General features: G+C 36.0%; 5 protein-coding genes and 1 pseudogene across 9 annotated transcripts; 4 read left to right on the forward strand and 2 right to left on the reverse strand.

Moving 5' to 3' along the window:
- The first annotated feature begins 22,986 nt into the window (after positions 1–22,986).
- LOC149842105 (putative rRNA-processing protein EBP2 homolog) lies at positions 22,987–26,174 on the forward strand. Of its 2 annotated transcripts, none has more exons than XM_089998905.1 (2): positions 22,987–23,120; positions 25,130–26,174. In XM_089998905.1, the coding sequence occupies exons 1-2, from the start codon at positions 23,037–23,039 to the stop codon at positions 26,063–26,065; spliced, it is 1,020 nt and encodes a 339-aa protein (XP_089855031.1). In that variant the 5' UTR covers positions 22,987–23,036; the 3' UTR covers positions 26,066–26,174. The 2 variants fall into 2 exon arrangements, with proteins under 2 accessions (XP_089855031.1, XP_089855032.1); XM_089998906.1 differs by lacking the exon at positions 22,987–23,120 and adding an exon at positions 23,177–23,383.
- On the forward strand, positions 23,045–32,945 carry LOC149842106 (putative rRNA-processing protein EBP2 homolog pseudogene; annotated as a pseudogene). Its single transcript, XR_016430756.1, has 2 exons — positions 23,045–23,120; positions 31,909–32,945. The product of XR_016430756.1 is annotated as a putative rRNA-processing protein EBP2 homolog pseudogene (transcript).
- Positions 32,946–35,844: 2,899 nt separating this feature from the next.
- Positions 35,845–37,235, forward strand: LOC149842107 (ubiquitin-fold modifier-conjugating enzyme 1). Its single transcript, XM_090001283.1, has 3 exons — positions 35,845–36,213; positions 36,308–36,369; positions 36,892–37,235. Exons 1-3 carry the CDS (start codon positions 35,884–35,886, stop codon positions 37,019–37,021), a joined length of 522 nt encoding a protein of 173 aa, XP_089857409.1. The 5' UTR covers positions 35,845–35,883; the 3' UTR covers positions 37,022–37,235.
- Positions 37,236–55,559: 18,324 nt separating this feature from the next.
- On the reverse strand, positions 55,560–61,863 carry LOC149842108 (phosphoenolpyruvate carboxykinase (ATP) 1-like). The gene is made up of 13 exons (XM_090001284.1): positions 61,756–61,863; positions 60,411–60,720; positions 60,093–60,265; positions 59,847–60,000; positions 59,664–59,748; positions 59,112–59,212; positions 58,251–58,549; positions 57,941–58,114; positions 57,579–57,644; positions 57,271–57,449; positions 56,831–57,000; positions 56,481–56,649; positions 55,560–55,903 (listed from the first exon to the last, which is right to left on the reverse strand). The coding sequence occupies exons 2-13, from the start codon at positions 60,683–60,685 to the stop codon at positions 55,760–55,762; spliced, it is 1,989 nt and encodes a 662-aa protein (XP_089857410.1). The 5' UTR covers positions 60,686–60,720; positions 61,756–61,863; the 3' UTR covers positions 55,560–55,759.
- Positions 61,864–83,707: 21,844 nt separating this feature from the next.
- Positions 83,708–86,546, forward strand: LOC149842109 (glutamyl-tRNA reductase 2-like). Of its 3 annotated transcripts, none has more exons than XM_089998909.1 (4): positions 83,708–84,119; positions 84,581–84,822; positions 85,029–86,176; positions 86,380–86,546. In XM_089998909.1, the coding sequence occupies exons 1-3, from the start codon at positions 83,879–83,881 to the stop codon at positions 86,157–86,159; spliced, it is 1,614 nt and encodes a 537-aa protein (XP_089855035.1). In that variant the 5' UTR covers positions 83,708–83,878; the 3' UTR covers positions 86,160–86,176; positions 86,380–86,546. The 3 variants fall into 3 exon arrangements, with proteins under 3 accessions (XP_089855035.1, XP_089855036.1, XP_089855034.1); XM_089998910.1 differs by having other exon boundaries at positions 86,390–86,546; XM_089998908.1 differs by having other exon boundaries at positions 85,029–86,546.
- Positions 86,547–139,039: 52,493 nt separating this feature from the next.
- On the reverse strand, positions 139,040–141,688 carry LOC149842110 (E3 ubiquitin-protein ligase WAV3-like). The gene is made up of 2 exons (XM_089998911.1): positions 141,171–141,688; positions 139,040–141,034 (listed from the first exon to the last, which is right to left on the reverse strand). Exons 1-2 carry the CDS (start codon positions 141,627–141,629, stop codon positions 139,307–139,309), a joined length of 2,187 nt encoding a protein of 728 aa, XP_089855037.1. The 5' UTR covers positions 141,630–141,688; the 3' UTR covers positions 139,040–139,306.
- Positions 141,689–144,179: the final 2,491 nt, after the last annotated feature.

The raw sequence follows: 144,179 nt of genomic DNA on the forward strand, positions 1-144,179 counted from the left end.
GGTCTCATCTAGCCTTCAAATATACACATCATTGTATAATCCAATCCAATCACTCCCCCACCTAAACCCATAAATACAAATCAACATGAAATTCAACAAAAAAAATCGAGGTAAATTTGAAGTGATTTACAACATGATACCGATTTACATTTTATACAGAAATAATATTTTCCACATTCCTGCACCTAGATTGCATTAGAAGCACATCACTGTTTTGGACGTGGGTTTCGTACTGGTGATGATATTTGTTTTCTTTGATGATGATGGTCATGTATTGTATCTAAGTCAAACCATTGGTCATGATGTATTGTAACTAAATACTAATATTTTTTGTATATGAATATGGTTGTAAATCATATGGATTTGTAGTTACGAAGTTATGACGAGAACGATATGTCTTTGTTTGTCTTTGTGAATGAAATTGATTTATATTTAAGAAGTTAACTCGATTTGTATCGTTGAAGTAAAACCCAAAATCCTTAAACCTAAACCCTAAACCCCAAACCCTAAACCCTAAACCCTCAACCCCAATTGCCCGTAAAAGTGATTAGGAAATATCATTGACATAGACATATCTCGTAAAAGCAAATCATGATAGCACGTAGCCTTCATACGTCATTGTGTAAATCACGATGGTACGTGTCATTCACTTAGACAAAGCTCATTGTCTAAAAGACATACGTCATTGTGTAAATCGCGATGGTATAACGATTTACACAATGATGTCTATGTCAGCCACAACTGGATGAAAATTGCACTGTGCATGAGTATAAATCGTTGTTAAAGTGCACAGTCAATGTTTGTGCAAATCATTTCAGTCGGTTATCAATGTTTGTGCAAATTGTTTCAGCTTTATATAAATGCTTGTTCGATTTTAATTTACGAAGGCTGATTATTACAACGATTTGTTCAGTGACATTTGTGTGCTACATTGATTAAAATAGATTTATACACTTATAGAATGTCACATTACAGAAAAGAGCTTGTTTCCACTGTACACAACGCTAATCGCTTTTACGATTTTCATTTATGAAGGACGAATATAACAACGATTTGCCTTAACTATAAATAACAGTTCAACTTATTGGCATGTTTAGTAAAATTGAAATTTTATTTATTTCAACCCAGAGATATTTACATAATTTGTATACACTGTCTTACAAAATTTGTATACAAACTTTGGTTGTACAATCTATAAAATTTGTTAGAAGTCGATGTACATCATATTACTTCTGAGGGTGTCGTGTCATTCGTTGCCTTCTAGGTATTCTTGCTGGTTGAGTTTTTTTCTCTTCGGCAATTAGAAACTCTATCAATTTTTTGCATAGTTTTGTGTGGAATCTAGGTATATCATCCTGCAATAAAAATGTAATGTGACACCAATATATAAATTGAGTCCCCAATATTAGAGGATAATAAAGAGCATACTATGATGAGCAAGTAAATTTCATTGCGCATTAATTAAATAAAAAAATATCGTTTCATCTGCCTTTTACAAAACTAGTCAACACGATAGGATGTATCAAGCAAATCGTGATAGCACGTATCGTTACAGTGAAATTGATTTGCAACTAAGTCTCGATTTACAGTTTACTAAGTCTAAACATTGTGAAGATTTATTTATTATTTTTCTTGACATATCGTTCACATTGACAAAGCTCGTAACAGTAAATCGTGATAGGACAAATCGTTCACATTACCAATAAACATCATGTCAATTTATTTTTTCTTTCTTTTTTTCATCTTTTAGTAGTCATTGTGTGAATCAAGATAGGAAAATCATTAACATAGACAAAGCTCGTCAAAGCAAATCATGATAGGATAAATCATTGCATTGAAATCGATTTGCAACTGTGACTTAAATCGGTATCAAGTTGTAAATCAATTTGTATTTATGAAGTAACCTTAATTTTTACTTTATCTATTCTAAACATCATCTCAAATTTTTTATTGTTTTAGTTTTCCGCCTTTTATTAATCAGTCATTGTGTAAATCGTGATAGGATATATTGTTCACATAGACAAAGCTCGTCAACCCTAAACCCTAAACCCTAAACCCCAAATCCCAAACCCTAAACCCTAAACCCCAAACCCTAAATTCTAAAAACCTAAACCCTAAACCATTAAAACCCAAAAACCTAAGTCTAAACATCGTGTTGATTTGTATTTATGAAGTTACCTCGATTTATAGTTTACTAAGTCTAAACATCTTGTCAATTTGTTTATTATTTTTCCTTTCTGCCTTTTATGAATCAGTCATTGTGTAAATCGTGATATGACATATCGTCCACGTAGAAAACACTCGTAAAAGCAAATCGCGATAGGAAAACAAACTCTAATCCTGATTCTTACTAATATAGCATTATTGTGTAAATCATATTTTTTATTTATGAGTGCTAAACATGAGATGACGATTTATAATAATGGGTTCTTACTAATATAACATTGTGTAAATCGTGATAGGACATCGTTCACATAGACAAAGCTCATAAATGAAAATCACGATAGGATAAATCATTTTCGCTTTATGTCTGTTGTTGTACAGATCGTGATAGAACACCTTCTATAAAACAGTAATAGCAATTTGCAACTTTTACTTAAATATTTATATCAAGTTGTAAATCGATTTATACTTTACTAAGTCTAAACGTCGTGTCGATTTGTGTACACATGAGTAAAAACCCTATTCTATGTAAAACCCTAATATAGATCTGTGTAAAACCCTACCCGACCCATTGTCCATGTCTAAACTCCTAATCTATTTAACCTCTCTTCCTATTTTCTGCGGCATCGCAACTCCTTCTTTTTTTATCTCTTCTGCCTTCATCTTCTTCTTTTTCTTCTCCTTCTTCTTCTTTCTTGTATTTTTCTTTCTTCTTTGTTCTTCTGTGTTCCTTCTACATGTGCTTAATAGATGGGGTTTGATGCTGATAACGTAGTTGTTTCATGCCGTGAGAAACGATTTGTATAATCTTCGATGATGATTATGGTTGTTATCTTATGTGTATACATTGATATATTCATGACGCATACGACTGTGACATATTTATCGTAAAATATATCAAAGCTTACGTAGAATATAACAACCATAATCATCTTCAATCGTTGCCACCATACCAGAGCAAGCACAAATATTCTGCATGATAGATAGGGGGTGATGCTGATGTCCATCTATTTGATCTATTCCTATTGTCGATCCTTCTATTGTTCGCAAACCATACTTTGTAGTTAGAAAAATATCTACCTAATCTTCGATATACTTCATGACAAAATGGTGCAGTGGGAGTATCCTCAGCTGCACATAGAATCATTTTGAGCTCATTTTCTTGGAGAGGATGTATTCTCAGTTGCACATAGAATCATTTTGCAACAGGAAATGAACTCTTCTATAAAAATGGGAGTCTCTAAAAGATAGATATGCGTTTGACAGAAATGTCCTCCCATAAATGGCGTTCCATGATGTATTGTAACTAAATGTTCATTTGTTTCGATTGTTCTATGTGGGGTTCTATCTGGGATGAGAATTTGAGAACTTTTGAAATCATTTGATTGAGTGTTAAATTCTCCTCTGGCTAGTGATAAATGCATGACCTGAAAGACCATTTGCTTTTGCAGTATATTCCTCCAGTCTTTGTAAGGCATATCAAGTTAGATAAATGTGTTAATGTCACCTTAAACAGCCATACAAGCATCCCTTGGCGTGTAAAAGTGCACGCTAAAGATGGTGCCATGTTTCTCAAAAATGGTTGGCCAGTGTTATCATTGCAAATTTTTACTTTTGCAAGTCAAACTGACATTTGAAAAAGATTTTGAAAATAACTCACCTCCGTTTTAAAATGCAGGAAAATTCTGAAGAATGGGACTCGCCTATCGCTACGAGGTTTAACCGTTCCTGGCACCATAACCAAGGGTAATCAAACCAAGGATTAATTATGTGCTTTGCTTTGCTCAACTGTCTAAATAGATGTTCTATTTCTAAATGCACAAAGAATCAGGCATGTGCGTGAAATTTTGAAAATGCAGATTTAAAACATAGTGTATGCTTCAAATATTTGAAATTTTCTTTAGAAAAGGACACTTTGAAAATCGTGAAATGCATTGAGAAATACTTTTGAAGAAAAAAAATCAATTTCTGAAGAAAAAGAGATTTTTTTAAGAAAATTGAATTCTGAAGAAACTTTGGAGATTTTTGAGAAAATTGATTTTTCTAAGTTTTGAACTCTTGAATTGATAAAAAGGATGGGTGTGTAACATTCTGAAAAACTATTCATGATGTGATCTAACCTAGATGCATGAATGCAGTTTTGAGAAAATATTTTCTGAAGAATTTTTGAGAAATCATTGATAAAAGGATTTTTTGTGCCTTATAGAATTCAGATGAAATAAACTCCGCACATATTCCTGACTATGACTACGAATATGTATTGAATATAGTTCATTTGATTCTAAAAAGAAAAAATACTTAGAAATTTTTTAGAATATGCAATGGTTTTTTAAGATAGCCTAAGAGTGTAGGTTGTTTGTGGCTTAAAAGAAGATGATAAATATGGATATTGTTCGTATTCTCACTATGGCCACAAATACGAACTCAATCAAGTTTATTAGCTTCTTAGAAGCTAGTGCATGTGCCATTCATGTAGACCATGGTGGGTTTGAATATGCATGAGTCATCATCCATCACACATTAACATTATTGAAAAATAAACTATATGCAATGCATCCCTATTCTAAGCAGGAATTAAATTCTTATTCCATTTTTTTTATAATTTATATCAATAATAAATTGAAATAAAGAAAAGAAAAATAAAAAAATACAGTCTTGAGTGTCCTTGCAAAACTAGCAAACTTGTTAGTGAAGGTATGTCAGCTTTTCTGGATTTATCCAACAATATCTGAAATTGAGGGATTTATCTGGAATAAGCCTTTTTCAATGTTTCCCTAAAATAAACATAATAAAGGATGATGCAGAATTAAAGAAATAATGAAAATAAACAACTTTGAAATTTGTAATTTTGACAATAATGGCCAAAATACCCTTAAAATTGACCTTTATTATAAAAAAGGTTGAAATTAAGGTTTTTCAGAAAATATTTTGGTACAAAGTTTAATCTGGGGATCAAACAAATTCAAAATAATGTAAAATCGGGTGGGGGCACCCAAATATGATTATAAACAAGATCAAGCCCTAAAAATATAAAACTTTTTTCATAAAAAATTGAAATATTAAGAAAATATCAACTTTTGCCCATGTTTCGGTTGAATCAGAACTTTACGGGCATCCTATTTTCATGATTTAACCAAATAATGCATCGAATGAATTTTAAAATCTGTAAAAATACACATAAATACTTTTAATAACCCTAAAATTAAAATGAAATTGAAAAATAGAAATTTTGGCATTATTTTGATATAAAAATTGAATAAAAATATGCAATTTTGCCCACGGGCATATACCTGTCACAGTGTCAGACCCGAATAAGACATCAAACAATAATAAAAAACTGTGAAATTTCACATGGAGAAACTAGACATCTGAACAAAAATATTCTTTTTTACATATCAGAAAAATCATCTCTGGTTAGGGAGATATCATTCCGACAATATATGTTTGATTCTGGTGAATATATAACGGGTCCAGAAAAGGCAGTTTTGATTTTAGTCTAAATAAAAATAGCATACAGAGTTCAAAAATTACCAAAACCATACTGGTAAAACTAGACATGCTTTTGAATTCGTGGCATCTTACGGATCAGAAAAACAAGGTTAGGGAGATACAATCCGTGTAAGTTAAACCAAGGCTTAAACCCTGCATAACGGTCTCTGATAAATAGATTCTGATTTCTAATAAAATAAAAATAGCAAATGACCATAGAAAATCTGAAAATTTCACAAAATATATTAGACATCCTGATGAACACATTGCTATTTACGGATCGCCGATTGGATCTTCTATGAGGGAGATATCACTTAGACAATCCAGCCTTGATTCTATATAGCATTTTCAAGGTATAAGAATTAGAGTTCGGTTTCTGATTTTTTTAGCAAGGTTATAGAATTCAAAATAATCTGAATTTTTCATGAAAAATCACTGACCCAAGCATGATTTATCTCTAAAAAAAACAGATTTTATTAACAGGAAAACACATATGAAATAACATTATTTTTGCATGGTCAAAATCAAGGTACGTATATTGCTGATAAAACACATGAATAACCCTAATTTTGGCATGAAAAACTATAAAAAAAAACTTGTAAATGACATAACGAATTTTGATTTGATGCTTTAATAAGTAAAACAAACATGGATATGATGAAATCATAAAAAAATTAGGAAAGCATGGTTGGAAATTTGATTTAGCCATTAAAAGAGAGATTCGACCTATAAGAAGGTCGAATCTTGAGTTTTTTTGGGCTTTTAACATAATAATCGAGTTTTCAATGAATCCAATGGATTAAAAACATGAAAACAACTATGGATGATCAGTAGATCGTCATCTTAGGTCGTAGAGCATGGATCTTGAACAAAAAAATAAAAAAAACTCACACATAGGTTGCGGCAATGACTATTTTAGTGAAAAAAATAAAAATAATAATAAAAGAAAGGAAGAACTCACCTTGGGGTTGCAATAAAGGAGGGGCTGGAACTTGGAGGAGAGTGTGAGCCACAAATTTGAGAGAGAGAAAGAGGATGAGAGAGCATGCCTTGGTTGACCCCCATAGCCCCTATTTATACTTTTTTCCAACTCTTAATTAAAGAGTTTAATTTTTTTGAAACTCTGCTTAATTAATCCAATTAAGGGGGGAAATTTTTCTTGAAGTATTCTAACCTAACAAGACACTAATTACTAACCCTAATTGTGTCCTAGTTGAATTGAAACCATCTCAAATGTGGTGCCACTCCCTATGGGCCCCATTTGGTTTTTAAAACTTTTAATTAGAAATTAAAAATAAGGTTTAAAATGCTAAGGTGAAAATAGACTTTTAAAAATCAATTTTGACTCCTTCAAAATTCTAACCTGAGTAAAACACTGACTAAATCTAAACTAATCTAAACTCTTTCAAATGTGGTGCCACCTACTGTGTGCCCCATTTGATTTTTCAGAAAATGGTTTTTTTAAAGTTTAAAAATAAAGGGGTTAAAAATAAGGTTTTCAAAAGGGTTTAAAATAAAAGGATAAAAACCAGAGTTTTAACTCAACTAGAGTCCTAAGTGAGTTGAAGCTCCCTCAGATATGGTGCCAATTGTGTGGGCCCCATATTTGAGTTTTAAAAAAGTTAGAATAAAGTTTAAAAAGGGTTTTTAAAATAGATGAAAATAAAAGCAAAGTATAAAATTGAGAAAATTAGAGTCCTAAACCAATTGAAACTCCTGACTAGAGTCCTAAAATTGTGAAACTCTTAAATTTGGGTTTTTGAAAGACAAACAAATAGGTTTTGATAGATCTTCTGAGAGATTAGAAAAATTGAACAAAAATTTGAAATCAGGGTTTGAGTCTTAATCAATTGGAACTTCAACTAGCGTCCTAAAAGTTTGAAACTCTTAGAATTGGATCTATTTTTGAAAAATAAGTAAAATAAGAGTAAAAAGATGAAATCAGAGTAGAGTTCTGACCTGACTGAAACTCTGGGGCAGAGTCCTAAAATCTTAAAACTCTACAATAAAGTCCTAAAATTTTAAAATTTGATTTTTTGAAGGATAAATGAAGACATTTTTAAAAGATTTTCTCGAAAATGAAGTGAGAGTTAGAGTCCTAATTCAACTGAAACTATGAAATAGAGTCCTGATCTGACTAAAATATAAAAATTTTGACTTCTTTTGAAAGGTTTTGAAAGATTCTCTTGAAAACGGGTAAAAGTAGAGATAAAAGTTAGAGTCCTAATCTGACTGAAACTTTGAAATAGAGTCCTATTCCAACTAAAACTCTAAAATTTTAGCCAAAATGAAGGATTTGGATAAGGGATAAGGCTTCTTCTGGTTTAAAACCAAAATAAAATTTTAAAAAAATTCAAAAAAAGGTGAAAAGACAGAGTCCTAAATCAACCAAAACTCTAAAATTTGAGAAATTTGGATGAAAGAAGGGATCTAGAAGCGACATCATCTAGATGGGTCTCATCTGAGAATTGAGATTAGTTAAAAATTCATTTTAAAATGAATTTAGATCGCTTTCTAAGGAAAATATTTTAAAATAATGAAATATAAGATCCTGAGGGTTGATAAATGGAAAATATCGATCTAAAACCCAGGTTTTTGAAATTGATTTTGAAATAAAGGTTTTAATATCGAATCTAGATTAAAATATTTTAAAAAACCATAGTGCTAGATCTCGAGAATGACATGCAATGCAATGAAATACCATGAAATTATACAAAATGATATGAGATGACATGAAATGACATGCAAACTGCAAACCCTGAATGAGGGATTTGAAGTCATGGGCCCCTGGGAGAAACAAAAAATTGAACATTCCTGTTCGGGGATCAGAATTGATAACTCAAATGGTGATTAAAATATTTGAATTTGGGACAAAATTTGGGCTCTGAATAGCCCTGGCTTAGATGTTGACCAACTGGTTTCCTGAAAGATTTAGAGAGCGGGTCCCAGTGGCAAGAGGAAAGGGTTTGTGAGTGAAGGTAGAAAATTTGGGGTGTTTACAGCCAGCATTTGTCGCATGTCATAACTTGCAATTTGGAGAATTTTTGGCGTTCAAGTATAATGGTAATTTGGATTTTGATGTTAAGATATTTGGTAGGAGTGGATGTCAAAGGGCAGTTGCATATCTTATACGTTAGAAGGAATACATGGGAACAAGTCTATGCATAATCAAGAGGTATAAATGTGCTGCAAAAAAAAACTTGCAAAGAGATAAGGACCTCCATTGGTAGATAGATTCACCTTCTATCATTCCCAGTGACTAACGAAGGCCACTCAGTAAATTGAAGGTGCTAGTCATGCGGGCTGCATCTTCTCTGCCTGTTGCAATCCATACCTTTGATATACTTTAGTTCTACCTGAAAGCAAGCTGAATTTCATGCGCACTTGGATTACTCTCGAAGCATATAACTATTTGGATGTGGGGATGATGTTGATGATGATATCTGTTTTCTTTGATGATGATGGTCATGTATTGTAACTAAATGCTTATATATTTTGTAAATGAATGTGGTTGTAATATATCATTAAAGCTAACTCGATTTATAGTTTACTAAGTCTAAACATCGTGTCGATTTATTTATTATTTTTTTCGCCTTTTATGAATCAATCATTATGTAAATCGTGGTAGGACATGTTCACATATACAAAACTCATGAAATTAATTCGCGAGAGGACAATCAGTATCAAGCAAATTGCTATAGCAAGTATCGTTAGAGTGTAATCGATTTGCTACTATTTCAGGATTTGTTGTTTACTAAGTCTAAAAATCGTGTTGATTTGTTTATTATTTTTCTTTTTCGCCTTTTATGAATCAGTCATTGTGTAAATTGTGATGGACATATCATTCACATAAATAGCTCATAAAAGCAAATCGCTAGAGGAAAAATATTATTATATTATGATACTTAAAGAATTATGGTTCTAAGTAGATTTATATTTATTCGCCTTTTATCAGTCAGTGTAAATCGCAATAAGACAAATCATTGTACATATAGTGTATCTGAATCGTTATACCAGATATTGTCCCAGAGCGATTTACACAATGACGTATGTATTTTTGAAGTTAACTCGATTTGTTCTTTACTAAGTCTAAATATCATGTCGATTTGTTTAGTTTTCTTTCCTGCCATATATGAATGACATTATATAAATCGTGATGGAACGTATCGTTCGCTTAGACAAAGCTCGTAAAGGCAAATCGCAATAGGATATTCAAACATATTTGGTTCGATTATTTGATGGGTTTTGGTGTCATGGTTGTACAGATCATGATGTAGCAAATCACGATAGTACATAGTATTTATACACACAAATCATTTCATCCTTTTATCAATGTTTATATAAATCGCGATATGAAGACAACTCGTAAAAGCAATTCATAATTTGTGCAGTACACAATGCTAAATGCTTCTTCGATTCTTTTTATGAAGGTCGAACATTACAACGATTTGTTCAGTGGCACTTGTGTGTTATACTTATTAAAAAAAAATTATACATTTATAGAATGTCACTTTACAAATTTTTTTTATATAATTACAACAAATAAATATCGGGATAAAAAAATTATATAATGTTTATTCAGTGGCACTTGACGACTCAGATGGACTTTGATATACAAATTGTCTCTTTCTTTTTCTTGGTGGATCCTCTTTCCTCGGATGCCTCTTGGTTCCTGCGATCTTATTAAAACCACTGGTAATCAACTCTACCAATGACCGCATTTGTCTCCCCAAATTCCTCACCTGCATCTGTAACTCCTTATTCTCCCTCTCTAGCATCTCAAACCTTGTGGCAGAGTCTACCTTCTTTTTGTGAGTTGTGTTCGCTCCTCATCATGTACTACAACTGAGGGAATCATTGTTGTAGCCGGAGGGACACGATGGACTTGTTTTTTATGTTAGGAGACGACATGATGGGGGATAGGAGAGACACATGGGTTCCCAACATTTCCACGTTTCTTGTTCTCAATCTCTAGATTTTGATGCATGGGTTCTCAATATTTTTTGAAATAGTTGGGATCATATTGTCGTTCTTTATAATCATACACTATGACATGAACACCTCATTTGTTCCAGCTATCCATTTATTCCCTGAAGTGATCATGCCAATTCATGTTCCTGACCCCACCACTTTTTATCTTCCTTCTCACTTCCATAGGCTGCTTTAGGGTAGACTGTCCCAAGCCAGCTTGTAGAAGAACTCGACTACCATGCTGCAACTCGGCTTCATAACTGCTAAACATCCAAATATCACAGGAAGACAATCTCACAGCCTGAGTAACAATCTATTGGTCTTCGTCCTTCCCATCTCCATACAGTCTCCACACAACCTATACATTGGAGATTATGGTTTAGGTATAGACATAATTATTCATGCTAATGAATGCTAAATATGAAAATGATTTATAATAATGAGCGCCAAATATATTACAATGACTGTTACTAATGAGAGCTTTGTATTAAAATGATTTACACTAATGAATGCTATATATTACAATGATTTACAATAACGAATGCTAATGCTAAAAAGATAACACTTTGTATTAACGAAGAAATAATCCTGCAACGATCATTACTTAAGAAAGCTAACGATTATAACGATTTACACACGATAATGATTTGTACTAAGGAATACAAAATCCTGCAATGATCATTACTTAAGAATGCTAACGATTACAACGATTTATAATAATGAAAGTTAAATGCTAAAGCAATAACGATTTGTACTAAGGAATACAAAATCTTGTAATGATCATTACTTAAGATTGCTAACGATTACAACAATTTACACTAATGAAAGTTAAATGCTAAAGTAATAATGATTTGTACTAAGGAATACAAAATCCTGCAACGATCATTACTTAAAAATGTTAAACATTAGAACGATTTGTACTAACAAAGTAAAAATCCTGCAACGATGATTACTTAAGAATGCTAAATATTTCAACAATTTATACTAATAAATGATAAATGCTGAAACGATTGTAAATGATTTTAAACCATTTACCTCATTTAATTGCAGACCATCTAAAATGAACTTAGCATTATCTTGCTTTACATTTATTCTAGCCCATTGGTCGATCTTTGGAAAACCACAAATCGCAGGGCCACACTGAGGACGCAAGGCGACAATATGCTCCCACAACTAGGCCTACAAAATCATATATATTAGTAAGACTATAACCTTTAACTATCTTAGTCTATAACTATAAAATATGTAATAAACAATTACCTGGACAAATGGCCAAAACCCTTTGACACTTTTTGTACCATTACTCGCACGGTAAAGTTGACTGTACAAGTGTGCGAGCATAACATCCCATGGATAGTTGTTGACGTTATCTAAGTCTTCCAAGAATTGCAACCACAGGTAACTTATTCTCAAACCAGAAAAATCAAAAAATAAAATAAGTCCAAAAAAATAAAGATGGAAGCCGCGCAACTCTTGGTCAACTCTTTTAGATGCACATATAGCAGACCGACCTTCCTATTTATTTCGGAAAGAATAAACTTTCATTGATGTAGAATTGCTTCTACTAGAAATACATTGCCTCCATTCACTACAAGAAATTTGTGGATTAGCGACGGACGCTATCCATCGCAAATCCATCACTGAACTGTTTAGCGATGGATAACATCCATCATAATTCCTTGATCGCTAATTAGCGACAAAACTAATTTGTTGCTACTTTCATTGCTAATTTGTGACGCATTAGCGAATGCCATGATCTATCACGAGTTTGTCGCTAAATAAGCACTGATTTGGTTTTACGACAGGTATATATCCGTCACTAATCAGTCACAAAAATTTAATGCTGAATACATATCCGTCTCTAAATTCTTTTACCAATTTAGCAACGAATCAGCGTTGGATTATATTTCATTGCAAAACATCAACTGATTTAGTTTTTGAGACAGATAAATATCTGCCCCTAATCCGTCACTAAATTTGCGATGAATATTATTCATCACCAAATACCATCACCATTTTGTAACTGAATTTCTTAGGAAAATCCATCACTAAATATTAGTGACAGATAATATCTGTCGCTAATCCGTCATAAAATTTAAAAAAAAATAAAGTAATTTTGTTTAAAATATATATCGAGAAAAAAAGATTTGTTATACAATTTATATAACCTGTGTATAAAAAACAAAGTACACATAAAAAATACATATACAAAGTAGGTGAAACAAATTTAACACAAGTTATAAGTGAAACAAATTTAACAATACACTATAATCCTCACCAAATTTTAATTAGTTACAAGTGAACATATACAAAGAGTTTTGCTTGAAACAAGTACATGAAATAAATTCAATACATGAAGCTACTCCTCGCCAAGATTTGCAACAGCATCCTCTTCATTGTCTTGATCTGCTCCTCCATCCATGCCTCCATCAGCTCCTCTACGCTGATCATCTCCAGCATCCTACAAGAGAACCAAAATATTAGTATTGATAAACAAAATATAATGAAATAAATTATATGCAATGCAACTAATCTAAGGCAATCAAAGTAATATGACTAAATGATACATAGACTAGCAATAAAGTGAAGGACATTAACAGAATTCAGAGGTTGTCAAAAAAAATTCATAGTTATGAAATCATGCTTATATATGTTCTAAGGTTGTCAAAAAACTTTCATAGTGATTCAATCATACATATATGTGTTATAAGGCAGTAAAAAAAATTATAGTGATTCAATCATGCATGTATGTGTGCTAAGGTTGTCAAAAAAAATTAGAGTGATTCAATCATGCATATATGTATTCTATGGCTGTCAAAAAAAATTCATACTGATTCAATCATTTATATATCTGTTCTAAGGATGACAAACAAAATCATAGTGATTCAATCATGCAGATATGTGTTCTAAGGTTGTCAAAAAAATGTCATAGTGATTCAAGCATGCATATATATTTTTTAAGCCTGTCAAATAAATTTCATAGTAATTCAATCATGCATATATGTGTTCTAAGGATGTCAATAAAAGTTTATAGTGATTCAATCATGCATATATGTGTTCTAAGGTTGTCAAAATTTTTTATAGTGATTCAATCATGCATATGTGTTCTAAGGTTGCCAAAAAAAATTTATAGTGATTCAATCATGCATATATGTGTCCTAAGACTGTCATAAATTTATAGTGATTCAATCATGCATATATGTGTTCTAAAGGTGTCAAAAATTTTTATAGTGATTCAATCATGCATATATGTATTATAAGGTTGTCAAATAAAATTTATAGTGATTCAATCATACATATATGTGGTCTAAGGTTGTCAAAAAAAATTTATGCTGATTCAATAAGGCATATATGTGTTCTAAGGTTATCAAAAAAAAAAATTAGTGATTCAATCATGCATATATGTGTTCTAAGGCTGTCAAAAAAATTTTATAGTGATTCAATCATGCATATATGTGTTCTTAGGTTGTCAAATTTTTTTTATAGTGATTCAATCATGCATATATGTGTTCTAAGGCTCTCAAATAATTTTGATAGTGATTCAATCATGCATATATGCGTTCTAAGGCTATCAATAAAAGTTCATAGTAATTCGATCATGCATATATGTGTTCTAAGGTTATCAATTTTTTTTATAGTGATTCAATCAGGCATATGTGTTCTAAGGTGTGATTCAATCATACATATATGTGGTCTAAGGTTGTCAAAAAAAAATCATAGTGATTCAATCAGGCATATATGTGTTTTAAGGTTATCAAAATTTTTTTGTAGTGATTCAATCATGCATATATGTGTTCGAAGAGTGTCAAAAAAAATTCATAGTGATTCAATCATGCATGTATGTGTTCTTAGGTTGTAAAAAAAAATCATAGTAATTCAATCAAGCATATATGTGTTCTAAGGCTGTCAAATAAATTTCATAGTAATTCAATCATGCATATATGTGTTCTAAGGCTATCAATAAAAGTTCATAGTGATTTGATCATGCATATATGTGTTCTAAGGTTGTCAATTTTTTTTATAGTGATTCAGTCATGCATATGTGGTCTAAGGTTGTCAAAAAAAATTCATAGTGATTCAATCATGCATATATGTGTTCTAAGGCTGTCATAAAAATTTTATAGTGATTCAATCATGCATATATGTGTTCTAAAGGTGTTAAAAAAAATTATAGTGATTCAATCATGCATATATGTATTCTAAGGTTGTCAAATAAACTTTATAGTGATTCAATCATACATATATGTGGTCTAAGGTTGTCAAAAAAAATTTATAGTGATTCAATCAGGTATATATGTGTTCTAAGGTTATCACAAAAATTTGTAGTGATTCAATCATGCATATATGTGTTCTAAGGCTGTCAAAAAAAATTCATAGTGATTCAATCATGCGTATATGTGTTTTTAGGTGGTCAATTTTTTTTATAGCGATTCAATCATGCATATATGTATTCTAAGGCTCTCAAATAAATTTCATAGTGATTCAATCATGCATATATGTGTTCTATGACTGTCAATAAAAGTTCATAGTGATTCGATCATGCATATATTTGTTCTAAGGTTGTCAAATTTTTTTATAGTGATTCAATCATGCATATGTGTTCTAAGGTTGTCAAAAAAAATTTATGGTGATTCAATCATGCATATATGTGTTCTAAGGCTGTCATAAAAATTTTATAGTGATTTAATCATGCATATATGTGTTCTAAAGGTGTCAAAAAAATTTATAGTGATTTAATCATGCATATATGTATTCTAAGGTTGTCAAATAAAATTTATAGTGATTCAATCATACATATATGTGGTCTAAGGTTGTCAAAAAAAATTATAGTGATTCAATCAGACATATATGTGTTCTAAGGTTATAAAAAAAATTGTAGTGATTCAATTATGCATATACGTGTTCTAAGGTTGTCAAAAAAAATTCATAGTGATAAAATCATGCTTATATATTCTAAGGTTGTCAAAAAACTTTTATAGTGATTCAATCATGCATATATGTGTTATAAGACAGTCAAAAAATTTTATAGTGATTCAATCATCCATATATGTATTCTAAGGTTATCAAAAAAAATTCATATTGATTCAATCATTTATATGTGTTCTAAGGCTGTCAAAAAAAATCATAGTGATTCTATCATGCATATATGTGTTCTAAGGCTGTCAAATTTTTTTTATAGTGATTCAATCATGCATACATGTGTTTTAATGCTATCAATAAAATTTCATAGTGATTCAATCATGCATATATGTATTCCAATATTGTCAAAAAAAATTTATAGTGATTCAATCATGCATACATTTGTTTTAATGCCATCAATAAATCATAGGATAAAGGTTGGGTGGATGAAATAGAAAAGTGCAACTGGAGCGCTGTGCGATCGTAGAATGCCATTGCGGTTGAAGGGAAATTTTATAGGACGACTTTTAGACCCGCTTTACTATATGGTACAGAATGTTGGGCTGCCAAGAGACATCATATTCAAAAAATGAGTGTAGCTAAGATGCGGATGCTTAGATGGATGTGTGGAAGTACAATAAAAGATAAGATTCGGAACGAGGAGATACGTAAGAAGGTAGGTGTTTCACCCATTGAAAATAAGATGCAAGAGAATCGTTTACGGTGGTTTGGACATATTCGGCGAAGGCCTAATGATGCTCCAGTTAGAAGGTTGGAGAAATGGGAAAATATATTAGTTAAAAGAGGTCGGGGTAGGCCTAGGAAGACTTGGATGTAGATGATAGGAAAGGATATGAATGCTTTGAACCTCACCGAGGACATGGCATTGGATAGAAATGATTGGAGGAAAAGGATTCATGTGGAAGACCCAAAATGAATTTCTTTTTGGTTCATATCGCTGACCCCAATTGTTTTGGGATGAAGGCGTAGTTGTTGTTGCCATCAATATAATTTCATAGTGATTTAATCATGCATATATGTATTCCAACATTGTCAAAAAAATTTATAGTGATTCAATCATGCATAGATATGTTCCAAAGCTGTCAAATAAATTTAATAGTGATTCAATCATGCATAGATATGTTCCAAAGCTGTCAAATAAATTTAATAGTGATTCAATAATGCATATATGTGTTGAGGTTCTAAGTTGATAGGCATATACGTATTGAAATCTAACAACATAAAACTTTAGATATGTATTGAAATAAACATTATACATACCTGATAGGCATCAGAGCTCTTATTGAAGACAGACGAAGTTCCCCTGTCCTGAAAAAAGTTGCACAACTCATTATAGACAAGGTTGGGAATGACTTCATGTAAAAAGTCGTGCATTGTGTCTTGAAGAAGCTGACGAACACCATCCAAAGAAACAACAGGGTCAATCGAGCACTGAGAGTTGATGCTAACGGGAGAACTCTGAGAGCCTTGGCTGGAGGAGGCAACGATTGTTGTGGTGTTCATATTACTCCCAAACCTGAACACACGACCTTTTTTGGGTTCACCGGTTACAGTCACCCATGCTGCAGGATCAAAAGGTGGATGCTGAGTGGAGTCATCGCCATATCTCTCTACCATCTGCTGCTTGTATGACTCCTATAAAGTAATGATTACAGTATGAATTAATAATTAAAATTTATAATATTTATGATAATGTAATTTATGGTAACTTGTATATTATAATGTTTATTAATACAATAAATACATATCGTTGTCGCACTTGCCTTCTCTAATACGAACTTTCCCATGCTCTTACGTTTATTTGTTTCAACAAACACATCCTTGTAAGGCACAAGACCTCCTTTTTCAGCTTCCTGCAAGGTTAAATGATAAAAAAATCAATTAGAAAGTATACATAAATACTTATAAATTTGATTATATATATATATATATATATATATTGATGAGTTACCATTTTCTTTTAGTGGCTCCGAATAGTCCTAGAACCACCTGTGTGTAGATGGGAATCAGACATCTTCGCTTGGTTCTGTGTATTCTTTACTGAGCGGTTTCAAAATTTATGTGTTCTAAGGCTGTCAAAAAAATTCATAGTGATTCTATCATGCATATATGTGTTCTAATGCTGTCAAATTTTTTTTATAGTGATTTAATCATGCATACATGTGTTCTAATGCTATCAATAAAATTTCATAGTGATTCAATCATGCATATATGTATTCCAACATTGTCAAATTTTTTTTATATTGATTCAATCATGCATACATTTGTTCTAATGCCATCAATAAAATTTCATAGTGATTCAATCATGCATATATGTATTCCAACATTGTCAAAAAAATTTATAGTGATTCAATCATGCATAGATATGTTCCAAAGCTGTCAAATAAATTTAATAGTGATTCAATAATGCATATATGTGTTGAGGTTCTAAGTTGATAGGCATATACGTATTGAAATCTAACAACATAAAACTTTAGATATGTATTGAAATAAACATTATACATACCTGATAGGCATCAGAGCTCTTGTTGAAGACAGACGAAGTTCCCCTGTCCTGAAAAAAGTTGCACAACTCATTATAGACAAGGTTGGGAATGACTTCATGTAAAAAGTCGTGCATTGTGTCTTGAAGAAGCTGACGAACACCATCCTAAGAAACAGCAGGGTCAATCGAGCACTGAGAGTTGATGCTAACGGGAGAACTCTGAGAGCCTTGGCTGGAGGAGGCAACGATTGTTGTGGTGTTCATATTACTCCCAAACCTGAACACACGACCTTTTTTGGGTTCACCGGTTACAGTCACCCATGCTGCAGGATCAAAAGGTGGATGCTGAGTGGAGTCATCGCCATATCTCTCTACCATCTGCTGCTTGTATGACTCCTATAAAGTAATGATTACAGTATGAATTAATAATTAAAATTTATAATATTTATGATAATGTAATTTATGGTAACTTGTATATTATAATGTTTATTAATACAATAAATACATATCGTTGTCGCACTTGCCTTCTCTAATACGAACTTTTCCATGCTCTTACGTTTATTTGTTTCAACAAACACATCCTTGTAAGGCACAAGACCTCCTTTTTCAGCTTCCTGCAAGGTTAAATGATAAAAAAATCAATTAGAAAGTATACATAAATACTTATAAATTTGATTATATATATATATATATATTGATGAGTTACCATTTTCTTTTAGTGGCTCCCAAAAGTCCTAGAACCACCTGTGTGTAGATGGGAATCAGACATCTTCGCTTGGTTCTGTGTAGCCTTTACTGAGCGGTTTCAAAATTCATGGCTCACCCACTTGTCGCACATTGCATCCCAATAATTTGTCCTGATAGTAAAAGGGTCATGACCCTTCCACTACATTGGATCATCTATCCCACGAGCTGCTTTTATTGCTACAGTCTTCATATTATAAAGCATGTCAGCAAATCAACTGGCACCCACCTTCTGCCATACTAGCCTTCATAATCGCGAAGGTACCTCCATCGCTTGGGCTTCAAGAATGTTGCATATTACCACATCTTTGATGGAGAGAAAAAATTATACTCAGTATTGTTTTTCTGCATATTACTGCATCAAACGTTAACTTGTCAACTTTTGGTTTTCTATTCCACTTATACCATAAGATGCGTTTACCAAAAAAACTCATAGTTCGTTAGAGCGGAGGCCTCAATAATATTGCATGTCCTACCCATACCACGTGATCGAATGTTGATTGTGAGATACATTGACTATGTGTTGATGGGGAGATATATCATCATCGTTCCTCGTCTTCTATATTAAGAATGGGTTGTAGATTTCATTTCCAATGCCTCGTACCATAAGATGCCCTTACCAAAAAAACTCATCATAGATAAAGTGTTATTGATCTTCTCTTCGCCGATGCTTGACCTTAATAAAATGACCATAAATTTTCTTTAGTTAGAGACTACAAAAAACCTAGTTTATGTGAAACTCTAGCTTTGCTTTTATACTATTCGTATGAAATTTTGCAGAATATATATGCGATTGAAATAAAAATTTTTTGTAATATCAAACTTTCACAATTTTTTATAATTTTACAATACTTTATGTGATACTCATTTCACAATTATCAGACTTCTACAAATTTTATGATTTTTGAAACTCATTATGAGTTTCACAAATTGTTTGGAATTTCAAAATATTTTTTAGAATATCGCAACCTCAGATGCAATTTTGTTGACGAGTTTCGTGTTCATATTATTTTAGCATGATGATGTGCAAAAATCAAAAGATCACACCAACGTGGGATAAAAGCACCAAGAAAAAATTAGAAACCTACAATATTGTTCATTCGACGAATTTGATAAATTGTGGAGCATTTTCGAAAACACGTCTTTTTTGCCGTACGATCATTTTTCATTTTTTTTAAGATGGTGATGCCTAAAATTTGCAGATCTACCATTCAAAAGAGCATCATCCTACTGATATCAAGGTTTGATACGAAGGAAATTGATAGGGGACATGTCCTTATGCACAAGTCCCTTGCTATCATTAAATAAGTCAAAGATTCAAATTGACCAAGCAAAGGCTATCCTCTTGAGCACCACCATTTAAGAGTTGCATTGGCCATCTCACAAGGGTTCACGTACATCTAGCTAGGTAGATTGGTTCACACATTCAAGTTGAAATATGTCACAAGTAGGATACCAGGAGTGTGTATCCCTTGTCTTATGACTATGATAGCATGCTTCTTGGGAGGCAAGATGGTAGGTCAAGGGGTTTTAACTACTTGGGAGTGAGCCATATGGTAGAACATTAGGCCTTGGAGACGAGAGTTCTAACCTCAGAGTTTTATTGTAGGCTGAGCCAGTGCGACCAGGTCTTTGATCCCATATGTGGTTTCTTTGAGTAATGGAAAATAAAAAAAGTGTTAGATGACACCAAGAAATGCTAAATTCTATCAAAGATGTGATGCACTTTAGACTGTTCAATAGCCAACTTGGTGATAAATCTGACTTAAGAGGTTTGACTCGAATAACCCACCCTTTACTACTCTAAAGCAACAAAGAGTGAAGGCAACGTTCCAACATTACAGATGTGCGACCAGCCGAGTAGCTCGAGCTTGGTTAAATCTCAGCTCAAGCTCATTCATTTACAAAATCAACTAGAACACTCAAGCCCAAGCTTGACTTGAGCGGAGCTTTAGCCTAATTTTGCAAGCTTTGAGCTAAGATCCCTATGGGCTCACTCTTTGTGAGGTAAACCCTGGATGAGGTCACCTACACCTAAGCCCTTATGGAGCTTCCAGTTAAAGGCACCTGAGCACCTGGTGGGAGTTAAATTTGAGACAAAAGGGTCAGCACTTTCTCCCAAAACCCACTGCTACACAGGTGACTCGGGTGTATAGCCATGTCCATATATAAAATGGAAGATGTGCATAATAATATGTACTAGATACATATTTTTTCCCGAAAATGATTGTACTGTGCCACAAAAATGATGTTTTACCCTAAAAATCCCATAATTTGCAATATTCTCTCTAAGTCCAAAATTGTAAATAACCAGTGTTGGAATGTCTCTTTTACTCTTTGCATGAAAGTTCATGTGATATATTGCTCTGCTCCTCGAGTGTTGCGTACACCCACTTAAATGAGGTCTACATGTTTTTTTCGTAGACTTCATGAAGTTCACATAAAATTATATGTGAACTTTTGGTTAAACTTGAACAAGAACTCTACATATAAAATATATGCAGACTTCATCAAGTCTGCATAAAATATACCATGACTTGAGGAAGTCCACATATATTTTATACAGACTTGAAAAAGTTTACCTATATTTTATACGAACTTCTTCAAATCCACCTATATTTTATATGAACTTTCTCATCCTCGCCTATGTTTGTTGTCCGCATGCTAGGATGATGAAGTTCTCCTTAATCGCTTATCAGATCAAAGTGATTTTAGTGCCACTAGAAAGCTAATGTCCTAATATATCTCTTTCTTTTTAGTTTGTTTTTTTATATTTCTAGTGCAAGTGTATACAAAATAGCATAAAACAGAAGAAAATTGCACAATCTTAAAGGGTGCATAGCATATTTTTATTTGAGTTTTGAAACTAAAAAATGAGAACCCTAGAAGGGTTTTCGGTTTTGACTCAAAACATGAAAGTTATAAGCTTGTGTCTAAGCTTTTCAATGACTATAAAAACACATGTTTTTGATATTTGATCTAAGAAATACAACAAAAAATAGTCACATATTTGGGAGGAAGTTCACATGTATAGGAGAATTTCACATATATAAAAGGTAAAAAAGTCTTTTTAAATTTAGATATTTGAGATTTTGGATATAAGGGAGAATATAAAAAAATAGTAGAGTTTTTAGAAAAATGCATCAAATTCCCCATACATGATCAATTTTCATTTTTTTCATGATTTCAACTTTATTATATTACTAATGAGTTTTTCATTTAGTCCCAACGGACTGCCTTCTAAAATCTTCAGCCCAAACATGCCACTTATTATTGTAAATTTTGTTTAGCATTTTCATCCTGCTATAATGAAAAAAATGACAGAAATGAGATCATGGTAATACATCTCAATATATCACGTATAAAAATGTTTTGATAATATATATATATATATATATATATATATATTATATTTAAATGCAAGCTGGGATTAGGCATACCCTACCTGTTATACAACTATACCACTGGGTTTTGAATCTGCAATGATGCAACACAAAGTGGCGTGCACTAGCTGCTTCCCAGTTGGTTCTGCTAAAATATTTATCAAGTTTTATAGTGACAATGTTAAAATATCTCGATATCCATTTCATATTATCAAGTTTTCTAAAAACAAATTTAAGACATCTTGATATCCATTTTGTACCCAACTACGCTTGCAAGTTCTATCTGCTTGACTTCCAAAAAGGTCATTACAGTTATGAGGATCGGGTCTACTTATTGACTCCGGGTCAGATTGACACTTCAAAAGTCAGTTCAAACAAAGTAAGCGGTAGGGTTTTGGGTTTGTGCAGTTGAAAGTTTCCTTTTTAAAGATTTATTCTTTTTATCCTTCTATTCGGATCAGAAGCCATCAATTTAGGTATATTGGTGGCGGTCCAAAATGCTTAGTATTAAATATAGTTCGGGTATGTAACCAAAGATTCATCAAGAAGTATTTAAAATATGGTTGAGATGGATACGTTGGGAGCTCCTAACCGGGTTTAAACCCACATTTTCTACATTTTAACCTTAAAATCAATAGTATTTTATGCATTTTCGGTGCATCCAGTACCACAGCGCCTCAAGTCACGACTCAGATTGACAGCTATACCATGCGATGCGAATCCAAATTCTGGCTTAATCTTTCAGCCGATCTAATGGGCTCAAAATTGAACCGACCCATATCAAGACCCGCTTTCCCCAAATCCTTTAGTAAGGTGCAAAACCCTAGCTTCCGTTCGGAGAGAGAGAGAGTCTGTCGGAGCAACCAGAGGGGCGGCAGCCAATGGCGAAGGCGAGGACGGTAAAGGATGTCTCCCCACGCGACTTTGTGAAGGCCTATGCGCCCTACCTCAAACGCTCCGGAAAGGTCTCGTCTCTCTCTCTCTCTCTCTCTCTCTCTCAAGAAAGATCGATTCCGTCATGGATCATGCTGTTTAAACTGTTAGTTCTCTTTGCTCTCGAGATTGGAGTGGATCTAGTGGATTTCTTTTAGGGCTTTTCGTTGTTTGGATTCCACGTTTCTGATCAGATCTAACTGCTCGGTGGTTGGTTGTGATGGGAAAATGATTTCGTTCGACTGAAATGGGTGGTGATTCCTTTATAGCTACTGTTCGTATTTGGTTTTTGATGGTGAGCTCATGGTTGTATTCTCTAGCACGTGTCCTTCTTGGGGAGTGAAATCTTCTTTTCTTTCTTTTTTCTTTAACGTGTGCGATTGTCATTCTGCGTTTTTTTTCTTTTTGGCTTCTTTTTGTTTGCTTACTCTCTTGGATCCTAAAACTAGTCGCTTGGGTTGCGATTCATAGCTCCGGTTTTGATGTTGGGGCCAAGTTGTTTTGCTTAACGGTCATTGGTGAATGGGATATAGGCACACAATTTCTCCGTAACCATGGCTGAGATTTAGGGTTTACTGGAAGAAACATGCAGAGACTCCTGCTGTTGCTATTTAACATGAAGGTTGAGGTTTTCTGCGGTGTATCCTTTTGCTGAAGGATATCTGATGCAGTTTTTTTTTTTATTTAATGTTTTATGTTTTACATGATATGTGCTGGTTCCATGGCTTTGTTAACCAAATACACTTGCATGCTGTTTTTTGCACGTATGATGGTTATTGTTGTTTTGCCTAGCAAGAAAGGATTGCCTGCTGTTGAAGAAGGAAAAATACCTGAATGGGCATGCTAAATTTCGGCAAGGCCTGGATAAGAAATTTGCAAATGATGGTGATTCTTTCTTTGGATTAATGACATAACAGGATCGTGATATTTGTACCCTCTTCAGAACTATTTTTGAAAGATTAACTCCGTTGTTAAAATTTTCTCAGAGGGCAACAAATGCCTGTATTGTTTATGGTATATGTAATATGAAAAGCTCATTTTTGTTGTTATCGCTATTTTTGTACCCATACTTTGAAATTTGTGGTTCATTTTGATTTGACTACTTGCTCTAACTGATGATTCAAATATTTTGAAAAAATCATTTGATTTACATGATCCTGTTGACTTGACTGGTTTTTAACAGATCTACTTATAAGTCTGGTCAGAGAAGCTGGTTATGGTCAAATTTCATAAGTGGATTGAACCCTATCTTAGTAAAAGGCTCTCAAGCCTGAACATCACAAAGTCCTTCTTCCAGTCAGCCAATGTATTATTGAAAAGAAAAGGTCAAACAATAATAGAAATAGAGTGAAAAGATGAAGTATAAACTAGGAAATTTCTGGCAAACTAAAACATATACAGTTAATAGAACATTTTTTATTTTAAACTATGTAATGCAGTGATTGTGCATTATATATTTATATTTATATGCATATACATGACTATATAAGGTGACCCATTGTAATTTTACTATTCCTGTGATTTCTGTATCTTAAGGGGACTGCTTCACTGAAACATATGATTAGATGAAAAAGTTACAATCATCTGATTTTTACCAATCTACAGCTCAATTGCTACAAGAGCATACTGGTTGTTCATTAACCGTATCAATTTGTAAGATTCAGTGGGATCAGGAATTTGCTGTAAGATCCCATGTCTGATGCTGAGTTGACAATGCAGATATTTACAGTTCTTTTTCCATTTACGTGTTCTTTTTGAAATTCGTTTTAGGTGTGAGTGGAATATTGTTGTCAAATAAAACTTGAGATAAAAGAAAAAACATAGTTGCAAGTTGTCCATTGTGGTTGTTTTGCAGATAGATAATGAATCAAATTATTATATAAATCTTCAATAACTTGGTCTGATTGTTAGATTTTATTGTAGCGAGCAACGTAATGATGGGAAACATGCTCAGTGACATTCACTTTTAATTATTTCCTTGTAAAGTTTGGTATTGCATGCTGATTACTTTTCTCTCTTGGTGTCTGCCAAAATTCACCAGCTTGGGAGGGTGAGGCCTAAAAAAGAGCCACTCATATTTGATGAAGATATGGACGATGACATGGATGGGGTTGATTTGAAAAAGTTCAGAGAAGAGAAAAGAGGAGAGGAACAAGAAGAAGAGGAAGCAGAAGAGGATGATGATGATGATGATGATGACAAAGAAGAGAGACTGACTGAACCTAGCAAGGATGCTGTGTACGATGCTGAAGGCCTTCATGCTAAGCTTGCTGATATTTGCTGGCCTGAAAATGTGGACTGGATACACAAGCTGTGTATTGATTTTGACCATGGGCACGAGATAGATGTAAATGATGATCTGACACGGGAGCTAGCTTTCTACACGCAGGCATTGGAGGGCACAAGGCAAGCATTTGAAAGATTGCAATCGATGGGAGTCCCCTTCCTCAGGCCTCCTGATTACTATGCTGAGATGGTCAAGAGCGACACCCACATGGTTAAGGTAAAGGGCAAGCTCCTTCTTGAAAAGAAGAAGTTGGAAGAAGCCGAAGAGAGAAGGAAAGCGAGGGAGGCGAAGCGAATAGCCAAAGAGGTTCAGGCCCAGAAGTTGAAGGAGAGAGCCCAGCAAAAGAAAGATGCGATTGAGTCGGTGAAAAAATGGAGGAAGCAGAGGCAGCGTAGTGGGTTTGCTGGAGGTACAGATGACATGAGTTTTGATGTTGAAGGTGAAAGAAAGCCGTTCGAGAGGTCGAAAAAGTTGAGGCCTGGGGTGGCTGCTGGTGATAGGCTGGGTGGTCATGGAAGAAAAGGAAAGCAAAAACCTGGGAAAAGCAGAGAACGAAGGAACACTAAGTTTGGATATGGGGGAAAGAAGGGTGGTTTGAAGAGGCAGAACACAGCAGAAACAACTAACGATCTTCGGGGTTTTAACCAAGGTGATAAAAAGCTAAGAAAAGGAGACCGGAAAGCTAGTTAATTTTTGCTGGTTTGTTGCCTTCATATCAAAGTTACCCTTTTGTTTAAATCTTTATATACTGAGAGAGCAAGGATCGATAACGTATCAAGTTTGATGTTTTATGTTCAAATGCCACTGTCTTGTCTTCTGTTCTGTTTATGCTGCATTTTCCTCAAGCTAATGGCATTCAGTGGCTTTACGTGTTTAACATAGATGCGGCCCATTGACAGCCCCACAACATATAAATGGTTCACTTGATAAAAATATCTTTAACTTGTCAAGGCAAGTTTTTCCATCCATTATTAAGATGGCCAGTAGTATTATGTGACATGCATCGTTTTTAAAGAGATCTTATGTCCTGTTAAAGCAAGATTCCATTGGAGAGCCTTGAATAGGAGGCTCATTGCTGTTTCCCCAACACCTTTTGCTGTTTGGAGAAGTGGACTGCTGTTTCCACAAAACTTGGTTGTTTGGTAGCAATGACGTGGGGATGAAGTTGGCAACCTCAACCTCAATATCTCAATATCATTCATATATAAAAGGCCATATTGAAAAATGACGGTACTGTGGCAAAAATAACATGTTTTCTTAAAGACCTTGAAATTTTAGAAATTGTTTTGTTCAAAATTATGAATACTGGTATTTTTAGGACATTTTTAATTTTTACACCTATCGTTTTTTGTATAAATTTATTTTATATGTGAATTTTCTGTTTTCATTGAAAATGCCTTAGCCGTCTCCATCGCGGGCAATTGTTGTCATTGTCGACGCTTAATCTCCATCACCTTATCAAAAATCAGTTTTCGATGAATCTTTTGGTGGTGCGGGTATGACGGATTCCACTGAAGAGTCAATACTTGATGGCGAAGAACGGCTTTGATTTTTTGATGAAAACTTGAACCTTGAAACCTTGAAAATACCTGAGTTACCATGTATTAAAATTTTACCAAATTTGCATAAAATAAATGTGAGCAAACTTTCTTTTAAACTTGAATCGATAAACATTGCAAATACTTAAGTTGTTTCGAATAAAAAATATAATAATATTGCATAAAACATCTGCATTTTTTTTAATTAGAATTGACAAACCTGGCAAATACTAGAGTTACCTTGCATAAAAATGTAATAACTGTCACATTTAAAAATTACAATTTTTTTTATTCAAACCAACAAACCTCGCAAATACTTGAGTTACCTTGCAACCATTAACTTTGAATAAAAGAAATTTTGTGATGTTTGAAGGTTTGAGAGTTTAAAATAAGAATTTCTCATGCTTATTTTATGTGAATTTAGTAAATTGTTTATGTGAGCTAACTTAAGGAGCAATGAGATAACTCAAGCATATGAAAAAAAATTGAACTGAAAATGATTGTTGAAAGGCTAAAAAAGTCTTAAAAATAACAGTATTTACTATTTTGGACAGCCAACAAATTTCTGAAATTTTTAAGATCTTTAAGAAAAATGTACTGATTTTTTGTGTTTCCTATCCTAATTTGCTGTATGTTTCATGCTTTTTCTTAAAAGAGACCAGATAACCGTGTAAATGTTTTTTTTTTTGAAATGCAAGCTGGTGTAGTCAGACGGCTACCAATTGGATAACTATACCATTGGGTTTTGAACCTGCAACGTCCCAACACAAGGTAACGTGCACTAGCTGCTCCTACCAGATAACCGTGTAAATGTGTCATTGCAAATATTGAGTATTTCTTTTTTTTTTTCGACAGAGAAAGCTGGGGTTAGGCAGACTCCTAACCGATACGACCATATACCATTGGGTTTGAAACTAGCAAAGAAGTGCACTAAGATAAGCTCAGAGCCCCCCTCCCCGTTGGTTGCAAATATTGAGTTAGTAATGTAGAAATTGTATCCCTATACGCGGCGATGGTTTTACAATCTCAGCCGTCCTAACCACTTGAAAAAAGTACAGTTGCAAGTAATTTTTCTTAATTAAAATTATAGATGTGTTTATCATGGTTTATTTGCTAAATATCATAGATTGAAACAAATTAGTGTAACTAGAAAATTTGATTTTTTTCATCATCAAGGTTTACTGCAACATGAGACGTTGATTTTTTATCGGTCTAAAAGCACATCCCAAAATGAAAGGTACCTCATTTAATGCTTGTTTTCTACTATGCTATATTTATGTTCAGATTAAGCAAATACCTACACATATGCCTTGTTAAGCGGCTTAGCATGGTTAGGAGATAAGACTGTTTAGGACCTACCTGTTACTCATATAGGAAAAGTAGTAGCTCCTAAACAGTTTTATGTCCTAAACTTAAACGTGTTTTATGCTAATTAAGCTACACAGAATACTGTAGGTTCAAATTAATCAAATATCCAAAACTTTGCTTTTTGAAGTCATTTAGGATGGTTTAGGATATCTATATATATATACCGTCCAACCAAAGGAAGGTACAAACCATCCAAACCACTTTTTAAAATCAATTTTATAAGTGTTTTTTTGGCAATTATAACTGTAAGGATGCGATGGTCAAAAACCCTAGGAACCGACTCTTGTAGCAATTTTTTTTGATGTGTACGTAGGATCTTATAATGTGCTAAAAATCAATGGTTTGAAAATTTTGAAGTTTTCTAGATTATAAAAATCCAATCTATGCATAAAAAAATGTTGGCAATAAGAGTCAGTTCTTAGGTTTTTTATCATGAAGATCACATCCGTGTGGTTGGATTTGACAGAAATTGCTTTTAAATGTGATTTTTAAAAGTGGTTTGGATGGTTTGAACCTTTCTTTAGTTGGATGGTCCCCCTTCCTCTCTCTCTCTCTCTCTCTCTCTCTCTCTCTCTCTATATATATATATATATATATATATATATATATATATATATATATATATATATATATATATATATATATATATATATATATATATATATATAAGGGAAGGTCATGTTAACCAAAAACTGATCTCATAGATGTGCTCAAGATTGTCCATTTAGTAGGGATCGGCCCTTGGATTGTGTTTTTTTGACATAAAATACATTTTTTAAGGGAAAAATTTTGGGACATTGTAGGGTGTTGATTTTTCACCTGCCTGAAAAACATGATCTAGGGGCTGGTCTCCAATCAATCAAGCATGTTTTAGAAGTATATCTGAAAATGGGAAAACTTTTAAAGGACAACAGTACCTCTATTTTTTAACACTTTTACATGAGTGGGTAAATGCCATTGAAGTGTTCATCATAGGTATGCATTTTGACTTGATCGAGGCCCATGACACCAATGTGTATATATGGCATGTATGAGTCGAATGGATGATCATGCATGGGATATTCCTATCATGTAGTACAATTTTGCTAACTGTTGCTGCTTATATAGACTTATAACAATCTGAAGTTTCTTTTGCAGCTTCTCTCTGGTGCAACTTTACTTGGGGCGATCTTTTGCTTTAGTGCTTTCCTGTCGCCCAAATTGTTTGGTTTTGTGATCATTTTCTCAATTGGCGAGCTATTCGTTTTTGCAACACAGGTTCTTTCATTCTTTCATGGTTGATATAATTCTTTTTGGAGGTTCAAAATGTATTCAATGTTAAGTGCATGTTCTATTGCAAGTCAAAAGGATATTGTATTGCATTATATACCTCGTACATATCTCACTTCACATTAATAAGTCTAGGCTTTCTATTTTAAATTTGGTGATGAGGCTTTCTTTTGCTGTAAGAAATTTGGATAATTAAGATAACTATATTTGACCAGAATCCTCTTCTAGTCAATTGCTTCTTGTCCTGTGCTTTGGGGACTGTCTGGGCATTGGAAAGAAGACCTTGGATAAGACCATCCTACATGCTGGCACTGTTATAGTCAGTTTCAGGATCTCATCAATTGTCCACTTTGCCGAAACGTCTGTTATAGTTTTATGGATATCTTCTATATTGCAATTGTAACATAATATTTAGATATAGATTGTTCTAAATAAGAAAATCCCAAGTACTATAATATTATTAGAATACAGCTATACTTGAACACTGTTGATATGTGTTCTTGTCCATGTTCTGTTACAAGGGTCTTATTATGACTGATGGTTTATGATGATTGACCTATCTTCATGCATAATACTGTTAATACATGATAAGCTTGTCCCATTAGCTGTCATGAATGGTATGCTTGATCGTTGTACTAACGCACAAACATTTGCAGATAAATAACATCATTATGTATTATATATCCTGGAACGTTGTGAAGAAAAATTTCCTCTAAAACTTGAGATACTTCATACCGAACTCCTTGCACACACACACACACACACACACACACACACACACACAGAGAGAGAGAGAGAGAGAGAGAGAGAGAGAGAGAGAGAGAGAGAGAGAGAGAGAGAGAGAGAGAGAGAGACCATCGTGTATGATCTCCAAATGAAATGATCTCTAGTGCTATTTTGTCTTCTTACTTACCATTTGAATTTTTTGTTCTCAAGTTATCTATCTAATTTTCATAAGGGCATGCTTGAATTCCTCGGACATGCACATGAACGTCACATTCACACCAGATCCGAGTTTCACTCAAGCGTGAAATTTCAGATTAGATTGGGGATCTGCAATCCGCATTGATCACAGTAGATCCCCATTTTCCAGCCTGACCTGGGGACGTCGGGCCAGAGATTCATGATCTAAGAACTTCCAATCTCAGTTTGGTGCTTTGAAAAAAGTATCTTGGTTCTGAAAACCGAGGTATTCAAATTCACCCTGATGGTATTTGTGAATTTCAAGCCCATCGTCTCTTGTTGTCTTTACTGTTTCTTTTACATTGGTGGGTAACTAGCCTCTGTTTTTTTTTTCTTTTATCAAGGATGGTGGGAGTCTCTTAATTTATAATACTTTCAGAGAGTACTGTTTAATTATGTTACCTGCACTGATACGAGTGCTGGTGCATGTATACAGAAAATTTTAGTAAGGAAGTTCTACCTTGTGCATGATTACCTTTTATCACTAGCCATTTAAGTAGGAAGTATATTTTAGGCATTTTAGTTTGATGGATGTTAACCGGTTCTGCTGGTGCAGGCTCCTGTGAATTATGTATGCCTTCATTGTGTGAACCCCAGTTTGAGACCACTATCGATGGCGATGTCTACTGTTTCAATCTATATTTTTGGAGATGTGCACTCATCATCACTTGTTGGTGTTCTCCAGGTTTGTGTTCACAATTAATTATTGCATTAGTTGCACTGCATTTGTACTAACTGAATTTGTTGCCTTAGTGTTGTAATCAATTTTAATTTGTGGGCTTGGTCCTTGTTGCTGCTGGAGTTTCTATGTTAGATAAGCAAAATTAGTATGCATTTTCTTGAAGTTTATATGTATGAGTTGCATGCAGTTTTAAAGGTTTGTTATAAGCGGACTGCTTCACTGAAACATATGATTAGATGAAAAAGTTACAATCATCTGATTTTTACCAATCTGCAGCTCAATTGCTACAAGAGCATACTGGTTGTTCATTAACCGTATCAATTTTTAAGACTCAGTGGGATCAGGAATTTGCTGTGAGATCCCATGTCTGATGCTGAGTTGACAATGCAGATATTTACAGTTCTTTTTCCATTTACGTGTTCTTTTTGAATTTCGTTTTAGGTGTGAGTGGAATATTGTTGTCAAATAAAACTTGAGATAAAAGAAAAAAACATAGTTGCAAGTTGTCCATTGTGGTTGTTTTGCAGATAGATAATGAATCAAATTATTATATAAATCTTCAATAACTTGGTCTGATTGTTAGATTTTATGGTAGCGAGCAATGTAATGATGGGAAACGTGCTCAGTGACCTTCACTTTTAATCATTTCCTTGTAAAGTTTGGTATTGCATGCTGATTACTTTTCTCTCTTTGTGTCTGCCAAAATTCACCAGCTTGGGAGGGTGAGGCCTAAAAAAAGGCCACTCATATTTGATGAAGATATGGACGATGACATGGATGAGGTTGATTTGAAAGAGTTCGGAGAAGAGAAAAGAGGAGAGGAACAAGAAGAAGAGGAAGCAGAAGAGGAGGATGAGGATGACAAATAAGAGAGACTGACTGAACCTAGCAAGGATGATGTGTACGATGCTGAAGGCCTTCGTGCTAAGCTTGCTGATATTTGCTGGCCTGAAAATGTGGACTGGATACACAAACTGTGTATTGATTTTGACCATGGGCACGAGATAGATGTAAATGATGATCTGACCCGGGAGCTAGCTTTCTACACGCAGGCATTGGAGGGCACAAGGCAAGCATTTGAAAGACTGCAATCGATGGGAGTCCCCTTCCTCAGGCCTCCTGATTACTATGCTGAGATGGTCAAGAGCGACACCCACATGGTTAAGGTGAAGGGCAAGCTCCTTCTTGAAAAGAAGAAGTTGGAAGAAGCCGAAGAGAGAAGGAAAGCGAGGGAGGCAAAGCGAATAGCCAAAGAGGTCCAGGCCCAGAAGTTGAAGGAGAGAGCCCAGCAAAAGAAAGATGTGATCGAGTCGGTTAAAAAATGGAGGAAGCAGAGGCAGCGTAGTGGGTTTGCTGGAGGTACAGATGACATGAGTTTTGATGCTGAAGGTGAAAGAAAGCCGTTCGAGAGGTCGAAAAAGTTGAGGCCTGGGGTGGCTGCTGGTGATAGGCTGGGTGGTCATGGAAGAAAAGGAAAGCAAAAACCTGGGAAAAGCAGAGAACGAAGGAACACTAAGTTTGGATATGGGGGAAAGAAGGGTGGTTTGAAGAGGCAGAACACAGCAGAAACAACTAACGATCTTCGGGGTTTTAACCAAGGTGATAAAAAGCTAAGAAAAGGAGACCGGAAAGCTAGTTAATTTTTGCTGGTTTGTTGCCTTCATATCAAAGTTACCCTTTTGTTTAAATCTTTATATACTGAGAAGAGCAAGGATCGATAACGTATTAAGTTTGATGTTTTATGTTCAAATGCCACTGTCTTGTCTTCTGTTCTGTTTATGCTGCATTTTCCTCAAGCTAATGGTATTCAGTGGCTTTACGTGTTTAACACAGATGCGGCCCATTGACAGCCGCACATATAAATGGTTCACTTGATAAAAATATCTTTAACTTGTCAAGGCAAGTTTTTGCATCCATTATTAAGATGGCCAGTAGTATTATGTGACATGCATGGTTTTTAAAGAGATTTTATGTCCTGTTAAATCAAGATTCCTTTAGAGAGCCTTTAATGGGAGGCTCATTGCGATTTCCCCCAACACCTTTTGCTGTTTGGAGAAGTGCACTGCTACTTTCCACAATACTTGGTTGTTTGGGAGCAATGATGTTGGGGATGAAGTTGGCAACCTCAACCACAATATCTCCCATATCCGTTCTGTATGGCAAACATAACATGTTTTCTTAAAGATCTTGAAATTTTAGAAATTTGTTCAAAATCCTAAATACTGTTATTTTAGGACTTTTTTAACTTTCACACCTATCTTTTTTGGTGTAAATTTTTTTATATGCAAATTTTCTGTTTTTATCGAAAATGCTTTAGTCGTCGCCATTGCGGGCATTCATCATCATTGTTGACGCTTAATCTCTATCACCTTGTCAAAATTTAGTTTTTGGTGAATCTCCTGGTGGTGTGGGTATAACGGATTCTACTGCAACCGGAAGAGTCAACACTTGATGACAGAGAATGGCTTAGGTTTTTTGATGAAAACTCGAACCTTGAAACCTTGAAAATACCTGAGTTATCATGCATTAAAATTTTACTAAATCTACATAAAATAAATGTGAGCAAACTTTTTTTTAAATTTAAACCAACAAACATCACAAATATTTTAAGTTATCTCGAATAAAGAATGTAATATATATAAAAAATCTGCATTTTTTTTAATTCAAACCGATAAACCTCGCAAATACTAGAGTAACCTTGCAACCATTAACTTTGAATAAATTTTTTTTTTGCGATGTTTGGAGGTTGAAGAGTTTAAAAAAAAGTTTTCTCTTACTTATTTTATGCAAATTTTTAGTAAATTATTTATGTGAGATAACTCAAGGAGCAATGAGATAACTCAAGAACTAATTGTGCAATTTCTGCCCAAACATGACTGCCACTAATTGTTTGAAATTAATGTTGAATGCGCGTTCAACGCTTGTCTAGTGTTTAAGGCATGCCCTGTTATGGTCTCTCATATATACAGGGATGAAAGTAACAGTGGATGAGGTTTTCGTCCATTGTTACTAGAACGCGCATGCAATCAGCTGCGGGCACACCTTAAAGGGTAAAATATCACTTAGTCCACCCAGCTTATTAGCGGGTTAAGGACTGCAGATAATGATTTCAAATTGATCTCAAATCAACGTCAAACACGTGTTCAACGTTTTGAGGGTTAAGAGAGGATCAGATGAAATATGATTGTACAAAAATTATGTAATAAGCACCTGATTGCCATCCATCAGGTCTGGATAGGCTCTGTCCCCAAGATGAAGGGTGATCAGGTGCTTAATGCACAAATATTACTACCTCTTGCATATATATATATATATTCTAAATGCCTAGTTATTTACTTTCGTTTAGAAGAAATCATTTGTTTTTCTTTTTTTCTCCTTTCCAGAGTTATTATTACATACCACTAGAGGGCTACATCAGTTTTGGATAGGGCCTTTGACTTTTACAACCTCTTGCGCATCCAGCATGAAAAGTAACATTGTTTTCCCTTAAAAAAAACAAATTAACCTTTAAAAAAAGAAGAGTAACATCGTTTTTTATCTTATGTTTTATGACAATTTTTGTTTTGGTGCTCACGACAGTTCCGCTCTTCCGGTAAGGGTGACTAGTGAACATCACCAAAGCTAAAAAGGCTGTCATGGGCAGTGTTGTGAGAGGCGTACGCCTCAGTACTTGAAGCGTACTTCTCACAGGCGAGGCGTACGCTCAAGGTACTGAGGTGCACCCAAGCGTTCTAAAATTGCTTTGAATACATAATTATCTAAAATAATTTCAAATATAATACTGTTTGGATTGCCCTCACTATCATTTCAGCTAAATGTTTGATGCAAGTTTCAATAACATTAATAGCTCCCGATTAATTGCGTGGTGGTAAACCACTAAAAATCTTTCATTAGTATAACTTAACTTAAATTTACATATACTTGTATATAAGTAAGAGATGGTGCGCAAAAGTGCATTGCTGAAAAACTATAGTTTCATGATAGTTCTATTGCATGTATGCATTTGATATGCCCAAGAAAAAAATATTCATATGCATCACTAAGATTATTTTTTTGTTTAGGCCGTTTTTTATGGAAATAAATTCAAGGTTATAATTTAAAAAAATTGGGAGCTATTTATTTTTCAAGTCCTTCGAAAACCTTATATTTACTAAATCAACCATCATACGAACTCATATATGTATATAACAAACTCATATATGTATATTTATATTAAAAAACCATTTATCAGTGTTATTTTATTAATATTATATATTTTATTATTTTGATCATGAAGCTTACACTTCAACGCCTCGAAGCTTACACCTTGCTTCATAACATGTTCAACGCCTCGCTTTGCCTCATCGCATTTAACAACCTTGGTCATGGGCTCAAAACCCCACTGATTCATGTCCCTTGTTATGAACCCGAAATTGAAGATACTCTTTCGTCGGCAAGGGGCACAGTTCGAAACCTCACTCCTTCGTGTTCCTCGTTACGGGGTCTTTAGTTTTTTACGCCAACCCGATGAAAGACACGATTTTACTAAAATAAAAAATGAAAAAATCGGTTCAGTACTGTTGAATCTTGGGCTACCAGACCCGAACCTATGACCAACTGCGTGGTGGCGACGCAAAGGTCATATTACTCTTTTTTCATATTCTGCGAGAAGAAGAAGAAGAGGAAGAAAGGAAGAAGCAGGGAGGTCGATGGAGGGTTGGGACACGAAGACGAAGTCTACGCTGACGCAGATACCGCTGCTGACGGTGAAGGCGGGGCCGAGGGACGGAGGGGCGTGGACGGAGAGGCTGAAGGAGGAGTACCGAGCCCTCATCGCCTACATGACCATGAACAAGTCCAACGACAACGACTGGTTCAGGATAAGCGGGAGCCCCGACGGCACCCGCTGGACCGGAAAGTGCTGGTACGTCCACAACCTCCTCAAGTACGAGTTCGACCTCCAGTTCGACATCCCCGTCACCTACCCCGCCACCGCCCCCGAGATTGAGCTCCCCCAGCTCGACGGCAAGACCCCCAAGGTTGATTTGTTTTTGTTGGCTTTTTCCTTCCTTCTATCGATTTCCTTGTCTCTGAATTCTCTCCTTATCTTATCTCTTTCTCTCTCTCCATCAGATGTATCGAGGGGGGAAGATTTGCCTGACCGTGCACTTCAAGCCGCTGTGGGCGAAGAACTGGTAAATCTTGTCTATTTTCTCGCGTTTTTATGCTTTTCATTTTCATGTGTTGGGTTTTGATTCATCCTTCTTATGGTTTCTTAGATGCCATTTTTTTACTGAAATTCCTCTTTGTGGCTGAAAAGTAGCCGGAGGATTTAGTGGCATTAGATTTCATTTCCAACAAATTCTCTGAATCCGGACATACCCTTTGGGGATTTGGTAGAAAAGAATTGTCGGATTCTTCCTTATTGAGAAGACGTGGTCTTGGTCTCTTCCTTTATGTGTTTGATGAGTGCGAATGTTGTTGATCAAGCCACAATTGTATGTGATTTAGTTGCAAACTGTTTTGGTGCCATCTTTCTTGCTTGGGGTAACATTTGGAATTGTTTTATTGCATGCTTCTACTCACCATGGTCTGAATTGGAAGAACTAGTAGTGCTTGTTTTGGTTTTAGTAAAGAGGGATTCTAAATTACCAATCAAGAGTAGGATCCTTTTCCGTTTTCAGTTTTTAACTTGAGTTGGTGCGAGTCTTTTGCAGCCCTAGGTTTGGAATCGCGCATGCCCTCTGCTTGGGTCTTGCTCCTTGGCTTGCAGCAGAGGTCCCTAATCTTGTTGACTCTGGAATGGTAAAGCATAAGGATGATGCAGCTTCTTCTGTTATTGCTTAGAGAATCTCTTGTAATTCAAAGTTAGTCCTCTCAATTTTTATGACATACATCAAATCAAATAAATCTGGATTTTGTTGTCAGACAGTTTTCTTTGATGTAGTATAAACATGCTTAAGATTGATATATATTCTGAAGTTTAAGGCATTTTCTTGATTTCTCTAAGGTGATGCCTGGAATGGATATTGGTTATTTGTTTGGAGCAGTTCACATCGTATATCACAGATCTCTGGGTTTTAAGAAGGTCCTGAAACAAAATTGTTGAATTTTATCATCTCTGTGGTTGTTTAATTCTAGTGCATTTCAAATACTAAAATTGTTCTCTTTTTACCTTTCTCTTCTTTTCTCTTTTCTTTTTCTTTTGAGGCATTGGGCTAAGGCTTCTTGACAACACGTTGTCCATAATTTCCACTTCTCTTGCACAATGCTCCTTTAACTGCAGTAAAAAAAAACAAATTTTTTTTTGCCAATTGATGCCTACGTTGTTTCTTTGCACAATATTATGTTTGGTTATTTCCATCCTCCAACCATACAGTTAAATGTTGAATCCTTTTTATGCTTTTTTTTTTAGTAAACCATGCAAATTTTCTCTTTCCTGTTGTTCATATGCCACTGGATTCAATGAATGGAAATTTCTCATCAGAATACTGCTGCATTTCCATCTTGTGCCAGCCCTTTCTTCTGAACGTATCTTGGGAATTTGGATAGTGGTGTCCAACAGGGCTTGCTATTGAAGAAATGCATTTGATTCTTCATACCTGTACCATGATTGAGGATTCAGTCTTCATGTTGGATACCTGAAGTACGGTGTTCTCTTCCAGTGTTTTTTTCTGGGTCTCTCTTCCCAAAGTAGTTTGTTTCTTAAGAACATTTAGTCCTGCAAGTCATTATGATCTAAGCAATGTGGTTGTCAGGTTTGGACATAGGTAGGCAGTTAAATGATAGAAAATGCAACATGGTTAACAGATGCAATCTGGTCTGGTGGAAGAAAATAGGCATTTAGGTAATGGAAGTGTGACTAAAAGATTTTGTACAATTGTACTTACTCACTTAATGGGAGCTGCAAAGGAAGTCACTTGGTCTCTTGGAGAGAGGTAGCAGTTAGAGGTTGTGGAATCTTGAGGATGAGGCTTTTGGTTAGTGCAAAACTGGCCAAAGTCAAATATGAGCTGGTGAGAAGGACTTTGGGAATCTCATGACAATGCAGGTTGATGAGTATCGCTTGAGAGGACGGCCAAAGGCTTGCAAAACAGATGAATTTAATCAGGTTAGAAGTAATGGAATGTGGAGTAATAAGGGAATGTGGACATTCAAGTGGAACAAGGGTGCTAACTTAGCTACAGTTTTTCATTGCATTGACCTGGTTTCCAGTGCTTCATTAATATCCTAATTACTTTTAGGCCATTTAAGTAGTTCTTGGATGTACCTATAAATAGCACCTTCTTATTTATGTTTATTTTAAACACTTATATTTTTGCTTGGATGTTCTGTTTCTACTGAAGTTTTATAAGTTTTAGCACTGCGGTGGTTACCCATGTGGTCAACAGGGTATTGTGTCAAGCTGAAGGTTCTGGATCAAGTCCCACTGGCCCATGGGGGGCTGCAGTTGCTTTTGTGAGAATATCTCAAAAAAAGAGATAAAGTGTGCGATAAGCACAACAACACCAATGTGCACAAATGCACAAGAACACTTAGAACAAATGTACACAAATGTACAATAAAGAAACTCAAATGCACAAAGGCATACAAAATATAAAGAATTTTATTGAGAAGAATTGAGAACAAAAGCTCCAAGAAGTGCTTTTTACAAAGGGGGAACTCCTCTATTTGTAAGATGAAAAGGAGCCTTGGAGGGGCTCCACTAGCTGTTGGAGCCCCTCCAACGGTTAGAATTCTAACCGTTGGAGAGGCTCAACAACTAGTGTTGAGCCCTCCAAGTTGACTTTGAGTCAACAAAAATAAAGACAAAAAAACTGAAAAGAAAAAAGGAAAAAGAGGAAAAGTAAAAATACAAAAAGAATTACAACATATTCATAATTATGAATATGCGCAAAAGAGAAATGACTAAAATACCCTTGTGGGTTTTACAAGAAAAAGGAAACATATATATTTACATATATATATAGAGAGATAGATACATATACATATATACATGATGTATATATGTATATGTATCTCTCTTTATATATATATATATGTAAATATTTACATAAAGAGAGATACATTTTAACACCCTCCCTCAAACTTAGGGCACAATGACCGAAAGTTTGTTAAGGAGAAAGTTGAATCTTGGAGAGCAAAGCGCCTTGGTGAAGAAATCTGCCAACTGATATTCTGAAGTTACATAAGGAAGATCAATGACTTTTTGTAGATATGCCTCTCGGACATAATGGCAGTCCATCTCAATATGCTTTGTCCGTTCATGAAACGTGTGATTCTTAGCAATATACTTATTATCACAACACAACTTTGTGGGCTCTTGAATTGGAATTCTCATGTCTTGCAGCAACTGATGAATCCAGACAATCTCCATAGTTGTAGACGTCATGGCTCAATATTCTGCTTCGGTGGATGATAGAGACACCTTCTGTTGTTTCTTGCATCTCCATGAGATTAGGGATTCACCTAAAAAAATGCAAAAGCCTGTAGTGTAGTGACGATTATTTGGGTCACCTCCCCAATCAGAGTCAGTATATGCAATTAAATTCAACTCAGAAGATGAGGAAAAGAAAACTCTCTTGTTTAAAGTTCCCTTTATGTATCTGACAACTCGGAGAACGACACTCATATGAACGGATGTAGGAGCATGCTGAAATTGGCTTGCAGTATGCACGGCATGAGAGATGTCCGGCCTTGTGATGCTAAGATACATTAGAGATCCCACAAGTTGTCGGTAGGGGGTAGGATCCTCCAAAGGTTTCCCATCATCGATCTTCATTTTTTATCCCACAATTTTAGTGGTCTCACAGATTTTATCATCAATAATACCTGATCTGTCAAGAATCTCACAGGCAAGTTTAGTTTGAGACAAAAAATAGCCTCTATGAGAGTAGGCTACCTCGATACCGAGAAAGTAAGTCAGATACCCCAGGTCTGACATTTCAAACCTTTCTTTTAAAGTGGTTTTAATGTTTCTGATGCCCTTTATTTCACTACCTGTTATCAACATATCATCAACATACAACAGTAAAATCACAATTCCTGCATCAGACTTTTTGACGAACAGAGCAGTGTCAGTGTAGCATGAGGAAAAATCATTTTGAACCATCACATCATTAAATCGATCATACCAAGCCTTAGGGGCTTGTTTTAAACCATAAAGCGCTTTTTGCAAACGAAGGACTTTTCCCTTTGGTACGTTCATACCAGGAGGAGCATCCATGTAGACTTCTTCATTAAGGTCCCCATTTAGAAATGCATTTTTAACATCCATTTGGTAAATATTCCATTTTTTAATAGATGCAATGGTGATCAAACACCTTACAGTAACCATTCGTGCAACAGGAGCAAAGGTTTCTTCGTAATCGATGTTGTATTCTTGACTATATCCTTTTGCGACAAGACGGGCTTTATATCTTTCGAGAGTGCCATCACTCTTAGTTTTGACTTTAAAAACCCATCTACATCCTATTGTTTTCTTTCCTTCTGGAAGACATTGAAAAACCCACGTTTTGGCTTTGTTGAGGGCTCTAAGTTCGTTGTCCATGGCATCCCTCCATTGTATCATTTCCTTAGCTTCTTTAAAATTTCTAGGTTCTTGATATGAGTGAATGGCACTAAGACATGCCCTATGCTTTGGAGAAAAAGACTCATAGGATATAAATCTAGAAGGATTTTTCCTAGATCTTTCAGTTCTTCGAGAGTTGTTGGAAGATTCACTAAGATCACTATATTTCTCTATAGCACTTCTAAAAGTGTTTTTATCTCTATGAGTATAGGTAATTGGTTCATTTATCATTTCTTCTTCATCATGAATGGTTTGAGGAATACTTTCACTTATATCCTCATTCTCATTTAATTCATCATCGCTAAAAAAATCTTTATTTCTAGATAATAGTTCAAACAAAAAAGAATAATCGGCATTATCTTCATGAGTTTTGTGTTCTTCAAAACCACTTATGTTTTCTAAAAAGGTTACATTTCTTGAAACATATAGTTTATCATTCTTAATATCATAACACCTAAAACCTTTTTGGGTTTCCGAATATCCTAAAAACGCACAAGGAATAGCTTTGGGAGATAATTTATCATTCTTATCGGTGAGAACAAAACATTTACAACCAAAAATTTTTAACCTATTGTAATCGGGTTCTTTTTTATACAAGATTTCATATGGAGATATTTGATTCAAGTTTTTGGATGGAAGTCGGTTGATGAGATAAACCGATGCAAGTGCCGCGTCGGCCCAAAATCTTTTTGGAATTTTTTGAGAAATTAGCAAAGTTCTTGTAGTTTCAATTATGTGTCTATGTTTTCGTTCGGCCAACCCATTTTGTTGGGGAGTTTTGGGACAAGACCTTTGATGAACAATCCCATTATTTTTAATATAACTTTTGAAATCATTTGAGAGATATTCTCTCCCGGAATCGGTTCTAAGAATTTGTAATTTACTATTGAATTGATTTTGCATTAACATGTGAAAAACTTTAAAAGTAGAGAAAACCTCATGTTTATGTTTGAGGAAGTATATCCAACTATACCTTGAAAAATCATCCACATAAATAACATAATACGAAAAACCTCCCTTAGACACAACAGGTGCCGGTCCCCAAACATCCGAATGCACAATTTCGAAAGGCTTAGTTGAAAACATAGTTCTTTGTCCAAAAGGTAAGCTTCTCATTTTACCAAGAATACAATCATTACAATTGAAATTGTCTTTACATAAGGTTTTAGCAAAATGTAAATACGAAAGCTTGACAATATTTGGATGCCCAAGGCGTTTATGCCAAACATTTATATCCTTATGTTGGGCAACATTACAAAAAGAGGTTTTTGGAATTTGAAGAAATTCCATGAGATAAAGATCTCCCTTCCTAGAGCCTTCCCCAATCAACTTTCCGGACCGGCGATCCTGTATCCAACATTTATTTGATGAGAATTTGATCTCACACCCATGATCCGATAGTTGAGAGACGGAAAGCAAATTTGAATTTAGTTTTGGTATAAATCTAACTTTTGGAATAAAAAAACCTTGTCTTTCAAAATCACCAATTCCTTTTATTTCAAGAGAAGCCCCATCCGCGGTGGAGACAAAAGACGGTGACAAATTTTTTGAGTATTTAGAAAGTAAAAAAACATTTGGAGTCATATGAAAGGATGCACCCGAGTCTAAGAGCCAAAGAGTCTTACCGGGAGGAGAGAAGGTGGTCATGGCGGCTCCGGAAACGGATCCCTTGAGGAGTGGTTGAAGAGCTTCCATGATTTGATTGAGAGACAAAGTAGCATGATTGGAAGTAGAAGGACCTTCCTCCTTGGTTGATTGGAAAGTAGTAGACATAGCCACCATCTTCTTTCATTTAGGGCATACCGGTTTAATGTGACCCGGTTCTTTGCAAAAATGACATATGATCTTACTATAATCTCTTCTTCCATAATGCCCACCATTTTCTCTTTCTCCTTGATTTTTGTTAAAATGAGGGGGTTTATAGGTTTTAACATTATTCCCCGGTCTTGAGACGGCATAAGCACCCTCATCCTCATCTTTAGAGGGAACGGCCAACACACTTAGATTGGTTTTATTCATTCCCAATCTAGTTTCTTCTCCACTTAATTTGGTAAGCACATCTTCCAAAGGAGGGGAAGAGAAAGAAGATAAGAGAGAGGATCTAGTTTGTTCAAACTCGGGTCTAAGCCCATTTAAAAAGTTAAAGAAATGATCATCTTCTAATTGTTTGGCTCTCAATTCAATAGCCTCACCACTCCATTTAGGTTCTTGGAGGGCAAGCTCATCCCAAATAGTGGATAACTCGGCGAAATACTCTCTAACGGACATTTCTTCTTGTTGAAGGGTTAAAGCCTTCTTTTGGAGATAGTATTTATGGGACAAATCTCTTGAAGTATACATTCTTTCAAGATATTCTCATACTTGATATGCCTTTTTGAACTTTAGAATGTTGGCATTAATTTTGGTCTCAACCGAAAAGAAGAACCATGAGAGTATTTTGTATTTTTTCATTTCCCATTCTTCATGCTTCTTATTGTAATATTCAAAAGCCTTTTCTCTTTCTTCTCCCTCAAGAACCTTGATCTCCCCTCTCTCAAGGGTAGTAATTTTTGGTTCGGGTTCGGGAATAGTTCCTTGAACATATCCCCAAAGACCCTTTCCTTTTATATGGGCTTCCATATTCCCGGCCCATACATGATAATTCGTTTCATTCAATTTGAAGCCAAGAGAGAAGTGATAATCCTTTTCGCCCATTAGAGAGGATACAAAGAGAAATAAATGCGTACCACAATGCGAAATAAGTCCCTTCTTGATGTAGGAAGCTTCTAAAATATAGAATGAAGAGCCGAGTCTTCACTCCAACCACCACAACTTAATGACACGCTTTACGAGGTACTCCAACGAAGAGAGAAAAAACACAATCTTCTTTTCCTTTAAGCCTAGCTTTGATACCATGTGAGAATGTCTCAAAAAAAGAGATAAAGTGTGCGATAAGCACAACATCACCAATGTGCACAAATGCACAAGAACACTTAGAACAAATGTACACAAAGGTACAATAAAGAAACTCAAATGTGAAAGTGCACTAGGATCGAGGCAACGAGTACTAGAGGGGGGTGAATAGTGCTTTTAAAACTTTCTGCGGAATATTGAAGGATTTTGCAAATCTCAAAGCAAACACACAAAGAACACAAGATTTTATCCTGGTTCGGTCAAACCCGACCTACATCCAGTCCCCAAGCAAAACCCGCTTGAGATTTTCCACTATCAACCTTGTAAACTACAAGATCACACAGACCATAATCGGTCCCACTTTCAGTAACAGTCCCACTGAAAGCAAACAACTCCTTTACACCAAGGAGTCCTTCTTTTTACACAAAAGAAATAACAACTTACAATACAACCTATGAGCCTTCCTTTTGAATGCAAATGAGATGCAATTGGCTTTTGAGGTTGTTGAAACACTCTATTCACGAATTCACTATCTCTCAAAGTGATTTGAGTGAAAAACTGAAGTGAAAATATCACGTGAGTGAGAAAATCAATACTTGACTGAATAAGAGTGAAAAACAAGATTCAAATCGATTGAATTGTTGTTTTTGAGTGTAAAATACACTCATATTTATAGTTAAAAGATTTCATACGTTGAGAGTATGAAAGGGTGTCAAAACTGTCCATTTTGAACAATCAAAACGTTTGAAAAATGAAAAGACACACCTTTTTGAAGTTTCAGGAAAACGACAAAATTAGTCGACTGAAACATCAGTTAGTCGACTAATAGTTAGTTATTAGTAGACTGACAGTTATCGTCAATCGACTGATCTGTTAATCGAGCCGTTTGAAAATCTGAACTTTTGAAACTTAGTCGACTTAAGAAAAGTTAGTCGACTAATAATATCATCAGTAGACTGAAAAACCTTTTAGTCGACTGCTGCTAAAAACTTCTGAAAAACCAACATTCTGTTCGGTCGACTGATAAAAAGCATTAGTCGACTGCTGCTAAATTTTTCAGAAAACACATGTTCTGTATAGTCGACTGATAAAACCATTAGTCGACTGCTGCTAATTTTCCAGAAAACATACATTCTGTCCAGTCGACTGATAAAACCTTCGGTCGACTAATTTGACAAGAATGACTTTTTAGAAAATATGATGCGAAAGGATTAGTCGACTGATAAGTCTATTGGTCGACTAATAAACATGAAAATTTAAGAAAAGAGTTTTCTAAAAAGATTTTCAAAAGAGTTTTTTTTTAAAAGTTTTTCTAAAGACTTTTAAGGTGAAATGCAACCTAAATATGCAATCTAAGTAAGGCTCTTACAAGAATCTAAGACTTTTAATGAATTAAACATTTGCACACTAGTCTTCAAGGATTCTTCACTGAATTCTTCAATTTCTTCATAGCCTTAGCTGAAATGCAGTTGATTCCACTTGCTCATCATCAAATCCTTGTACTTGAAGTATCATGTATGGCTTCATTGTCGTAACAAAATGCACAAAGGCGTACAAAATATAAAGAATTTTATTGAGAAGAATGGAGAACAAAAGCTCCAAGAAGTGCTTTTTACAAAGGGGGAACTCTCCTATTTATAAGATGAAAAGGAGCCCTCCAAGTTGACTTTGAGTCAACAAAAATAAAGACAAAAAAACTGAAAAGAAAAAAAGAAAAAGAGGAAAAGTAAAAATACAAAAAGAATTACAACATATTCATAATTATGAATATGCGCAAAAGAGAAATGACTAAAATACCCTTACAGGTTTTACAAGAAAAATGAAACATATATATTTACATATATATATATAGAGAGAGAGATAGATACATATACATGATGTATATATGTATATGTATCTCTCTTTATATATATGTAAATATTTACATAAAGAGAGATACATTTTAACAACTTTATCACAGTTGGGGCACATAAGGCTGTGGTGATGTCCTCAACCCGGAGTTTTACCTCGTAGGAGGGCAGACCCATTAAGTGACCCTGTTCTCGGTGAGGGTTTCCCTTTGTCATTAAAAAAAGAAGTTTTATAAGTTTTAATAAAAATAAATGGAATTAACTCATCTTTTTAATATATATATATATATATATATATATATATATATATATATATATATATATATATATATATATATATATATATATTATTTTTTTCTTGTTTCACCCTCTCCTGTCCTCTATCCATTGACCGAGCCCTTGCTGCCATCATGAGGAGATCCTTCTCTTCCTCTACTTGTCACAGTCCTCCCTCTTCCTCCTCTTCTCTCCTCTCAGTCACTATAAACTCGCCCACCACCAATATTTGTTCCTCCTTTCCTCTATTCTCCTTTTCTCACCCACCATTAGACCAATACACTCACCACCAATATTTGTTCCTCCTTTCCTCTATTCTCCTTTTCTCACCCACCATTAGACCAATACACTCACCACCTCAGTTGTAAGTGTTATCACCCGATAATTAAACTATGTAGGGAACCTGGTGGGGAACGGTAGGGGCTTCTGTACGAGGTGGTGATATGTTAGATTGATGGATTCCAGTGAGCACAAAGGAGAGAAGGTGGTTTAGAGTGGATTGGGTATAGGAGCAAAGAGATACTTGTTTGTTTCTACGGTAAACGTAACTGCATCCAAGTAGGGCTTTAGGATCATGAATTACCGTGAAATGGAAACAATTCATGGATTTAGAGCTAGCTCATAGATATGTGGGCTTTGATGACGAAGTACTCCATTGCTGTCATATGTATATGGCTACGATTATCTACTTTCCCAGTGTGCCTATGATATAGCACTAGGTGGGTTACTACAACGAGTACAAGAGATGCATCATTAGTTAATTGGGGGATGATCTGTAAGGTTGGCTGGTGCTGTATGCTAGGCATCTTCCTCCCAATATGGGGTTGTGTGGGGATTATTATAAATTCAGCAACCTAACCGTTGTCAGAGAAGCTTGATTCAATCAGGATATTCCTCCAAAAAAAGGTTCCGAAGAACCAAATAAGACCACCACCAGAGTACGTGATAGGTGACAGTGGATAGCTTCCCAGGAATTCGAGCACTCGATTTCTTCCCTCCTTTCCAACTAACATACTGCTCTGTCGGCTTGGGAGTCTGGTTGTCAGAGAAGGACCATGTTTTGATGGTGCGGCTTTTGTCATAGAGAGGGGTGGATGGGTTTTTAGTTTTTACAGTTTGTACTCGTCTTTTAGGCTTTTAGCCAACATAGGTTTGATTCCCCACGCCCCCCCCCCCCCCCCCCCCCCCCCTTGTTCTTTTATGTGTATAACCTGGCTGTGTAAAATAATGCTTTAGAAAGCCAATCCAGACTGGTTGCTTGAGCTGGTTTATCTTCCAGCAAGCCATAACCCTGCTTCTATTGATGAACATCTTCGTAATTAAAACCATGTATGCAATTTGATCCGTCCACTTCAACCTTCCAATCAGTGCAAGTGTTTGAATTGAGTGGGTCGAAACAGATTTGAGCCGCATCAAGTCATGGCTCAATGTATGAATTTCAGGCAACGTCGACTTTGAAAAAATATGGTAAGCAATGATTCCTATTGAACTAGAATTTAGCATATATCTACGAGAAAATCTATTGTGGTTCTGAACCACGATGTTAGATGGTAGTGCACACTCTTGTTTGAAAGGTCTAGCCATCAAATGTTGAATCTAACTTCCAAGATGTACTTAACACAATTTATTTACCATGTTGGTAGGTTTAATTATCTCCAAATGTATCATAGGATTCGATTTTAAGATGGTGAAAAATCAATGGCTCACAATTCATGAAGACGAGGATGATTTTTAAATGGTCCAAATCATCATGTTTGAGTCAATGTTATCACATGAAAATAATAAATAAATCAGTGCTAAGTATGATTTTCAAAGGGTTTTTGTTTTTTGAGATTAAATCTATGAAAATCAAGAGTGTACCACCAGTATGTACCATAGTAGTCAACCTTTAATAATAATTATCCACCAACATTTCGTGTCATGTGAAATGTAAACTTTCATTTTAATAAATTCTAAAAAAGATGTAAGCCTTCAAGATTCCTTTTTCCACCACCTCTTCTTTACCCAGAGGCACCCTTGGTTGTAAACGAATACTATGGAACCCTCTGGTTATCAAGGTGGCTGAGACGAGCCCTCAATGAGATAAATAGGAATGAGTGATTATCCAATGTGTGGGCTATTAAATGAGACTGCTGAAGCTGCTATACGGTTGCAGGGAACAGGACCAATTTTGCTGTCGGGTAGTGCCATTCAACAACCATGTCCATGAATGAGGGTCTCTGATGCATAACACTTTACAACAACACCAGCGATAGCTACTTTGAATAGAATCTATCAATTCACCATGTGTTCACTGCTGGACAAGCCTTTGATTCGTATTTTGAGCACATTCAGCAGTCTAAATGGTCTTACACTGTATGAAAAATGGATTCAGTGGAAAAAGGTTTAAAACAGTTTTTTTTTTCATTTTTAAAGGTTTTCTTTTCTTTTCCGATTTGAACATTGTGAAGGTACCATTTTGTAAAGGCGGTGGACTGATCCCAAAAAGAAAAAGAGAAAAACTCATAAATGACACGATTTCAGATACACTTAGGCATATAATTATAATGATAATAACACCAATCAGTAGTAGAGACCAGGAAAATTTTCGATTACCATTTATACAACAGAATATACACAAGAAGGCTCATTGCTGTGGCTGACGCAAGAATATTCTTACCGGTAATACCAATAGTGGAATAAATCTTTTTCTCTAACCTGTACTTTTAAGCTGCACAAACAAGACCCAAGGTGAAGGATCTGATTGAAATAATGTGGAATGCTCCAGAGACGCCTGTTGCAGCCCCTTCCAACTCCAGCACCTCCTTCCTTCAGCCGGTGCCTTGGTCTTCCCCACGGTGGCAGACACTTCAACACGGGTTCCCAAGGCAGCAGCAAGACCTTCCAGCCACCTCCAACCGGCGCCCAGCAATCAAAGCAACCACCTTCTTGCAGCCACAATCACCTACCTTTAGTAACGTTGGTGTCGCCTCTAGCCACGTCTCGAAGACCATCTTCAGCCGATCCAGACACCATAGCCCACCTTCAACCATCACAAGTGATTCCAAGATAAAACTTATCCTTTACGGATTTTTCTTAGGATGTGAGCCATAAGCTGGTTCAAAAATCGAATCTGGTATGGTTGAGAAATATATATATATATATATATATATATATATATATATATATATATATTCTATGATCTTGGTTCCTTGTAGTTAGTGCTGTGAAAGTGCAAGGATCCGTCCGACAAATGGATCAGATCCTTCCCCCACCACAGCGACATTGATATGATTCATATACCTCTCTGATCGTTTTTCCTTTACTATTAATTTCATGTAGGTTTTAAGTTATAACATTTCCTTTTATTATTTCTTACACTTAGGATAATTTTATTAAAGTTTTATAGTTACTTTTCAAATTTTAGTTTCTTGTGCACAGGACAATCACCATTTTATGCATAATTTTTTACCAATAAATCATGGTATTTTTAGTGTGAATGCATCTGTGTGTATGTGATTCCTTGAAAAAAAATTGGTTTAATTTGAGTTCTGGAGATCCATCCTAAAAATCAAACTCTAGGTCAGGTTTTTTACCCTTTTGAAAATTCCAGGTTCCATTTTAGCAAACTTGATAACCCAAAATCGCTCCCATGGGAGATCTGAATCCTCCTATAAAAAATACTGTAGATCTCTAATAGAATATATTATTTTCAGTAATTTTCAAGATTTTTCTAAGAAGATTTGGTCTCTGTCAAAAATCGAATCTTTCACCCTCCTGTGAAAATTTTGTTTTCTGCCTGTCAGGGTCTAGGCCGACCCTAATCGGCTGTGACGCTTCAATCCGTAGGTCGGATGTCAAAACCTTAAACAGTGAAGTTGTTCTTAGTGAACTCCTTTGTCATTTACCAGAATTTTAGGATTTTTAAGATTCAGATTCTTAGTTTTCCAGATTTTATAAGTTCATTAGTTAAATCCCTGTTAGATAGATTTTATCAGAAGTAGAGGTCCGATAAATCTCCATGTCTATCCAATCTGTAGGTCCAATGTAGAAATAGTCAAAAGTGAAACTGTTCCTCTATGTGTCAGGGTCATTCTCCTAAATTTTCAGAGGTTTTGGCTTCTATTTATTGTTTTTTCTTGAATTTTTGTGAAAACCTGTCAGTTTGCCTTAAGTCCTAGAGTCGTCGGATTCTGATCCGACTTGCCAGAGCTGTCAAACTCCGACGATAGGTCAAAATCAAAAGTTGTAAATAGCAAAAATCTTTGTCTAACTGTACTCTATCATCCCATAAAATTTGGGGAATTTTTATGGTAGGTACCCAAAATTCAGTTTTTATTAGGTTAAATTTAGAATTTTAGGTAAAAATCTTGATTTTTAGGATTTTTAATTAATTTCTATATTAAAAAATGTTAAAAAATAGATTTTCAAGTTTCATTCTGTTTTTAGGGTTAGTCTAGGTGTCCATACCAAATTTGAGTCAATTCCAAGCTCATTTGCCTTTTAGGTTAGTTCATTTTTAAAATCAAAGGCAAAACTCAGGCGAAAAACAGGCGAAATTCAGTGTTTTATGATATTTTTGCAATTTTAGGGTTTTAATATGCAAATCATCATTTAATATCATGTTATAGTTGATTTCCATGTCATTTGCATGCATTTGAATTTTAAAGTTTATATTTTTACATAAATTATTTCAGAAAAACCTAATTTTAAGGCCATAGTCTTGCTATCAGGGGCATTTTGGTTATTTGACCTCAATTTTGAATTTCCAAACTTTGATTTTCATATTTGCAATCATATCATATTGTATTTGATTTATTTTCATTTGTATTTCAAAATCTCATTTTTACAAAATATCTTTCTCAAAAACCCTGATTTCAAGGCCATAGTCTTGTTATTAGGGGCATTTTGGTTATTTTAACCTCAATTTCAAATTTCTAAATATCATTTTCGTATTTACAATCCAATTTTATTATTTATGTTTATATCAGGAAGGTATAAATTAGGTCTATATCTGAATAATATCTGATAATTTCTAATATTTTTGGATAAATTCATATAAACTTACATTTCTATGCTAACTTGTTTTTTAGTTTTGCAGGTACATTCAAGAAGAGAATTTAGTTATTTTATTTTTTTTCTTTTATTCAATTCAATGTAATATCAGATATAATAATTTAAAATAAGATTTACATTTTCTGCTTAGAATAGGACTGCATTGCATATAGTTTAATTTCTTTAAATTTCAATATCTGATGTATCATTCATGCACATTTTTTCAAATCCACTATTGTTGACACGAATGACACGTGCACAAGCTCTTAGGGAGTTCACAAACTCGGTGGAATTCATATTTATGGCCATAGTCAGAATACGAAGGAAACCCAAATTTGTGATCTTCATATTAGCCACATTCAGCCTACACTCTTAGGCTAACTTCAAAAATGCACTGCATTTCTCAAAATTTCAAAAGGATTTTCCCAATTCCTCAAATAATTATCTTTCAAATTCATATTCATTCATTCAATTTGCATCATTTTCAAACTCATTTCTCAATTCCATTTCAGAAAAATCAATTTTCTCAAAACTTTCTAAGTCTTTCTCAGGATTAGATTTTCTCAAAAACTCTGAGTTTTCAAATAGTATTTCAAAGTATTTCTCAAGTTCAAATCATGATTTCCCAAGGTTTTCACATTCTCAATTTCATTTTCAAATCCCAAAATCAATTTTCTCAAAGTCCAAGTTTTCCTGAGAATCCATTTTCCCTTCAAAAAACTATTTTCCAATGCAATTCCTTATTTCCAATGAAATTCATGATTTTCCCAAGTATTTTTCAAGCAAACATCATACTTCTCAAACTTGCATTTTTTAAAAATTCCATAGCACATGCCTGATTCTCTGTGCATTCTAAGAAAATAGAACATGATTTAGATATTTGAGTCAAGTTAAAGCGCACAATTGATTATTGGTTCAATTACCTCTGGTAAAGGCGCCAAGAACGGTCAAACCTCGTACCGACAGGCGGATCCCATTCCACGGAATTTTCCGGCAAATTTTCAAAACTAATTTTCAAAACTTTGGTCGAGTTTGACTCGCAGAATTGTTTCTCTTTCTTGTAGAGGGAGGGGAAAAATTTTTGCGATGATAACAGTAACTCAACTATTTGTGAGGTTTGGAGGTTCGAGTTTAGAAAAAAATTTATAGCCTTTTTATACGCATTTCTAAATTTTTTATGCGAAGTAACTCAGGTATTTGCGTAGTTTGGAGGTTCGAGTTTGAAAGACATTTTGTAGATTTTTTATGTGACTTTGTTATATTTTTTATGTGAAGTAACATAGATATTTATGCAGTTTGTCAATTCGAGTTTAAAAGAAAGTTCACAGATTTATTATGCAAAGTAACTCAGGTATTTGTGATGTTTTGAGGTTCGAGTTTAAAAGAAGTTCGCGGATTGTTTATGAGAATTTAGTAAATTTTTTATGCAAAGTAACTCAAATATTTGCAAAGTTTTGAGGTTCGAGTTTAAAAGAAAGTTTGCTATTTTTTTATGCAAGTTTGCACATTTTTATGCAAATTTTATATAAAAAAAAATCTCAAGGTAAATCATGTATTTACGTAGTTTATGCAAACTTCATAGGTTTGCAATTTTTACCTTTTAATAGTTTATGCGAATAAAAAATAGATAGTGAATCCAATTTACAAATGGATTGAATTAACAACGAATCAAATTTACAATGAATAAAAAAATGATTGTGAATAATATTTACAATGAATAAAAAAAATCACAGTGAATCAAATTTATAATGAATCAAATTGATTACACTCATTAACAAATGAACATGTTCATACAATCATTCATTCCATTAATTTGTCAATGAATCAAATTTACAATGAATCAAATTTATTTCATTCATTAACAAATGAACATGCTCAAACAATTATTCATTCTAATGACCTCGTGAGATGATGTTTCCTCCTTTAAACTTGTATCGACAAGTTTACGAAAAGTTAAGTTTGCATTGTCATATGACTCTTCTTATACAAAGTCAAGTTTTCAAAGTGCATTAGCATCAGATACTCCTCCAATTTTCAGAGTGAGTTGCTTTGAATTGTGTAGATGGTCTGCGACGAAAATAAAAAGTTAACCAAAAAGCACCAACATGTTCCAAGCAAAGACTTGCTTTGAGAATAACTGTAATGAATCTGACTGCTTAAACCAGCCCTTTGTCTGTAATGTGTTGGTGTTTTTTTGTTAACTTTCTTCTTTTTTCTTTTGCCACCGACCATCTATACAATTCAAACCAACTTGCTCTAAAAATTGGGGGAGTATCCACTCTAACACACTGTGAAAATTTGATTGTGTATGAGAAGAGTCACGTGATAACACAAGCTTAACTTTCTCTAAACTTGTCGATGCAAGTTCAAAGGTGGCAGCAACACCTCACAAGGGCATCACTCCTAGTATTTGACTACCGCCCTTCACTCCAACATAAAGAAGCCTCCCCTTCATCCTCTTCACAAACTTGCATACAAGTGATGTCCAATTAAAGAGATTGTGCGACGAGCATTCCAATCATTTTGATTTCTTGTCTTATGCTAACAATGAGAGCCCCTTTTTATAGGCCAAGGGAGGCTCAATAAAAGCTTCATAAATTATAAAATATTTCGTAAATGAAATTGAAAAATCCCAAAAGGCTCAACTCTAATTTTGATTAGGGCATTAAAGAGGGGAGGTCGACTGGTCGGCCTTATCTCCTTGTGCACGTCTACCTAGGGCATTGAAGATTCTTGTGAAAATACTTAATCCAAATCTGTTTGATGAACTTTAAAACTTTTAAACTCGTACATCAAAACATCACAAATACCTGAGTTATTTCGCATAAAAAAATTCTAAATTCGCATAAAAAATCTACGATTTTTTTTTAAACTCAATTCGACAAACTTTGCAAATACCTAAGTTACTTTACATAAAAAATGTAATATCATCGCATAAAAAAACTGCAAATTTCTTTTAAGCTCAAACTTCAAAATCTCGCAAATACTTGAGTTACTTCGCATAAAAAATGTAATAACTTTATATAAAAAAACTATGAAATTTCTTTCAAACTTGAGCAAACAAACTACGCAAATACCTGAGTTACTTTGCATAAAAAATATAATAACTTTGCATAAAAAAACTGTAAAAAAAAAAAAAAACTTGAACCTCAAAACATCGCATATGAAAGAAATTTGCATCGAAAACGATAGGTGTGAGGGCCAAAAAGGTCATAAAAATAACAATATTTGGGATTTTGGACAGCAAACACATTTGAAAATTTTTAAGGCTTTTTAGAAAATGTGTCATTTTGGTTGTATAATACGGTAATTTTTCCAATTTTTTTTTTTGGTTAGGCTAAGGGAAAAACTCCTCATTAGTGATCATGTATTGGCTGACCTCTGGTTGGTCAAAACCTTTGAGGCTCCTCTTGCCTACCACGGAATTTGGATCTTGTGGCTAGAGACACTCCTTGTAGGTTTTGAACTCGTGATGTCACGTCAACTTAGTGGTATTCTCAAATCACCCTTAGCAGATGAAGAGTGCCCCTTGCAGGCTATTGTAATTCATTTTCTATTGCCCAAGAACAACAAGAACTTGAGAACATGAAATTTTTTTAATTTTTATTACGTTGTTACATCTTTTGTTTGGTTTTTGTCTAGGATGCAATCCTAGCGGCTTAATTCCATCAAAATACTAGTCAATTCAGTTGTTAGTTTGTTTCACTTTTAGTGCTAATGTTATTTGATGTTTTCCTCGCTCGAATGTTCTTTACGAGTGCCTATATTGAGATGGATGTATAAAAGCATCTAATACCGCTCCTGCTTCACTAGAACTCAATTAGCCTGAAAAGGGTTTGAACTCACTACCAAACCAAGCTCAGTTAGGTTCTAGAGATGTTCAAGGTCAAACTCAATATTTTGTTAACAAACCAGGCTTGAACAGCCTATGTCCCAATTTGTCTTGTCTTGGTTACAGCTTCATATCCTTAAGATCCAAGGAATTGGCCATTGTTCTAGAATTATTGTTCAGGCAGTTCATACCATCCATACAGTGTTATGGATCTAAGATTTCAATTGTTCGCAAGTAGCATATTGCTCCATTGAGTTGAGGTCCCATAGTTGGTTCCAAGTCTTGAACCGGGGAGCATATGCCCCGACGTTAGATAGAACCTTATATCGAGCTCAAGCTCAAAGTCAAATATCATACCGAACTAAGGTTGCACCCATTGCCATTTCTTGTTCCACTTGATTTGATTTTGTCTTGAACTGGAGAGTATAAGCCAAATTAGCTAAGTTACCCTTTCAAATGTGTTACAGTTGGAGTCTTTTATTTTTCCTTTTTTTAATTAGCAAGCTGGGATTAGGCAAACCGCAACCTGTTTACAAGAAACAATTACATCACTGCTGTCTCACCAAAGGTCCAACAAGGAGGACCAGCCATGACATTCAATCCATTCACTGAAGTCTCAGTAAACAAGGCAGCTTAGGCAGACCTCAAAATCTGGCCAATGTTTTAGGGACAATATTGATTGGGACCATTTGTCAAGACTTAAGATTGCCTCAGATTTGAAAGAATCAGAAAACTTGGTTGTGTAATGTATACATAGTTAACCAATCTTGAACTAATTTCCTCAGCTAAACACCAACAGAGTTTCTCAATGAAACACTCGATTTTTTTAGGGCATTTTGCCAGGCCCTAGGACTGAAAAAACAGTGAAAAGAAGAACATGTTTCTACCCCAAAACAGTCTTTGTTTAACATGATCTTTTTGCAGCAGCAATGAAGATAAAGCACATATCACAAATCAGAACACGGCGTGTATACACAACAAAAATAAAAGAAATCAAAGTGCAAGTCGATGCACATATGCCTTTTCTCTATTCCCTAACAGTAACACATTTAACTTAAAAAAGTTTCCACTTTATTCCTATACCCCCTTTTTTGGGAATGCATTTTTTGTTGTCACACAACTTAAATCAATCAAAAGATCGGTCCGGCTGCCAGAATTTCTTCAGTCAGTGCATCATCCTTCCCAATCTTATAGTTCACGAATACCTCGAAGTTCTTCTGGAATAAACCACCCAACTTCAAAAGGGTCTCCCTGTATGCATCCTTGTCTGCCCACTGTCAATAATAAGCTTGCAGGGTTAGCTAACCAAATTTAAGTATCTCCAAATTCGTTAGGGAGCACCTGTGCTGAATTTGCACAGCTCTCTGCATTAAGTTCTGATAAACCGGCATAGAATATGCATAGAGCAAGGACTTGCAACATTGACCATGCAAATCAGCTTGCAGTGCCATCAAAAGAAACGAGCATTCAGGTCCTTAGGATGGCAAGGGCAAAACATATTCCAATTCCTCACATTCAAGCTCAGACTTTGGAGCCTCAAAAACCAACTCATTGTTCAGTATATTGTCCAGTTACGTCGTGTCTGAATCGATCAGAGTGAGGAATCGCAATTATCTGACCAGATTCAAGCTCAGATTGAGCTCAACAAAGAACCATATGTCAAAGGCAAACCGAGAATGTCATAAGCATCTTGGCTTGCATTTAGATGAAATTGTATCTACCAATTAAGCTTTTGAGCCACCACTTATATTTTGGTTTGATTTGAAATGTGACCCAGAATAGAGCTCAAGTGAGGTGTGATGACAAAATAATCAAAGAACAAGATGAAAGGGAAAAATTAAGCCCACTTACAGCATTCATGGGGTCCAAAATATGTGAAGGTACGCCTCCAATTTCATCAGGTATCTCAAGGCCAAACACTTCTGTCTTGGTGTAGTTGGAATTCAAAAGACTGCCTGAATGTATGGCATTGATAATTTTCCGAGTATATGCTAGCTTTATCCGACTACCAGTGCCATATCTGCAAATGGAAAAAGGAAAAACAGAAAAACAACTGAAATTGAGTTTTATTCATCAGAAAGGAAGCTTGCTTGATGAGCAAATAAATCATAAAACATCTTTGTATGGGAAACCAGGAGAGGCTTTCTATTCCCTAGTCCCTGCTGCATTTCTCATTGATGATTGCTTGCAAATTGTTTTACCTGCCACCAGACCACCCAGTGTTGACGAGCCAGCCGGTTGCACCATGTTTCTGCATCTTCTCAGCTAGCATGGCTGCATACTTGGTGGGGTGAAGCATTATGAAGGCAGCTCCAAAGCAGGCAGAAAATGTGGCTTGTGGTTCCTTCACCCCTTCTTCAGTTCCAGCCACCTAGTTCAATTTGAGACCAATCAGAACCACGGGGAAAAAAATGCATAACTTATCAATTTTTCTTGCTTTTTTGGTACGGATAGGAGGCAGAGAACTGATGTCAATTCAAAACTATACGAATGATATATTGACCATGGTGTCCTGTGTAAGAGAATTCCAAAACATCTAAAGGTCCTTTCAGTGAGTAATTGTGTGGATGCATAAATAAACTATGTAGATGGAAATATAAATAACATCTACTATAAATACATCAGAATTGGGTAGGCATACCAGGGCAGTGTAGCCACTAATGAAATGGTACATAGTCTGAGGCAGAGTGAGCTTGCTGACAGGCGGGAGCACACCAAATGCATCACAAGCCAACAATATCACATTCTTGGGGTGAGGCCCAACACAGGGAATCTTGGCATTCGGAATGTACTCAATGGGATATGCAGCTCTTGTATTCTCTGCACAAAGAAAATTGGTAAATATCCCCACACCAAAAATACAGAAAGCCATAAGGCTCATAACAGAATCGAAAAATGAAGAAGCTGATCTCTCACGAGGAAGAAAAGGAAGATAAAATGGAGCTATACCAGTGACTGACTTGTCTGAATAATCTACCTCTCTGGTGTGCTCATCAAATACAACATTTTCCAACACTGCAAAACCAAAAGGAAAGATGTTCTGTCACTAGCTTAAAATTGATGGAATAATTTGACCACACATATTGACCAAAACCAAAACTGCAAGAAAGCCAGTTTGAAGTTGAAACCATGCAACCAACACCAGCAGTCAAATTTGATCATCTAAGACTCAAGTATGAGGCCAGACAAGTTTGCTTTTGCTGGTGTGTAATAAAAACATTTTACCAATTGCTAGGAAGACTTAAAAGGTCCAAATTGAATTGGGTAATGCCCTATCATTTGTTTTGAGCCTTGAAAGAGTTCATCCTTACCAGTTCCAAATTTAATGGCATTCCAGATATCAGGCTCCTTTTCCAGAGACAGATCAATACATTTAGCATAACAACCACCTTCGATGTTGGACACCCCATTCTCACTCCAGCAATGTTCATCATCTCCGATCAGGAACCGGTTATGATCAGTGGAAAGGGTGGTCTTGCCTGTCCCTGTTAAGCAAAAGCAGGACCAAATAAGTGAAAATTAAAGAGAAAAAATCTCATCAATAGAAAAGATCCAAGGCGTGTGATTCTGACGATGGTGGGAGAGCCTGCAGAAAGAGTTAGTCTCCTCCCACCACCATACCTGATAATCCAAAGAAGAGGGCGACATCGCCATCTTTTCCCATATTGCAGCCGGAATGCAGAGAGAGGATTTGTTTCTTTGGCATAAGGTAGTGCATGACGCTGAACAAACCCTTCTTCATCTCTCCGGCATATTGGGTACCAAGGATCACCATTTCCCTTCTAGCAAGATTAATGTCTACGCTAGTCGATGATGTCATATAGTGTGTGTATCGATTACAAGGGAACTGCCCCGCATTGTAAATCGTGAAATCCGGGGTACCAAATTCTTCCAGTTCTTCAGGGGTGGGTCGTATACACCTGCCACCCATGTGTTACTATCGCTATTTCCTTTTGTTATTATCGCATTCAAATAACTTAACTCACCTTTTATACCTTGCTTTGCATTCCTGGAATACTCACCAACAATACCCAAATTTGCAACTCATTTCTTACCCCATATCAAAGAAGGGGGAGAAAAATATGTAGAGACCCATAAATTTCAGGCATATAAACACCTTGATTTTTTACTCGAGGAGAAGAAATTCATATTTTCAGAGAGTGGTTTTAGAAACATAGTATAGCAGCAGAAAACCAACAATTTGATCATACATTTCATTTTTCATAAGAAAAAAGAAAGGGTGCCATCGTTGATGAAAGTGAAATTTGAAAAAAGACAAGTCTTAGCAAAAAGAAATTCAGGGTCTAGTATTTCGACGGTTTGAGAAATTGTAAAGTCTCAAAAAAGTAAAAGGAGAAGTAAAATCAGAGAGTAGCAGATCAACAAAGGGCATTGTCAACGTTGGCGAGGACTTATCTGGCAGCCTGACGATCGCTTGAGGCGAGAAATATAAAGGGGGGCAATATTTATCATTCTACTTACATGTTGTGCATGAACAGGGCATGGTAAGCTCTTGCTGAAACGATCCTCACTTTGAGCCTGTGCTCGGGGTCCCAGTTGAGGAATTGGTCGTTCACGAAGACCTGAAACAATACAAAACAATCACAACACAACGAATTAGAAGCAATTTCAGAGAGAGAGAGAGAGAGAGAGAGATGGGGGTGAGGAGGACCATCTTTTTTTTTCACAACAAAACAGTATGCCCCACCCGCCTACGCCTAGTCAACTGACGCTAGCAGACACCACCATCACGCCAATTTGGACGCACATATGAACATTGATAAAACAACTCTTGAACAAATACCCACGTTTTCTACACACGAAACTATTAAAATATCCACTGTCTTCCTGTAGTCATGGAAACACAAGAATAAAATATAACATTTTCTCTTATTTTAGACTTGGGGGCAAAAGGTTGTCCCCAAAATGGAAATTTCCCTTTTTTTATCTGGGGAAAACAATTGCCTCTCTCACGTTATGCTTGTAAACTTGCGAAAAAGCGGCGCCCCAATTGCTAGTAGAGAGCGAATTTACCTTATCGAGCGAATTCAGATAGTCGACGGCCCTCTCTCTGTTAACCATAAACGTATGGTCGTCGATCTCGATATTTGGGGATCCCCTGAAATCAGTAAAAACACAAACGTCTCCCCAAGTTGAGAGAAAACGAGGAATCACAAGCAAACGAATCGAAAGCAATGGAAAAGAGAAGCTACTCACTTTCCCCACCACAGCTCGGCTGCGGTGGACTCGTCCTTGACGACGCGCTTGTCCCTCGGAGAACGCCCCGTCTTCGCACCGGAGAGCGTCGCCAATGCACCCGTCGACGTGATGAACGATCCCCGCTCGTTCTTGATGGCCTGCTCGTACAATTCTGCTCACCGTTGATAAAAAGCATGAAAAGAAGTATGTCTTAGGAAAAAGTGGGTTTGAATTTGATCCATTGATGGTAAGCTTCTTTCTTACCGGCAGATGAGAGATTGTAGAGGATATGGGTGAACTTGAGGGAGCTGTCGCTGACGTAGATGGTTGGGGTGGTGAAGTGATGGTGTTCGGCCCTGGGTGTCACCGGCGTCTTGGTGGGGTCTCCTTTTACCACTTTTGGCCCTGTTTCCCTCGTCATTGAGGCTAGCGACGCGCTGTGAAACCCCACACATTAACCCGTATTTGTCAAAATTTTCATAAGCACTTTTTGTTTTTCTTTTTGGCTTTTTCAAATTAAGAGGTTTTAGTTCTTGCCATACACACACAGACAGAAAGAGAGAGAGAGGGGGGGGGGGATACCTGATGGACTGGAGCTGTTGCTTCTGGCGTTCTTCGTCGGAGATGACGGCCGCGAAGGCGCCCTGGATTCCCTTGATGGGCGTGGTTGGTGCCGACCTCTTCTTCTGCAGGGAGTGCAGCTCGTCGATCGTCTGCGCCCTCACCGGCGGTGCGCTGTCGTCATGGCAGACCTCGTTGTCCCTCTTGTGCGTCTGGATCTTCGGTAGCCCGTTCCAAGCAACCACCGGCGACGACACCCCTCCATTCGCGAAGCTGAAGTCTCCGTTCTCCGTCATCTTCCTCCTTTCTTCTTCCCCCTCCTTTTTCTTCCCTGCTCACAGATACCAGAGAACATTTTCAGAGGGGAGGGGTGGAGAGAGAGAATTGATTTGCAAAAAGCCAAAATGGGGAAAAAGAACGAGTCCTTATCAACAAGAACCAACGCATCGCTTTTTTATCATTAAAAAAACTATTCTATCCCTGAAAAGTTGGGGCTTGGATTCAGAATCCCTTAGATTATGGGATGTGCAGAGAGCCAAAGTTTTCCTACTTAGCTCTCGTCAATTTTCTTTCGATTGATGCACCGAAGGCGCCGTCTTCTACAGAGATAGATTAGCAATTTTCATATCGCCTTTGTCTACTCAAGCTGAGACATGGCCATTTTCATTATAATCACCTCAATATATTTCGCTACCAGTAATAAACCTTTTTCATCACCACGTACACACGTTAAAAAGATTACTACGTACTGTTAACAAATAAAAAATCAACAAACTGCATGTCTCCAAAACGCCAGAATTTTCGTATTCGAAAAAAATCTTTGGAAACCAAAGGACGCCGAAATTAATGCAAATATTTCCGTGGAAAATTTCACGGCAGCCTTAACCCTGAACATAACCCCCTGCATAAAAGAAAACACCGCGAAAGCGAACGGAAAAAACCCACCAATCAAACCCTGCAAAAGTTAAAAAAGACGACTAAAAAAATCCAGAACTCAGTAAAACAAGGTCGACATCTCCACTTAGGGCGCGTTTGTATGTCACGGAAAGTGGGCTGTTTTCGTGGAAACGCATCGACGGGCGTGCATTTGCCCAGTGATAGAACAAAAGTGAAATCCACCGTTTAGCCGAAAAAACCTCGATAGGCATGCCATTTTAAACGCTCGACGTGGGTTTTCCGTGAAAACTACTCCCGTAGGGTCCGTTCCATTTTCGTGACATGCAAACGCTCCTAAATCTCACACACCAAACGACCAAAATCATTCTCCCAAACGTGCAAATAACAATTCCTAAGAGATATATAGGGAGTAGGGAAAAAAAGTCGCAGGGGGGAAAGATATGTAGAAAACCGAGGTAAGCCTTTTTACCTAGAAAACCCTAAAAACTAGAAGAACCAACGGAAGAGAGAACGAAGAAGGGGTCTCTCCACCAACAAAGTTTCGATTATAGAGAGAGACTGAGCTTCAAAGGGATGATAAGTAATGGCGCCCTCTGCACTCCCTTTTAAAGGTCTCTTAACCGCGGTCAAGTTTAACCACAGTGGTTAAACCCCAAATTGGGGAATCCAATCCGCTTGAATCCGAAAATGGAGTCCGTGCGATCACCATCGGAGAGAAATAGAATGGCCGTTTGCGCATCGTACCATTCAACTCTGTTTAAATCCCCAACTGGAGTCCGCAGTCCGCTCCGTATTTGAGGACGCAAAAATAGGGAAGGAATTAAATTATTAAACACCGGCGCTATTGGTAAAAAATCTGGTTTCCACTTTTTGACATTTTCAACAGCGACTCATTGATCTCAGTGTTTATCTCGATTTTACCAGTTTAACAAATGACAAATTGCACACCAAGCCAACAAGATATAACCTCGTGACCAATGTAATCAATATCGCTATCAGCCCTGAATCGTTGGGCCACCGATTCAGCAGTATAACTGTATCGGCCGATATCGATATTCATCTGAATCATTTTGTAACGATCCAAAAATTATTATGTATCAATCATAACCTGACATGTGTTAAAATTATTAAATAATATTAAAAAAAACTTTTTTGATATTTTTACATTTATTAAAAAGTAGTCTATTTAGGCCTGCAGCGTATCTAAATTCTGTCGATACGATGCGTATAGGCAGATACACCGATACTGCTAACATTGCTGGTGACAAGACAACAACAATGTTTTGTTTTAATGGATTTGTTTGGCCTTAGGATGGATAGAGTGATGAGCTGGCTGAACAAACTGGGCAGGTGTAAACACCTCAAAATTTTCAAGTTTGTTCCTGGCATCTCCTTCTGCAGATGCCAAACCCCCTTGTGTACTTTTGATCCATTCAGAAGTATATTTGAATCAATTTCTGATCTTGAATTCATCTTATATCCAAGATTCAATTTCATTTCCTGGTTTCTGATCCCGATCCAAGATCTATTTCTAAGTTTGATCCAATATCCAAATTTAAGCCTGGATTTTTCGTTTCAAAGATCATTTTTTTTTCCAGAGTTTAAGCCCAATTCGAACCAATTTTCTTCATTTTGATCCGCAATCGAGATCCGGATTCGATTTTTATTCAAAACCTCAGATCCAGATCCATTTCAAAATTCAATTTTATCCTAATTTCAAAATTCATTCTCGAATTTTAAATTCAAATCCATCGTTTTATAAAAATCTTTCGAAAAATGCCCTGGATCCAGTTCACAATTCAATTTGGATTTCGAAATATCAAAACGAATCCAGTTTCAAAATCTAATTTTTATTCAAAATCAATTTGGGAATTTCAAATTCAAAATCTAATTTTTATCACCAATTTAAAAAGAATTCTTGAATTTCAAACACAAATTCAAATATTTTTACAAAATTTCTCAAAATTCAATCTGTATCCGGTTTTCAACTCAATTTGGATTTTAAAAATCAAATTGGATCTCAGATCCAATTGAAACCCATTATTTTCAAATTCCTCTCTTTCTTTCATCTTTTATTTTACTTATATTTTAAAACCTTTTAAAAGCATAAAAAAAACAATAACAAATAATAAAAATACTTTTTTTAAAAAAGAAAGGGTACCACTTGGCATTTTTCAAATTCATTTTAAAATCCACTTTTAAAAACCCCTTTTTGCTTTTAAAAACACACATGAGCATCATTTACAAAATGATGCCATGTGTCAAAATTCTAACCAAATGCTCAAACTACGCATTTAAATTTTTTTGAAAAGACACACACGGGCAAAAAGATGCCATGTGTCAAAATTTTGACAAAAGGGCATTTTTGCCCATTCAACAAAACAAAAAAAGACCCCATAGGGGGGGGGCTCTAGTGTCACCTCACCCCTAGACCCTCCAAAAAGACGGAGAAAAAAAGGGAGAAAAGAAGGAGAAAAAAAGGAAAAAGGAGAATAAGAAGAAGTGGAAAAGAAGAAAGGCTGGATCTCCATTCTCTCCTCTCTCTTCAGCCCCCAAGGTAAGCTCTCTCCCTCCCTCTCACTCTCTCTCCTCTTCTACTTTTTTTTTCTTTCTTTCTAAACTCCCCATCTCTTTTCTTTTCTTTTATTTCTTGCAATTTCTTCTTAATTCAATGTAATAGCAATGTAGATCTAGCTTAATTTTATGTTAATTTCTATTTTTCATGCTTTGATCCATTCAATTAGCTATTTACTTTATGCATTTTACTTTTAGCCACTTAGAATTGAGATTTGATCTTTCAATAGATCAAATCTCACATTCAAACGGCAAAATCAATTTTAATTTATGCCCTAATGCTTTTAATTACATGTTTAGATGGTTTACTACTGTTTTTATGTCATCTCATCATCATCTATGATCTAGAATGATAGATCTCATGATTGATCATTGGATCAAATCACTTATGAGATTCTACTCCATTCAATTATGTTGAGATGATATTTTCAATTCTGGTCCATTTTTGCTTTCATCATTTCGCATATAATTAGGTTTTGTTTTGATCTGATTTTTTTACCACATCTTTATCAGTATGTTTTCGGAATTCACACAAAAAATCAGATTAATGTGAGTTGGTTTAATCTCTAAAAAAATCATGATTTGGACCCCACTATTTTGAGTCGTCCGAATTTGGCCTGAAATTAGACCAACTTGTTTGAGTGATTTCTCCCTAACCAAAGATGATTTTTCAAATATGTAAAAAGGGATGTCTCACGCATTGAGTTTAGTTTGTCCACACCAAAATTAGTCAATTTCTATGGTGTTTTGATATCTGATTTTGGAAAAAAACCATGACCCTATAACTCTATATCATTTCAATGGTTCAGAATTTATCCATTTTGTCAGAGTTCTATCTCCCTAATGAGAGATCATTTTCAAGATCTGTAAAAAGTATCCTCTTCATATACATGCCTAGTTTTTTTATGTAAATGTTCATTTATTTATATGGAATATTTCTATTTCTTTTGCATTTTAAGTCAAAACCTTGTCTGTTTGCAATTTCAGGCATCATTCTAACTTAAATCCAACTTGTTGCATTCATATCTCTCTAATGGGAGATCATTTTTTAGATATATCAAAAAGAGTTTTATCCTTAAAATGTCTACTTTATGCATGCCAATTTTCAAAAAAAATCATTAAGTTTTCATTTGGCATTCAGATAAAAAACCATAAACCTATTGATTTTTCTTTCACAGGCTTTTACAAATTGTTGATCAACTTTATCAAATGGGATCTCTCAAATGGGAGATCATTTTCTAGATCTGTAAATTGGAAATGCTTCATGGTTGAACTGAGCAATGTCTCCCATAAATTTAGGAGAAATTGAATCAGTTTAGCCTCTGAAACTTGAATTTTACAGAAACTTGTCTGTCAAAGCTCAATTTCCTTATTTCAAAATTTATTTCTCAATGTTTTAATCATATCTCGAGTTTTAAAAATGCTTTTTAAGATCTGTAAAAATGAGATGCTTTTTTGAAAAGTTATGAATCCATGAAATCAATTTTTCGCTCAATCCAAGTTGTTTTAGACTTTTATTTATTCGAAATACTCTGACAGGGTCAATTTGCATATCTTGATTTTGAAATATCTTATTTTAATCGGACAAAAAAAACAAAATCAGGTTTTCCCCCAATCTTTTTCTGCATTTTTTTATTATATAATACTTCTAAGGTTATTATAAACCTTCACATCAAATTTTATCAATTTCTAATATGTTTATGGATTTTTTCTTTATTTTCATGGTATAAAAAGGCTAAATTATGAATTTTCTCAATTTTCCAATCATTGAGAAAAATCCATAAAGGCCTTATATTTATTACTAACATGTTTGCTCATTTTGCAGGAATTTCTATTTTTTTAATTATTGTAATTAATTCAAGGGTTGTAATAATTCAATTAATGAAAAGTTTACTTTATGCTTAGTTTAGAATGAATGAGCATATAGTTTAATTTTTTATTTACATATTTAATATATTGCATTTTTATTTTATTTCTCAATGGCACTATGGTGAAACACAAATGGCACATGCACCATTTAATAGAGGATAAATAAAACTAAGTAAAGTTCGTATTTACGGCCATAGTCGGAATATGAATAATACTTAGAACTATTAATTCTTTATTAAATAAAATTTGAACTACACTCTTAGGTCATTTTCAAAAATCATCATTTTTCAGAAATTAATTTTCCTTTTCTTCCTTTATTAGAATTCAAATAAAAGTTAGTTCAAAGTATATTTGTGGCCATAGTCATGGATATATGAAAAATTAATTTTGTTTTAATTCTATAAAGGCACAAAATTCTCTTTTTTTAAAAATAAAATTTTAAATAAAAAGAATTTTTAATAAAATCCCTTCAAAAGTCTTTTATAAAATAATGCATTCATCATTTAGGATAGAATTGCATCATTTTATTATTTTTTTATTTTCAAAAATTATCTAAAATACTATTTCAAAGCATTTTCCAAGTGATTTTCGAAATATCTTTAAGTTTATTCAAAGGATTTTCAAATTTTCGAATGTACTAAAAATTCTAACTTTCAAATTTCAATTCTCTACTTCAACTCCAAAATTTGGTTTTTTTATTTCAATTTAAATCTTGATATCAAATTCAATCTTCAAAATAAACTCAAAATTCAAAATAAATCTCAAATTTAATTTTGATTTTCAAATCTCAAAACTAAAAGTAAATTCATTTTCAATTTCAATTCTCAAACTTGAAATTTCAATCTCAATTCTTCATTCTAAGCTTTGATTTCATTTTTCAATTTCAGAAATTCAAGCCTTAATATTAAATTAAGCATTTATTTCAATTATTAAATCCAAATTCGGTTTCAATTCACAAATTCATTCTCAACTTCACTCTTTCAAAATCTCAACTTCAATTTCAAATTCAAACTTCAAATTCCATTTTTAATTTCATCCTTTTCAACTTTTGATGTCAAATTCCATTTATAATTTAGATTTCAAATTTTAACTCTTAAATTCAAATTTTGATTTTAACTTTATTTGCAATTTCAATTTCTAAAAAGTTCAAATTTTAAAGTTCAAATTCCAAGTTTTATTATCAATCTCAAAATCAAATCGACTTCAAGTTTAATAAATCTAAGTGGTCTTTGAAATCATTCTCGATGTCTGTTTCAAATCTAATTTCAAATAAATTTTCAACACATATTTTCAAATCAATTTCAAAATCACTTGGAAAATAAAAAATATTCTATAAACATCTCAAAATCAAAGCAATCATTTTCAAAAAGCATTTATCTTTCATAGCACAAGCCTGATTCTTTGTGCATTTAGGATTTAGAATGATGACTTAGACAAATTTAGGCAAAATAAAGGCAAAAATTCGATCCTTGGTTCAATTACCCGTGGTAAAGGCGCCAGGAGCGGTTGAACCTGGTACCAACGAGCGAGCCCTGTCTCTCTATTTTCCCACATTTTCTAAAAACGGAGGAGAGTAAATTTTCAAAATCTTTTTAAAAGGTCAAGTGGACCTTGTGAGAGTTTTCTCTTCCCTAAAAAGAAAGGGAAATTTTTGCAACGATCACAGTTTTGACGACCGTGATGGGACTTGTCTTCGTCTGATTGAATTAATGCCTTTTTTTTTCTAATTCATTATTCTACAAGTGTCAACTTTATTTTCATGCAAGCCTTAGGAGCCTAGACTCTGACCCAGCTGACATGATTCATATAGGCTTAAGTATGGTTTGGTAGGACTAAATTGAGGAGATTCATTCGTGTTCACTCAAACTTAGGTCTGAGATACAACTCTCCTCAATCTAGGGATTGAATGCAAACAATGTATGCAAGTGTATGCTTCTTACAAAATTTTCAAAATTCTATCTCTTTAGGACTTTGCATTATAGGCATCTGATTTTCTGCATGCTGATCGTATTTTCTAAAAACATCCACACCTATATTGTCCCAATCATCACATTGCTGGGCTTTCTCATTGAACCATAGTTCAAAAAAAAGCCTCACAACTAGGCCACTTATTTGGGCTAACAACCCCCCTGCCACGTACTAAGAGCCATAGTCCAAGGTATATCGGCAGGCGCTCATGGATGTTGGAAAACCATTGTCTTAGAACCAAAGAAATTATTCTTATGCCACGTACATCAAGCTTCGACTCGAGTATATCGGCATATCTTGATTGGATTCAGATGCTCTAAACCTTAGAGTTGGGATTAAGGTCCCACAAGCATTTTCAAATATTGCACGTTAGAGTCAACTTCTTAGGGAGTGCTGTTTGCGCATCCTTGTTTGTATAACTCTGTTGTAATTCTGCAATTCTTCTTTGTTTCTTATTTTTCTTTATATTTTCAAAATAATTTTTCTCAAACCTTGGGTAGTTCTTTCAAAATTTCTCCTTTATTTTTCAAAAACCCAGGTGTGTATTTTCTCTTTCTTCAATTTTTCAAATCCCTGGAAATCATTTTCTAAAAATCCCTTGATTTTTCCAAATTTCAAAAATATATATTCTCTTCCCTCTAGATCTCGATTTCTGCAAATTTTGCCTTCTATTTTTACAAAGTTCTGCATTTTTTATCATGATTCTAATCCTTTTTATTTTTCTGCCTTAGTGTTATCCAATGGCATCCGTTTTATTTGATATTGTTTTTCCCAAAGATCATATCTCATATGAGATAAGGCAGGGATTTCCAAATCATCGTGTCATTCATACTTGTCCCTTCTTTCGTCGGTGGTACTATTCTTGGTTCGCCACCTTCTCCCGTATGTTCCCAGATTACCTGCATAACTGCGGACTGGAGCTGGCATCAATAGTGGGCAAACAGACCGTCAACGGAAATCTGATTCAAGCTATGGCAGATTGAAGAAATCCTCGTATCTGCACATTTTGGTTTCCATGGGGAGAGATGACTCTGTTAATGGATGAGTTTAATGACATCATGGGATTACCGGAACCAGTTGGTCAGCCTGATGATCCCATCGAATAACAGTTTTTGATTAATGTCAAAGGATTGGGTATTCGAGATGCCTTAGCCAGAGTGATCAGGAGTAAGTCTTGGCCACTTATCGAAGCAAATGAAAGTCAATTCATCGATCTGTTTGAGCTCTATCACAAGTATGGGGCATACAAGGAGACTGACACCCTATCCCGAGCAGCCAAAGAAAGGATTCAGCATGTCATGGTCCTATGCACAGTGATGTTAGCTTTCTTCCAAGATGACTAGAATTTTGTCGACATCAGAGTTGTCCAACTCCTGCAGAGATGGGGAAGTCAGCAGGCCCGTCGTCTTTCAATCTCCATGGCGACCCTAGCCTTCCTCTACCAGGGTTTGACTCGCTTTGCCTTTGGAGAAACTATTTTGGTGGAAAGATGCGTTTATTCCCTGCAGTCGTGGTTTCTGCGACACATGCCGTCAAAAGACAGTTCGTTCAGATTCAAAGACAGGGTGCCACAATCTACCTCTTAATATCGAGCTCTGATTAAGAGTCTACATCAAGACGAGATCATTTGGGACTTCTTCAACAGACAAGAAGCACTTCCTCGTTACACTTATGCGCATGGCAAGCGCTACATACTACTGGGCCTATTTTTCTGTGTCGATTACCAGCCATAGAGGTGCCTCAAGCAGTTTTCGCAGCGGCAGACTCATGTCAATGCTCGTTTCCCAATGAGTATTATGCCAAAATTTGATCTACAGTCATACCAGTGGTTTAAAGCATACCACGCAGCCAAATACAGTTGAGATTCTTTCATTACTCTTTCTATATTTCCTGGACCTAATGTATCTTCTGAATATCAAGAGTGGCGGCAAACTGTCTGTCCACCCTCCCTTTGTCTTTGCCTAGCCATCAATAAAATGACTTTTCTCGTCTTCTAAATATTCTCTCAATGTTTTTTCAAAAAGTTGGTAATTTCGTTTGAATAACAAATCTATTTTAGTTGTTTACTCATTAGTAACGACGCAATGGTTGCCTCTTGTGACGACCTCATCTTTGGTAATAGGATATTCTTTCCGAATGTCAATTCAATCCTTCTTCTTCAATATATTTACCATGGTCTGATTAATACATGGACCCGGGTTTAGTTTGTGAAATTTATACCAGTCCTGGACCCGACCTGAGTTCCTATTAAGACCCACAAATTTTCAATGTAAAAATGATAAAAAACATGGTTTTACTGGGTATGGTCCTAGTTTGGTTCATGTAGTTCTTATGGGTCCGGGTATGGTTTTTCTTATAGTAGATCCGATTAAACCTGAATCCGAACCCAATACCATACCCGAAAATCCGGTCCAAGTCTGATTCTACCGGAACCAAACCCAACCGTTGACACCCATAATGTCCATATGGTACATATTTTCTCTGCTCCTCTTAGCGCTTTCACTCAAAAACTCATCAAGTACCATCTGATTTTCAACTCACAAGATTATTTTTGATTAGTGGTCATTTTTCACACTTTTTAGCAAATCAGTCCTTGCCTAAGGTCCTTGGTTAAGGGTAAAAAAATCATATTCTTCAATTTTTGCATATTAGTCTCTACCTTATTCGGATTTTGCAAAATGGTGCTCCAGGGTAGAACTGTCATTTTGCTTGCTGTTACAGGAAGGTTTCCATCGAATAACATATGTTAAACTCAAGGACTAATATGCAAAACTTAATAAAAGTCATGGACGGATTTGTAAAAACACAAACGGCAGAGACTGATTTGCAAATCAATGAAAAACCAGGGACTAATTTGTAAAAAACTATTTTTTAAAAGTAGGCAATAAGTTGTCCACCAATAATTAATATAAGGTTCTTTTAAAATTTCAAAGTTCTTGTAAACGCCTTCTTACCATAGTGACAAATCTCCTCTGAGATTTATGAAAATCTCGCAAGAAATTACCCAAAATTTAAAAACGGTAATTTCTCGTGAGTTTTTTCGTCAAAAACGTAAATATCATATTTTAAATGCGATATTTATGTTTTTCTTGGCTATTTATCATAAAAACACCCATGTGGTTTTTATTTTTAAATATTTGTATTTATATTTCCTTATAAAAGATTAATTTTTATTTTTTTATTGCCAATATTTAGCCCAAAAACATGAGATTTTAAAAAATTTATCAATTTCTTGCGAGTTTTTGGCTGCCGATATTTCATAGTTTTTAACTTTTGTCACTATGCTTCTTACACATAAATCTCTCATTAAGTTTTGATAAACTTTAAACCTCTTGTTACAATACTAAAGTGATGGGTATACATAACATATTTATTTTTTTCTAAAAAAATATATTTATTTACAGCTAGGATAGTTATGTGACCTTGGAAGTTGATGTCAATTATTCAATAAACTTTTGGATAATATCATGCTAGGAACAAAGTTAGAATTTTTTTTTTCAGATTGGCAAGTTGGGTTTAGGCAGACCCTGGCCAGTTACAGAACATCAAATGCAAACTAAAAGGTTGGGAACCAGTCCGGGGTTTGACATTCCAGACACGATCTCCTTGAATGATGCTCAGCCCCGCAAGACAACACGAAACAACAAAATTTACTGAAGTGATGAACCATATTATGAATGCAGCCAGCTTGATGGAGCTTACGATGAATTGAAACCCAAATCCTTTAAGAGTTGTTTAAGCCACATTAATTTAAAGGTTGAGAAACTCTATGAAAGTAAGTTGGATCCCAAAAAGGTGAGGTATCTGCTTGTGGATTTACAGGCATCCTACCCAATATGCATTAGAAAACCTTGTAAGCCTGAAGTTATTTGATTGTTTAATGTTTAGCTAAGAGTCCCATTGATATATCTCAGGATTTGTTTTACGAGTCCAATGATCCTGTGTGGGCTCATGCATGAATTGGCAAGTTTTGTTCAAAGCAAAGGCATTATCCGATCGAGTAAACATGACATATTATAGAACCCCTACAATACTTCTGTACTTAGATTATGCAATAATTCTCAAATAAATTTTGAAGGAAAAATATTTACTGGAGTAATAACACTTTTGCAATTTATCATTCTTGATATGAGTAAAAGATATGTAATATATTTTCTCTGAGTTGGGATGGTGTCTGACTAGACTACTTCAATACCCAATAAGTAGTGTAAAGGTCTTAAGTCTTTTATTGAGAACTCTTATGATGAATAAACAAAGATGAGTTAACTCACTACAAGAAAAACCGTGATTAGCGACAAAAATTTGTGACAAATTTTTTTCGTTGCAAATTTGCGATGAATTAGCGAGAGAAAACTATCTGTCTCTAACTTTCAAAATATTTGCAAACTTAGCAACGAAAAAACTTCTGCCGCCAATCCGTCGCTAAGTAGCGACAGTTTGGCGACAAAAAATTTTTTGTCTCAATATCCATTGCAACTTAGCGACGGATAAGCGGCAGAAATATTCCGTCACTAATTAGCGATGAATTTGACGACAGAAAGTTTCCCTCGCTAATTTTGTCGCTAAGTTTCAATTAGAAATGCCAAATTAGGGCGCTAAATTCTCCCTCCCTCTCTCTCTCGTTATAGAGTGCTTAGGCGCTTCGCCGCCCTCCTCCCCCAAGTCGACACCATCGTCATTCACGTCATCTCCGGCAACGACGACGACCCCTCTATCGGCGGCGGCACCAAGTCGGGCGGCGTCCTTGCCCACCTTGCCACCAAGTATCTCTCTCCCTCATTCTCTCTGTGTGGTTTCTGTTCTATACTTTCATGTTAGTTCTGGGGCTAAATTTGGGGTTTTCGGGTTGCAAGACCATGGACTTCAGTGCCGGATGCAAGAATGTGCGTTCGAACAAGCCGTTCCTCATCCATTTTTGCCACAAATGCCTATTGAACAGGTGAGCTTGAGTATTTCTGGTTGCAAGTGTATTGCTGCCATTAGCTAGCAGCCGCATCATCTCCGTCTTCCGCAAACTCCGGCAGGCTGTCTTCTCTCAGCAATCCCTTCGACGGGCTCTCCTTGTGGTTCAGAGCCTGTTCTTCTGGCTCTTTTTCCTATTTCAGTTTCGGTCTTTTTGGTTCTCGTCCGCCTTTCGGTGCTGCGAGGACCAGGCTTGCCTTTCACTGAGGCAAGACGGGTCTAGGCGCAAGAAGGTAGCGTTGAGGGAGAAGGAGTCAGAGTCGGTCATGATGAGGCGAACGCTGGCTGAGAGCGTGGAGATGGTAGTCAGAGCCAAAGGGGAGGAACTGTGCATGTGGAACACCTCGATCTTCGTGAATCCGAGGAGGAATTCCCTGTTTATGAGGTCATGGATGTCGTCCAACGGTGAGATGAAGTAAGCTTCTCTCTTTCTCTGCATCTTTTCAGTTTCTCGGTTAGGGTTTCATTCACCATTGCGTTCTTCATCATTTTTTTGGCTTTCATAGTTTCTTTTCTTCGTTTTTACCCTATGGTTTCCATTGAGTTTCGTGGGTCAATTTTCCCATTTTTTTAGTCTTTTTACTATTTTCCCCTCCTTTCATTTCTTTTCGTCGTTTCAAGCCATTTTCTATTATGCCGGAATGTGACCAACATTTAATTTCAGTGTCAGATTCTTTTTTCTGACGAATTCTAAATTTTTTTGCTTCACTTTTGTTGATATAAAATTGTTATCATCCTATCACAGTATCACTGAGGTGTGCAACCAGGAATACTCAAACGAATCAGTGAGTTTGGCCATCTTTACGTTACTGTATATGTCTTGTATGTGCTTCAAAATGATACAATCTTCACTAACTTATTTTAACATGGCTGTCATAATGGATGTTGATTTGTTGCTTACTTATTACATAGTATTAGTTCTTGTGTATCATTATAAAATACTTCTAATTTTATGATTTTCAGTAACCAACCAACTTTGTTTGGGTGCAAATGACGTCAAAATATTGATCTGTTACATTAGGGACATGCATACTTACCTTTTCTTTTGCACCAGTTAGTTTTCGAGATAGAAGATATGAATACAAAGGTTTAAATAAAATTTGGAAGGAAAAACTGGCAGAGGCAAAGGCTAAGGGAAACTTGTTGCAGATACAAGAGGCACAAGTGAGTGTAATACTTTGAGATGAATTAAATGTTAGATTGTTTGGTAAATTTTTCCTTTGTTCTCTGGTTGATGCAGGATATGGTGATTTTATATGATTCACTTCAGTTGGCTCACAAGTGTATACTTAATTCCTTCTATGGATATGTTATGCTCAAGTGAGTTTTGAATTCTCTACTGGCTATCCATGTTTTGTTATAGTTTCACATTTTTACTCATCCTCCTTTGAGTATGGATGGCTATGTTTTATTGATTTTTTTTTTATTTTTCCTCTTTTGTATCATTTGTCTAATAATGATTAAACAATTGTTTTGTGTAAATTTATACAGGGGTGCCATATGGTATTCTATGGAGATGGCTGAAGTTGTTACTTATACGAGAGCTAAAATTATTCAGAATGCTCGATTGCTTGTTGAAAAAATTGGAAGACTACTTGAACTGGATACAGACGGGATTTGGTGTGCACTGCCAGGATCGTTCCCTGAAAACTTCACATTTAGAACAATGTAAATTTCCTCTCATTTGTGCTTGTTCTTTGGTAAATTCATTAGGATTAAAATAAAATGGAGGCATTGCTCCTTGTTGTTTTGTACCTTGATCTACAAGAGGCTTAATTTTTTTGTATTTTATTTAGCATGATCTTTCGTAATATAAGCCTTATAGAAACCTATGCTGGTCAGGTTTGTAGGACATCTTCTTGCTTTAAGCTATTGCTTAGTGTATTTATCATATAGTAGTAGACTGTGCTTCATCGCCTTTTAATCACTCCATATTGTGCTTTCATTGGAAATTTGCAAGTAAATTCCTCCATAGTTTTAGTTCAAGTTCATAGTGACAGTCATAGGTGAAGGGACAGAGATCGAACAATTGATTCACTGTATTTAGTAGTCAGTCCCTAATAGGAAGCTACATTTATGTACTTGATTCCTCAACAGATTCACATAGAATGTTGCTTGATTTTGAATTTCAAGACTACTCTGGGACATCAAGTATTGAAAATTTTCCATTTATTGTTGTTATTGAAGTATTGTATCACTGGACATGCTCTCACATTTATTTCTAGCATTATCCCTTCTTTTTTGTTGCATCATTTTGGCCATTGTTAGCATTGGCCTGCAGTTCTAGTGTTGTTCCTGTGAGTTCCTCATTGCCAACTTCCTATTTGATTGACAGCAGGTGATTACCACCTTGTACTGAATCAATACTATTTTCTATGTTATTTCTCGATTGTGCTTTATGCTTGTTGAAGATAAATTCCTATTGCTAATACAATGTATTTCTTTGGGTATTGGCTTCAAGAGCTTGCTCATTCTCTTTATAAGTGTCTCTATGCTTTTGTAATGCTTCTGTAGTTTCGCTTTGAAGAGAACTCCTCTCCCTAAAAAATTACACTCTTAATTTGTATATGATAATTGTTTTTTGTCCAAGGCAAACTTTAATGGTGTCAATTTTCTCATCAAGCATCTAAACTATGATTTCAGATCACCTTGTTTATGAGGGGTAAGGCACCTACCACCCAACAACTGCTAGGCCATGAGTATGTAGACTTCTCATCCAAGGTATCTTTAGTTTATGATATTGATAATGGAAATTTAATATATGCAGTTCAAATTTTCCTGTAAAATTTATTGTATAAATTCAACCAACCATCTTATATATTAGATCCCACTTAGACCTATGTACTTGCTATTCATTTTACTGTTCTTTCGACTATGTAGGTGTTCTATTTGAAAGGAGATAGCCAAGATTTTGATTTTGTTAGAACCACACTTGAAACAACAGATTTTGATGTCGTGTATAACATAAATGGTATGAATAAACTACAATTTCACTGGCAATGTGAGATTTCTATGTTGGAAGATTTGTATTGACTGTTTCCAAATGTTATTTCTCTTCTTTTTCTCTTTGTTAACACAAGTTCTTGCTAATTAATAGGAAGCAAAGCTGTAGAGGTGGAGCCCATACTAGATGCATCGCTGAAGTCTTAACTAATAGCATAATGAAAACTTATGCCCTTAGTATATGAAATGTTCTTTCTTGCAATTTGCATAGTAAAGAACATTGGCTCTTGCTTAACCAGAAAAAAACCTTAGACCAACTCAACCTCTAGTTGTAACAAACCTTCCTTAAATCACCAAAATGCCAAAGCTTCCAAAAGTAGTGAGAAACTGAATGTTGGTATCTTGGTCAACTGAAGAAATGTGATTCTAAAGACTTGATTATAGTTTTAATATTTCGATATGTGGGAGTGTTTTCTTAAGATGTTCTTCCCACATTGCCACAAAATACTCATATGAGTATGATTGAATCAATATGCAAGTTTTTTTATTGCTTTAGAACACATATGAGCATGATTGAATCACATATACAAGTTTTTGACTACCTTAGAACACATATGAGCCGTAATTTGGATTATAATGGGAAAGATCTGAGGTAAAACATTAGGAAAGTAGAAAAAAATTGTTCTATCGATTACTGATAAGAGCCAATAAATGGTGGTGGCAAGATATGACGATTAATGATGGCTAACAAACTACAAAATAAACTATGGTACTATTTGATCCAAGTGTATCTAACTTCTTAACCATGCCTTTTTCAGCAACATATAAAGCTTTTTTACTGCCTTAGAACACATATGAGCATGATTGAATCAATATGCAAGTTTTTTGACTGCCTTAGAACACATATGAGCATGATTGAATCAATATGCAAGTTTTTTTACTGCCTTAGAACACATATGAGCATGATTAAATCAATATGCAAGTTTTTTTACTGCCTTAAAACATATATGAGCATGATAGAATCACCTATAAAGTTTTTTTACTACCTTAGAATACATATGAGCATGATTGAATCACATATAAAGTTTTTTGACTGCCTTAAAACACATATGAGTATGATTGAATCACATATAAAGTTTTTTGACTGCCTTAGAACACACATATGAGCATGATTGAATCCCATATAAAGTTTTTTGACTGCCTTAGAACAAATATGAGCATGATAGAATCACATATTAAGTTTTTTTACTGCCTTAGAACACATATGAGCATGATTGAATTAATATGCAAGTTTTTGACTGTTTTACAACATATATGAGCATTTTGTTTATATTTTGTTTATAAATATTAACAGTTTGGTTCTCTTGTAGGATGTTGAAGATGATTAACGTAGAGGAGCTGACAGAGGTATGGAGCGAGGGCTAGATCGAGAAAATGAAGAAGATGATGCCCTGAATCTTGATGATGATTAGTTTCATGTATTTAATTTGTTTGACATACTTTTAATTATAACTTGGCAAAGACTGTATTTTATTGTTTAACTTAAAACCTGTGTTAATTTTGTTTCACCTGTATATGTATTTTATTTTTTATAACTAGGTTATATGAATTGTATTACGAGAATTGTTTCTCAAGTTTTATAATAACAAAAAATAGTTTTTTTTAAAATTAGCGACGAATTATTTCCGTCGCCAAGCCGTCGCCAATTTCATTCAGACGATGGTTTGCGATGGAATTTAATTTGCCGCTAACTTGCCGACTAAATGTTAGTGATGGATTATATTCGGATATAGTCTGTCGCTAGTCCATCGCTAAATAGCGATGAACTAGAGATGGACATAAGCCGTCGCTAATCCGTCGCTAAATAGCGATGGACTGGCGATAAATAAATTTCATCGCCATTTAGCGACTAAGATTATGCGACGAACGCTATCCGTCGCTAAACACGTTAGCGATGGAATTTGCGATGGATTAGTGACAGATAGTGTTCGCCGCTAATACGCATTTTTCTTGTAGTGACTTGGGACTCCACAAACTTTGGCTTTTCTAAGTTTAAGTTCAACCTTTCAAACCATGCACGTAGAGCTTGTTTTAAATTATATAAAGTCTAATTAAGTTTGCATGCATAGTTAGAATTGCGCTTATCTTCAAAACCTGGAGGCAGTTTCATATAGACTTTCTCATTTAGAAAACCATGCAGGAATGCATTATTAATGTCTAACTGATGAATCTTCCAACCATATATGATTGCAATAGAGAGAACTGTTCTAATCGACATAAGTTTGATGACAGGACTAAAAGACTCAAAATAATATATACCTTCCCATTCACTATACATATTGTCAACTAAATAGGCTTTGTATCTAACAATGGTCCCATCAACATGACATTTTATTTTGTATATCTATTTACAACCAACTAGGTTGTGAGCATTAGTCGATGATACAAGAGTCCAAGTCTGATTTTTATACATAGCATTTATTTCATCTTTCATGGCGTGTTGCCACCTTGTGTCCTAGATGATTTGGTCAAAGTCGTGTGACTCTTTTTCTTCTTGTAACGCCTTGATTAAGATGTGAATTGAATACTTTATGGCAGATAATAACCTTGGCTTTAACGGAGCCTAGTTATCAAGTGATGAGTTCTAACTGGTTCATTGGTGGATGCACCATGTGTCATTGTGGACGAATTTAAGCAAGAGTTCACATTTTCTAGGTTTTGGTTATGATGTTTAGGTTCTTGTGAGTGTGCATGATTGAGATCAAGTAGCATGGGAACAACATGTAAAGGGGTTTTAAGTGAGTTATCACTGGGGCCATCCAAACAGGCTTGGATATGGTTGGGAGGTTGTATTCAAGAGGCAGTTTCCTTATCAACCATGAGTTCTTTACAATTTATTTCAACATAAAAAAATTGAATTCATCAAATATAACTGGCCTGAAAATAATAAATTTTCTTGTAACATACATATCTTTATAATTGGTACCATATCAAAGAAATACACAAGCTTTGAACCTTGGTGATAATTTTGAAGTAACATAAGGTCTTAAGATATAGATAACATGTGCATCCAAAGTTTTTAAAATGCTTATATTCAGGTACATGTTCAATAACAACTCATATAGAGTTTTGACACTCAAGTTTAGATATAGAAGCCTATTGATCACATACACAACAATACAAAAAGCATTAACCCAGAACTTGACCTCTATAGACGCATGCACCAAAAGACTCATTCATATCTCACAAACATGTCTGTGTTTACGCTCAACAATGCCGTTTTGTTGATGCATGTACGGGCAAGTGCGCTACCTTTTTATGCCATGTTTTTAAAAAATTCAGAAAAACCATCATTGGCAAATTCTCTACCACCATCACTATGATTTTTTTTTTATTTTCTTTTCATGCTGATTCTCAATTATCTTTAAAAAATTTAAACCATGACAAAGCATCAGATTTTTTAAACAAAAGAAAGATCCATATTGAAAAACATGAGCCAGAATCGAATAGTAAACATATCCTTCTCTTGAAGGAGAGGGAGTGGGCAGCCACAGGTCGTATGCACAACTTCTAATGATGAACTAGCATAAAATTCAACATTTTAAAAAAAAGTTTATAAATCTTATTCACAATGCAACAAGAGTATAAATAATCACCATCACCACAAGATTTATATTTATCATATGAAATTAAATTATTTTGTTTAAGCAAATTTAATATTCTAAAATTAACATGTCTTAATCAAGAATGCCAAATATTATTAGAAAATTTATGACACATAGGCAAAACTAGTTTCACCTACAACTGTATGATTCTACTATAAGGGTGATTCAGTCAGGGGTACAATCCTCCTCTACTCGGTCTTTTTAAGAGAATAGTCTTATTCTTTCGATCTTTAACACAAAAACTGCCAACATTCATAATTATTATCTTCAGTAAACTTGACATCTGACAAAGATTTTTCTTTATGGTGGAAAGATGAAAATCTAAGAGAGAAAATTAATCCCCGTGATAGGTCAAAAAATTATATTACCTGTTTTTGCAATTGGAAGATTGTCATTTGATATCTGAATAGTATATTGTTTAGAGCCATGGTTGCAAAAGCTTTCGGAATATCATAGCATGTATGTGCCGTGTGGTTGCAGTGTCCACAAAATTGACATACAACTTGGCCGTCCCTTTGACCACCTTCATATTGGAGAGCTCTTGGTTGACCTTGATTCTCTTTTGCAATCTATATTTTGATAGTTTTGAAAGAAGGGGTTAAACCCACCAGCCCCACTCCCACGACCATCTCGACTTCAACCACATCCATTTTGAGAAAAAAAAAAGCTGTTGTAGAAGTCTCGATCTGTTGAAGAGACTTGATATTCAACAATTGGAGTCTCTTCTCTTGATTTAACATGAGATCAAAAACTTCACTGAATCTTGAGTTGTGTCACTAAAATATTAAGAGCACCTTTTTTGTGAAAGGCAAGCTGGGGTTAGGCAGACCCTTACCAGTTAAACAAACTATACTATTGAGTTTTGAACCTATAACGTCCCAACACAAGGTGACGTGCACTAGCTGCTCCTACCAGACAAGTAGAGCTCCCCGTTGGTGTTAAGAGCACTTCATATGTGTGTGTGCCCCTCCGCAATTCATTGGCAGGCATTTGGTTAGTAAAACTAGGGGTGTCAACGGGTCGGCTTTGACCCAGACCTGTCCCGTACCAAACCCTATAGGGTCAGGGTCAGTGATAAATAAGAAGACCCAATTAGAATCTGGGTCGGACCCGAAGGGTCTGATTAATACGTGGAGCCGAGTATGTTTTGTAAAATTTTATACAAGACCTGGGCCCGACCCGAGTTCCAATTCCCCCAGCTCTGTTATGGAAAAAAAATCAGCTTGATCACAAGGGGGTTCAAGATAACCCTCTTTTCATGATTGCCTACACCACATTTTGGAGCAAGTGTTGTGCATCACTTGTTTGTAGGAATTGGGACCCATATTGTGAAAGAAAGTTGTGGGTGAGAAATGCCTTTCCCTGACCCAGCAATCTCAATCACAAGTGGTGAGGTGAATCAACAGAGATTTCGTTGGGCCTCAACCCCATCCAACCTTATCGCCACTTCCATTCCATTGGATGTGTGGGACTCCCATTGTCTACTGCACCATTTGATTATATTTTGCTCCTGTTAGCCAACATGCATATCAATCTCTCCCCCTTCTGGATCTACCTGAATATCAACGTCCAGCATATAAGTGAGATCCAAACCAACCACAATAATTCAAAGAAAATTTTTTTTTATACGAACGATGTAGGGCTCCAAAGTGAGGTTATAAAAACTAAGCTGTGATCAATTAAGATAAAGCTAAAATCTACTGAAAAAAGAAGAAGATTGTGAGTTCATTTAAAAAGTTAGGAAAATTTTGAGAAACACATCTAAGTTTGGGCATTAATAAAAAAAACACACCTAAGTTTTTGAAAATTTAAAAAAGGCACCTAAAATTTTGCACAGTTAGTCAAAAACAAACTTCCGTCCATTTAACGACCGAGGTGGTATCCCATGTGCTAAGCAGGGTCATGTGCCAAACTGAAGGCCCAGGTTCGAATCCCTCTGCCACATAGGGCTTAAGAGATATCCGGTAGGGGTCTGCCCAACCCCAGCTTACCTTTCAAAAAAAAAAAAAATTTATCCATTTAACCTAGGTTATCATCTACCCAAGACGAGTTAAGAGAGTTAAATTACTAATTAACACTTCAAAGATTTCTTTTCTTTTTTTAGGTGCATTTTTGAAAAATATGAGGCTGAGAGTAAAATGAGAATTTTAGATCACATTTAACAGCAAACTTGATGACTTGATGACAGTAAACTCCTAAGCCTTTTTAATTAACCATGATATTTTTTAACTGCATTTTTAAATTTTTTAAAACTTAGGTGCCTTTTTTTATTAATACCCAAACTTTAGGTGGCTTTTATTAAAATTCCCCAAAAAGTTAATAACAATCTTACCTTATATAAAGTTGATCTTTACAATGACTATTTATAAGAATATAGAAAACAGCCCGTCCGTACAAATGGCTCACGTACAAGGTCACACCCACACACAAGTCAAATATGGTGAGTAAACACACGCAGATGGAACATGATGATTAAAGCTTTGTCTAGTATTAGAGATGTAAATGGTTCGGATTCGGTCAGATGTAGCCAATACCATATCATACTAATAGGATGTTGGCTAAATGGATTTCAAATCGATTTTGGATCTGGACAGTGAAAAGCTCATTATCAAATCCAGTCTTTCACATATAAACGTATTCAGATTAATGTCAAATCTGGATATTTGTCTGATTTGGTAGCAAAAACTCAAAACCTTATCTACGTCTGATTATAATCAAATATGGTTTTGGTTACCAAATCTAATTAAATGGAGCCGGTTTTGGTTGGATATGGAATAAAATCCAATCTATTGACATCTCTCTCTTTTCCTTATAGGATCCCTATTTAAGTAGCTTTCATAATCTCTGTAACAAATATCGCGAGATTTATGAAAATCTCTCGAGAAATTGCCTCAAAGTTTAAAACGGTAATTTCTCGCAAGGATTTCAAAATAGCGTGAGATTTATGAAAATCTTGCGAGAAATTGCTTGCAAGTTTAAAACGACAATTTCTCATGAGATTTTCAAAATAGCGTGAGATTTATGAAAAAAAACATAAAACACCTTGATTTAAATACAATATTTATGTTTTAAACCGCTATTTATCGTGAAAAATTTGTGTATTTTTATTTTTAGATAAATTTTATTAATATTTTCTTATAAAATTATTTTTTATATTTTTAAATTTATTTTTTGATTTCTGAGATTTTGCCAAAAATGCAAGATTTTATATGTTATAAATGATATAAATATAAAATAAAAAATAAACCCTGATTCTAATTTAGATTTTAAATATATTTAATATCTAAAAAAAAAGCACAAACCAGATTCAAAACATAAATTGGATTCAAATCTACCCTGAGATGCATCGACTGGATCTTTTGTTCTTACTCTTCATATCCTGCTCCTGCTCCTGCTCCTTGAGTACACCTGTAAACTAAATGTAAAATACAACGAAGTGGTATCCCATATGGTAAGCGGTGTCCTGTGCTAAGCTGAAGGCTCAGGTTCCAATCTCACTGCTACATAGGAATTAAGAGATATCTGATAGGGGTCTGCCTAACCCCAGCTTGCCTTTGAAAAAACAAAAGGTCAGAAAAAAAAAACACAATTCAAGTCCAACCACAATAGTATTTGGCTCCACAATCTGACCTGAGAACTGTTTGGGTCAATGTTATCAGTATCGGTATCGGCCCTGAATTGTTGGGCTACCAATTCAGCTGTATCGGGCCGGTATGGCCGATACTCAACTCCGAATTGTTCTGTATGGGCCCAAAAATTATTACATGTCAATCATATCGTGACACATGTTAAAACCATTAAAAAATATTTTTTTTGGTAATAGGCCGATACACACCGATACTGATAACATTGGTTTGGGTCTTAACGGGCTTTCTGTGTTCGGGTCGGATCTGATAACAATACGGATCCAACGCAGCGACATCCTTAACTTATGCATTTTCTGAACATCGAGCCCCATCCCAAGACTTTATGAGAGGGTGGGTGTTACTGTTTGCCCACAAAACTTATTCAACTGTATCGGCCGATATCCATACTTAAGTGAATCGTTCTGTATTGACCGAAAAATAATAATAAAAATATTACGTGTCAATCGTAACACAGGATAAAACTATTAAAATAATATTAAAAAAATAAAAATATTTTTTGCATTTATCTAAAATTAGCGAAGCCTATTGCAAGTCTTTGGAGAAGGCAATAAAAATTTCTTTTTTTTTTCCCACACAATCTCAGAGGGATACTCCCAATTCTATTTAACTGATTAAAAATCACAAAAAAGGATGGCGTGTCTGTTGCCTTTGTAGGCGTGTCCATGTGACGTGATTGGGTGGAGGGATTAGGGGGTGTGTGGATAGAGCGTGTGTAGCAGCAGCCAATCAACGCGTAGCCCCCTGATGCCGTTGAAATTTCGCCACGGTCAATCCTTCTTCCCCACCCATCACCAACCTTCTTATTTTTGACTCGGAGGCAGTCTCCTTTCTCTGCATCTTCTTTTTCTCAAAGCCCCTCTCTCTCTCTCAGAGCTCCTTGGTTGCAGACGATCGGGAAGAGAGAGAGAGAGAGAGGAAGGGTGTGAGTTTGGGAGGAGAAACGACGCTGTTCTCTTGTGTTGAGATGGCTGCTGCGGGCGGTTTCGCGACGGCGATCGCGGGGACGAAAGCCGAGAGCTTTCTGTGCAAGAGCCGAAGATTCCCTCAGTTTGGGCATTCCTCTTCTTCTTCCTACGGAAGGCTCAGATTCGGGAAACCCAACATCATGAGTCCCAGATGCGAGGTTGCCACCGACCAAGGGTCGCAGGACTCCAGGGCTTCCAGCATCTCCGCCCTCGAGCAGCTCAAAACCTCCGCCGTCGATCGTAAGTTCCGGATCTCCCCCCCACCCTTGTGTGTTTTGTCTTCGTTTATCGACGAGTTTTTTTATTTGCTGAATCAGGGTTCTTTTGGATTGAGGAAATTCTTTTCCCCATGCTCCCTGAATCAATGAGTTTCTTTCAATTTGTGTCAGTTATTAGACCATTTTTGGGTATTATGAGTAGAGATGAGATCAGGGTCGTTGTTGAATTTTAAGGTTTAGTGGCTGTATCGATTGAATATGAATTTTAGGGGAACTGGGTGGTATGTTTTTTGAGTTATTTCTTGGTAGTTTCTTGTGATAGTGAATGCTGGTTTGAGAGTTTTGGGGAATGTCGGTGTCAGGACTCAGGGTATCGAATATGAATTTTAGGGGAACTGGGTGGTCTGTTTTTTGTGTGATTTTTAATAGTTTTTTTGTGATAGTGAATGTTGGTTTGAGAGTTTTGGGGAATGTGGGTTTCAGGGTATATGAAGGAGAGGAGCAGCATATTGGTCATTGGGCTAAGTGTTCATACGACACCTGTGGAGATGCGGGAGAAGCTTGCGATTCCTGAAGCAGAATGGCCGCGTGCCATCGAGGAGCTCTGTAACTTGAATCATATAGAAGAAGCCGCTGTTCTTAGCACCTGCAATCGGATGGAGATTTATGTCGTTGCTTTGTCTCTGCACAGAGGGATTAAAGAAGTTAAAGAATGGATGTCCAAGGTAATTGGAGCTCTATCATTTCGTTACGACTTACGAGTCCTTTTAGATAGTAAGACAATGTGCCTATTTGTAGAATGAGCTCATTGTTTGAGAATGATATCGGAATTTGTCACAGAAGAAATTTTTGCAATCCACTTTTATGTCTTCTTCCGCATGTCGATGTAATCGATGCTGAATTGTGTCTTCTAATTTTTTTTCAATTCCAGACCAGCGGGATTCCTGTTTCAGAACTTGGGAAACACCTATTTTTGCTTCATGATAACGATGCTACGCATCATCTGTTCCAAGTATCGGCGGGACTGGACTCTCTTGTGCTCGGGGAAGGCCAGATTCTTGCCCAGGTTAGGCAGGTTGTCAAGTCGGGAGAAGGTGCTGATGGGTTTGGGAGAAACCTCCGTGGGCTTTTCAACGGTGCAATCACTGCTGGGAAACGGGTTCGCACTGAAACTAACATTGCAGCTGGAGCAGTTTCAGTCAGTTCGGCTGCTGTTGAATTGGCTCTAATGAAGCTACCAAAGTCCGACTCCGTGTCTGCTAGGATGCTAGTGATTGGTGCAGGCAAGATGGGAAAGTTAGTCATCAAGCATCTAGCATCAAAAGGATATACCAAGATAGTGGTGGTGAACAGATCAGAGGAGAGGGTTTCTGAAATTTGCAACGAGTTGAAGGATGTTGAGATAATCTACAAGCCTTTAACAGAGATGCTCTCCTGTGCAGCTGATGCAGATGTGGTGTTCACCAGCACGGCTTCAGAGACGCCATTATTCTTGAAAGAACATGTAGAGGGTCTCCCACCTGTCAGTTCTGAAGTCGGAGGTGTGAGGCTATTCATTGACATATCAGTTCCTAGGAATGTTGGTGCATGCGTCTCTGAGCTTGACTCTGCTCGAGTCTACAATGTTGATGATCTCAAAGAAGTGGTGGAGGCCAACAAAGAAGATCGTGCCAGAAAAGCCAAGGAAGCTGAAGGTATCATCTTTGAAGAAATGAGGCTGTTTGAGGCGTGGAGAGATTCCTTACAAACAGTGCCCACCATAAAGAAGCTAAGGGCTTACGCAGAAAGAATCCGAGCTTCACAATTAGAGCTATGCTTATCGAGGATGGGGGAAGATATCACTAAAAAGCAGCGGAAGTATATTGAGGACCTTAGCAAGGGTATTGTGAACAAGCTTCTCCATGGCCCCATGCAACACTTGAGATGTGATGGCAGTGATAGCAGGACCTTGACTGAGACCCTTGAGAACATGCATGCACTCGAACGCATGTTCAGTCTTGAGACTGAGTTGTCTGTCTTGGAACAGAAGATTAGAGCTAAGGTCGAGCAGACCCAAAAGTGAATCATCAACCCCTTCCTGTAATTTTCTGATACTCTTCACTGTAGTATCTGCATTCTTACCTGTTGTTCAACATTTTTCATGCTTTAAATAAGAGGAAACATTTCCTCAGTTTAGTCATGGGAATATGTAGATTCTTTCATTTTTGCGTTATTCAGAGACAATTTGAAGCTGATCTTATTAAAAGCTATGTTGGTATTCCTGATGCTGTTTTTTCTGCTAGACATCACCAGGAATCAGAACACGAGAGGCAAGAGCCAAGTCGCATGTCATAAGAGGTATTTTTTCAGCTGCTGAGGGGGTTGCAGTGTTCTGTTTACTTGTAAAAGATACATTCCTTCCATGTAGCTTAACCATTATTTGATTTCAATTCAAACTCGTTTTTAATTATGGATGGTGCCTTTATTTTTCTTTCCAATAGATGGTCTTATGCTTTTTCATTTGTTTTGTGAAAAATTTCTGTGGCAGCTTGCAGTACTGGTTTTACCAACTGCAATCCGTCAAACTTTAAGGTCATTTAGGGCCTTCCCTTCCCAATCACCAATGAGAACTTAAATTGCTCATTGTATTCCTTTGCATATTAGGTTAAATATATGCTGCCAGCTTCATTTTAGATATGCTTGCCAGTTTGTTTTTTTATTAGCTTGGCATTTATATATGGTTAGGCATATGGTGGGCAAAACCTTCCATGTAGCTGGTAGAAGAATTAATTGGATGTTTTTGACTAACTAAACACAAGTTTCAACTGCTACACAACTACTCTAGCCTATCTGTTCCACCATGCATTATTGGTCAAGAACTGAGCAGACCTCCAATCTTGGACTTCAAATATATATCATTGTTTGACGGAGGCGAGGTCTACTTTGTTCGAATCTCAGCAGGTAACTCTGTGCTCAAGCCTGGGTTATGCTATGGTTCACTTCCTACCTGACTGATCTACTCCCAGGTAGAGTGGAAGCTCTCACAGCAATTTTCCCTTTAAACCTTTGTTGATCTTGCTCCTCACTATATGGAGTGTTTGTATTGTCCTTTTTAGGAGGGAACCAATGTAACACTTGACCAGTTACCATATCTCGAGAACCATCTCAACTTTGCAACTTTTCCATTTTTCCTTTAATGGAAAATGTTTTACGATTTTGTAGACCATAATCAACAAATGAAAATTCTTTTATTGTGTTGCACATTGCAGCTACCTTTCGGATTATTGGTTACATTCAATTCCTTTTTACTAAAAATGATGACTCAGACCAATGGGGGCTCTGCTTGTCTGGCAGTAGTAGTTAGTGCAGGTCACCTTGTATTGGGACGTTGCAAGTTTGAACCCCATAGTATGGTTGTATAACTGGTAGGGGTCTGCCTAACCCCAGCTTTCTCTGTGGAAGAAAAAATGATGACTCAGTATTCAAGCAAGCGCCCAACACACTATGCTGTGTTCCAGATGAACAACTCGCCTCAATCTCAATGGCTTCAAGCAGTGGATCCCTTTTGAATCTTGATGCATAGGTTGTAGGTGCTTAAGAGAAAACTGTTTGTTTATTTTTAGGGGCCTGGGGGAAGCGTAAGTTTTGTGGGTTCCTCAGGCTTGATTTATGATAAGTTGACCTACAGTAGGGCCCAGATAGGGCTGGTGAATGAGTCAAATGAACCAAACAGAGGGTGTTCAAGCTTGGGTCGCTCTTGTGGTGAGCTGAGCCGTGCTTGAGTTGGCTCGTTGACAAACTTTTTTAAACTAAAAATAATAGAATTTGGATTACAAACCCTATTTGCCTAGTTCAAACTGGCTCATTTACAAGGAAAAAGCATTGTTGAGCTACACCCTATGATATAAAATATATGAAAATATACTTATTAAAAGTTAAGTGAGCCTATGCAAAGCTGCACACCCCGTGTTCATGTCGGCTTGCTGAACATATTTCACGAGTTCGAAGAACCCTTTTACTAGTCGGTTACAAGTGACTTGTCTCATTTCCCTGCCTTAAAGAGTCAAGTCTCTTTTTTCTATTGAATTTATAACCTAAAGAAACCGCACTCGGCGGAAAGACCTGGTTGCCCTGGCTCAGCCTGTCATACCTATGGTCGTCATGCCGACAGCGTAAAACTCTGAGGCTAGGACTCCTGCCCCCGGGGCCTATGCTATGAGTTGGTTTGCGCTGAGGGGTGACACCCATGAGACCCATCTAGCAGCCAAGGCCCCACCCAACTAACACTGCAAGAAAAATGTTAATTAGTGACAGAAATTTGCGACAGATTAGCTAGAAAAAACTTTCATCCTGAATCCATCGCTAAGTAGCGACGGATTAGCGATGCAAAAATGTTATCGCTAATCTGTCGTTACTTAGCGACGGAATAGCGACTCTAATTTTTCGTCGCTACTTGTCAATAGAAGAAAAATAAATTAGCGACGGATTTAGCAAGGAAATTTTTTCCTCGCTAATCCGTCGCTAATTTTTTATTTAAACCGCTCATCAAGAGCGCGAAATTTTTCCTCTCTCCCCATTCGAAATTTAAACCGACTGAGTGATTTAAACCGACTTCCGAAGGAATGATATCGAAGGACGGAGACGAGGTAGAGCGGACAGTTGCTGGAGGACGGCGATGCCGGAGAGCGTACCGGTTCACGAAGGACGGCGACGAGGCAGAGCGGCCGGTTGCTGGAGGACGACAACGCCGGAGAGCGCATCGGTTCACGAAGGACGGCGATGAGGCAGAGCGACCGGTTGCTGGAGGACGACAACGCCGGAGAGCGCATCAGTTCACGAAGGACGGCGACGAGGCAGACCATCCGGCTGCTGGAGGACGACGACGCTGGAGAGCCTGCCGGTTCATAGAGGACGACGAGGAGGCAAAGTGTTCGGTTGCTGGAGGACGGCGACGCTGGAGAGCGCACCAGTTCACAGAGGACGGCGATGAGGCAGAGCGTTCGGTTGCTGGAGGACGGCGACGCCGGAGAGCGTGCCGATTCACGAAGGACGGCGATGCCGAAGAGCACACCGGTTCACGGAGGACGACATTGCAGATATCGAAGGATGGGCAGTCCCTTTGTAATGTCTGTCGGGTGCAGTACAAGTCCAGCTTATTGCTGCCGGAATACCGCCCGACAGAGAGCAATTTTTTTTTATTTTTATTTTATTAAATTTAGCGACGGATACTGTCCGTCGCTAATCTATCGCAAATTAACGACAGATAATTTTGGCGCTAATTAGCGAGCAAAAATTTGTGATGGACGATTTCCATCGCCAATCCGTCGCTAAACAGTTTAGCAACGGATTAGCGATGGATATCGTCCATCACTAATCCACGATTTTCTTGTAGTATAAGCCAACCCCCCTCCCCCCTTGAGGCAGTCAAGTCTCTTGCCAGTTAACACGGAAAAAGAGTTAAAGAAAAAGGATGAAAGGATTGTAGAAGGAGAACGTTGAAAACTTTAACAGGTGCAAGTATGCAGCTTTCAGTACTTGTTTTTCAAATTTGCAAGTAGCTCAAATATCATTTTTTCCACAACGATTTGGTTTCCTTTTTATGTTAACTTGAGGGTTAAACACCAGCAAATTTCCCCACCCTGTATGTATTGTTGAACAAGGATTCTAGAGGTATTGACTTCTGCTAGAGCTTATCAGTAATTCTATTCCACTATCAACGCTCATCATCATTGACTGGAGTTGTTGCACATGGTTTGGAACTTTCCTAGTCAGACTTGCTGTTGCTCAACGTATGGTGTTGCAAATGGCAATACTATATGACTGCATTTTTTTTCCTGTTCTAGTTGTTTTTGCAGCCAACGCAAGGAACATGAAAAATGGAGCAGAAGAATATCTCACACCATCACTAACCACGCATTAGCAAGTTTTCATCAAACCTGACATTATAGATGAATTTAGCATGGTCGATTTGATCAGAATTGATGCTTGAATCATGTTTTTTTTTAACAAAAATTAGTGTTTTATAGCTCTTATAATCGCGAAAAAAAATCCTGCATACAGGTCAGATTCCAGTGATTAAAGCAACAAATTTCAATCACCATGGATTGAAAACACCTAGCCAGCAAGAGTTCCAAAAAATGCTAGGGATGAAGGATGCCGGATCATAGTTAGCAATATGTGAACAACAAAACATCATTTAAATACTGAAGACATTATTTGAAAGGTTTCACATTCAAAAACAGGGCTGAAAGAAACGGCATGAAAATTGAGTTGCAAAAATTCACCAAACAATACATAGAGATTTAATTCGGTTTTGATTTTATAAAATGGGGGAAAAAAAAACGATATATACACGAGATTTTTCCTTGGAAAACAAGTTAGGGTATAGGAATTATGCAATCAGAATCAAGAATCATTGTGATCTGAACCCAAGATCCAATCAAATTGGATCCATAATGGAGTTTTGTTAAAAAGTATAATTTTTTGTGTTCTAAATGTTTCTCTTAAAAGAATATATATTTTTTTAAAGACAGTTTCAGTCTTTCTTTCTCATTTTCAAAGCTTTATTAAAAAAATCTTTTAAATGGAGTTTTGCTAACTAGGCTCCAATCGAACCCTAATGCTTCCAGTGTATCCCATAGCTTTCACTAGTCAGTTCCCACAAGGCATAGGGGTTGGTGGACTACCCGGGGCTTATTTCAAAGGGAGATGGGCCAATTAAGTGACCCACATGAACCAATATATAGGTGGTCAAATAACTGCTTGATAGTTTGAACAGGCCTTTGTCCTGCTTAGGTTGGCTAAAAAAGCTGTTTGTAAAAGGGAAAGGTCCCTAATTCTCCCTGTTCTGTTATGGAAAAAAGTGACCCACATTCCTAAGAAGGTTCCTCATCATAAAAAAAACATCAATTTTTACTAGGGGTGTCAATGGGTCGGTTTTTCCGAACCAAACCCTATAGGGTCCGGGTATGGTGATAGAATAAGACCCGATTAAGACCTGGGTTCAGACCCGAAGGTCCGATTAATACATAGACCTGGGTATAGTTTGTGAAATTTTATACTAGGCCCGGATCTAAGCCGAGTTTCAATTAAGACCCACAAAATTTCAATGTAAAAATGATAAAAAAATATGGTTTTACCATGTACGGTCCGGGTCTAGTTCATAGTTCTTATATATATATATATATATATATATATATATATATATATATATATATATATATATATATATATATATATATATATATATCACTACAACAAAGCAGTAGATTAGCGACGACCACATTCCGTTGCTAATCCGTCGCTAACATGGTTAGCGACGGATTAGCGACAACGAGACGACAGTATGCTTACGTCGCGAATATTTCGACGCTAACTGGCGACGGAATTATTCTGTCGCCAGGTCCGTCGCTAATTGCGACAGAATAACGAGCGCTATATTCCGTTGCCAATCCGCCGGTACTAAACGGCGACCACGGCTTGGCGACGGATTTACTTCCGTCGCTATGCCGTCGCTAGATTAATATGAATAGCGACAGATGGTTCCGTCGCAAACACGAAAAAAAATTAAAAAAAATTTATTTGAAAATTAAATACTGAGAACTGTACAATTTCTATTTCCTGTACAATTTATATTTCCTGTAAATAAAAAACAAACCACAAAAAAAAAATCATATAACAAGAATCTACAACAATTAATCGTTTCACCTTAAAATTAAGAAGTTTAATTATTTACAATTCAACAATTACAATTAGGAAAAATAAAAAAAATAGAACTTCTTCAACACAGTCCTCTAATCATCGCCAAGATTTTGTGCGTCTTCTTGTTCATTGTCTTTATCTGTCCCTTCAGCTCCACTACCCTGATTATCGCTAGTAGCCTACACAAGAAAAGAACAGTCAGTATTGATAAACAAAATATAATGAAATAAATTACACACTATATGTGATTCTATCATGTGCTCATGTGTGATCTAAGGCAATAAAAAAACTCTATATGTGATTCTATCACGCTCATATGTGCTTTAAGGCAGACAAAAAGTTTTATATATATATATATATATATATATATATATATATATATATATATATATATATATATATATATATATATATGTGATTCTATCATGCTCATATATGTGCTAAGGCAGTAAAAAAATAGAATATATGATTATAGCATGTTCATATGTGTTCTAAGGCATCTAAAAAAACTCTATATGTGATTCTACCATGCTCAGATGTGCTTTAAGGCAGGCAAAAAACTATATATGTGATTCGATCATGCTCGTATGTGTGCTAAGGCAGTAAAAAAATTGAATATGTGAATATAGCATGCTCATATGTGCTCTAAGGCAGGCAAAGCCAAAAATTTTATATGTGATTCTATCATAAATGATATATAACATGTTCATATGTGTTCTAAGGCAGTAAAAAAACTCTATATGTTATTATAGCATGCTCATATGTGTGCTAAGGCAGTCAAAAAACTGAATATGTGATTATAATATGCTCATATGTGTTCTTAGGCAGTCAAAAAACTGAATATGTGATTATAGCATGCTCATATGTGTTCTAATGCAGTCAAAAAAACTTTATATGTGATTCTATCATGCTCATATGTGTTCTTAGGCAGGCAAAAAAACTTTATATGTGATTATAGCATGCTCATATGTGCTCTAATGCAATAAAAAAACTCTATATGTTATTATAGCATGCTCATATGTGCTCTAAGGCAGTCAAAAAACTGAATATGTGATTATAACATGCTCATATGTGTTCTTAGGCAGGCAAAAAACTGAATATGTGATTATAGCATGCTCATATGTGTTCTAATGCAGTCAAAAAAACTTTATATGTGATTCTATCATGCTCATATGTGCTCTAAGGCAGACAAAAAGTTTTATATATATATATATATATATATATATATATATATATATATATATATATATATATATATATATATATATATATATATATATATATATATATATATATGTGATTCTATCATGCTCATATGTGTGCTAAGGCAGTCAAAAAATTGAATATGTGATTATAGCATATTCATATGTGTTCTAAGGCAGTAAAAAAACTCTATATGTTATTATAGCATGCTCATATGTGTGCTAAGGCAGTCAAAAAATTGAATATGTGATTATAATATGCTCATATGTGTTCTTAGGCAGTCAAAAAACTGAATATGTGATTATAGCAAGCTCATATGTGTTCTAATGCAGTCAAAAAAACTTTATATGTGATTCTATCATGCTCATATGTGTTCTTAGGCAGGCAAAAAAACTTTATATGTGATTATAGCATGCTCATATGTGCTCTAATGCAATAAAAAAACTCTATATGTTATTATAGCATGCTCATATGTGCTCTAAGGCAGTCAAAAAACTGAATATGTGATTATAACATGCTCATATGTGTTCTTAGGTAGGCAAAAAACTGAATATGTGATTATAGCATGCTCATATGTGTTCTAATGCAGTAAAAAAAACTTTATATGTGATTCTATCATGCTCATATGTGCTCTAAGGCAGACAAGAAAACTTTATATGTGATTATAGCATGCTCATATGTGCTCTAAGGCAGTCAAAAAACTGAATATGTGATTATACCTGAGAGGGACCTGGAATCAAAGATCCCCTATCCTGAACAACGGCCTTGATCTCATTTCGGAGAAAGGGGGCGACGGTGTATTGAAAGTAGTTATTCAGTGATTCATTAATGATCTGGCGTACATCATCACCGGAAAGAATAGTCAGCTGCTTGGAGCTTATGTCGGCGCAAGAAGTCGGTGAGTCGTAACTGGAAGAACCAATAACTGGTGAAGTGTTCATATTACTCCCAAACCCGAACACGCGACCTTTTTTGGGTTCACCCGCTGCAGTCACCCATGCTGTAGGATCAAATGATGGATGCTGAGTAGCGTCATCGCCATATCGCTCTACCATCTGTTGCTCATATGCCTCCTACAAAATAATGTTTAAAGTATTCATTAATAATTAATGATAACATTATGATAACTTGCATATATATTGCAATGATTATTAATAGAATTAATACATACCGTTGTCGTTCTCGCCTTCTCTGATACGAAGACTCCCGTGGTCTTTCGTTTATGTGTTTCTACAAACACATCCTTATATGGTACACTGCTTCCTTTTTCTGCTTCCTGCGAAGTTAAATGACAAAAGATTTAGTACACAAGTTTGCAACAATACTTATAAAATTAATATTATATACCATTTTCTTTAGGTGGCTCCCAAATGTCTTAGATCCACCTGTGTGTAGATGGGCTTCGGGCATCTTCGATCGATTTTGTGCAGCCTTCGCAGAGCGATTTCTAAATGCATCTCCCGCCCACTTATCGCACATTTCATCCCAGTAATCTCTCCTGATAGTAATAGGACCATGGCCCTTCCACAGTAATGGATCATCTACTACGCCAGATGCTTTTTTTGCTGCAGTCTTCATAGTGTGCATCATGTCTGCAAATCGATTGGCAGCCAGCCACCTTCTGCCACACCTTCCTTGCATCATTTTCTTCCACCGTAGTTGCGAAGCGATTCGAAGCCTACAAATATTTTCAGAAAGTTAGTAGACATTGCTTAAATAAATTAAATATGAAACACATTAACTATGAGGAACAACTGTATACCATGAATGAAGACCACAATCTGTCTAACACCTCCTTTGAGTACTCTTTCCATTGAGCAACTGGTCCTGGTAGATGTTGAAGAAGTGAATTCCTAATCTCCCGTACTACTTCTTGTGGCTCAAACCTCGTGCTGCACATGAATTGTTACACAGTAAATATCAATATAAAATATTTAAAAGATATGCAATAATTGAAAACAAAATACTTACGGTCGATTATCGATATACACTATTCGAATGAGTCTTCTTGTGCCAGCCTGAGAAGACCCTGTTTCCTGTGTTGGCTGTTGACTTGTGTGACCAACTGGTGTAGGTGGGTCGTGTACAGGCGCAACATCATCTGTAAAAAAATACATTAGAAATTCTCAGAATGTGCATTTGAACTAATCAAGCATCTAATTAGTTATATGATATACCTATCACAGGAGCCCGTGAAGATGAAGGCTGAGCCTGGCTACTACTGGATGAGCGACCACTATAACCTCCACGAAGCATATTCTAACAAATAACATATGTCATACAATACATTCAAATAATTCACATCAAGTATTACAATGCATTCAAGTCATTCACATCAAGCATTGCAATGTATTCAAATAATTCAAATCATTGACATCAAGTATTGCACTAATTCAAATCATTCGTTAATTGCATAAATTATAATACATTCAGATAATTGAAATCGTTCACATCAAGTATTATAATGCATTCGAATCATTCGTATCAAGTATTAATATACATTCAAATAAAATTTTTAATCATTCACACCAAGTATTGCAATACAACTCACATCAAGTATTACAATGCATTTAAATAGAGGTTTGTAGTATAATATTTTGCTCACTAGCTTGAGAATTCTTCCTCGTCACTAGTTTGACTTTCTTCTTCTTCTTCTTGTTCATTGTTTGCCCATCCACTTGGTACATCATTTGGATCACATTCCTCTATGAATGTTTCATCGGCCAATGGAGATATGACATGCATATCATGCGCAACATCGTGACCATAAGCGAAGTCATAGACATTATATGATTGATAGTAATCATTGTCTTCAGCTAACTCATCTTCCTGTAACTGATCATACTCGGGGTATAGTTTGGATTTCACCTTGCAAACTGCCCACCATTCATTTCTATCTGACTTTTTTATACTCGGATATGAAGTATAATAAACTTGTTGAGCTTGCGAGGCTAATATGAATGGTTCATATGTTCCAAACCTGGATTTATGATTCACCTCCACAATGTCTGAAGCTTTGTCGAGTCTTGTTGCAGTTGGATCAAACCAATGACACTTGAATATCGTAACCCTGTTATTCATGCCTAAGTAAGTCAACTCCATTATTTCCTCTATAACACCGTAGTAATCATGTTCATTTTCACCGTAGCTGCTACCCTTGACACACACGCCACTATTTATCGTTGATTTGTTTATACCGTAGTCTTTTGTATGGAATCGATAACCATTTACGATATACCCGTTGTAGCATTGCACAACTTTGGTCGGACCATTTTCTAAATCACATATTCCTTGATCTTTAACATCACCATGGCGAACCTACGCACAGACATAAACAATTATTGTGATCACGATCAATTAAGTAACTTAGTGTTGTTTATAAGTACAAAATTTATGTTAGCTTCTTTACCAACTGTTTCAACCACTCCACAAACTTAGTTTCACGTTCTTTTTGTACTTCTACATCAGTGAGATGTGAAACTTCGCTTTGCAACTCCAGATCAAATCGTCTGCAAACCACAAATACTTATATTACCAAGCCATGTATCCACATATAGAACATAAAAGGATTTATAATTGAGTTGCATATACATATAATTGAGTTGCATATACATATACTTACTCGATTTATAATTGAGTTGCATATACATAATTAAAAAGAATATAGATGTGTGTTGCATCTTGCTCTCGATCTGTCAATAGCCTTGATCGGCAACTACCAAATGCATGCCCAAGTGGTTGAAATATCGACAGCTTGTCAGCTACAGTTACTTGTTCTCCATCATCGTTACGAGGCGGGCATGTGTAACGTGTTGGAATATGAGGTTCGAAGTACATAGATGAGAAATTTGAAATCTCTTCTAAAGTATACGCCTCACAAATAGAGCCTTCTACTCTTGCTTTATTACGAACTTTTTTTTAGGTCGAACATGCATCTGACAAGAATATACATTTCAAATTTTAAATATCTGTCATTAAAGAGACAAATATAAAAAAACATATACCTTTCAAATGGGTACATCCATCGATATTGCACAGGGCCACCAACCCTTAGTTCATATGGCAGATGTATGATCAAATGTTCCATAACATCGAAAAATGCTGGCGGAAATATCTTTTCTAACAGACAAACAATGGTGATGACAGAGTCCTCGAGATTCTTTACATCTGATACAACGACCTCCGATGCGCACAATGTTCTGAAAAATCCGCTCAACTCAGACAATACCCCCCATATAGGTTTGTCTAACATATCATGGAATGCTAGGGGTATCAATCGTTGCATAAAGATATGACAATCATGGCTCTTCAACCCATATAACTGTCCATCGTCAATCTTCACAGCCCGAGCAATGTTAGAGACATATCCATCTGAAAATCTCAGTTGTCTCAACCATTGACATACATGTTTTATTTGATCAGGTCCGAGCACGTACTTCGCCTTTGGTTTCAGTACTTTGCCATTATACTGTTTGAGTTCCAATTCTGGTCTTTTACATATTAATTTTAAATCCATACGGGCCTTCGGATTATCCTTCATTTTTCCTTTAATATTCATTACTGTATTGAACACATTATCAAACACATTTTTCTCTACATGCATCACATCCAAATTATGTCGTATCAATAGGGTCGGCCAATACGGTAGTTCCCAAAAAATAGATTTTTTCGTCCAATTGTGATCCTTCCCAAATCCACGGAAGGGTGTAGGACTGCGAGCATCTGTTAATACATCTGGAAAGTATCGCAATCTTCTTAGAATCTCTATGCCGGACAATCTTGAGGATGGGCCTTCCGTTTCAGTTGTGCCTGCTTTAAATGCATTTTTTGACGTCGAAACAGATGATCGCTGGGTAGAAATCGACGATGGCAATCAAACCAGCAAGGCTTCCTTCCATGCCTCAATCTAAAAGCTTTGGAATCCTCCATGAAGTACGGACAAGCCAACCTCCCATGTGTGCTCCAACCAGATAACATACCATATGCAGGGAAGTCACTGATTGTCCATAGAACAGCGGCCTTCATGTTGAAATTTTGTTTTTGGTGGGCATCATACGTGGTAACACTGTCATCCCACAGTACTTTTAATTCATCAATCAATGGCCTTAGATATACATCAAGATTTTGGCCAGGTGAGGTCGGACCAGGGATCAACAGAGACAAGAAAAGATTTGGACGTTTCATACACAAGCTTGGTGGAAGGTTGTATGGAGTTACAAATACTGGCCAGCATGAGTATGGAGTTGATCTACCCCCAAATGGATTAAATCCATCTGTACATAGACCAAGTCTAACATTTCGCACTTTCATTGCGAAGTTCTGATGAGTACGATCAAAGTGCTTCCAAGCTTCAGCGTCAACAGGATGCGTGATCTTGTTTTCATCGTGTCGAACTTTATTTGCATGCCATCTCATGTGTTTAGCTGTCCTTGAAGACATATACAATCGCTGCAATCTAGGAGTGATAGGAAAGTAGCGGAGCGACTTGTATGAAACTTCCTTTGATCTCGTGCTACCATTGCCTCTTGTCATTGGCTTGAACTGAGGATGCTCACATGACGGGCATGATATGTCATTTTCCTGCTCCTTGAAATACAACATGCAGTGATTTGGACAAACATCAATCTTTTTGTAACCCATACCTAGAGCGTTGACCATAACTTTCGCACGATAGAAATTTTGTGGCAATTTCTCATCTTTAGGCAATATACTCTTCACAATCATGCACAAACGGTCAAAACATGATTGACTCAAATTATACTCGGACTTCAAATTCATTAGTTGAAGAACTGCAGACAAGATAGTGTGACTCTTACAACCGTTCTAAAGTGGCTCATCAGCATCTCTAAGTAAATCATAAAATCTACTAGCTGCATCATTTGGTGATTCTTCATCTACGGCAGTTCTTACATCACTAGAACTCATAGCAAAACCCAGTTCTGTTCCTGCGGCATCAAATATCAAATTCGTATATGGATTATCGTGCACCACATTCACCCGTGCATCAAAATCGTTTCTAAATTCTTCTCCATGAAACGTCCAGTTCTGATAATCACTCACAAAACCCTTCCTGTATAGGTGATGTCTAATGCCATGAGGTTCTACAAATCGATTATTCTTATAAATCTTGCAGGGACACCTAATCCGACCTGTGGGATCTACCGTACTGACACTTGCCGTTGCAAATTCAATAAAACTGTCAACACCATCCATATATTCATGCGATAACTCATTGTCCACTATCCTACGGTACATCCATTCACGGTTTGCAGTCATTTTGTCGTATGATGTTACGAATAGTATCCTAACCAGTTAAAAGAGAACCATCAGAATGCTATAATGAAGAAAATATCAAATTTATCATGCAATATATGATGTCATACAATCACAAGAATTATGATGCATGCATTGATAACTTAATATTTTCATGTGCAAACTATTCATGACACGATACATTCATTTGAAGCATGCTTTCAGTATACAATTTCACATGGAAGACATAATCAAATTGAAAGTAACTACATGTAAGCATGGATACAATCACATCAAACATTGCAATACATCGAAATAATTTATATCAAACAAATGTCAAACATGTACCTGCAGCAAACACACTTCAATATCCCACTAACTACTACCATGCATAGCATGGACTCCGTACTCCAAAAATAAGAACACTTCCATATTCATACATTAAAATCATGCTCAGCATGATCTCCGAACTCCAACAAAGCAGTCCTAGATATCAACAACTAAGTGAGTGTGTGAACAATAAAGTGTTACATTCAATAAATTAAATAACATGTGATGCGCTTGCATCACTTACTCACCACGGGTATTTACCCGATTTGCATTATTTTTGTCACTTACTTACCACGGGTGGTGGGGCACAAGCGAGTTCTGTTGAGAAATCTGCAAAAAACACTGTGTTAAAATGAATATTGAAGCTAATTAGGGAAACACAAACACTTATGCAATGCAAAAAACAACTAAACTGTTGATGATATATCTAATGATGAAATGCGATGAAATAAACTGTGCAAGTAATGTACTGCAATGAATATTGAAGCTAATTAGGGAAACACAAACACTTATGCAAAGGAAGCAAAAAGACTAAACAAAGAAAAATAGAACAAAGAAAAAATAGGAAAAAGAACTCGTTATCGGAACCAAAGAACAAAAAATTTTACAGTATGCAGACCCTGTTCACAATGACCGCTTTGACTGGGCCAAGGTATCGGAACCAAAGGTTTTATATCAATAATTCCAAAGAGTCAGAGATCAATACAATGAATGCAGAATTTCACGACAGAGAAGATCCGTCAATAGCTATACAGGCCACAAACGGGAAAAAGGACATCACATTAGCATTCCCCTGGATGCCACAACACTCAGGAGGGCACCATCTCAAGTAGAGAAAAAAGAAGTCGTGACAATAAGTCTTAAAAGCCATCTAACCTCGTATACTTATAACCACTAGATAACAAAAATTACCCAGAAAAGAAGGAGCAAGCAATGTAATACATTTCACGCTCTCAAGCAAAACTCCCAATTTCCGGCAGGAAAATCTCTTGTTGAGAAACCCTAGATCCAGATCCCTTCCAGATAAACTAAATCCTAACTATTCACGAAGATCATCACAACATCAATATCAACAAGATAAGCATTAAGAAACCAAAAACATTAAAAACCCAAAAAATCTCAATCTCGCATTCCCATCAGTAGAAACCTCAAATCCATTTGCAGGCAACTCATAAACAAGAAATCTACAGAATGCATAACAAACGAAACGCATCCATGAACGAGACAGTAGATTTAACCCCAAAACCTTGCTTTTGATCAAAATATTGGGGCTAAAAACCTTATAAAGAAAAACACTACCAAATCTTAGGGTAACTTCCATCAGTCTTTAGCGGGAAAAAGTTTATAGATTCAGACAACGAAAAAGGAGATCGATAATAGCGACGACGTGCAACGGATCAGAGAGAGAGGGAGAGAGATATACCTCTGGTTTGCTGTAGGTCAGAGTAAAGAGGAGAGAGGGAAGAAAGAGATCCTCCTCTCGCAGACGAGGAAGAAGAAGAAGAAGAGGGAGTGAGTGGGGGTAATTACAGGGGTGAAAATGATATTTATATCATAACTGGTGGGGGAGAAAGGCGATAAAAAAAGATGGCGGAAACTGAAAAAGTGGCACCGAGCGGTGGACGGGGAGCGGCGGCTGGCGAGCGGCGGCGGCCGGGCGGTGGCGAGAGCCGACGGGCGGCGGGAGGGACAGGGCGGCGGGCGGGAGCAAGACAGCAAAACAGGAAAAAGAGAAAGAGTGATGGGATTAGGGATTTACGCGACATTTAGCGACGGAATAATTCCGTCGCTAAGCCGTCGTAAATCAAAATACCAAAAAAGCGACGGAATATATTCTGTCGCTACGCCGTCGCTAATTAGCGACGACAGAGTTCCCTCTCTAAATCCATCGCTAAAATGGTGTTCTTGTAATAAGAATTAGCGACAAAAAATTGCAGTCGCTAATTCGTCGCTAAGTAGCGACAGATTAGCAATAAAAGTTATTTCCTTGCTAATCCGTCACGAATTAGCGACAGATTGTATCTCTAGCTAATCTGTCGCTAATTAGCGACGAAAAAAATCCATCCCAAATTTCCGTCGCTAATTAACAATTTTCTTGTAGTGTATATATATATATATATATATATATATATATATATATATATATATATATATATATATATATAGAGAGAGAGAGAGAGAGAGAGAGAGAGAGAGAGGGTGATTCTATTGTGTTACTGTACCACTATAGGTTACGTGGTACACACTTGATTTAAGTAGATGTTAGTGTACATCACCTTGTGTTGGGACGTTGCAAGTTCAAAACCCAATGATACCTTGTATAACTGGTGGGGGGTCTGCCTAAATCCCAGCTTGTGTTGGTCTCATCCAAAGTTCTATGTGTTGGCTGACATTGAATCATTGAATCATGTGTTCCAACATCTAGAAATAGTATTATGATTATGAAACAAAGATCAATCATTTGTTAAGTTTTTCTTATGGCCCTGTTATAGCGCCAATTGGCTGTCACAAGGACGCACCATTTTGGCCTCATGACCCTGGTGACACAAGTAGACACACTGACACCCACATAAACACATAAAGATATTATTTTAATATTTATAAAATTTTTAATAATGTTTCAATGAAAATATAAAATTTCCTATCTTCCAAAAAAAAAAATCAAACTTACGAGTTGAACCTGTGTAGGGTGTCAGGTAGGGCTTGTAAACGAGTTCAACCAACCCAGCTTGAAGTGTGCAAGCTTGGCTCATTCTTGTAGCGAGCCAACCTGAGTTCAAGCTCATAATGAACTCTAGTTAAACAAGTCGAATCTGAGCTGCCTGTTTACAGAAAAAGAAAATACATTGTTTTAGAAAATGGAAGTAATACGATTACAAAAAAAAATAAATTGTTTCAGAGCAAAAGCTAATAAGATTTTACCACTAAACATATTTTTTGCAAACCCACAAGGTTACGTGCACTAAAGCTAAGGCAATTTAGGGTACATTTGTTGCACGTGGAAAATTGGTCCCTTCCAGCAAGATGAGAAACAAACACGCTCTAGGGGAAAACATGGGGCTCAATGCACGCTGGCATTTTTGGGAGTAGGAATCTCAAACTTAGTAGTAAATCCCAGGAATTTAGGTCTACTTGATAGGAAAATTTCTTCTTTTGACCATTCACGTGTTAGCCATGCAAACCTGCAATCAGATCATGCCTTACACAGTCAGAACAAGCTTTCAAATCTATTGCTTTATATGGTACACGACCACGCTCTAGGGTAGTGTGTGTTCTCCCCCGAAGATGCACTGAATGCCATAGTGCATGTTCGGGGGTCTGAATGAGTGCCACGTATGTAAGCACATGGGGCTCGTATTCCCGTGTGTGTTAGCATCACTTAGCATTGGAGTTCGGTGCAGTTGCAAAGACTTAAGTACCCTTTCTTGCTATTTTTGCCATGAAACGACGATTCAAGAAAATGATAAAAATGTCCTTCATTCAAAAAAAGGAAAACAATAGTTCGAAAAAAAGATAATAATGTCCTCCATCCAAAAAGTTGAGGTTGATGTTAACTCTTCAAAGTCTAAACAACAAAACGAACCTGAAGCACTCTCTCTTTCTTTTTCATCGTCATCATCTTCTTCTTCCTTCTTTGTGAAACACTATAGAACCCTCTCTTTCTCTCTAGAGAAAAAATTAAGGGAGGCAAAGAGTCGGTGATCCGATGGTGATCGTCATCCTCTTTCTACTAGCAGTTGCTGGAATGTTGCCCTCGTCTAGTGGGCAACCGACTGCGGCGTCTCCTCGACCGCCTTCGAGGGACATCTACAATGAAATCTTCCTCCAATACACCTACAACGAAGTCTTTCAAAGTACAACCTGTCTACCCCTACATCGACAATACTTCCGATCAGAGCTATGCCTTCCCGGCCATCCTGACGTTGCTCAACACGGGCGTCGAGAATGGCATGTTCCTCTCCGGCTTCCCCATCACGGACCTCAAGACTGCCATCAGGATGATCGGTGACTACAACCTGATCACAATAAAAATCGTGCTAAAGGGGACGATGTTTGGCATCACGATTGACGATTTACACACAGTAGCGATTTACGAAAATCGCATAGCGCAAAAAAATGGTAAATCACAAAAACGAGTAGCGATTTATGAAAATCGCATAGCGAAAAAAAGGCAAATCGCTATATAGAGTAGCGATTTATGAAAATCGCGTAGCGAAAAAAATGACAAATTGCTAAAAAAAGTAGCGATTTATGAAAATTACGTAGCGAAAAAAAAAATGAAAAATCGCTAAATTGAGTAGTGATTTACCAAAATCGCATAGCGAAAAAAAAATAGAAAATCACGGAAAAGGGTGTTACAAAAACCGAAACAGCCGAAGGAAACGTATGAGCGCTACGATCAAACAAAACACTTTATTGCACTTTTTTTACAGTTACAAGAGGGAAAAAAAAGAAAGAATTTATACAAGGCCCCAAAAAAAATTTTGTTCTGGCCCTCAGAGACCCCCCCCCCTTCCCGCCAAGGGCGGCCCCAGGACCCCCCTTCTGTAAGGGCAAAAACTCTAAATCAAGCTCCACAACTCATCAAGTTGAACCATGTTATAGTCAATGTGAAGGTCAGTCGGTGCTTGATGAAGCAATGTAGGATCGTCTGTTGGATGTGCACAGAGGCAGAAAGAGAAGGGAGAGTAAGAGGTGGTTGATGTTCATGACCTTCTTCAGAGGGAATTCTTTTCTCGGATAATCCTGTAGTGCAGGGACTAGGTCTTAAATATTCATCTTTGGGGTACTTAAGTCTTTGCAACCACTCTTTTTCTAGAATCATTATTTTTATGGCATCAATGGAAGAAATGATACTTAAGTCTTTGCAACCACTCTTTTTCTAGAATCATTATTTTTATGGCATTAATGGAAGAAAGGGTACTTAAGTCTTTGCAACCGCACTGGACTCTGACACTAACTGATGCTGACAAACATGGGGATATGAGTCACACCAGCTTATACATGTGACGCTCATTGAGACCCTCGAACACGTGATGTAGCTAACGGCCGTCTTGGAGGAGACATATAACCTGCTTCGCTTTTTCACCCAAGTTCTTCTTAGATTGTAATTAGTTCATCAAGTGAGCCGTTTCCTTTGAGAAGATACATGGACATCAAAAAAATTTAAGGCTTTGTTTTGGAAACTGCCTCTTGAAATGAAAAAGTGGATTCCATAAGAGAAATGCTATGGCTACCGCTTAGAGATGGCGGCCACCGCCAATGAAATTTATCCAGTTGGAAAGGTTTTTATCTACGGGTTGAGACATATTAGAGTCCCGATGCAGTCTCTCTCTCCCCCCCTTTTTTCAGTGTTTAATCCTTAAAAGGAATATCAAATGTGGCCATCATCTCCCATTTTTTTTTGAATTTATAACCCGAAGAAACCACACCGGGCATGAAGACCTGGTCACACTGGCTCAGGCTGCCATACCTAAGGTTGTCGTGCAGGCTGTGTAAAAGTTTGAGGCTATGACCCTTGCCCCCGAAGCCTATGCTATGCATTGGCTTGCGATGCCCATAAAAATCGAGCCTTGACTATCCAAGGGCCCACCCCACTACCGCAACCCCCCTTTGGGCAAAACAGAATCTCCCATTTACTTAGGAAAAAAGTTTACAAAAAAAAAAAAGATAATTAATCCGTTTCTAGCATCTCCTATTTACCTACTAAAAAAAAATTACAAAATGAAAACTCTCTCTCTCCCTATAGCAAACTTGCAAGACAAATGGTAATATGAGTAGGGCCATCAATGGGACGGGTTTCATTTGAATCATGCCCATATAAGCCCTATTTGATCTGGGTTTGGTGATAAAGGAAGCCTAACTGGAATTTGGGTCAAACCCAAACAATCCAATTAGTATATAGAGCTGGATATGGTTTGTTAAATTCCATACCAGATCTAGGTTCGACCTAGGTTCCAATTAGGATCCACATTTTTTCAATGTAAAAAAATGTATAGGGTTGCCTCATATATATATATATATATATATATATATATATATATATATATATAGGATAATCCAATGAGAAAACCCCCCATCACCAATCGCACATTGGCTGACATTCGGTTGGTAAAACCCATGAGGTCCCTCCTGCCCACCGAAGGGTACATCCAGCTTCAACCTTACGGTAAGAGAATGCCTCTGGAAGGTTTCAAACTTGTGGCATCCTGTCAACTTGGTGACATTTACAAGTCACAACTACCACATGAGTGGAGCTTTTGTTGGCCCATGGATTCATAGTGACACAGTGAGAGCAAGAGAGTTTTTCTTTTAGTAAACCTTTTTCTATGGAGCTAAACAGATTGAGAGAGAGCTTTTTTTCTTATTGTGGTAAAATTTCTTGTGTGTGTTAAACTCGCAACACCGTTTGAATCGGTTATACCAGTAGAAGCCCTCCCAAATGAATAAACTCCATTGGTGGTAGCCACTATGACCACATCCAAGTGACAGTTATAGCATTTTTCATTCCATAATGTTCATGGATTTAACGATCAAAACTTTAAAGTCATACAAGGCTCTGTTTGGAAACTAGTAGCTGGGATGGAAAGTGGCAGCTGTCAAATCCATGCTCCAGTGTAAATACAATGCCACTTCGGTACCAAATGCATTAACTCCCACCCCAGCAACCAGTTTCCAAACAGCCATCAGGTGATAGTTTTGACCAACTTTTTGCCAAATACATTAAGGTTCGGTTTGAGCTCCGTAGTTGGGATAGGAATTTATGTATTTGAGAAAGTGGCAGCTGCTTTTCCAGCTACCACCTCGCAGAGGGTGCTGCCAAATCCATCTTTTAATGTAAATACAAAAGAGAAAGGGCCTCACTTCCCATCCCAAATGCATAAACGCTCATATCCTGGCACTGAGATTTCAAACGGGACAACCATGGGCGTTTGACCAAGATTTTGCCTCGAGAACACCAAATGCATAAACTCCCATCCCAGTGCCAAGATTCCAAACATGCTCCAACTCCTATCCTTGTTCTTAGATTCAAAACAAGCTCCAGGAGCACTTTCCATAGTCATGACGTTTGGGTTGCAATTTTTACGTCCATAAATGAACTGAGAAAGTCACCAGAGGGTGACCATCAGAAGTGTCACTGATGTAACATTTGTTTATTACTACCTCACCCCCGGTGGTAGTTCAAACAAGAATTGGATCAGACAAATGTCATATCACTTATTATTTTCTCCCCGCTTCCAAACAGTTTTGGAAGTGGGGATTCCATCCACACTTACCACTACACTGACCTCCAATGACCACTTTTCCAATTGGTTTCTTTCATCATATTCTTTTAGGGCCTGTTTGGAATCTCGGCGCTAGGATGGGCGTTTATGGAGTTTGTGCATTTGAAGAAGTGGCAGCTGCCAAATCCATGATTTAGTGTAAATACAAAAGAGAAAGGGCCTCACTTACCATCCCAAACGCGTAAACGCCCATCCCAGCGCCGAGATTCCAAACAGGCCCTTACAGTGGAATGTTGATGTGGGCTGTAGGGACAGTGTTCCTGAAGCTCGAAAACTGTTGTGTTAAAATCAAATCGAATCTGCTGATTTAGGCCAATTCGCATCAAATCACTCACAAATCGATTCAATGCAAGGGACAATTCAGGTGCCCCTGAAAATCAGGCTGAATCGGGTAGAATTGGCTTGGATCGTTTTTGGTTTAACTTTTTCGATTTTTTTCCCTTTTAATTAAAAATCATTTCTTCAAAACGATTCGATTCAATTTGATTCAGGTCAATTCGAGATTTTTTTCTTTCTTTTTTCTTTTTACAAATTGGATTCATAGACAGATTCTGACAACATTCCTCACGGATCCGATACTGCAACTGAGAAATAAGAAAAAATTATAATAAGAAGAACAAACCATTCAATAAAAGCAAGGCTATCAGAAAATTTCTATATAGTTTCCTGTACCTCTTAATTCTGATGGGCCTCCTAAATGAGATATTATCATAGTTTTATATTGCAGACACAGACTTAGGTCCACGGTCAACATGACACCGTCGGCCGCCGGTAACTGAGTGTCCAAACCAATGTTGTCAGTATCGGAATCAGACCTGTATCGTTTGGCCAATGGTTCAAGTGAATCGTTTTGAATTGGCCAGAAATAATAAAAAAATATTACCTGTCAATCAGAACATGACACGTGTTAAATTTATTAAAATAATATTAAAACATAAATTAAAACTATTTTATATTTATTAAAAAATAACCGATTCAGGTCAGTATCGTACGCCCCGGTACTGACAACACTAGTCCAAACCTTAGTGGTGGTTTTTCTAAGCAAAAAAAAAAAAAAAAGGAAAAAAACAAGGGTGAGTCATCTCCTTACATTTGGTTCGAGGGCACGAAGATTTGGTGGACGGTTTGGAATCTATCGCGCACAGATATGGACATGAACACCGGTTCGATCAGATTGGCAGTTCACGAGATATTATTATTAAATATATTTAAATGTTATTAAAAATTATAAATAACATTGGGATGCAACATGTGATGTGATGCATTCACCTACCGTGTCGTGTCCCACATACATGGGACCATATGCAGCTTGTCCCATGACATATTGTCAAATGCCTGCCCGGTGAAACTTGTGACGCATCTCCTTACTTCTGACCAAGTTCTGTAGCCATTCATGGTAGGACTTAACTCTCCACTTGTTGGAAGGATCCAAGATCAAGATCTCTTATGCGACCTAGGGCACCCCCCCCCCCGCACTCCCAAATTTTTATATTTGGAAACATTCTTGCCATGAAAAAAGAAACAAAGAAAACAACAGACAAGGGCTCTGCCTTCGTAGCTAGAAGCACTACAAGGATGAGGGTCAATAGTGGTGACTTTTCTTGCCGCTATTTTCCTATTTATCACCACAATAGGTTTATAATGGCGATAAAAAAATGGTCATCAATTTTTTTGCCTCAATTGAGCAATAATTGAGACATTTATAGGTCATTGTTATTGTGTGACCCAACACCTGCCAAGAATCTCGCAAAAACTGTGGACACCAATAGCAACGACTAGGGGTGTACATGAGTCGGGCTTAAGGTAGAACACCTTAGTTATAAACTTGGCTCGGCTCGAGTTGAGTTGATTTGTTATAAAAAAAGTGAAATAAAGCATGTAAACGATGAGAATTAAACTCCCTCCCTCGCAAGATAACACATTTAATTGCCCTAACCACTTGGGTGAAGGCAACTTTTGTGAATTAAATGGAATAAAAATTATACATATAGTAAAACTTTTCATGACAACTGCATTAACCGAGCTTAATCAAGTTTTAAAGTTTGATCAAGCTTGGCTCATTTATGTTTTATGAGCCTATGCTGTTGTTCAAGTTCAACTCGTTTACTTACCAGATGAGTCTGAGCCGAGCTTAATCGAGTCAAGCCCGAGTTGAGCTCGAGCTAGCTCAGCTCATTATGCACTACTAGTAGCAACCTACCTATAACGTCAACATTTCTGTGTTGCCTTTATAGTCTATAATGGAGAGAATTAACTCACTATTATAATCGATAACAGTGACAATTAAGTCACCATTATAGGTTTTAATAGTGACATAGCATTTAGGCCGATAATAACGACACAAGAATGTTGTCGTTATAGGCCTTAAACCTGCAAAAATGATTTTTTTTTATATTAGTTTATTTTTTTACATTATGTTAAACAAAATGGCAAATACAATTCAAATATACAATTCAAACATCATCAAACATATGTATATTTAAATATAAGCATACATTTTAAACATCAATTCAAATATAAATATACATTTCTCCAACCTCCTCAAACATTCATCCTCTCCAACTTCCTCAAACATTCAAATATAAACATACACTTCAAAAAACAAATATGCATTCTCTCTAACCCCCTCCCCTATATCTTCTCCAAACCTGCAACAAACACACTTTAAGAATGAGTATAATCTGACAATTCAAAAAAAAATTATGACAATATTAATGATGATGATATCAGTTTGATAACTTATAGATATTTTAATTGCATTGCAATTGAAGGTTCGATAATGCTTTTGCCTTTTACGCACTTTCATGAGAATCTAGAAAAGCATAAAGATAATATTAACAAAACATCTTTTCACATTCAAGAGGATATCAATTCAATAAATATATATATATTTAAAATTAATATATATATATATATATATATATATGTATATATATATGTATAGAATCAGTTTCACACTGACTACATCTAATTATGGTAAAAATTAATCTAGGTCAAATAGACACATGTCTTTAGAACATAACATGAAATAAAAAACTATGACATGTTCATCTAATAAATAGACATCTAACAATCTTATCTACGAGAAAATAAAAAAGATCTAGGATAGAGGGTTATGTCTGAGAGAATCTATGAAGGTCTACATCTGCGCTTTGAGCTTCCTAGTTTCTTTTGTCTTTTACTCTTGGTCTTCTCTCTCACTCCAGTTGTTGAAGGAGTCGCTCTCAATCTTTGTTGTCTCGCTCCTGTTAAGTTCAGTCTATTCTTTGTTTTTCTTTTAATTGTTGGAGCTCTGAATATATCGCCTCCCACTAAGAAAATATGTGATTTACAAAATGGTCTGACCAAAGTTATGCAATGTTACAACAGGTATATCGTAAATGGTTATCGATTTCATACAAAAGACTACGGTGTAAACAAGTCAACGATGAATAGTGGTGTGTGCATCAAGGGTAGCAGTTACAGTGAAAATGAACTTGACTACTACGATGTTATTTAAGAAATAATGAAGTTAACTTACTTAGGCATAAATAACACGATAACTTTATTCAAGTGTCATCGGTTTGATCGCACAACAACAAGAGTCGACAAAGCCTCAGGCATTGTGGAGGTGAATCATAAATCAAGGTTTGGAACATATGAACCATTCATATTAGCATTGCAAGCTCAATAAGTTTACAATACTTCATATTCGAATACAAGGAAGTCAGATAGAAATGAATGGTGGACGGTTTGCTAGGTGAAGTCTAAACTATACCCCGAGTATGATCAGTTATAGGAAGACAAGATTGTTGAAGAGGGTGATTACTATCAATCTGATGATATATATGACTTTTGCATGTCACATCTCCATTGTCCGATGACACACGTATAGAAGAATGTGATCCAAATGACATACCAAGTGGATGGTCGCCCAATGAAGAAGAAGATAGAGAGGCTGAAGAGGAGGAGGAAGAAAAAGAATATAAAAGTCAAACAAGTGACGAGGAAACATACTCGAGCTAGTGAAATACAACTTGTAATACATACCATATTACTTTCTCATATGCACCATCTACATGCACAGTATATCTTGCATATCATGTTACATTTCGTGCATACTTAGCATGTATATGCACAGTTCATGCATAGTTATAAAACTGATTAATGTAGGACCTTTAAATCTTTACATTTCATGCATATGTCATGTTCATGCTAAGATCAAGAGTTATGTAACAAATCCTAATAACATTTTTATTTGTTAGAATATGATTCGTGTAGGTCACAGTAGTCAAGCACCTAGTAGTCGAGGACCAAGTGAAGGTCGTGTGACAACATTAGGTAGATGTCTTTGTGTTATATTTAAATATAGGCATTCATTATATTTTTGCTTATATGTTGATATAAAAATTGTTACTTGTTAATCATCTTTATAGGATCTCAGCTCAGTGATAGCCAGTCTCAATGTTCGTCTTCACGTAATGGTTCGATAGGTATATCATTTAAATAATTATATACTTGATTAGTTTAAATATGCATTGTGTGAATTTCTAACTCATTGTTCCATAGATAATGTTTCGTTTACACATGACCCACCTACACCAGCTACTCATACACATCATGAGACAACGCCGAATATTGGGTCTTCTCAGTCTGACACACGATGACTCATTCAAATAGTGTATATCGATAGTCGACGTTAAGTATTTTATTATCACTTGTCCAATACTTATCTTATAAATAGTGTATATCGATAGTTGATTGTTAATATGTACCAATTCATATGCAGCGCGAGGTTTGAGCCACAAGAAGAAATTAGGAAGTCACTAGTTCAGCATCTTTAAAGATTGGTCGTTCAATGGAAAGAGTACCCGAAGGAGGTATTGAACAAATTATGACCATCATTCATGGTATACAATTGTTTATCATAGCTAGTGTGTTTCATATTTAATTTTTTGTTATAGTCATGTGTATTAACTTTTTGAAATTATTTGTAGGCTTCAAATCGCTTTGCGACTAAGAATGAGGAGCAGGACGCGAGGCTAGTGTGGCAGAAGGTGGCTGCCATTCGATTTACTGACATGCTTCACAATATGAAGACTGCAACACTAAAAGCAGATGGTGGGATAGATGATCCACTGCAATGAAAAGGCCATGACCCTTCTACTATCAGGTCAGATTATTGGAATGCAATGTGTAACAAGTGGGCGAGCCATGAATTTTGAAATTGCTCAGTAAAGGTTGCATAAAACTGAGCGAAGATGCCTGATACCCATTTACACACATGTGGTTCTAAGACTTTTGGGAGCCACCAGAAGAAAATGGTAACTCATAAATAAATAAATAAATATATATATATATATATAAAATCAAATTTATAGGTATTTATGCATACTTATTAATTGATTTTTTTATCATTTAACCTTGCAAGAAACCAAAAAAGGAGGCCATGTGCCTTATAAGGATGTGTTTGTTGAAATACATAAACGTAAGAGCATGGGAGAGTTCGTATCAGAGAAGGCGAGAACGACAACGATATGTATTTATTGTATTAATAAATATTGTAATATACAAGTTACCATAAATTACATTATCATAAATATTGTAATTCTTAATTATTAATTCATACTGTAATCATTACTTTGTAGAAGTCATACAAGTAACATATGGTAGAGCGATATGACGATGACTCCACTCAGCATCTGCCTTTTGATCCTGCAACTGGTGAACTCAAAAAAGGTCGTGTGTTTGAGTTTGAGAGTAATATGAACACCACATCAGTCGTTGCCTCTTCCAGTCAGGGCTCTTAGAGTTCTCCTGCCAGCATCAACTCCCAGCGTCTTATTGACCCTGCTATTTCTTGGGATGGTGTCTGCCAACTTCTTTAAGACACAATACATGACTTTTTACATGAAGAAATTCTCAACCTTGTCCATAATGAGTTGTGCAACTTTTTTCGAGACAGGGGAACTTCGTTTACCTTTAACATGAGCTCCGGTGCCCGTCAGGTATAAAGTTTCATGTCATTAGTTTCATGTCGTTAGATTTCAATACGTATATGCATGATTTAATCACTATAAAATTTTATTGATAGCATTAGAATACATGTATACATGATTGAATCACTATAAAAAAAAATTGACAGCCTTAGAACACATATATGCATGATTGAATCACTATGAATTTTTTTGACAGCCTTAGAACACATATATAAATGATTGAATCAGAATGAAATTTGTTTGACAACCTTAGAACACATATATACATGATTAAATCACTATGAAATTTTTTAACTGCCTTATAATACATATATGCATGATTGAATCACTATGAAATTTTTTTGACAACCTTAGAATACATATAAGCATGATTTCATCACTATAAAGTTTTTTTGACAACCTTAGAACACATATATGCATGATTAAATCACTATACAATTTTTATGACAGCCTTAAAACACATATATGCATGATTGAATCACTATGGATTTTATTTGACAACCTTAGAACACATATATGCATGATTGAATCACTATAAATTTTTTTGGCACCTTTAGAAAACATATATGCATGATTGAATCACTATACAATTTTTATGATAGCCTTAGAATATATATATGCATGATTGAATCACTATGAATTTTATTTGACATCCTTAGGACACATATATGCATGATTGAATCACTATAAATTTTTTTTGACAACCTTAGAACACATATATGCATGATTGAATCACTATAAATTTTTTGACACCTTTAGAACACATATATGCATGATTGAATCACTATACAATTTTTATGACAACCTTAAAAAACATATATGCATGCTTGAATCACTATGATATTTTTTTGACAACCTTAGAACACATATCTGCATGATTGAATCACTATGATTTTTTTTTGTCAGCCTTAGAATCAATATATAAATGATTGAATCAGTATGAAATGTTTTTGACATCCTTGGAACGCATATATGCATGATTGAATCACTATAAAAAAAAATTGACAACCTTAGAACACATATATGCATGATTGAATCACTATGAAAATTTGTTTAACTGTCTTATAACACATATATGCAAGATTGAATCACTATGAAAGTTTTTTGACAACCTTAGAATACATATAAGCATGATTTCATCACTATAATTTTTTTTTGACAACCACTGAATTCTGTTAATCTCCTTTACTTTATTGCTAGTTTATGTGTCATTCAGCCATGTTACTTTGATTGCCTTAGATTAGGTGCATTGCATATAATTTATTTCATTATATTTTGTTTATCAATACTAACATTTTGGTTCTCTTGTAGGATGCTAAAGATGATCAGCGTAGAGGAGCTGACTGAGGCATGGATGGAGGGGCAGATCGAGACAATGAAGAGGATGATGCTCCAAATCTTGGCAAGGATTAGCTTCATGTGTTGAATTTGTTTCACGTACTTGTTGTTTCAAGCAAAACTCTTTGTATATGTTCACTTGTAACTAATTAGAACTTGACGAAGATTATACTGGGTTGTTAATTTTGTTTCACTTATAACTTGTGTTAAATTTGTTTCACCTACTTTGTGTATGTATTTTTTGTGTACTTTGCTTTTTATACACAAGTTACATAAATTGTATAACGAGAAATCTTTTTCTCGATATTTATATTTCAAACAAAATTATTTTAGTTTTTTTTTTTAAATTTTACGACGGATTAGCTATGGATCATATCCGTCACCAATTTAGCGATGGATTAGGGAGGGATATTTATCTGTCTCAAAAACTGAATCAGTCAATGTTTTGCGATGGAATGTAATCCATCGCTAATCCATCGTTAAATTGGTGACAAATATTAGAGACGAATATGTATTCATTGTTAAATTTTAGCGACAGATATGTATCTATCGCAAACCCAAATCAGTGCTTATTTAGCGATGGATCATGACATTTGCTAATCTGTCATGAATTAGCGATGGAAGTAGCAACAAATCAGTTTTGTCGCTAATTAGCGACCAAGAAATTACGACGAACGCTATCCATTGCTAATCCGTCGCGGATCCATCGCTAAACAGTTCAGTGACAGATTTGCGATGGATTAGCGTCGGATAACGTCCATCGCTAATCCACAAAATTCTTGTAGTGATGTGTTTCACAAAAGTCCCAAAACTCATTGGATGTGAACTCTCCTCCATGATCCATCCTCAATCTCTTTATATTGTAACCACTTTCTTTTTTCACATAAGCTTTGAATTCTTTAAAGATGAAAAATGCTTCTAACTTTTTTTGGAGGAAATAGATCCATATCATCATACTGTAATCATCCATGAAGAGCAAAAAATATCTTTTTTCACTATAAGACTCGATTTGCATTGGCCCATAGATGTCTGCACTGACCAATTTGAGTGGACGATTTGCCTTTCAGGATGAGTCTGAGAATGACAGTCTATGAAATTTGTCATAAATGCATCTTTCACATATTTTATTTTCATCAATTGATATAGGGGAAGTCAAACACCATATTTTTCTGCTTTAACAATTTTAGGCTTTGAAAATTCAAATGACCAAATCTTAAATGCTAGATATTTGATTCATTTAAAGTTTCAACTTTTAGGGCTTATCCTTCACATGGAGACATAGTAAAAAAAAAAGACTTTGTTTGCGGCCATTTTCACTTTGGCTATTATCTTTTGACTCTTTTTTGTTAACTATAGTACATTGGTCATTATTAAAATGAATCAAATATCCTTTTTGCATGAATTGACCAACACTTAATAAATTTTGAGTTAAACCAGAGACATAAGATACATCATGAATGAGTTCAGTCTGATTTGATTTAGTTTTCACTACTATGACTTCCTTGCCTTCAACATTTTGAAATTTGTCTCTCATTCTTACTTTAGAGGTGGCAATTTCATTCAATTTGATGAAGCACTTTCGATTTTTAGTCATGTGGTTATTGCACCCACTATCTACATACCATACGTCATGTGACTCTTGCTCAACATTCATGCAAGAGAAGAACATCCGGCCTTTGTCATCTTCATTTTTTGTAAAGTTGGCTTCATTCTTTTCTTGAAACTAACAATGTTTATCGGAATGATTTGGCACTCGACATCTTGTGTACTTGAATCGACAATCCTTTGATTCATGACCAGGCTTTTTACACACATAGCAATTCTTTTAAGATTGCTTCTGGTTTTTAGGCAGATTAGAATAGCTATTTTTTTGATCGTGACCTTTAAATCTTAGATTTTTGCTACCTCTTGCAAAATGAGATTTTTTTATTAGAGCTTTCTTTTTCTTCATCGATATTGCGCTTTGATTGGGGTGCATGCTCACTATTTTGATATTCGGACCTAGAGATATATTTCTCATATGCCTCAAGAGAACCCATCAACTCCTGTAGTGATGTGGTTGTTAGGTCTTTCAACCCTTCTATGACAACTACAAACATAATCATACTTCATCAGCAAGCTTCTTAGAATTTTTTCAATATTTTTTTTCTCAATTTTATCGTCATAGCTTCTAATTTGATTTATGATTCCAACAACTCTTGAAAAGAAATTTTGAATGGATTCACTGTCTTTCATTGACAGTGTATCAAAATCTATCCATAATGCTTCAAGTTTGATGGAGTTGATTTTTTCAAAGCCTTGCAATTCAACTTTTATAATATTTTAGTTTTTTTTTTAACTCTTCTATGACAACTACAAACATGCTCATACTTCATCAGCAAACTTCTTATAATTTTTTTGACATTTTTTCCCTCAATTTTATCGCCATAGCTTCTAATTTGATTTATGATTCCAACAACTCTTGAAAAGAATTTTTGAATGGATTCACTATCTTTCATTGATAGTGTATCAAAATCTCTCAATAATGCTTCAAGCTTGATGGAGATTGGTTTTTTGAAGCCTTGGAATTCAACTTTTAGAATATTTTAGGCTTCTTTAAATTCTTCTATGACAACTACAAACATAATCATTCTTCATCAGCAAGCTTTTTAGATTTTTTTTAACTTTTTTTTCTTCAATTTTATCACCATAACCTCTAATTTGATTTATGATTCCATCAACTCTTGAAAAGAATTTTTGAATGGATTCAGTCTTTCATTCATAGTGTATCAAAATCTCTCAATAATGCTTCAAGCTTGATGGAAATGATTTTTTCGAAGCCTTGGAATTCAACTTTTAGAATATTTTTGGCTTCTTTAAATTCTTCTATGACAACTACAAACGTAATCATACTTCATCAGCAACCTTCTTAGAATTTGTTCAACTTTTTTTTTCTTCAATTTTATCACCATAACTTCTAATTTGATTTATGATTCCAGCAACTCTTGAAAATAAATTTTTAATGGATTCATTGTCTTTCATTGACAGTATATCGAAATCTCTCCATAATGCTTCAAGCTTGATAGAGATGATTTTTTTTAAGCCTTGGAATTCAACATTTAGAATATTTTAGACTTCTTTTGATGTAGATACATTCATGATCCAGAGAAAGATCAAATTGCTTATCCCAAGTTGGATGCATAGAAGCGATTTCACGTTCTTAATCTCCTTAAACTCCTTTTGTTTTGTTGGAGTTCTTGATGCAAGAGTTGCATCATCAATTGGTTCTTCATAACCAATTTGGACGAGCTCTCAAAGCTCTTATGAGGCAAATAAAGTCTTCATTTTAAGACTCTAAAAATTATAGCCTTCATCAAATACAAACACTTGGAGTTGAGAGAGATTAGCAACAGAGTTGTTTGAGCTGGCTGCCACAGTTTTGGTATGAGTGTGGTTTCCTTCGATAGTGGCTCTGATACCACTTGTTGGGTGTAAGGCAAATGCATGCAAGGTGCCGAACCCGAAATGCACGTTGGAAAAGTAGGAAAGAAAATGAGAAGGGTACCTGAGGTAAAATCTTAGGTTCACTTGTAACACTCACTTGAACTCACTCACTCACATATGCAAAAAGAGACACTTTATTGAGAAGGATGGGAAGAATTAGAATGCCCAACCCATGGTACAAAGGGGTTTATATAGGACTCAAGGGAACAAGAATATAAGGACATTTCACCCTATTTTTTAAGGGAGGCATATCAACCCAAGAACCTCCATTGAGAACACAACAACCCCTATCTAGAAAATACAAGAGAGAGAGAGAGAGAGAGAGATATTTTATAACTTATCTAAAATAGGAATAAACTCTTGGGACTTTGAACCCAATTACAAATTATCATTTAACACATGGTCCAAACCCATGGAGATGAGAATAGAGTTGAGAGTGGAGAAAGGGGGTGGAGATGGGGGTTTTCAGTATAATGGTGATTTTGGATGTTTTCCTCGGTGCAAAACAATTGCCAAATTTGCATCACCTTGGTCGAGCCCACTGAGGTGCCTGGTTCTCTACATTTTTTTTATAGGCAAGCTGGGGTTAGGTAGACCCCCACCATTTATACAACCATACCATTGGGATTTGAACTTGCAACATCCCAACCCAAGGTGATGTGAACTCACTGCTTCTACCAGACAACCGATGCCCCCGTTGGTGCCTTGTTCTCTACATGTTTCCATTGAAACCACATTTTCTTATTGATGCAAAATCACTTTTAGGCTTTGTTTGGCAGGTGGAGAAACGAGGGTTTAATTAATACTACCTACCCCCAACAGATGCTTAGTAACCCTATTTTGGGATATGAGAATGGAGAAACGGGGGGGGGGGGGGGGGGGGGATGGGTCATTTTCAACTACATCCTCACAAAGTGTCCGCCAGCATAAAGCCCTAGGGTCCCGCCTATAAGAAAATACAGTAAGCTTAGGCTGTGAAGCGAGGGATGCACACCCCGGGATTTGAATTCATGATGCCGTTTAACTTAAAGATGTTAGTATAGCCATATGAGAGGAGCCCCCTTTCAACAGGGAACTCACTCACCATTGGGTAAAACCATTTTTTGTTTTTTTACCAACGGGGGCTCCACTTTTTGGTAGGAGCAGTTAGTGCACGTCACCTTGTGTTGGGACGTTGCAAGTTCAAAACCCAATGGTATGAGTTGTATAACTGGTGGGGATCTGCCTAACACCAGCTTTCTTCCAATTAAAAAAACAATTTTTTTAGATTGAGCATAACATTGGCCATGACTTTCACTATGTCTGATATATGGTCAACCGGAATTGACCTCATGAAACATGGTTATAAAGTCATGTCCAATGCTCGTCAAGGTGTACCCCAAACCACATGCATCGTGTCCTATCCATTAGGACATATCTGGTGCTTGTCATGTCCCCAGACCCATGACAGGCCATGAGTTGAGGTGATCATAGATCCAGTTTTCCATCATCAACATGCAACACATCATGAAATGCAGTAGTTAGGCATTTATGACAACAAAAGTATTGCCCTATATATAACTTTTCCCAACATGGCATGATACATAACTTTGAACTTGTTTTGCCCCTTTTATTGTTTTAGAAATTGTACCTAACGGTAGGTAGCGTTCAACCAACTGACATAACTTCTCAATAAGTTTAATATATGAAAATTTTGATTGTATGTAATGTTCTATTCACTATATTTTAAATTATGTTTTGCCCTGTTGCATAAAAATGTTGCTGAGAGTTACCCAAGAATAGGATAGTTGTTTCTTACCATCTCAGTCTTCTTTTCCTAACCTAGTTTCTCTCTCTCTCTCTCTCTCTCTCTCTCTCTCTCTCTCTCTCTCTCTCTCATCTTTATTTATTGTAAGCATTTAATTTTGGATTTATATTTGCTACAATTGTGTACTTACGATGGAGTTTGAATCTCATGATGTGAGTTGATTGATACAATCTAACTTCATAAATACTTTCAGCATGCTCAATTTAGTACGAATAAACTCTTGGATCATGTTTTTTGGTCATAAAAAAAAATGTTTTTATGAGTAAAAAAAATCGATGGATTTATAACTGTTGATTTTTGGATTGCTGGAAAAACCTGTATACAGGTTGGATTCTGGCAATCCAAAAGCCGGTTCCCACTCATTAAATCATGTAGATCACATCTATGGTGTTTAGATATGAGAAAAAAAAACCAAAAAAAAAAAGGAATTTCACCCATTTGCTAGGTTACAATCGATCTTAGCAAATATTAACCCTTTAATTTTAGTCATCTTTTCTGACTACAGTGCCATTATCTCAACCCACTCCCCATTTATCATAGCCTTTCCTTTTCAAACATCTCTCCACCTCATGTTGATGTTCCTTTTTTTCGTCTTCCATGGTTTCATGATTAAAGATTAGTGAATGTTTTCATCAGAATAATTCACCCCTCTTCTATTCAGAATTGCCTGCATAATATCTCAAATTTTACATCATTTACAGATGATATTCTTGGGGTTTTAATTTTTTTTGTGTGCTATAGTAATTGGATTTGAAATTAACTTTTTTCTTTGTCTATATGTGGAAGCAATTTTGGGCTTTGTTAAAGATGATCTTTTTTCCTCAAAATTCAAATAATGTTAAGAGGCATTGCTATGTATCAGGTATGCTTTTTCTTTTAACAATGAAAATTCAAATAGATCCTAAAATTTTAGAAGTTATGAACATATGATTATTATTGCTAGTTATTAATTAAAAATGTCAATGTCAAATCTTTTTTAAGGCAACTTTAATTTTCTAGATCATGCAATATGGATGTGAAATTAAATATCCTATGCTCGTTTAAATATTTATCATGCAAACAAGTTCACGCAATTCTTCACCAGTCCCTTATCGAGTATTTTGGGATTTTATAACCTCAATTTAACATAATACACGTTAAATTCATTTTAAAAGTTACATTAACATGTCAAATTCTCTAGCAACCAACATTGTAGACATCACATCTACCTGTTGGTGACCCTAACGTGTTTTTGTCTCAAAATTATGTTTATAACATAGTATTTTTGGCGTTAATAAAATTTTGGTGCCTAAAATTTCAATCTAAAGTTTTTGAAGAGAAAATTCTACTTTTTTAAAAAATGTTCAGTCTCAGATTGTGAAAAACCAAATTAGGTCAAATCAGAATCAGTGTTCAGTGCCCAATGCCTTATAAGGTCTTCGAACCAACCCAAGGGAGCCACGTAGTGGATGCCCCCTCCATAAAGAGGGGGGCCCATGCCTCCCCCCCTTATTTAAAAGGGCCGGACACCTTAAGGTGTCTGGGTGAGGGTTGATTTGATCTGAATTATGGTTTTGGATTTGGACTTGAACTTTGGACCTTAACTGCACACTCATGTCTATGTGTGTGCTAATGTGGATAGTGACCATTTTGCTCTTACATATGTCTTCTTGATTGTTTGAGACAGTCAAAGACCTCTTAAAGACTATATTTATTTTTAGACCCTTTAGGGCTTGGCCCAAGGGGGATTGGAATAGTGGGGTGGGTCCTTGGCTGCTAGACGGGTAGTTAATGTTCGATTCCTATGGGTATCACCCTTCTGCACAAGCCAACACTATAGGCCCTGGGGACAGGGGTCCTAGCCTCGGAGTTTTACGCTGCCGGCACAACAGCTGTAGGTATGTCAGGTTGAGCCAATGTGGGCAGGTCTTCGTGCCGGGCACGGTTTCTTTGGGTTATAAATTAACAAAAAAAAAAGACCCTTTCGCGCTTTGATTGAGTAGTCAATGGACTTTTTTACCAAGTTTGATCATGTCCATCACTGTCACATGGTCCAACTTGGCTTTTCCCATACAACTTTTTGGAGGGTTCTGAAAACATGTTGATGGCTTAGCCATTGTGCAGGTATTCTTTTAACAGTTGAGTTTGGGTCTATATGAACCCAAGCCATCCCCCATTTCAGACATCTAAATTACAAATTTTCTCTCCCTTTTCACTTATTTTCTCCTTTGATTTTGATTTTCTAGATACTGCTTTCTTTTTTTGAGCCTTAAAGACTATTCGAGGGCTTCTTGCCTAGTTGTAGGGTTTCTGTTTTTCACAAAACATTGAAAGGCAAAGCCTATATAGCCCATCATACTAAAAAAAAAACAAGTACTTAAATGGGACAACTTTCGCTTTAAAGATAGTTCATCCAATGTGTGTGCCTCATAAACAATTTTGAGTCAAGTCCACTTTTCCAAGAGACCCTTCAATGGTACCACGAGGAGATTATGCAATTATATCAACAGTCACCTCATCACAAAGGCAAAGCTGATTGCCTGTTACAGCAAAAGACAAGTTCTCAAATGGGACAACTTTAGCTTTAAAGATGGTTTGTCCAATGTGTACCTCATAACCAAATTTGAGTTTGTCCCATTGCATTCAACCCCATTTCCCCGACAAGTCCCTTCAATGGCATAGAAAGGAGCTTATGCAATTGCTTTCAACAGCAGCCACATCTTTGGCTATAGACACTGTCCGTCCTTCACGAAGACCATTTATTTTAAGTGGTGGTTGTAATAATAATTGGTGTAAATGCCTTAAGGCCCCGAGACTCTGGCCTTGGTCCATATCAGGGCTTTTAGATGGGCCTAATTTGGACCATGGACCTGATGTTGATAAAGGATCATGGGCACCAGGGATCCGTGGTCCACATGGAAGTGGTGTGTCTCCATCAACACTCATACCTCAAGGAGGAGTCCTAAGCTCAAGCCAAGATCATCAAGGGTCCAAGATTGGAAAGGTTGGACACTCCCATTAAGAGTCCAAGATTGGAGATAATTCCCAGATATATCAAGAAGAGAGTGTGACGTCAAGCATGGAATCCTAATGGAGTCCATCATGTTGAAAAAATGTGGTACGATATGATCTAAAAAATAAACTATAAGTTTTATAAAATTCAGTTACTATAAAAAAATATTATCAATCGAGTATGACATATGTAAGATCCGTAAATTTTATAAATTTTAATCAATAATAAGAGGATTATTATCTGACAAATTTGACTTATTATCTGACAATTTTAGCCAATTATAGTGGCATAGTAATTGTTTGATTAATTAAAATTAATTAGCATTTTTAATTATCAAAGTTTGAGCATTTATTTATTAAATTTAGATTAATTGGTGTTTAATTTTTAATTAACTAGCAATTAAGTAAAATTATGCTTAATTAACAATTAAATTAATTATTGTACATGAATTATAAATATAATTTGGAACTTAATATAATGTGAAATATTTTTGCAAACTTTTAAATTCCCTTGGAGTTTGGATCTAAGGGTTGGAATGGACTCAACCGAATTCGGACCCATATGTGGGGCCTACTTGAAAGGTCAACCTTGGTGGGGTGTACCAAGTCGACAAAATTTAAAACTAATCAATAAAAAAAAAGAGATGAAAAGAAGAGCTCCTTTTTGAAATCCTAAGGAGCTTTGCTTCTTTCCAAGAATTTTTCAAAAATGGACCCTACAAAGCCTATTTTTATAAAAAGAGTTTTTTATTTTGGTGAAAGAGAGCAAGTCTATCTTTGGGACTTGGAGAGGTAGGTGGGCTTAACCCATCTCTACCCTTCATTCTCCCTCATCCACTCTCCATCCTAGGATCCTCCCCTTGAAAATTTGGTTTTTAGGAGGAGGGGTCAAGCATCCCCCTCTCCCATTTTTTATTTCACTTTCTCTCCTCTCTTGCTCTTTCTCCTCTCCATGTTCTCTTAGTGGTTTTGAAGGCTGTGTTGGAGTCTTCATCACCTCTATCACAACAAGTGTAGAGAAAGGTACTTTTGAACTCTTCTCTACACTAGTTTGAAGGAAATTCCATACTTTTTGTGGTTTATTTTGTGGTGTTCTCTTCAAGGTAGGGTCTAAACACCTTCTTCGTAGGTTTTTACATGGTAAAATGCTTTTGTGCTTAATGTTAATGGTTGAAATACTACCATGTTGTTCAAAGATATTTTGAAGTAAGATTTATACCAATGATAATGGTTGAAATACTACTATATTCTTCAAAAATATTTTTAAGTAAGATTTTTACTTATGTTTATAGTTGAAATGTATTTATATTGTTCATAAATACTTTATGAATGATTTTTACCTATGTTTATAATTGAAATTCATTCATATTGTTCATAATGCTTTATGAATGATTCTTACTTATGTTCATAGTTGAAATGCATTTATATTATTCATAAATATTTTTATGAAGAATTTATACCTATGTTTATAGTTGCAATGCATTTATTTTGTTCATAAATGCTTTTATGAATGATTCTTCCCTATGTTTATGGTTGAAATGCATTTATTTTGTTCATAAATGCTTTTATGAATGATTCTTACCTATGTTTATGGTTGAAATATATTCATATTGTTCATAAATGCTTTATAAATGATTCTTACCTATGTTCATGGTTAAAATGCATCTATATTATTCATAAATGCTTTTATGAAAAATTTATACCTATGTTTATGGTTGAAATGCATTTATATTATTCATAAATATTTTATGAATGATTCTTACCTATGTTCATGGTTTAAATATATTTATATTATTTATAAATACTTTTATAAATGATTTATACTTATGTTTATGGTTGAAATACATATGAGCATGTCATGCCTTCATTATAATGCATATAGTATGTTAAAATACATATGAGTATATTATGTCTTTATTAGAATGCATAAAGTATGTTTAAATGCATATAGTATGAAAATGCATATGAACATATTATTATAATGCATAAACTATGTTAAAAATGCATATAAACATGTTATGTGTTTATTACAATGCATATGAGCATATTAATAGAATGCATAAAGTATATTAAAAATATATTATGTATTCATTAGAATACATATAGTATGTTAAAAATGTATATAAACATATTATTAAAATGCATATAGTATGTTAAAATGCATATGAATATGTTATGTATAAATTAGAATGCATATAGTATGTTGATAATGCATATGTGCATGTGATGATTTTATTAGAATGCATATAACATGTTAAAAATATGTATGAGCATGTTATTGGAATGCATAAATAATATTAAAAATATATATACATGTTATGTATTTAGTAGAATACATAAAGTATGTTAAAAAAGCATATGAATATGTTATGTGTTTATTAGAATGCATATAGTATGTTAAAAATGTATATGATCATATTATTATAATGCATATAGTATATTAAAATACATATGAGCATGTTATGTATTCATTAGAATACTTATAGTATATTGAAAATATATATGAGCATGTGATGTGTTTATTAGAATGCATATAGTATATTGAAAATGCATATGAGCATATTAATAGAATACATATAGTATATTAAAATGCATATGAATATCTTATGTGTTCATTCAAATGCATATAGTATGTTAGAAATGCATATGAATATGTTATGTATATTACATATAGTATGTTAAAATGCATATATACATGTTCTATATTTATTATAATCCATATAGTATGTTGAAAATATGCATGAGCATATTACTAAAATGCATATAGTATGTTAAAATACATATGAGCATTTTGTGTGTGCATTAGAATGTATATAGTATGTTAGAAATGCATATAAGCATGTTATATAGAATGCATATAGTCTGTTAAAATGTGCATGTACATTTTATGTGTTTATTAGAATATATATAGTATGTTGAAAATACATATGAGAATATTATGTATTTATTAAAATGCACATAATATGTTAAAAATACATATAATATATGGAAATGCATATGAACATTTTATGCATTCATTAGAATGCATATAGTATGTTGAAAATGCATATGAGCATATTGTTAGAATGTGTAGTATATTGAAAATGCACATGGACATGTTATGTAGAATGCATATAGTATGTTGAAAATACATGTGAGGTATGTATATGCATTGAGCTATGTATATACTTTTGATGATAAGGCATGTATATGCATATTTGATGGTATGAATATACCTTTGATTTGTGAAAAAAAAATGCCTATATATGTGTAGACAATGTTTATTTTATATTGTTTATATGTATGTTATATGAAATACTTATGATGATGATTGCATCATGTAAAGGATTTTATACAAGAGTAGTAGTATCAAAAATATGGTTCTTGTGATTCAACTATTATTGAATGTATACTTGTGTATGGCATGATCATAAACCTTGTGAACATTACTTCATGTCATTATTGAAATGTCACATGATATTAAGGTTTTATGTATACATAAAAAATGTTATGATGTTTGGACATGTATCTTTGTGTTTGTGACATGAAAAGTTATATTTTTGTATTGTATTGTAAGTCATCTAACATGCATATACTGTTTTAGTTTATGTACGAAATTGGTTCTAAGATGAACCCTTGGGTGTGAAAGGTATGCACCATTTTATTATTAATTCATGCCTACACATAACTTAGGATCCACCATCAAGGCGAAGTGCTCATATGGGGTAAAGGCGTCAGAGCAAACTGAATTAGCTTGGGTAAATATATATGCATCCAAATACATTGGTTACATAAACATAAAAAGGGTATTTGAGCTAAGGAGCCTTGACCTGTCTAATGGTTTAAGGTATATGTGATTATGTTTTACTTAATTAAAAACCCAATAACCCATTTAAATTTTCATGGTTTACCTTGGAGAGGATAGGTGGTACAAGTCTTGAGTGACATATGATATACTTTGGGAGCAAGGGTGTCCCATCACTCATAGGTTTAGGAGACTGGAGCTATCAATGTGTCTTAGGTGATAGTTTTCAATTACTGCAACTAGTCTTGGATTGCAATCTTATTTTGAATGACACCTTTGCGAGATATACTCCTGGTCACAGATCGCCCGCTCTAAATATCTGGTCTGTTAGATACTTCAAAAAATAAAAGAATACTTTGCATAATAAACACCTGTTGTATTCTCAACTATTTTCAATGATTAACCCCCGAGTACCCGAGATTGATAATTAAGAGAAATAATGACTTAATAGCACAATTTTTTATTATGTTGGTTAATGAGATACATGTTGATATCTAGTTTAAATATATATGTGGATTATCTTCTTTAAATATACATGTTTGATATCTTATGAAATGTCTCTTGAATGAATGTGGCTTGCATGACTATGTTGTACATCAATATGAGATGCATGATTATGATATGCATAGTTGTAATGTACTTGATTTAAATGTATGATTATATCTTGTTAAATTCTTATGTGGTTGGTGTATTCACCTACCAGACTTTCATGAGTTTTATTAGTTTTATGGGATATGTTCAGGTGAGCAGTGACGAGTGGTACGATGGCGTGATGCAGCAATGAGGCCAAGATAACATACTCTATCAACTCATCGGACTTAGAAATTTTGAGTTTCAGTTAGACTAAGACATTTTGTCTTTTATATGTGAATATGTTATGTTAAATATTAATACTTGATAGTTGGAATGATAGTTACTTTGTTTTAATGCATGTGGAGTCAGATTTTTCATGGAATCATTTAGTGTATGAACCTGGACATAAGTCCAAATGAGAATTGAATCCAATTCAATTTAATTTGTTAGTATATGTAACTTGCTCAGAGTTGTTTAATTCAAACCAAAACAATTTTTGTTGTGTACCAATTCTCTCATTTGAGTTAAATTATATATTTAAAAAAATAAATTGGTAAAAAACTTACACTTATTTTCGGGTTAAAAATTCTGGAGTGTTACAACATATCTATATATGATTGCAATTAAATATAGAATTTCATTACTTTGTTTTATAAGAAACAATCACATCCTCCACACCCCCCCCCCCTTTTTAAAATAATTATGGTAATGAGATTAGTTATACACTTCTATATGTGATCCATATGACATATCAAATTAAATATGCAATTGAAATCTCTATGACCAATGTTCTAAATTAGTACATATGAGCATAAATAATCAATTAAAATATCTAAACTTATTTAGAGGGATTGAATTTTAAATACTAGACACTTGAAATTATAAACAAACATGTATTCATAATCAACAATCATAAATATGATTTTAGTTAAGATAAAAAATAAGATCAAGTTTATTTAAATATGCAACAAATAAGCAATTAAATCTACCAAAACATAAATGTTTGATTGTCATGCAATTTTGGACATGAAATAATAGAATTTTTTTATTGCTTAAAAAGATAAAATTTAGATAATTGAATAAACTTTTCAACGCATAAAAAATCACTGAATTCTGATATACAATTGCAAAGTTATGGATTCTGCAAGCTGACTATGTCAAATACTATCCAATTTTGGGTATGATGTGACCCAAATATATGTATAGGATCCAAACATAAATTTAAATAAATAATACATTAATAATAACATCAAGAAAAAGAAGAAGAGAAAACATATCTTTCATTAGTAAAAGACTAACAAATCCATGTTGTTTAAAAAAATAAGGCACAAGGTTAGAGCATCTTATTTTAACTTGAACCACCATCAAAATAGAATGAGACTCAAGCTTTTATGTCCACTCTAAGTTTAAGAGCACACTGAATGGGGTGGACCAGGGCTTGCCTCTTGGCTACATGGCATAAGGCTACCCATAATAATTTCTCCATTGCTCCTCCCTAAGGTGAGACTCTTTATTTATAAAGTATGGGGATTTTAGTCTTTCATTAAGAAAATGAGTCCTAGTTGATCCCAACGTCTAATCATACTTTCCTAATTGATAAGGTCATTCTTTGTTAGGTAAATTTTTTAATTAAAATAAGACTTTAAAAGTTGAAGAGATTTTAGGGATACCAAAAACAAAATTTAACAAACATGATAATTAAAAACGTCCCAAAAACAATATTTACAAATAACTTGTTTGGCAAATCACAACTTTTGCACAATATATTTATATTTACTAGTATACTATCTAGGACCAAATTGAAATATGTACTAGAGGTCTGACCTTAATATAATGTTCTCACACTAGTTATTGTTACGAGCATTAGAAAAGCTTTGTTCACCAAGTACATAGACATACAATACCAATATAGGACATGTTGATTGTCTAAGACCAAAGTCTGTATAGTCAATCATATCTCGAAGGCTACTAACAAGTATAGCTATTAACCATTGCCTTTTAATAGGGCTACCTGCCCCTGCACATATCAAATTGCCTAACCGGTAGATAGACAATGTCAATATACTGCAAGCATATGTGTCTCATGTGCCACGGCCTTTGTCGGGTCCTTGGGTGATTTCTCCATACCGGCACCGTGAGTAGGTCTATCTCTTGAAGGTCTTATTTTCAAGAGACCCTATTGTAGAAAAACAATAAGATATACTACATCACCCCAACTCACTCAGACTTATACCTTAACCTGATTTGTGAGACATCAAACGTAGGGTTTTTTTTTTCTTGTCAAATTTGACACGACTTATATAAGTTTTCAAATGAACTCATCTTACAACCAAAACCAATAAAACCATGATAAGATCTTACATAAATCATAGTTGCATACAATATCAGAACAACAAATCATGAACATAATCACGATAATATTTGAATATCCATGAATTTCATCACAAGTTATGCAAGGTCATATACAATTTCTAGCACATAAAAATCCATTAAGAAAAAATGAAAAAGAGTTTTAACATGACAAAAGTTAAGACTAGTCATAGATTAAATGTATATAGATTCAAAGTATATTTTGAACAAGAACAACACAAATTAAAGTGTGTGTGTATATATATATATATATATATATATATATATATATATATGTGTGTGTGTGTGTGTGTGTGTGTGTGTGTGTGTGTGTGTGGAGAGAGGATGGTTAAGCATGCCAACAAAACATAAAAGTATCATATATAGAAAATAAACTAATCAATTTTAAAAGCTAGTCTTAAGAAAAATAACTTTATGCAATAATTTTTAACATTTTATAATAATTACTATCAATACAAGCAAGGTACAATAGTCATTAAGATAGGCACAAGGAATATACTTTAAAAACAAATTTTAATATTTCTTGTTTAGACAATCATAATCATAAAATTAGCATATTTTTCAAGAAAAACATAAATATTGATCATAGAAGAATTTTGACCACTAAAGTCTAAAGACAAGTCCATATTAAACATACAATACCAAGAAAATATAAACAATTATACATAAATAGAGTCCCAAAAGCTTAGGTAAATATTTCAAACAAAAGTACGAACCATTAATTATACTAAGCAAAACACGACAACATGCACATTAACTACACAAGCACAAAGGAACTCACAACAAAAGAACTATTAAATTCATACAAAAAAGCAAGATAACCAACATGGAACAAATCTAAATATCCTCAACATATATATATATCAATATTAACATGCAATTAAAGCATATTTAAGGTACATAATAATGCATGATAAGCCAATGGGGTTCATGCACAAGAGGCAGAAGAGACAACCCAAATATGGGTTCAATAAAAAAAGCCACTAAGGACCAAGAGGTCACACATAAAAAAAAATATTTAGAGAGAATGCACCCAAAATGCATGAAAATTTTTCAATGGATAACCATTTTGCATACAACGGCAAAGTGGCAGTGAAAAAGATTATAAAATACATGGAGAGATTTTAAAACATCTCAACATACAACAAAAAAATAATATTTGCAAACATCAATAATAGTTTGCTTACCATAATTAATCACCTCTTTGACCTCTAGCTCAATATCTTCAAAATTCGAGTATGTCAATGCATATGACAAGAGATCAAATACAAATGTCACCAATAACCATACTAGTGACCATGCACTAACAATATTGGTTATCTAAACTGACAAGAAATATTAGCTACAACCACAAGAGGTGAACACACCTCACTGTTATAAAATTGTAAAAAATATGATAAACTATAATAGGTGTACATAACTCACCACACACATGATTATAAAATTGATAAACAAAATCTCTTATCCAAAGAAAATCACTCAAATAGAGGAAAGGGTGGAGAAAACAAGAGAAGTACAAATATTGTAATGAAAACAAATTGTTGTCAATAAGCAAGAAGATTTGAAAACAATATTCAAATCTAGTTTGGATTCTCTTGTTTAGAAGTTGTTGATGTGATGTAAAACCCCTGAACATTAGCTTGTAAAGTATTATAAATAGTGGAAGGCTCCACCCATCATGAATTGTTGAGTGGATCAACCAATTCCTGGATGTAGGTTTGATTTGCACCGAACCATGGAAAACCCTATGTATTATGAGAGTTTTATTCTCGTTCAAGACCTGCATCTAAGGGTATGAGATGCAATCTAAAGAAAAAAGCATGTTGAAAATGGACCAAGTCCATAATGTGGTTTGTCAGAGCCATCTCAAGCATTAGATTAGTTGCATGTAGGTTAAGCAGAGAGATACAACTCATTTTTTAAGATACTGATAAGTTGTAATCCGGACATAAACCATATTATTTGTGCCTGTAGGTCTCATTAGCAGACCCACTTTTGGGTCCGATCATGGTATCATGTCAATCAGATCTAGATCCAAATAGACCACTACATGCATAACTTGTAATATCTTATAAATTTTTGTGATATTTTCAAGCTCAAAAATGCGTGATATTTTCAAGCTATAAAATATAATTTTTAATTTAATAATTATATTTAATATATCAAAACTATTATGAAAATAATAAATATGGCTGATGTCAATAGGGGTCTGGACTTGGTCTAGGGCCCATTGAAGATATCTATATATGATATTTAACACCTGCAAAATTTTATATTACTTTTAACTTTTAAATTCGAGCAAAATTTAGGTTAAAATCAGATTAAATATAGCCATGACCATAATTAGGTCTGTTATGAACTGTAGATCTTGTAGGAGATCTGATTTATCGATTTTAGATATAAGTTGGTCCAAAAAATACATTTTTCTAATTAGATCGACCTCTATTTTGGGTCTTTTTCAATATGGATCGGAGTCAACCCGCTCTATATACATTTGGGTTGATGTCAATATGGATCTGGACCTAATCTAGGATCCATATTGACTAGTGACATGTATGGGCTGAAATCCAAATGGATATATATTTGGATCATAGTTCAACCAAGACTCATAATCCATCCATACCTATTAAAACAAAATGAATTTAAAACTTTAAGAAACATATATATAAGTACATTGTTATATATATAAATATATAAGCGAGGTTATAATAAGGTAGAGTTCTACCTATCTATCGAGAAAGGGGCATCACCCCCTAATGGGGGAGTCTCTCTCATTATAAAAAGAGAGGTTAAACCTCTCTGAAAACATCAAACTGAAAAAAAATTAGGGAGAGAGAAGAGTATTTTCTACATTTTCTCCTTCTTCTACATTTTTCACAATCCGAAGAGCAAGGTACGAGATTCTCTTTCTATTCCGATGAGTAGAGGGATTTGTGTGGATTGAATCAAGTATGGGTTTGAGAGAGAAATCAAATTTGTATATGTTCATACAGATTTATCAATTTTATCAAATTTGGAACTATGTTGATTGAGTTGATCTTTCTTTTCAACACACACACACACAGATTATATATATATATATATATATATATATATATATATATATTGTTAGATATAAATTGATGATTTCTTTTCAGTTAGTACAAACACGATTTCTTTTAGTGTGTGTGTTATTAACAACTTATTAGAAACACAAGACAACCAATGAGAAATGTCACGAAATCTTCTGCTCTTCGAGGATGTCCTTAACGTAGAGGAACATGTACTAGGGTGTATGTGTGACTCGTTCAAATCATGAACTGTGACCTAAACTAAACCATTTTTCCAGTATCAATGACCAGTACCAATGAAAATGAATAGGGTAGAATGGAAGAACTACATAAAAAAAAAAGATCTATCATATATTTCTATTGTGTATGGAATTTATGGTTTCCATTGGTGCAAATCCAATCACCTTGATTTGAATTGGGGATGAAAAGTGATTCCTCATTGGTAGCAAATGGTTATCTATTAAGCGAGGAAATAGTATTTAAAAAGCAGAAATATTATCGGTGCTCTTACTATTGCAAGAACGGACCGGGTTCAATTTTATTATAGTTGTTTTATTTTTGTTGGTTTGAATATCAAAATTTGAATCTGTGTTTCATTTTCTTGTTAGGGTTTTAATAACCTAAGTTGGTCATGTTTTTAAAATACTTTTGAACTTGCATATATGCACAATCTGATCACTTTCAGGTTTAGCATCTTGTTTTTTTTAATTTGTTTTCTTTTATCAAATTAATCCTTAAAAGATGACTAAACATTATGCAGATTTTACCATGCCTTAAGGCTGCAATTTAGTCGGCTCTTTTGATTTATTTGTATGTTTATGTTATGCTCGATGCATGAGTGTTGGATGTATGGTAAGAGTCGGCATCCTGTTTGTGTTAACTAACAGTTTTATAAAACATTAGAACATGTCAGTCACAAGTAGTCTTGAATTAGATCAGAACCTAAAATAGGTTCAGATAGTTCTTAGGTTGAAGGAGTAACTGATGTTGTCAATTCTTTACTGTTTATGCTAGGCCTTTAGTTCTTTATTGTATATAATTTTACTGAGTATGTAAAGTTGTTTGCTACTGCATATGTTTAGAACCCATCAGGTTCTGAGTTCTTGATTTTCTTAATCTTCTAATCTAAATAGGATCATTGAATCAAAAATATATATACATATATATCAATCGACATATATATATATATATATATATATATATATATATAACGGGCATAAATTTATAAAGGTTCAATTCCTACCTTAGAAATTGTTTTTCTCAAGTTCCAAACACTCACTTCAAAGTTGGTTTTCTTAAGTGCATTACACACATTAGCATGGTTTACACATATTCAAGGCACACCCTCAAACTTGATCGCACATGATCAAGGCATATACTTAAATTTGTTTGCACTTAAGCAAGGCACACACCTAGATCTGATTTTCAGATATGCACATTGACACATCTAAATCCGACCTTCGAATATGCACATTAACACACATAAATCTGAATTTTAGAGGTGTACAATCACTCACTTATAAACTAATTTTCATTTTGCACAAACACACTTAAAACTGATTTTTAGAGCATTAAACAAGCACAAAACTGATTACGTTATTCATGCTATTTCAAATGTTCAATTTCTTCTAAAACCATAAAAATTTATCAATCTTAGATAATCAACTATATTTGAACTGAATGATTGTGGTCATCTGGTTTGTGTGGATATTTAACTAAACTTGATTCTAAGTCAAAGTTTGGCATGTTATAAAAATTTGATTTCCTGACATGTCAGAAAAATCTGATTTCATGCACGTAAAAGGAATCTAGTTGGAAATCAAGTTGGAATCTGAATATTTTTAGTTTCCTAAAACTTGGATATGCTTGGTTTAATGTGCATTCGCATATGTGTTGTGGATACACATTGATGTAGTATTGTGAACTTCAACTTGAATATCTTTGTGTGATTTATGTTCACTAAAATTTGCAATGTCATTTAAATTATTGTTCAATTGAATAGTGGTTATGTGTGAACCACTTATGGGCCTTTGGAGGCCAAGAACATGTGTTGCTCTTGATAAAGTAAAACTGTAAATGTATTGCATACACTACAAGAAAAATGTTAATTAGCGACAAAAATTTATGACGGATTATTTTCGTCGCAAATTTGTGACGAATTAGCTAAAGAAAACTAGTGGTCTCTAAAATTGAAATTTGTTGTGGAATTAGCGATGAAAACAATCTGTCTCAAAATCCATCACTAATTAGCGACGGATTCACTACAGAAATATTCTGTCTCGAACTTCATTGCAACTTCGCAATAGATTAGCGACAAAAACATTATGTCTCAAACTCCATCGCAACTTAGCGACAAAAAAAAATTGTCTTAAAATCCGTCGCTAATTAGCGATGAATTTTGAGATAAAAAAAATTTTATCGCTGATTTGTCGCTACTTTTTGATATAAAATGACGCGCAAAATTCTCCCCCCCCCCCTCTCTCTCTCTCTCTCTCTCTCTCTCTCTCTCTTATTACCCCAAACCGGCTTCCCCAAGCATCCTAGGGTTTGTCGTTTCTAAGGGTTTCTACAGAGGGTGAGTAGGTGGGTGCCTCGAATTTGGCATCCGGAGGTGTGTGGTCGGCAGGGATGGGGAAGATCCTGTGCTACTCACTGTGCTAGATGATCTACGATGAGGGGCCTAGCTAGGGTTCCGATGTTGCTCCAGTGCGACCATGGCTTCTGCAGGGACTACCTTTCACAGATGTTTGCAGCGTCGGCCGATGACTCCCTTTCACAGGGACTGCCTTTCACAGGTTGGGTTCGACTATTTGCAGGCTTTGTTGCTGCTTTTTAAGCTAAAAACAGGAGATTGTGCCAACTTGTTGATTTTCTTTCCTTTGTTGAAGGTGACAATCTTTTGATTTCCCCAAAATTAGGCATTATCGATGTATCATGCTACAATTTATGAGTCTACTAATTTGATTGTACTGTTGTTCCACATTTCTTCCATTATGTTAGTGTTGCTACTGTGATTATTGAAAGTCAGTGAGCTTAGTTCAAGGCTGATTTCGTAGGGATCCAGTCTCCTCGTCTTTTTAAAGCAATAAATTTCCCGATGGTTTTTATCAATATTTTTGGTCTGTATCCATTGATGTATGTGTCTAGCTTAAGGGAAGTTTCAAGTTGCCAACTGAGCTTGCTTGGTGATGATTTAGCTTGAAGTTGAGGTCCATTGCTGAAATCTATTTTGTTTTGTTTTTTTTAGTTATTCTTCTTCTTCTCCTTTTTAGTTGGAAGATGAAAATCACTTCTTAAGAGAAAGGTTGTACTTAATTGAACTGTTTCATTACTTATTGCACTAGTATGATGACTCGTGAACTTCTTATTTATTTAGTTTTTTGGTTCATTCATTTTAGGTTGAAGGCATTAGAAGGGAAACTTTTGCAAGATTTCCAGGAACTGCAATGTGAAAGAGACAGGCGGATGTCATTGGATGCTCATGTGAGATTCTTCTCTCATGACATTCACTCCTCAGAGATATCATGATATGTTTGGATTTTCTTGTCTAGTCAACTAAGGCTTTTTATAATGTAGTTGACATTCATCTCAGATGTATATCTTCTTCATAGAAGATGTTCCTTGTAGTACATATATTGTTTTCTTCATCCGTTGTTGTATTTTAAATCATACATTACCAAGTATTTTGCATTTTTTGGCATTTTATAACAAATATGACAGTCAATGATGATATAAGTAATGGCATCTGAAAATTGCTCAACAGATGATGCATATATATGGAAAACACTAAGGTTGTGCACCCAAGAAAAAAATGCCGAATATGATGCTTGTTCGTGGATGGTTTATTATGAACTATCAATGACTCCCTTTTTTTCATAATTATCACAAATTTAGCGTTTCTCGATATTTATATTTCAAACAAATTTTTTTTTTATTTTGCGATGGATTAGCGGCGGATATTATCCGTCACTAATATTTAGTTTTGTGATGAAATGTAATCTATAGCCAATCTGTCGCTAAAATAGCGATAGATTAGCGATGGATATATATCTGTCACAAAACCAAATTTGTGCTTATTTAGCAACAGACTTGCGACAGATCATGTCCGTCGCTAATCTGTCATAAATTAGCGATAGAAGTAGGGACAAAACAGTTTTGTCGCTAATTAGCGACTAAGGATATGCGACAGATGTTATCCGTCGCTAATCGAACTAGTGACCAATTTACAAAAGATTAGCGATGGATAGCGATTGTCGCTAATCTGCATTTTTTTGTAGTGATAATGATTTCTAAAAATTGTTTTTGAATTAATTATATTGTTGAATTGGTAGGACAAAGGCTCAAATTTGTTATTGTATATTGATTTGTATAATTATTCTTGTGTAAAGAACTCTTACTTAATTAATATGTTAAAAGAGACCAAACTGTGTAATAATTTTCTTTCATGGTATTCCTCTGAAAGTATGAAAACCTTGGATGGAAATCATGAGTGACCATGAGGATACTAAACATTATGTGTATTTGTTGTCTCCAAGAATCCGATGTGTAGTTTATGTTATCGGCCACTGTTGTAGAGAACTTTCAGCTACTTTGCCTGGGGTGGTGGTGTTGACTCAGCTAAAGTTATTAGTATACCAAAAAAGTAGTGTCAATGGATAATGATTTCCTTAATATCCTGACATTAGGTGATGATTCCTAATGTTATGATTGATGATGATGATTCTTGATATCAGTCGATGAACAAGTGTAGAACCCAATAATTAAAATACAAATTATAGATTAAGCTACGATTGAAAAATGCCTTGAACTTCGAAAACCTTGCCTGTTTTGAGTATTTGCGGGTTTGTAAGAAAGTGAAAATTAAATTTGTGTGCATTAAATAAGGGCATGCATGCAAAAGTAATTCTGATAATTGAACTTAAAAAGTTATTCAAGCATGTTGCATTGATTCATACTTTCCTAGATGTTTAGCATTAATTTCATGCATTCCTAAATGTTTGATTTAGCATTAAATTTCAGTTTGCTTGCTTGAAATGTCTAGATGGTAAATTATTCTAATAATATGTCACTTGTGATTCTTCTTAAGTTTGTGCTTGATTTACTTTATGTTGTTCCCTTACTATTAGAAATTTAGAAGATCTCGCATGAGAACTTTGATTCTTACCCGTTTTCTAAAAATGTTTTTCAGGTAATGAGGCTCCGTGGTGAGGGAAATTGACTGGTTGGAGGACTCGAGGTTTATGATTTGGTGGCTTGGGTTCTGATGTGCACGCGATTGGATAGAGTTAATTTTTGAATTTATGAACTTTATTGATAGCATTTGATTAAATAAATAAAATTTCAATGCATGGTTTAAATTGATTTTATGTCTGAAATGTTGATGGGTTATGAATATCAAATTTGTAAAGTGCCCCTGATCCTTGGGAGGTTTTTTGTAATTATTTAAAAAAAAGATTATGCATTTTTTGAAGGTCAGTTTGGGATTGTTACATAACTAGCATCAATAAACAAGCCAATCGATTGAAGTGATCAAGCTCAGCTTGTGCTTGTGGCAAGTTGACTTGAGGTTGTGCTAAACTTGTTTTAAAAATAAAATACTTTCTTAAAGAAGAAAGTATAAGATTTAAACTATAAACCTATTAAAATGAGCTCTAACTAATTCATTTACAAAATAAATACATTGTTTTAAAGCTAGAAACAACAAGATTTAAACTTTAGGCCTATTGCTCACAAGCCAAATACTTCAAACCATTTATTATGCACTACATTTTATGATGTAGAACATATCTAAAATATACTGCTTAACAAGCTAATTTGAGTTGAACCAAGCTAAATACCTACTTTTGTGTCAGATTTGTTGAATTTTTTTTACCAGCTCGAACATGCTCTCTATAAGCCGACCGAGTCACGAGCAGCTAGTTTCATTCTCCCAATCCTAACATAACTCCCATGTGAAGTACCAACCAGCAGCGGCTAATCTTAATCCCCAAGAACACCAAAAACATGCAACCAACAAAAAGCATAAAGCAAGAGAGAGGTTCTCAGTAAGAGAGATGGTGAGTAACCAAGCTACACCAAATGAGACATGCCATGATTTTAGCTTTCACAAACGAGATGTGCATGGTTTCCCCAAAAGCACAACAAATACTCTCAGCTGAAAAGTATGCTCACATGATGAGAAAAAGTGCCTGGTTTGTGTACTATATAACAAACATGTTGCAAATTTACTTCCCAATTCAAACAGGCCACTCCCCATAATTGAAGCCAAAAAGGCCCCTAGAATTGTGGCTCGACTAGCAAGGCACACGACCATAGATTTTGATATCCAATGGGCAAAGTCCCAACTTAACGACAATGCTAGTAAATACCTTTACTAACGCTTTCCTTATCTTTAGTGGCGCGATTTTAGTACCAAAGTGAAATTTTTTGTAGTGCCCAAGTCGTCCCCAACTCCCAACAGAATCAAATCAAAGCAACAAAAAGAGAAAAAGAAAAGTTTATCTAAAAGCCAACGGCTCCTTTATGGCTTTGTTGGTCTGTTCTTTAAAAAACAAAGAAGAGGAGGAGGGGGGGGCTTTTTGTTTATATTATTTAAGGTATGTGTGCATCAGAAGTAGGAATACAGAGTGACGTAAGTCTCTGTCTCGATCGAAAAGGTACCCCAAAACAAAAAAAAAGATAAAAAAAGATTTGGAGGTGATTGTACAAAATAAAATAAAAAATAAAAACATTGAAAACAAATCATTGCTTCATCATCATCATTTTTTCCTTTCCTTTATCCCCGATTCAAACAGATATATTTTCCTTGTCTTTGTCCTTTGCAATACATCCAACCCAACATCTGCCCATCATCATATCACCATCCATCCTCTCCACTCCTAATTATTATCCTTTATTATTACCTTATAACTAAATCAAAGATGTGATGGGATAACTATTTCCTTATATGGGCATCTGTATTTTAAATTTTTAATTGTTTAAAAATGGTGACCCATCATATCAACAATGTCATCATCATATCATTGATCATGGTAATCATCATCATCATTACCCACATCCCCATTGGTTGACACGTGCCACGCCCTCAAAATCTCGCATTCTCGAAACCATGTAGATCGCTAACCCGGTTCATCGACTTCCTCATGATAGCCACCTTGGCGAGCCGCTCGGCAGTGCGCCAAGCCGATATCGGCGTGAGGGCATCTATGGCGTCCTCGTGTGCCGAAGAAGCCCACTCGTTCTCATGCCTCCTCCCCCTCTGGCGCTGCTGCTGGTGTTGGTCACGCCGCCAGTTAACCTGAGCCAGCTCAGCTTCCAGTGCTCGGCGATGCTCGTCAGTCGATACGGACGGTGATGATTTCATCAGGGCCGAGTGAGCCGCCACAAGGACCTGATGAGCCGAGCCGAGGTCTCCAAGCTCGACGAGTTGGCTCGCCTGAGCAGCCGCTCGAGTCGTCTGGAACCGGTTCCTGAGGAACTCGACCTTGAGAGAACCGGTTCGGGTCGGCTGCATGCTTGGGAGGACCAGAACCTGCTCCCTGCCGTAGACGGGCTGCTGGGTCACCGGATCCCTGAAGCAGCACCTCACCGATAAAGCCTGGTTTCCGGGGACGGCGCCGGCGGGGACCCTCACCTCCACCAGGATCTCCCTATCCTCCTTGGCGTAGAGATCGCCGAGACGGATGGTTCGGGATCCGGATCGGTGGAGGAGGACCCGCGGCCGGTCCTGCCACGAGTAGACGCCGTCGACGTAGCAGCCGGAGCACCGAATCTGGAGGTGCAGATCCTGAACGACGACGCTGAGCAGCCCCCCGACGCACTGAGCGAACGCGTCCTCGCCCTCCCCGCCCGATCCTCCGAACCCGAACGCGTGAACCGGGATCTCAACGTGGCCGAACCGAGTCGGAGTCGTCGTCGTCTTCGACGGAGGAGCACCGGCGGTGGCGGAGGACTCATCGTGGCCGTCCGATAGAAGCATGATGCTGGCGACGGGGTTGCGATCCCGCCTGTCCTCGAGCACTTTTGCGGCCTTGCGCAGTGCCTCCGGAACGCACGTCCCTTGGCTGCAGACGAGCCGATCGACGACCCGGCGGGCGGCGCGCTGGCCCTGGGCGGTCATTCGGCGGAGAGGGAACAGCCGCTTGGAGGAGGAGGAGAATGCGACGATGGAGAGGCGGTCGGAGGATCCGAGCGAAGAGACGACGAGGCGCATCGCCCGCTTCATCATGTGGAGCTTCGCTCCGGACATGCTCCCGCTCACGTCGAGCACGGTGACGAGGTCGATCGGAGCCCGGCAGCTCGGGTCTCTCATCGGCGGGGGAGCCCTCACATGCAGCACCACCGCGTAGCACTCGTACCCTTTCCCCGCCCCGACCAACGCCGTCTCCGGCGCCGAGCTCACCCTCACCTCCCTCTCCCTCTCGTCGTACCCCCTCTTCACGTGGGACCCTTTAAATTCCTCATCGTCGTCGGCATTCCCGTCTTCTTCTTCCTCTTCGCGGACCTCGGGGATGGGATTGAACCGGGCTCCTCCGTTCGACCGGAGCAACGGCTCGTCGTCGTCGTAAATCCTTACCTCTTCCATCAGTTTCCGGGGGCTCGGAGGTGGTGGTTGTTGTTGTTGTTGCTGCGCTGGGCCAGGCAGCATCGGCACCTCCTTCCATTTCAATTGACAAACAGGGCAGACGAGGCATCGTTGCTTCTGCACATGAGCAGAGATGCACGGGAAGTGGAACGAGTGGGAGCACTCTGCCGTGAATATGGCCGTTCCCTGACTCGTTTTGGTGCTATGCATGCATATTCCACAGTTGCTCTGCAACACCACCAAAAAACGATTAGATCCATCATACCATCATCATGAATCGATTGATAGATAGTAAAGTAAGAAGGTGGAACCACAAGAAAAGGAGAAAATTTTCTGTTTTTCTGGGGGATGGGATTTTGCTTACTCTGGTGAGACGGAGGGAGGACTTGAGGAGAGAGAATCGGGAGGGGGATCTCGGGGAAGACGGGTTGGAGAGGTCAGCCATGCGAGAGCTCATGGTGGTCTTGCATTGGAGTTGGGGGCTGAAGAAGGAAGGCGTGGAGGAGGAGGATTTCGGGCTGGACGGAGTGGAAGAGGTGGACGAGAAGCCGGTCTTGCATCTCAGCGTGTGGCTTGTCGAGACCGGTGGGGATTGAAACCTGGGCGTTGGTGGGTTGCTGCTGCTGCTGATGGAGGCAGTGAGCCGGCCTAGGTTCATGCACGCCCTTGGATTCGGGCTCGAGGAGGCGAGTTCGGCATCGGCTGCGTCTGACGTCGCCGTTGATGATACCAATGGGGGCTGTTCATCCGGGTCACGAGGGATCGTCGTGCAGACTCTCAGTCCGAGAGCGTTCTTCGCTCTGGTCCTCCACCCACTCCCCATCTCTCTCTCTCTCTCCAAAAGGAACACGAAGGACACACCCCAACTTCTCTCTCTCTCTCTCTCTCTCTCTCTCTCTCTCTCTCTCTCTCCAAAAGGAACACGAAGGACACACCCCAACTTACTGCCTTTTCCCTCTCTCTTTCCACCTTTTCTTTTCTATTCCCTTCCCTTCTACCTGCAACCGAGTTAATTTTATCCCCTGCAATAGTGTACAAAAAGGAGGGATTCTGAGTGGAGAGTTGTGTATAAAGATTCACAGAAGAAAGATACAATCACCTCTCTCTTTCTCTCTCTAAAACCCCAAAAAGAGATCCCGAAAACACCAGGAGGAAAAGATACGGAGGGAGAGAAAAGAAGAACCGAAGAAGCGTTTTAAATCGCAGACACCACCCTCCTTTGCTCTCTCTCTCCAACCCCCGAAAACAGTGAACCGGCACGTGCCCGTAACGTATAAACCTTTTCTTGCCCTCCCCCGACCAGCAACAAAAGCATCCGAGGCCAGGCTTCGTGATTATCTCCATCTCTACCCTGACAGACACGTGGCAGTCTACACCCAACTTGGCACTCGTCATATTTTGTTTTAGAGGTAAGCTGAGGTGTTAGGCAGATCCCTACCAGTTATACAATTATATCATTAGGTTTTGAACCTGCAACTTCCCAACACAAGGTGACATACACTAGCAGCCCCCACCAGACAATTGGTAGGCCCTCGTCATATAGAATCATATGAATCTCTTCCAAATCCATCCCGCCAGGAATCGAATTCTGGTTACTTCCGGCTGAGCTGGTGCTGGGCGTAACGGGCAGATACCGTTCCGGTCCGGTGCAGTGTGTTGATTTGACAGTGTCAACAGGTGTCCTCAGACAAAATAATTCGGACAGTCACGTGCCGTTACGCGTTTTTACTTAACTTCCACCGCGGGTAATCGCCGTGTAGGGGTTAAGTTAAAAATAAAAATAACGCCTGCTGACGTAAGCCGTCATCGATCGTCGGGACGGCGCTCGGCGTCGTCAACTCCTATAAAGCTTTTACAGCCCAGCCCAGACTTAAATAAAAAGACTCTGACTCTGACTCAGGCTCAGCCTACACGTCCTCAACCCAACCACAATTAGTTCATAACCAGAAAAGCCTGTAGACCGTATGCTGTAGGCTTTAGGTTCTGTTTTGGTATGTCCTGATGCGTCTCGGTTTTCGCACTGCATTAGAAATACCAGCATGCAGACGACTCGTGACTCGGGTTGTGTAACCGAGTTGAGTGTGTTCTTGTCCGAGTCATGGAACTGGAGGTTTGACTGTGGGGGTTGCTGAATGGCTGATGATAATTGAAGGGGGGCGCGTTGTGCGATAAAAGTTATGGAGGTAGATGGGATCAAGTCAACTGTCAGGTTAGTATTTTAATGGGGTTTGCTTCGAGATGTGAGGCTATAACGGTCAAATAACTTTGGGAGTGTACTGTTAACGTGAAGATAACGTAAACCCCCTACTGGTAGTAGTAGTAGTAGTATTAGTTGCGATGGCCCAGCACCTTTTTCATTAGATAGGGCTGCCTTGAGATTCTACATTACGAAGGGGTAGGGGGCGTAAGTGTAATTTCCTGGTTCCTACCCACCTTCACTTTTAATGTTATCAGAATCGGCCGATACGCATCGTATTGAAAGAATTTCAATACGCTGCAGGGACGATACGATACGGTTAATTTTTAATACATGTAAAAAATACTGTTTTTTTTTTAAATATTAGTTTTAAATTAATTTGATTGTTTTAACATGTGTCACGTAATGATTGACATAAAATATTTTTTTATTCTTTTTGAGCCGATCAGCTGAATCGGCAGCATAATGATTCAGGGCCGATACCACACTGACAATATTAGGAATGGCAGTGGACCCGGGGAAAGCGGAGCCCCGCCCTGCCTCATCCCGTTTGGACCGGGGATGAAGGGTATGAAACAGGGATCGAGGCACGGACGTTAAAATCCATCCCCGTCCAGGGGTGGAGGCGGGGATGGACCTGCACTTTTCCCCGCCCCATCCCCCCCCCGACCACTTTTTCCTGCAATATCCCCGCCCCGCCCTGCCTAATCCCCGTTTGAACCGGGGATGGAGGACATGAAACGGGGATGAAGGCAGGGGTGGAGGATAAAATCCATCCCCGTTGAGGAGGCGGGGCGGGGGTGGAGACCTTGTCCCCCGCCCCGCCCCACTGCCATCCCTGGGACCAAGGATGGGACATGAAACCCGGATGGAGGTGAGGATGAGGTTAGAATCAAAACCCGTGCAGGTATGGAGGTAGGGATCATGAACTTAAGTTTTTCCCGGCCCCGTTTGAACTGGGGATGGAGGACATAAAACAGGAATGGAGGCAGGGATGGAGGTTAAAATTCAAACCTGTGCCAGAATGGGGGCCTGAATTTTAAGACGGGGCGGGGGTGGAGACCTTGTCCCCGGCTCCCACCCGGGTCCACTGCCATCCCTAGACATCATTGTTTTTTGCTCCCATTTCCTAACCCCATTAATCCTGAAGTTTTTCTCAATTAAAAGAAAAACAAA

This window comes from Nuphar pumila, chromosome 3, assembly GCF_984573655.1.
Source record: "Nuphar pumila chromosome 3, dmNupPumi1.hap1.1, whole genome shotgun sequence".
NCBI lineage: Eukaryota > Viridiplantae > Streptophyta > Magnoliopsida > Nymphaeales > Nymphaeaceae > Nuphar > Nuphar pumila.

What these genes read in the sequence shown, in the direction of transcription:
- LOC149842109 (XM_089998908.1), top strand. Translation starts at nt 83,879, where the DNA reads ATGGCTGCTGCGGGCGGTTTCGCGACGGCGATCGCGGGGACGAAAGCC. An exon ending in CAAAACCTCCGCCGTCGATC is followed by an intron (nt 84,120 to 84,580) that starts GTAAGTTCCGGA and finishes TGTGGGTTTCAG; the next exon opens with GGTATATGAAGGAGAGGAGC. An exon ending in TTAAAGAATGGATGTCCAAG is followed by an intron (nt 84,823 to 85,028) that starts GTAATTGGAGCT and finishes TTTCAATTCCAG; the next exon opens with ACCAGCGGGATTCCTGTTTC.
- LOC149842108 (XM_090001284.1), bottom strand. Translation starts at nt 60,685, where the DNA reads ATGACGGAGAACGGAGACTTCAGCTTCGCGAATGGAGGGGTGTCGTCG. An exon ending in CCTCTTCTTTGGATTATCAG is followed by an intron (nt 58,115 to 58,250) that starts GTATGGTGGTGG and finishes TTTGCTTAACAG; the next exon opens with GGACAGGCAAGACCACCCTT. An exon ending in TTAGTGGCTACACTGCCCTG is followed by an intron (nt 57,001 to 57,270) that starts GTATGCCTACCC and finishes AAATTGAACTAG; the next exon opens with GTGGCTGGAACTGAAGAAGG.
- LOC149842105 (XM_089998905.1), top strand. Translation starts at nt 23,037, where the DNA reads ATGGCGAAGGCGAGGACGGTAAAGGATGTCTCCCCACGCGACTTTGTG. An exon ending in ACCTCAAACGCTCCGGAAAG is followed by an intron (nt 23,121 to 25,129) that starts GTCTCGTCTCTC and finishes AAAATTCACCAG; the next exon opens with CTTGGGAGGGTGAGGCCTAA.
- LOC149842107 (XM_090001283.1), top strand. Translation starts at nt 35,884, where the DNA reads ATGGAGGGTTGGGACACGAAGACGAAGTCTACGCTGACGCAGATACCG. An exon ending in TCGACGGCAAGACCCCCAAG is followed by an intron (nt 36,214 to 36,307) that starts GTTGATTTGTTT and finishes TCTCTCCATCAG; the next exon opens with ATGTATCGAGGGGGGAAGAT. An exon ending in CCGCTGTGGGCGAAGAACTG is followed by an intron (nt 36,370 to 36,891) that starts GTAAATCTTGTC and finishes AGTCTTTTGCAG; the next exon opens with CCCTAGGTTTGGAATCGCGC.
- LOC149842110 (XM_089998911.1), bottom strand. Translation starts at nt 141,629, where the DNA reads ATGGGGAGTGGGTGGAGGACCAGAGCGAAGAACGCTCTCGGACTGAGA. An exon ending in CCTCCCTCCGTCTCACCAGA is followed by an intron (nt 141,035 to 141,170) that starts GTAAGCAAAATC and finishes GTGGTGTTGCAG; the next exon opens with AGCAACTGTGGAATATGCAT.